The following is a 106253-nucleotide window of genomic DNA, read 5'->3' as shown; positions in this document are numbered from 1 at the left end:
TATTGTTTAGAAACAAGCCACAGATCTTGCCCAGGCTCGATGGGAAGGGATTATGCAAGAGCAGGAATACCAGGAGGTGGAAGGTCATGGGGGCCACCTGACAGTCTGGCCAGCATTGGATGTCATTTCATATTTGATTTCCCCTGTTTTTAAAAACCATTTTATTACATAATAAGACAGAAAACTCTATACAACATATTGGAATATAATGAATTATTACAGAGTAAACACCCTTAGTAACTACCCTTCCAGTCAAGAAAGAGAAGTTTCCTAACTGCCCCCCCCACCCCCACCCCCTGCCAGAAACTCCTTCATGTGCCTTATCTCAATCACAGGACCCTGCTTCTACCTGAAAGGAATCTGACTTTTACAGTAATCATTTCGTTGAATCTCTTTAGAGTTTTAGCACCAAATATGCACACCTAGTCACAAGAGGCTTACCCATGTAAAAAAAAAAAAAAGGATATGTCTTTTTCTTAACTGCTTTGTTGAGATATAATTACATTTTATAAAATTCACCTATTTAAAGTATACAGATGGCGGGGTAGGGGGGCAGGGAGTGGGGTGCCTGGGTTGTTTAGTCATATGAGGGACTGACTCTTGGTTTTGGCACCAGGGTCCTGAGAGCCAGCCCCACATGGGGCTCCTTGCTCTGCAGAGAGTCTGCTTAAAGACCCTCTCTCCGAGAGGCACCTGGGTGGCTCAGTGGTTGAATGTCTGCCTTTGGTTCAGGTTGTGATCCCGGGGTCCTGGGATCGAGTGTTACATTGCGCTCCCGGAGTGAGCCTGCTTCTCCCTCTGCCTATGTCTCTGCCTCTCTCTGTGTCTCTCATGAATAAATAAATAAATAATCTTACAAAAAAAAAAAAAAAAAAAGGGAAGCTTGGGTGGCCCAGCGGTTGAGCATCTGCCTTCGGCTCAGGGCATAATCCCAGAGTTCCAGGATCGAGTCCCAGGACCAAGTCCCAGATTGGGCTCCTTGTGTGGAGCCTGCTTCTCTCTCCGCCTGTGTCTCTGCCTCTCTGTGTCTGCCATGAATAAATATATCTTTTTAAAAAATAAAATAAAGTATACAGATTGGGCACCTGGCTGTCTCAATCTGTAGAACATGCAACTCGATCTTGGGGGGTCGTGGTTTGAGCTCCACAGTGGGTATAGAGATTACTTAAATAAATAAATTTTTAAAAAGATTTTATTTATTTATTCATGAGAGACACACACAGAGAGAGGCAGAGACACAGGCAGAGGGAGAAGCAGGCTCCCCTCAGGGAGCCCGATGTGGGACTCAATCCCTGAACTCCAGGATCACGCCCTGAGCGGAAAGCAGAGAGCAAACGCTGAGCCATCCAGGTGTCCCAATGAATAAATCTTTAAAAACATAAAAACTAAAGTATACAAATCAATGTTTAGTATGGAGTTATGAAACCGTCACAGTATTCTAATTTTAGAATATTTTCATCACCCCAGAAAGACCCTTCATACCTATTAGCTCCCAATGTGTCTTGTAGGTCACCCAGTCTACACATCTTCTTCTCCCTCTCCTTTCCTTGCAATTCAACTGTAGGACCCCAGGCTGTAGCACCCAGTTTGAAGATGTGGAAATTCACATTTGGGCTGTTGCATTGGTTTGAGCAGAAAGCCTTGCAACACAACCCAGCCAGGCAACCCTTGGCAGCACATTTCACCTCTTTGCCCTGTAAGATGGAAATAATTATTATTTGCCCTTCCTTACCTTCCTCAAGGGGTTGCTGAAAGAATTAAAGTAATAGGTCAGGAAACTGGGAAAATGCCATGGTGATTATAACCACAGCAACAATAACAGAGTTATGTCGGCCTCCAATGCACCTTGGCCTCTAACATCTTGAGATCCTGGATCTTGAGATCTTGAGATCCTTGAGATCTTGAGACTTGTGTCTCATTTACATATATATCCTTGAAAACAGGGCCAAGCCAATTCTTCCACATGTTCTACTAACTTGCTTTCTGGCCTCACAACCACTATATATGATGTTAACACACCAGAAAGTGGAGGCCCAGACAGCGTTGGTGGTTTGTCTGAGACTGGTTAGCTGATAGAGCAGTGACCAGGCCCAGTTCCTCTCTCTCAAGTCTCTAACTTTAATACCCTCTGTTAAGGTCCTGTGCTGAACCAGGACCTGGCCTTCCACTCTGATGGGACACAACTAGCCCTAGAGCCACAAGGTACTCTTTTTTTCTGGTTATTGTTGGTGGTGGTGCTCAGTTAGTATAGTGGCCTTGGTTGAGCAAGGGCAGGCCCTCTCTTTGTGCTGGTTGACCGCTAAAGGGCTCTCTGTTTTCACTTCCTGCATTATGGAGCTTTTATCTTCTCACCCAGAGTCACCTTGATATTTGCCCTTTAAAAGTACCAAGATGGAGAATTCAGAGGCCAGGGTTTTTAGCATCTTGAGGTCCTTTGGTTAAATACCATCCTGCCTGGTGGTTTGGATAATGGGGCCTCTGTGAGCATGGATATTTTATTGCCTGGCCACATGATTTCCCCAAACTGAAGCTGAAGCATAAGAACCAAAAAGGTAGAGAATGGGGCACCTGGGTGGCTCAGTCAGTTAAGCGTCTACCTTCAGCTCAGGTCATGATCTCAGGGCCCAGGGGATCAAATCATTCATCAGGTTCCCTGCTACGTGGGGAGCCTGCTCTTCTCTCTCCCTTTGCCTGCTGCTCCCCCTGCTTGTGCTCTCTTTCTCCTTCTCTGTCAAATAAATAAAGAAAATCTTAAAAACAAAAACAAAAACAAAAACCTGAGACAATGAAGTTTAGCACTCTGCTTCTTTGCTTTTGTCTCAAGTTTTCTGTCAGCATCTGCTTTCCAGGACACTGTGAAAAGTGGTACCCTTTTCTGAAAACAAAACAAAACAAAACAAAACAAAAATCCTCCAGAACAGAAATAATGAAGCTGAAATGCCAGTGGCTGAAGGGCCTCTCACTGGGATCTACAGTGTGGGGGAAGGAATCATCCACCCACGCATCAAGCTGGAAAGACATCTCATGGGGGTGCAAAGGCTCATGGGGAGAGTGCCAGGGACTCCTGGGCTGCTTCTCACCCCCCACCCCCCGCAGATGTTTCTCTCAAAAATTTATATTTTCTTGTAGGCTTGTCTCTGTGAAATGCTTTTTTTCTAGGGGTCAGGAAAAAGGGAGTAATGTCAGTGACAATGGCCACTCCTCTCTCTCCCTCTCTCTTCCCCTCCGCCTCAGACACACTCTTCACCCGATGGGGAGGGTGCTCCCACTGGAAGGCATGGTTGTGCCATTATTGGGGCCCAGGGCTTTGTGTTCCTGGAAGAACCCTCTACCAAGCAGGAAGCCACCATCTTCTTAGGCTCACGACAGTTATATCTGATACAATTTTATCTGTCCTCCCTCAAATACATTTTTTTTTCTGGAAAAGTTAATTTGAAGACTTTATTTCCCAGCTGATTGCAGAAACAAGCCACAAAATGCAACAATGCTGCTCTTTGGAGATACCTCAGGCCCCTGTGCTGTGGTTGAAGGAAAAATCCCTTCCCTAGCAGCATTTGGGGCTTTTGACAGGAAGGGAGAATTTTCTTTGGTATATGCTCTGTTCCATCATCCCCCATTCCTGCCTGAGCCCTCAGCCCCAAACCCAAATTCATCCTCATTGTAATTGTTGAGAACCCTAATCACTGCAAGGGGCACCTGGCTGGCTCAGTCAGTGGAGCATGTGACTCGATCTCGGGTTTGTGGGTTCGAGCCCCACGTGGGGTGTAGACATTGCTTAAAAATAAAATATTAAAAAAAAAAAACAACCCCAAACCCTAGTCCCTGCATGACTTTTTGTCCTTCCAGAGGAGTGCAGTCTTCTTTTTTAATTACAGTTAGGCTTATGTCAAAGATTTGTTTTGATTTGGGGTTTACCTTCCTAACTAGCCACAGGCTTTCTCAGGACATGGTTTCCCAAGCTTCAACCCTTTGTGTGCCACGATTCTTGTCACATTTGCACCATTTTTTACTTACCTAATATTTTTCCCTAAAAAAATAAAAAGTTTTTTCCTAAACCAACTCAATAACTCCCCGCAGGTATATTCATTTCAAAAGGAAACTTAGGGGACTTAAGGGAAACTTAAGGGTGGCTCAGTCAGTTGAGCATCTGCCTTGGCTAAGGTTGTGGTCCCAGGGTCCTGGGATTGAGCCCCACATCAGGCTTCCTGCTCAGTGGGGAGTCTGCTTTTCCTTCTCCCTTTACCCCTCCCCCTGCTCATACTCTCTGTCAAATAAATAGATAAAGTCCTTAAAAACTAATTTAGGGACGCCTGAGTGGCTCAGTGGTTGAACGCCTCCCTTCGGCCCAGGGTGTGATCCTGGAGTCCCCAGATAGACTCCCACATCGGGCTCCCTGCATGGAGCCTGCTTCTCCCTCTGCCTGTGTCTCTGCTTCTCTTTGTGTCTCTCATGAATAATAAATAAAATCTTAAAAAAATAACACTTAAAAAAGTAAAACTATGTAAATGGAAATCAGAATCATGTGTCTTAAATAACGAGGAAAACCCTAAATATGTTTCACGGAAAACACAATGTGACTAGCTTGGCTCTATCCTATAAGGCTCTGAACCCAAGGCTTGCTCTGGAGCTCGCTTGCTTGAGTTTTCTCTCTCTCAAAAGGAGATTATCAGGTGTTATAGATTTACTGAGGCTTTCACCTTGACTTAATTAGGATGGAAACATAATAGAAAAGGAAAGAACCTTCTGGCCACAGGGGTCACTATGTCCAATGTCCCCACACCATCTACAATTATCTTGTTCCATCACTTCCACTTAGGATAATTTGGCCTAAGATTTGGCCAAGATATAATTTGGCCAAGAGATTGGCCTGCTGCAGTATGGAAGACTGTGTCTTCCTTCTTGGCTCAGTGAAGTCTTTTCACCTTTATTTTTCAAAATTAATATGCCCTGGGAAGAAAGCCTTACACCTTTGCTCAGGACACAGTGTCTTGGAGTCACAGACAATCTTTTCTTCACCACTTTCTGCACAATTAGTTACCAAGTTGTGACACTGGATTTCTGCCTTCTCAAATCATCCCAACTACGGCTTCCCTCTGCACCTGTTCTGGTTTAGACTCTAATCACTTCTCTACTGGATTATTTTGACTTAAGCCCCTCTGTCTCTAGTCAGAACCCCCTTCCATCTGTTCCCAATTGCTCCTAGTATTAGTACGTCTTCTATTTTTTTTTTTGGATTAAAAAAATGTTATTTATTTGAGAGAGAGAGAGAAAGAGTGACTGAGTGTGAGACAGAGCACACGAGCAGAGGGGAGGGGTCATAAAGGGAGGGGTCAAGGGAGAAGCAGACTCCCCACTGGGCAGGGAGCTGGATGGGAGACTCCATTCCAGGGCCCCAGGATCATGACCTGAGTGGAAGGCAGATTCTTAACCGACTGAGCCATTCAGTTTTCCCCCTTCCCATCTGTTCTCATTCTGTTAATGTGAGCTTCCCTGAACACAAATCAGGTATCACTCTTCCACTTAGAACTCCTCAATGTTCCTCAGTGCCTCCAGCAGAAGGTTCCACTTGCTACCTCTATCTTCCCTATCTCTAGCCCCATTTCCTGTCATCCTCCCACACATAGGTTCCACCCCAGCCACCTTGCTTTGTGTCACGTCATGTACTTTTGTGTATCCAGTCTACTTTGCCTGTAATATCCTCCCCCTTGTCTAGAGGGAAATCTCCGTTGAAAATGGTGCACAATGTGTTTAAATGGGATCAAAGCAGATGTACTAATACTAGGAACATTCAGGAAGGCCACTCAGGCTAAAACCATGGCATTTTTCCTAAGAGTTCTCTGGAGATATTGGCATTTTTGCTGGGTTAAGGCATGGCGTTGCCTGGGGGTCATCTGTTAACACAGCCCAGTAGGAAGAGGGGACTACCAGAGGAATGGGACACAGCCACATAGGTCTTGCTGGTTTGGGCTAGGGAAGGTAAAGATTTAGATTATGAGGTGCCACTTTTTATGGAAGGTTTTTGAAAGGTTTGGGTACATGGAGAATGATTGGGAGGATTCTGGTGAGAAGAAAGATGAATTGTTTTGTCCACAGCTTGCTTCCCATAACAAATCTGTGTTGTTCATTTCTGTGTCCCTAGCACCTAGCACAGAGCCTCACACATGGTGGAGACAATAAATACTTGTTAAATGACTTAATAAACATGATATTCTACATTAGTATCTCAAAGCATTGAGATACTATTCTTCTAAATATATTTTTTTAAAGATTTTATTTATTTGAGAGAGCAAGAGAGTGAACAAGCATATGCAGGGGGAGGGGCAGAGGGAGAAACAAACTCCCTGCTGAGCAGGGAACCTGATGCGGGGGGGGGGGGGGGGGGGGGGGGGGGGGGGGGGCTTGATCCCAAGACCTTGAGATCACGACCTGAGCTGAAGGCAGACAGACGCTTAACCAAATGAGCCACCCAGGCACCCCTCTTCTAAATAGTTCTATTAATTTTATTTAAAAAATTAAATTAACTTGACATGTTACAAAAGACAGTTGTACTAAAAATTCACAATCTTTAATACATTTTTCCTTTCTTTATACTCTCATCTAATATTTATGTACATCCGTTAGTTTTTAATTACCCGATGAACACATGCGCATACTTGTAAAGCTTCAAAGCTACAAAAGTATAGAGGGTAAATGTTGCATAAATGTATATCATACTTGATTTTTATATAACTGTAATTATGTGGTTTTATATTTCTATTTTTTCACTTATTTTGTAAATACTTTTCCATATCTATTAAGATTTTATTTATTTGAGAGAGAGAGAGAGAGAGTGGTGGGAAGGGCTGAGGGAGAGGGACAAACAGACTCTCCACTGAGCTGAGCCCCACACATGGGGCTCTATCATTGGATCCTGAGATCATGCTCCAAGTTGAAGGCAGATGCTTAACTGACTAAGCCACCCAGGTGCCCCCTCCATATCTTTAATAGTCGTTAGTTTTAATGACTGCAAAGATTCTCCAATTTATTTATTTATTTTTAAAGTAATCTCTGCACCCAATGTGGGGCTTGAACTCATGACCCTGAGATCAAGAGTCATGTGTTCTACTGACTGAGCCTGTCAGGTGCCCCATAATGACTGCAAAAGTTGGCAGAGGCGGCCTTGGTGCTGGGTGAGCGGCCCGGACTATACAGCTGCCGCCGAAGGGCCATGGGCCCGCTGGGCCCGGGGCGCCCGCCTAGAGCCAGAACTGAAGCTGCAAGATGCCTGACCAGGACCCTGGGGCTATTAGCCCCCTCCAACAAACGGTGGCCTCAGGAACTGGGGCTGTGGTCACCTCCCTCTTCATGACACCCCTGGACGTGGTGAAAGTACGCCTGCAGTCTCAGCGCCCCTTGACGGCCAGTGAGCCGATGCCTCCCTCCAGACTCTGGAGCCTCCCCTACGCCAAATCGCCCTCCTCTCCGATCCACAGGGAAGTACCTCCTATACTGCAGTGGTGTTCTGGAACCCCTGTACTTGTGTCCAAATGGTGCCCGCTGTGCCACCTGGTTTCAGGACCCTACCCGCTTCACGGGCACCATGGACGCTTTTGTGAAGATCGTGAGGCACGAGGGACCAGGACCCTGTGGAGTGGCCTCCCAGCCACCTTGGTGATGACTGTGCCGGCCACTGATGACCAACCCAGGACCTTCCTTTGTGGTCGAGCCCTGACTTCTGACCTCTACGCACCCATGGTGGCTGCTGCCCTAGCCCGCTTGGGCACCGTGACTGTGATCGGCCCCTCGGAGCTGGTGCGGACAAAGCTGCAGGCCCAGCATGTGTCCTACCGGGAGCTGGGCTGCGCGCCTGTGTCCGAGCAGCGGTGGCTCAGGGTGGCCGGCGCTCGCTATGGCTGGGCTGGGGCCCCACTGCCCTTCGGGGTGTGCCCTTTTCAGCCCTGTACTGGTTCAACTATGAGCTGGTGAAGAGCTGGTTGAGTGGGCTCAGGCCAAAAGGCAAAAGACCAGACATCCGTGGGCATGAGCTTTGTGGCTGGCGGCATCTCAGGGACGGTGGCGACCATCCTGACTCTACCCTTCGGCGTGGTGAAGACTCAATGCCAGGTCGCGCTGGGGGCGGTGGAGGCTGTGAGAGGGACGCCCCCACGAGCCGAGTCCACCTGGCTGCTGCTGCGGAGGATCAGGGCTGAGTCAGGCACCAGGGGCTCCTTGCAGGCTTTCTCCCAAGGATCATCAAGGCCGCCCCTTCCTGTGCCATCATGATCAGCACGTATGAGTTCCGCAAAAGCTTCTTCCAGCGGCTCAACAGAGAACAGCCTCTGGGCCCTTAGAAGGAGATGGGACAAGGACTCCATCTTTTCCATGGAATGGGACGGGTGGTGGGCGGAAGGAGACTGAGCCAAGTGCCTTGTCTTCAGCACTGAGGAAATGGGCCTCATTTCCCTTCCCCCTCAACTCTGAGCCCCAGGGGTAGGGGGCTCCCCCTCTAGGCCTGCTCAGGCCCCCCCAAAACAGCTTTCTTCCTGCCATTTTTCATTCCCAAGCCCCAAGGATAATCACTATTCCACCACCTCCCCCACCCCAAGTTGAAGACCAAATCTAACTGACCCCTCCCTTCCCACTGTTTTCCTGTGTGTTTGCTGTAGCTGGGTCTGCTCCCAGGAGCCACAAAGCCCTGGGCCTGGTGTAGTCTGCACCGATCCCAGTTAATTCCTGGAATCTAAATATGATGAACTTCTTTCCAGTAAAAAAAAAAAAAAAAGACTGCAAAAGTTCTAATAATTTTATGTCATACTAATTTATTCCCTTATAATTGTATGCTTTTCCATTTTTAACTGTTGTGTGATGTTCCTCTAAATAGAATATGTATATGTATATATATTTTTCTTCTTTGAATTATTTTCTTGGACTATATTTAATTGTAATGACCTCTTTGCAGAAATAAACAGAAATTCTAAATTTACTGTTCTATGGAATTTTTTGTTTTGCAGAAATAGCCTGTGGCCTAAAAATTTCTGAGAATAAGTGGTTGATATCTATAATAAGTCAGCAAAAGTTTAATGTCTTTACAGTGATTAAAAGTTATATTAAATGCATTTTTGCCTTTCAGAGTTTACAATTTGAGTGGGGAGGCTAATCAATTTGCCCTTGGAAAGATAATGTATGTCAGCAAAAGAATTCCAAATAAAAAAAATGCAGCAAATGGTGATAAAATGTATACTGATTATACATTAAGCAATGTGATAAATGTTTTATCTTGATTTTATTTAATTTTCAAAAGGGTCCTATGAGAGCTCCATTTTGCAGATGAGGTTTATGTTTTCAGAGAGGTTCTGTAACTTGCCCAATGTTGTACAGGTAGCAGAGTGTTGGAGATAAACTGTAGGCTCCAGCGCCCATGGTCTTACCCATTCCCTACGGGAATTCAGACCACTTGTGGGGAGGATGGATCTGAGAGGCTTCTCAATGTCAAGCATCTCTTAATTGAGGGTTCTTGTTTTACAACCTATATTTGAAAGGAGCTTAAGAAAATTAAAAAGAAAACTGGATGCAACCTCATCAATGTGAGGGTTTTTCTTTTTTGTTTTTTTTGTGGGTTTTTTTTTTTGTTGTTTTGTTTTTTTCTTTTTTGGACAAAAATCATCCTTTACTGTCGTGTTGAGTGTTATGAAAAGTATCTAGTACTTCAAGACCTAAAATGCCCATGCTTTTTTCAAAAACTAAAGAGAATTCATAAAATAAAGCATTTGTACCCTGCTGAGTGCATTTTCTTTCTTTCTTTCTTCCTTCCTTCCTTCCTTCCTTCCTTCCTTCCTTCCTTCCTTCCTTCCTTCCTTCCTTTCTTTCTTTCTCTCTCTCTCTTTCTTTCCTTCTTTCTTTCTTTCTTTCTTTCTTTCTTTCTTTCTTTCTTTCTTTCTTTCTTTCTTTCTTTCTTTCTTTCTTTCTTTCTTTCTTTTTTGAGTATAGTTGAGACACAATGTTACAAAAGTTTCAGGAATAGTGATTCCACAACTCTGTAAATTATGCTGTGTTAACAGATGAGGATCCGATGTGGAAAAATTTCCTTTCAACATGGTTAGTTATCAAATGCCTTTTAATAAGTAGTGCTGAGTAACATACCTTCCAGCCTAATCACGCAAACAGAATCCGTGTCCTCTAGGGACCCATCCATGTGACTATGTAGAAGACATGGATATTTGAACAGTAAACCAAGAATAAGTGCATTAAAAGGCAAGATAAAATATTCACTCTGTATCAAAGCATTGGACTTTTCTGCTCCACCAGAGCAGGCTTGACAGGAAAAGGAAGACGTCTTCCAGGAAGGAATGGGAGACAAAAGTGAAGAATGAGTGGATGATGAATGATACTTCGGGTTTAACTTGAAGACCAAAGATGAGGGCGCCTGGGTGGCTCAGTGGTTGAGTGTCTGCCTTCTGCTCCAGTAATGATCCCGGGGTCCAGTCCCCGCATCAGGCTCCCCATGGGGAGCCTGCTTCTCCCTCTGCCGGTGTCTCTGCCTCTCTCTCTCTCTGTGTGTGTGTGTCTCTCATGAATAAATAAATACAATCTTACAAAAGAAAGAAAGAAAGAAAAAGAAAGAAGAAAGAAAGAAAGAAGGAAAGAAAGAAAGAAAGAAGGAAGGAAAGAAAGAAAGAAAGAAAGAAAGAAAGAAAGAAAGAAAGAAAGAAAGAAAGAAAGAAAGACCAAAGATAGAAGGATCTGAGGAGCAGGACCAATGCCAGCCCAAGTCTTACTTGGCCTCTTGCCCAGGACTGTGTCTAACTCACCAATCAGAGGCCAACCTCTTGTTCCATTCAATGTCAGTCATCTTCTACCCACTGGCCCTGGGTGTTCCACTATCCTGGGATGCAAAGAGAGGCTGTGTGGCAAGCTCCTCCTTTGACAGACATAAAAGATGGATCCTGTTATCTCCTGGCAGAAGTACTTTGTTTAGACCTCCCCATGTCTCCTGCAGAGTTGAAGAGGGAAGAAGTTTGTCTTGTGATAGTAGAGCTTCTTCTTAGCAATATTTTGGAGGAATATTCCATCAGTGCCTTCTAGATTCCAATCTGTCCTCTTGGCTTTATCCAATATACTTAATATACAGTAATCAATCTGTAATACCTCAATAGTAAACTCTACTGCCAACAACTCCATTCCCTGGCTTATTTTTGCTGCAGTGTGTCATCATGTGGCTCTATGCTTAGGCACAGAGAGGTGTACAGAAGTCACTTTCTTCACAATTTATTTAACATTAGTAATCACTGACCACGTACCATGCACTTATTCTGTTTTCCTGGTCTATCAACTCACTTAATCTTCATTACAATTCCATGAGGTGTACTTACCATTTAGCAGAAGGGACACAGAGAAGTTAAACAATTTCCTTGATGGTGCACAGCTAGTAACTGGCAAAGCTGAGGTTCAGACCTAGGTAGGCAGACTCCAGAGTCCCTGCTCTTAACCCCTGAACTCTGCTGTCTCTAGAACTTCAGAGTGACCCTTGATGGGTGCCTGTTAAGATCATGAGAAGGGCATATCATGGGAGTGCGGGGGTCCGAAGCTCTAAAAGTATAGCTGACCAGGAGATGGAGAGGGGCTGTAAGAAGAAACTTACATTGTCCAGGAGGCCCAGACACTCTCTCCCACACTTTAACAACTGCTGGTCTCCATTAGTTGTTGCCTGTCGAAAGTGGTTGCTGGCTGTCCCTTTACTGCAGCCTTGAGTTTGGATTTTTAAGTAGGTTTTATTTACAAAGGAGTTCCCAGTATTAACTCTGTGATATTCCCCTACCAAATAAACTCTTCTGAGTCCCCTGCCTTCCAGATGTTTAAATTAATAGAAATGCCAAAGCTGTTGCCGAGCACACATGTACAACACTATGAAGATCTTATCTCTTCTCATGCTCCTGGAGAAGTCCCTCAGAATTAACACTGTCATCGGCTGACAGTGCTGTTGCAGGGCTCCTGGAGTCAAGATTCTTCACAAAGGGTTGCTTAGAACAGGCAGTGCCCTAAAGAATTTGCCCCCTCCCTCATAAAGGGCATTTGTTCTTTGTTTAATATTTGTGTAATTTATGTTTCTTTTTAAGAAAAGAGTTTTTTCACATATATTATTTCATGGGATCCTCCAAACAATTCCATGAGGTAGAGGAGTGGGAAGAGATGATAGTCTTCATCTGGTAGAGAGGAAACCGAGGCAACAGGTGATGTGACTTGTCCAGAGTCACATACTAAGGATGGCAGAGCCAGGCTCGGTCTCAGCTATATTGCCTTCGGCAAGTCATGGTACCTCTCTGGGTCTTGCTTTTTTTTACCTATAGAGTAATGAGATTGAAATAGGTGCTCTGTAGGGTCTTTTCAACTCAACCATTGTGTAATCCTAAAATTCAGAAGAATTCTTTTCCCTGAAAGATCTGGCTAGCAAGACTCCTGAATTTCACATTTCCATCCATCTTATTTGCATCCATCCTGGAATATGACTTCATTACGTTTCAGCAAGCAGGGAGTGTCTCTCACCTCTCTCCCTGCTTATATAATAGTGTTTTTTGGAAGCGCTTCCTCTCCTATGCTCTTTAGGGACATCTTTATTTTATTTTTTTATTTTTAAAAAATATTTTATTTTTTTATTCATGAGAGACACAGAGAGAGAGAGAGAGGAGACAGACAGAGACAGACAAACAGGCAGAGGAAGAAGCAGGCTCCATGCCGGGAGCCCGATGTGGGACTCGATTCCAGGTCTCCAGGATCAGGCCCTGGGCTGAAGGCGGCGCTAAACCAGAGCCACTCGGGCTGCTCCTAGGGACATCTTTATACTAAGAGGCAAAGATGATAGCTGAAATCAATAGAGTGGGATCCCTGGGTGGCGCAGTGGTTTAGCGCCTGCCTTTGGCCCAGGGCGCGATCCTGGAGACCTGGGATTGAATCCCACGTCGGGCTCCCAGTGCATGGAGCCTGCTTCTCTCTCGGCCTCCTCTCTCTCTCTCTCTCTGTGACTATCATAAATTAAAAAAAAAAAAAATGAAATCAATAGAGCAAGTACCACGAGTCTGGCACTATACCAAATGTTTAACCTGTATTATCTTACTTATTCTTCAAAACTACCTGAAGAGGTAAGTGTTATTATCACTATCGCTCTGTTACTGAATGGACAGGTTGGAGACGTAAAAGAACTTACTTGGGACACCTGGGTGGCTCAGTGGCCGAGGGCCTGCCTTTTTGCTCAGGGGGTGATCCTTGGATCCTGGAATCAAATCTTGCATCAGGCTCCCAACAGGGAGCCTGCTTCTCCCTCTGCCTGTGTCTCTGCCTCTCTCTCTGTATCCCTCATGAATAAATAAATAAAATCTTAAAAAAATATATAAAATAACTTACTCAGGGTTACATACTTAATTAGGTAATGGACTCTAGATTCAATCCCATGCAATTTGTCAGCAGCTCTTAACTAGTACACCAACACCCAGGGCTTCTCCTAGGAAAAAGGAGGGTTGTATTATGCCCACTTCATTTCTCTAAAAATGTATTATGTAATTTTTAAAAAAGATTTTATTTATTTATTCATGAGAGACACAGAGACAGGCAGAGACATAGGCAGAGGGAGAAACAGGCTCCCTGCGGGCAGCATGATGCGGGACTAGAGTCCAGGATCATGCCCTGAGGCTAAGGCAGACGCTCAACCACTCTGCCACCCAGGTGCCCTCTATTAAGTAATATTTAAGATGAAAAAAACCGCACATTATGTAGATTGTATTTCCTCATTAATTCTTTTTTTTTTTTTTTTTTTTCTCATTAATTCTAAATATCCGTCTATTTACCTACTCTCTCTCCCACTGTGTGCCAAGCACTGTTCTAGCATTCGGGATGTAGCAACAAATTCCTCCAGATAGAGAGAGCCAGGAGGAAATAAGGCAATATTAGGAAAATCACTAATAGTTCACTATCGAGTGTCACCCATGTGTCCAGCGCTAGGCTCGGCAAGCTTAACTAAAGATAAGTATCAGAAGACCTAGCTCAAAGAAAACCGCAGAAAGTGACTTAATTTGGCTTAGAAACTAAGTTTGGCTTAGAGCAAAGTCATTTCGTTGGCTACAAAGAAATGAATCTGTTTACAAGGACAATGTTAAAAAGAATGTCATTATTATTATTTTTTTGAATGTCATTATTTTGATTTTTTTGTTGTTTTTGTTTTTGAATGTCATTATTTTGAACTGCTTTTTGTAAGCCTCACCGGCCAAAAGCAGCTGATGGTGGCTCTGGGTAGTGGAAAAGGCTGTATCCTGGCAGCCAGGGACCCTTTCAACAATCAAGCATTTTCCGAGGGCTATGTCCAGTAAGGTATGGATGCTACTGAAAACCAGGTAGACTGGCTCCTGGAAACTACAGTCCGCTACGAATATTCCCGTCCTGAGTCACCGCCAACCTCTAGCTCTGTGACCTTGGATAAGTACCCTCGCCTGCCCCAATTCTGCAAAATGAACGGGGTCAGACTAGCGGATCTGCCCCTCCAAGTCGCAGGCGCATCCCGCCCGGAGAAGGGCATCCCGGAGAAGGGCGGGCGAGGCGTCCAGGCCCTGCGCTGCGGCTAGCCAGACGCGGGGGGCGCCGCTCGAGCCCGGGCAGCGTTCGCGTTCCGAACGCGCTTGTCCCTCGCGGCGCCCCGTCGGCCCCGCCGCCGCCGCCGCCGCCGCCGCCGCCGCCGCCGCCGCGCCCGCGGAGCCGGAGGAGGCGGAGCTGGAGCTGTCCCGGCTCCCGAGCGGGGAAGCAGCCGAAGGGGCGGCGCGGCGGCGGGGGAGGCTAGCAGGCGGTGCCTGCAGCGCCGGGAGAGCGGCGCCGTGGGGTGGGCGCTCCCGGCGAGAGGTGTCCGCTCCATGCGTGCTGGCCCAGCCCGGCCCCTGCGAGCCGCAGACATGAAGAAAGACGTGCGGATCCTGCTGGTGGGAGAACGTGAGTCCGCGCGCCGCGGCCGCCGCAGCCCGTGCTTCCCGGGCCTGCACGCGCCTCTCCGCCCCCGCCAGCCGCAGGCGGGCCTCGGCCTCTCTCACCTGGGCCCCCCGCCCCTCCCGGCCCTGCCCCGGGCGTCCCCGTGAGCCTCTGGCCGCCGGCCTCAGCCCTCCCAAGGTCCTCTCTTCCTTTTCCGCCCGGAATCCTTCCTTTCTGGGCCTCAAAGCGTTTCCGAGGCCGCTTCCTTTTCAGACCCTCTTGTCTTGCGTGGAGATTCCCTTGTCACCGCCTGGCAGGTGCTTGGAACAGGCCGATTGACCAATTGGGATGGCGTGGACCGGCTCCTGGGGAAGCTAGGGGGAGGGGTGCAGAATTGTTCGACTTGCGGCAAGGTCAGGGTTCTGCTGCCTTTTTTTTTTTTTTTTTTTTTTTTTTCCCCTTTGGTGCTCGCAGTGCTCTCTAGACACTGATTTCAAGGTATGGAGCGTTTTTTGGCGATACTTCGCTTTGCATTGGAATAACTGCTGGTAGACTCGGTATTTCCTCAAAAATTCATTTTCCACTTCACGTTAGACAAGTTAATACAGGTGCTCGATGAATGAATAACCATCTGGGGAGGGTCCTTTAGTTGAAAGAATTATTGTCAACCAAAAGGCCTAACCCCCCCCCACCCCCCCCCCACATTATGTATTCCATAGCTACTTGGTAATTAATTTATAAATAACGGGCACACAGGAGATCCAAACAGACACATGCACCTAAGACCCCCTAGAAATTCTTAGATTTCACCCTTTGAAGATATAATGAAGGAGAAATGCCTTCTGATCACCGACTTGTTATCACAGGGACTTCTTGATATCATTTGACTAGTTACATGACTCATTTGGTAGGACTAAAATAAGAAAGTGGGCTGGGAGGACTGAATTGTTTGTTTGTACATTAGTTAATGCTCTGCCATTGATGTTTCGAAGCATTCTGTTTCAAACTCCATTTCATCCTACTAGAGTAGCCCCTTCAGGTCACTGTGATGCACTCTCAACGAGGAAAGCTAACACATTTTTACCCTCTTCTGTAGTGTTCTTTGATATTCATTGAAATCTCTGTTCATCTGCTCTTTGGAGAAGTCTTTAGCATCAGAATTTGGAAGTAAGCCTGCCCTGACACAGTTTACCTTTTGTTTGCAGTTGTGAATTTTAGGCTTTATTTACAACAATATCTTAATCTGTATTTTGCGTGGATTCCCTTGACAAAATTCAAGAAGGTGTTATTTAACATATATTTCATAGCTTATGCATCTGGAATCATGTAGAGAAAGTGAGTAGATAGCCATTTAAAAAGCTGATCCTGGGGCAGCCCGGGTGGTGGCTCAGCGGTTTAGTGCCGCCTTCAGCCCAGGGCATGATCCTGGGGTCTTGGGATGGAGTCCCATGTCAGGCTCCCTGCATGGAGCCTGCTTCTCCCTCCTGCCTGTGTCTCTGCCTCTCTGTGTCTCTCATAAATAAATAAATAAAGTCTTTAAAAAAAAATAAAAAAATAAAAAGCTGATCCTTAACTGTCATAAAATAGTTTTATAGTACAGTAATTGTAATACTAATTTTCTAGAAGCAAAATTCCTATGTTTTGGTTTTGAATATAGGAAGCAATTACATATAATTAGTCTGTAAAACATCTAAATAGAAATGCTATACATATGTAAGATACGTTGTCAGCCTTAGGGCATTTAAATTAAAATGTTAACAGTGTTACTTAGAAGTACATAAAAGAACCCAAAATTTGTTAGAAAAATTGAAAGTCATTTTCTGCAGATACGAAAACAAATAGAGATGAGAAAAGTGTGCACGTATGAGTTTTTTGATCACAGGGAGAACCTGACATAAAAAAAGCCTTAATTTTTAAGGAAAACAGTTTTCTTGAAAAGGTTTGTACCAAAAGTTTTAGGCCAGTTACCATATATATCATTTTTTTTCACATTTAGAAATATTAGAATTATACTTAATGTGAAATATGTAATTTTATTTTATTATTTTTTAAAGATTTTTTTTTATTTATGAGAGACAGAAGGAGAGAGGCAGTGACACAGGCAGAAGGAGAAGCAGGCTTCCTATGGGTAGCCGGATGTGGTACTGGATCCTAGGACCCTGGGATCATGCCCTGAGCTGAAGGCAGGTGCTCAACCACTGAGCCACCCAGGCGTCCCAAAATATGTAATTTTAATTTGTTAAATTAAAAGCAGGTATTTTGGAGGGGAAATGTTTGAAGCATTATCTTTTGAGATTTAGTGTAAATATTTGACAGCTGTTAACCTAAGTGTACCATTTTACTTTTTTTTTTTTAAGATTTTATTTATTTATTTGACAGAGGGAGTGCGTACAAGTAGGGGGAACAGCAGGCAGAGGAAGAAGAGAAGCAGGCTCCCTGCTGAGCAGAGAGCCTTGTGGGTCTTGGTCCCAGGACTCTGGGATCACGACCTAAATGGAAGGCAGAAGCTTAATCCACTGACCCACCCAGGCATCCCTAGCTTTACCGCTTTAAATGCTGGGTAAACATAAATGTGACCAAACCTATTTTAATAAATAAAAAAATAAAAAACTGGCCTAACACATGGATTTATTAGGTAAACCACTTTTTTAGGTAAAAGTGGTGGTAATTTAGTTGTCATTTTAAGACAGTTAAGAGGAATGGGAAAAAAAAAAGCATCATCTTTGGTATTTTTTAAAAATATTTTAATTTATTCATGAGACTTCATTTAGCCTATATTTAGTATACTATATTTTATAAAAGATTTTATTTATTTATTCATGAGATACACAGAAAGAGAGAGAGAGAGAGGGGCAGAGACACAGGCAGAGGGAGAAGCAGGCCCCATGCAGGGAGCCCGATGTGGGACTCGATCCCAGGTCTCCAGGATCAGGCCCTGGGCTGAAGGCGGTGCTAAACCGCTAAGCCACCCAGGCTGCACTCATCTCTGGTATTGTTGTAAAGTCTGTTCCTTCTCTATCACTTCAGTACAGTTTACTGCTGTTAGTGTCTGGCCCTGAACCACAGAGCAGCAGCTTCATTCACTGAAGCTCCCAAATAGTTGTGAATGGTTTCAACATTCTGTTGGCTAAACCTATGCTGTACTCTGGAGGTGGAATGGATCTTTTCTTGGCCCATCCAGAATCTGGATTCTGATCCATCCAGGCTTAAATGCTAACCAGTTGCTTATTGTCTATTAACTTCTGAGATCGAAGAAGTTAGATTGTCTATAAATTTTAAAATATTTATTTGCAGAGAAAGCCAAAGTGTTTTAAGTATCATCTGCTCCTTAATAATATTGAACATAATGAGGACCATTCAGACCACGGTAAAAGTCAGTTGCCATTCTTTAAACGGAACATATTTTTTTAGATTATTAAGAATGCAGCCACATAAAACTTAGTTCTTCAGGTTATTGTTTTTCATGGTCAGATTCTTTGGCCAGAATTTATATTTAAGTAGATTTGCATTACTATGCTTAACAAATGTCCTTGTTGCAATAAAATTAGCATGAACCTTACTGGCCTTTTATCTAAATCATGTAGCCATCGTTAATAGTACACAAGATTTAGTGAAGTCTTGTTTTTAAGTTGAGATATGTTTGTCCTTACTGGTCAAAATCATTAAGAAAGTGGAACTGCTAACCTCTTTTTATTTTTATTTTTTTAAGATTTTATTTATTTATTCATGAGAGACAGAGAGAGAAAGGCACAGGCACAGGCAGAGGGAGAAGCAGGCTCCATGCAGGGAGCCTGGTCTCCAGGATCACACCCTGGGCTGAAGGCAGTGCTAAACCGCTGAGCCACCCCGGCCACCCAGCTTCTTTTTAAATGAATCTGGTCGTTCTTACTCAATATGTCTGATTAGTTTTTCATTAAAAAAAAATATTTTATTTATTTATTCATGAGAGACACAGAAAGAGAGAGGCAGAGACACAGGCAGAGGGAGAAGCAGGCTCCATGCTGGGAGCCCAATGCAGGACTCCATCCCGGGACCCCAGGATCACGCCCTGAGCCAAAGGCAGACACCCAACCGCCCAGCCACCCAGGCGTCCCTGATTAGTTTATCACTGAAACTCATTCAAGCCAAACTAGTTCAGGCTTCGATTGGCTCTGGCCTAGGCTTTTGTAATATCTCTCCTTAACTGGTCTTCCGGCTTCTAATTTTGTCTATTCTCTACGTAGCAGGTAGAGTCATCTTTAAAAAATATCTCAGATCCTGTTACCCATTTTTGAAATTCTTTCATGATTTCTCTTTTCATTTAGGATAAAGTCCAAACTTTTTAATGCAGACGTGTGAAGTCTATTAGAAGACTGGTCCCTGCTTCGCTCTTATCCTGTTCTCTACTGCTTTCTCAACAAGAGGGCCCTGACTCAGGCAATTCTTCCATGTGTATTTGTTCACTTGTTTTTTGGGCTAGAAAGTAAGCTTCATGAGGGCAGAGGATTTATCTTGTTCATTGTTATATCCCCAGTGCCTGGAGTAGGCCTGGCACAAAGTAGGTGCTCAAATACAGTTGAGCTTTGAGCAACATGGGTCTGAACTATGTGGGTCCATTTATATGGGGATATTTTACAGTACAGTACTGTAAATGTATTTTCCTTATGATTTTTCTTAATATTGTCTTTTCTTTAGCTTACTTTATTGTAGAATATATATATAACATACAAAAATATGTGTTAATAGACTGCTTATGTTATTAGTAAGGCTTCCGGTCAACAATAATTATTAGCAGTAATGTTTTTGGGGAGTCAGAAGTTACCAGGGGATTTTGGACTGCTGGGGGTATGGGGAGTAGGTTGATGCCTCTATCCTCTGCATTGTTCAAAGATCATCTGTAGTTTTTGGTTTTTTTAGAGAGTATGCAAGCTAGCTGGGGGGAGGGGTGCAGAGGGAGAAGGAGAGAGAGAATCACAAGCAGTCTCCATGCTCAGCACAGAGCTGGACTTGGGGCTTGATCTCAAAACCCTGAGATCTTGACCTGAGACGAAATCCAGAGTGAGATGCTTAACCCACTGAGCCACTGGGGGTGGAGGGGGCAGGTCATCCGTAGTTTTTGAAAGAATGAATGAGTTCAAGTTCCATTTATTTAGCCTTTCTTTGTTTTCCAAACTAAACATAAACATTTATGTCTTAGTCATAAACATTTGACCATTGTCCTTTCTTAAATCCAGTCTGCTGTGTGGTTATTAGCATTTGAAGGCAACATTCCTCCAGTCTCCTGCTCCAGGTCCTTAGCTTTATTTTGCCTTGGAGATTCCTGTGTTCTGACAGTAAAACAGACCAGTGACTTTTAATGACAGTGTCATGTCTTGGCTGCCAACAGTTACTACATTCCTTGCCAAAAGAGGTCAGCTTCTCCTTGAAACACCAGAGGTCATTTTAGTAGGATTGGGGAAAAGACTCTTCAGGCATAAGATAGTTATAAGAATCAAAGAAACTTTAGTAATAAGCTAGCATTTATGTTAAGAAAAAAGCTTTCTACAATCCCTTTAAGCCATATTGCTTTCCATTCTGGTCTTTGTTAAATGATATTTGAAGATTAAACTGCTCCAGTTTCAATTATACTGTGTTTAGTACTTTGGGTGATAGGCTGTAGTCAGGTGTGATAGTCTGTGTTCAAGCATAGTCTAGTCTCTTCTGTTCATATAAGGTCTTTTCTCTGTCATTCTCATGTATATATTAAGATCTGTCTTTTTGTTCCTCTGGCACCAGTTGGGCACTACTGTTGATCTAGTTCAAAGGAGAGGGATAGACCATAACATTTGTTCTTCTGCAGTCCAAATAGTCTGCATATGGTCACTGAAATTTCCCTTTAGAACAGTACTCAGCTGTTGCCCCAGGTGCTAAAGCTTCCCAGTTAAAAATGAACACAGTCATCCTCCTCATCCCTGTATAATTACATAATTTAGTAAGAGCCAACAAGTCTTCGTAAGAAGAAGCAGATAAAAATGAGTAGATCCCTTTACTACTTGAAGCACAGGGTGTTTGTTGTCAAGAAAAATAGCCAATATGGCTGGTAGGATGGTAATTGGAACCAGAAAATGTTATTGCCACTTCATGAATATTAGGAATTTGCTGTCATTTAGAACTAGATGTTCAAAAGATGTGATGAAAAGACAAAGAAATTTTTAGCCTGGATAAATCTAGATAATTTGTTCTATAGTGATGAATTATGTTTCCCATGAATGACCTACTTAGAAGCATGGAGTCTCAGACAGCATTGTGGCATGTTGTGTTGAACTGATCAGAAAGCTTTCTGTCTTTGGGAATAATTGTGACCGTGCCTTTTGTTTTTATACATCACTTCAGGGTTTCTCAGGCAAAATAGAGGAAGCAGAGACCATTAGATGACTGTCTAACAATAATGTTTTGTCCTCCATATTAATATTTTAAGTATTTTTTATGTATTTTATTTTTAAGTACTTAATTGTATTTTTACATATTCTATTTTATTAAATTCATTTATACTTATTTGTTATAGAATTATGTAATATTATATATTGTATTTTGTATTAAATATAAAATTTAATTGGTACAATAATTAGAGAAGTTTGTTCCTTTATGGAAATTATTTTTTGGAGCAGTTAAAAATATATTCCTGCCTGCCATTGTCGAGGGGCCTTTTGGATTGTAGGCTTATTTAAATAGTTTTTAAATTTAATATTTTAAAATGTTTTGTTTTTAAGATACTCATTTCTCAATTAAAAGGCTAAAATTAGTGACCTATTGTAATTTTAAACCTGCTGCTTCCCTATTTTGATAGTCTCACTCAGGGTTAGGTGAGTAGGCCTTAAGGGAAGCAAAAGCTCTAGTTTAGATTCACTGAAGCATTTCTTAACTAAATCCCCTTTGTCTAATCTTTTATTAAAGTAACTATCATCTTACTATTCTTCCAAAAGGAAACCCAAAATGATACCAATGAAAATGTACTCATTCTTTCCCAATAATAATCTGTATAATCTGTCTCTCTTGGTCTGATTTTGAACCTTTTTTTTTAAGACTTTATCCACTTATTTGAGAGAGAGCACCAGTAGACTGGGTAGGGGGAGGAACAGAAGGAGAGGCAGAAGCAGACTCCCCATCGAGTGGGAGCTTTTCTTGGGGTGATGTGGGGCTCTCCCCGGATCATGACCTGAGCCAAAGGCAAATGCTTAACTGACTGAGCCACCAAGGCACCCTGAACTTTTTAAAAGACAAAATCAGGAACGCCTGGGTGGCTCAGCGGTTAAGTGTCCGCCTTCAGCCTAGGGTGTGATCCTGGAGTCCCGGGATCGAGTCCCACGTGGGGCTCCCTGCATGGAGCCTGCTTCTCTCTCTCTCTCATGAGTAAATAAATAAAATCTTTAAAAAAAAAAAGACAAAATCACTCTTGAAATTTTGCACGGAAGAGGTTCATTTTCTTTGATTTTTAAAAAGCCTACTATACTGATTACTTCAAAAACTAGATGGAATTGTTTTTATTGCAGTGAGTACTAAGCCACCTCAGCTTCTATAACAGCTGAGGCAGAATATGAGTGAATAAATAAATAGAAGTGCCACACTGTAAGTGATAGTATCCATATATATATAATTTAAATTGAATGCTTCCCACTTTTTGGTATCACTGTCTTTCTGTCTTGTATGATCAAGCATAAGTAAAACTCTTAAATTGTTGTGGTGCTTTCAGTGCCCTTTCTCCTGCTAAGGAGTTTCCTTCTGGGTCACCGAGGCCTGCCCTGTTGGAATAGACTTGGTGGCAAGTTTGTGCTTTGACAGGAGCCTGCTGCTGCAGCGGTGGCCAGAACTGCCATGTTGAGCTGAGTTGTGAAGAAATCTGGATTTCCTCAGAATGTTGGTCTTTCCCTTCGGAAAATATCACTGGGAACGTAGTAGAGGGTCCATGGGTCCATGGAAAAAGCAGAAAGGGACAATGGCCAGTAAAGGGGTGTTCTCATGAGGTTTTTTTTTTTTTTTCCCCATGAGTTTTAAGCAGAGAGATAAGGAAGAATGGATGACGTTTAAGGGTTATGGTGAGGGAGGGGACTTTAGTGGTAACATGGAACACCTACCTGTTGAAGGCCTGAGTGGTTGTGATTAAGGAGCAGTAAGTCTTAACTAACTTACTTTCTTTCTTTCTTTCTTTCTTTCTTTTTTTCTTCTTTCTTTCTCTCTTTTCTTTTCTTTTCTTTTCTTCTTTTCTTTTCTTTCAAGATTTTATTTATTTATTCATGAGAGACACAGGCAGAGGGAGAAGCAGGCTCCATGCAGGGAGCCCAATGCGGGACTCAATCCCAGGTCTCCAGGATCATGCCCTGGGCTGAAGGCGGCGCTAACCTGCTGAGCCACCCAGGCTGCTCGAAACTAATAAGTCTTTTAATGTTGGTGTTTGACTTAATTTTGATCATTTTTGTATGTTTCAAGGTGTGAACTAAAAGGTAGGTTTCTTCTGAAACTGGTGAGGGCTTTGGAGTGGTGGGATTCAAGAAAAATTTTAAAAAGGTAATCCTAAAAAGGGGTTATGAGAGAAATCAAGGTCTTAAGGGTATTAAGGCAGGCAAATTTCTCCAGGACCAAGCAAGAGTGAGACTTGTTTTCCTTTTGGGTACCAGGAGCATTTGAGTTATTGAACATCTGATTCATTTTTCCCATTCTTAACATAGTTGGTCAAGGATAAGAATGTAGAGATGTGTAAGACATCCAGGAGAATTCTGCAGAAGTGAAACAGTTTCTGGGAACATATCTGCTGGTGGTAGTTGTGGAATTTTGGAGACACTAGGGGAAAAAAGACATGTCTAGTTGGGTGAGAAAGACCCAGAAGTTCAAAGGTCACAGGACTTGTACAAGCTTTGGATCTTCTCAAAGGTTTGTTGTTTTAAGCACCTGGGAGTCTTATTTAATTTTTTTTTTTTTTAGAGTTGACTTTTGTACTTCTTTTTTTTTTTAAAAAGATTTTATTTATTTATTCATGAGAGACGCAGAGAGAGAGAGAGAGAGAGAGGCAGAGACACAGGAAGAGGGAGAAGCAGGCTCCATGCAGGGAGCCCAGTGTGGGACACTATCCCAGGATTTCAGGATTCCAGAATCACACCCTGAGCTGAAGGCAAACGCTTAACCACTGAGCCACCCAAGCACCTGGGGGTTTTACTGCTTACTAAAATAATGTATAGGGCAGCCCAGATGGCTCAGCGGTTTAGTGCCTGCCTTTGGCCCAGGGTGTGATCCTGGAGACCCGGGATCGAGTCCCATGTCAGGCTCCCTGCATGGAGCCTGCTTCTCCTTCTGCCTGTGTCTCTGCCTCTCTGTGTGTGTGTGTCTCTCATGAACAAATAAATAATAAAAATCTTAAAATACAATAATGTGTAGGAAAAGCCTATACAAGTCCTAGTGGACTTGGTTGGACTTCACAGCAGAGGCATCCTCCTGTCAGGTGACCCACAGGTAGCTCTGCTTTGTGTTGTCTTTAATCAGATACCACTCTTTGCAAGGAACTTTATTTGGGCTCTTTCCCAAATGCATTTTTCTTGATCTGCTGCAGCCTCAGTTGCCAAGAGTAAAAAATGGGCAGGAGGTCCAAGTTCTAGGTTTTCTGATGCTGAACTAAGAGAGCAGTGGCTTAATTTATTTTAAAATAACTATTTTGCCTCCATTTTGCGTAATCAGGTGGAATTAGAGTGGACTGCTGTGAATTTCGATATGAATACTACCTTGAGCTAGCTACCTTTGGGATTTCTGGGACCTTAAATAAGGCCATGATGGAAGGAATTATTTAAGGAAAAAAGTTATGAAATGCTCACTATAAGCCCACAAGTTCTAGAAATTTCTGGACCCCATATTGCCATGGTGAGACCCATTTTGTTCTTATAGATAGATGAATGTTCCTGACAAGTCACTTTCCCATACACATTTTAACATGTGTTAAAATAGTTAACACATCCAGTTTGGGGATCTGTCTACCATTGCTAGGGTGCTGTAAGGGACGTTACTGTACATTACATGTAATATGCACCTTTTCATCTGTTACAGGCCAATCTTTTAGGTGTACTACATGATAGTGTGCTTTAATCAGAGAGTATAAGCATTGATAACATCTAGCCCTTTTTTTTTTTTTTTTTTTAACTGATGAGAAAATTGAGGCCCAGGGAGTCAGTGACAACTCAAGATTATACTGCTAATTAGAAAGCTGATTCCCAAATCCAAATTTTCTGGCCCATTTTAGTGCTCAATCAACTCCTTTATTTTTTTTTTAAGATTTTATTTATTTATTCATAGACACACACACACAGAGAGGCAGAGAGAGAAGCAGGCTCCACGCAGAGAGTCTGATGTGGGACTCCATCCAGGGTCTCCGTGGGCTGCAGGCAGCGCTAAACCGCTGTGCCATCAGGGCTGCCCTCAATCAACTCCTTTATTTTTTAAATTTTTATTTATTTATGATAGTCACACACAGAAAAAGAGAGAGAGAGAGGCAGAGACACAGGTGGAGGGAGAAGCAGGCTCCATGCACCGGGAGCCCGACGTGGGATTCGATCCCAGGTCTCCAGGATCGCGCCCTGGGCCAAAGGCAGGCGCCAAACCGCTGCGCCACCCAGGGATCCCTCAACTCCTTTAATTTAAACTGTGAGCATCATCATTACGACAACTACCATACGTGTACTTATTGTTTGCCAGGTATTGTGCTAGGCATTATGTATCTGCCATCTTAATTAATCCTCTTACTGATTTAATTTAGCTGCAGCTGTTCAGCATTCTGTAGATGAATAAACTGAGGCTTCATGACTTGCCTGAGGAAACACAGCTAGTAAGCACTGGGATTAAGATTTCAGTTCAGGGATCCCTGGGTGGCTCAGTGGTTGAGTGTCTGCCTTCAGCCCAGGGCATGATCCTGGAGCCCTGGGATGGAGTCCCACATCGGGCTCCCTGCATGGAGCCTGCTTCTCCCTCTGCCTATGTCTCTGCTTCTCTCTCTTTCTTTCTCTGTCTCTCATGAATAAACAAATAAAATCTAAAAAAAAATAAAATAAAAAAAAAAAGATTTCAGTCCAATCTTAGTCTTGGCTTATTCCAAAGCCTGTATTATGCCCCTCGCTTTTTGGGAAATATTTATATCAAAGCTATAAAGAATAATATAACAAATACCCATCACCTAGGTTAATAAAACATTACTATCAGTTGAATGGTAATCACTTCCTTTTTTTTCCCTCAAAAGTAACCAACCACTTTCCTAAATTTCAAATGTATACTCTTAACCACTAAACCATAAGCTGCATTTACCAAGAGTATTTGCTAGGAACTCAATATTTCTAAAACTAGTATTTGCTAGGAATTCAATAGTGAGCAAGAAAGACACATTCTCTGCCCTTATGGAATTTCCTGTGGGTGATAATGAAATTCTTATTCCTTAGTGTTTCCAGAGACAATCAGTAGCTGGCAGGAAAAGTAAAGTTTTCATCGAGGAGGGGTAGGAAGTCCTTTAGGAGACCATTGGTAGTATGCTACATGTTTCCCTAGGTGTTACATATGCACAGTACTCTTTTTTTTTTTAATTTATTTATGATAGTCACAGAGAGAGAGAGAGAGAGAGGCAGAGACATAGGCAGAGGGAGAAGCAGGCTCCATGCACCAGGAGCCCGACATGGGATTCGATCAGGGGTCTCCAGGATCGCGCCCTCGGCCAAAGGCAGGTGCTACACCACTGCGCCACCCAGGGATCCCTGCACAGTACTCTTAAGAGTTTTCTTGTCTTAACTGATTATTCAGTTTTTCTTCCTTGAAACCAAACTATAAGCTGCTTTTATGAACTTTTCAATTTTCTGCTATGTTTAGAGACTTCTGGGAAAAGTAAATGTCCCCTTCTTTTCCCATCCTTCCTTGCCCCCTTTCCCTTTTTTGCAAGAGTGATTGAGCATAGCACTTAAGCCATACTTCTTTTGTAGCAATTTTATCTATTTTGTTTAATACATTTTCCATAGTATCCCCACAGAGTATGTAAGATAAAACTTTGTGCTTGGAAGACAATCAGGTAAATACTTAGCAAATGAATTAATAGTAGGAGTCTACACAAGAAAGATGAGTCATGTAAAAGCATACGTTAATACTCTCTGTGTGCTCTTCTAGTGTTTTCTCTATGTTGGTCTAGGCATGGGCAAATATGCCACAATGGAACTTATACTCTTGGATAGAAGGTCAGTTACAATGTTTCTCAGTTTTTTGAGCCATCATTACTTTTTTTTTTTTTTTAAGATTTTGTTTATTTATTTGAGAGAGAGATAGTGAGAGAGAGCACAAGCTGTGGAGAGGGAAAAGCAGGCTCCCTGCTGAGCAGGGAGCCCAACGCAGGGCTCCATTCCAGATGACCTGAGCCATAGACAGACACCTTAACCGACCAAGCCACCCAGGCACCCCATCACTACTTTTTATAAATACAAAACTGTTGTGCCCTCTTCATTCTGACAGTTTTCTGACACTGGGTGTTCTACAGTTCAGTTCAGTTTTGACACTAACAACCCTGAGTTAGCATCAGATCCTTCAAGTTAAAGTGCAAGGTCCCCAACAAGATTGCCCTTACTTTACACACCAACTGCAAATGGGGTCCCAGACTATCCATACTTCCTCCTGGCTAACTACAAGTTTGGGGCTTCCCACCACCCCCTTAGGTTTGATAATTTGCTAGAACAATTCACAGAACTCAGGAAAATGCTATACTTACGGATACACAAATGAACAACCAGATTAAGAGGTACTTAGGGCAAAGTCTTGAAGGGTCCTGAGCCTTGGAGTCAGGAGTGCCACATTCCTGGTTCATCATTATGTTCATCAGCCAGGAAGCTCCCCTGAGTTTTGATGTCCAGAGTTTTGCTGTGGAGCTTCATTATGTAGGCCCGATTGATTAAATCATTAACCATATGATTGAACTCAATCTGTGTGCTTGCTGTGGCCTTCTGCCTGCCAGCCACTAGGTTTTGAGGTGGGGGCTGAAAATTCCAATCTGCCAATACATGGTTAGTTTTTCTAGCAACCAGTCCCCATCCTGAAGCTATCTAGGCCCTCCCTTCTCCCTAATAGGTCATCTCATTAGGATAAACTCAAGTATGATTGAAAGAGACTATAACAAAAGACACTCCTAATCATACAGAACTTCTGAGGGATTTTTTTTTTTTTTAAAGATTTTATTCATTTGAGAGAGAGTGCTCACAAGCAAAGGCTGAAGGAGAGGGAGAAGCAGGCTCCCTACTGAGCAGGGGGCCTGATGCAGGGCTCCATCCTAGGACATGATCTAAGCTGAAGGCAGAAACTTGCCCAACTGAGCCACTCATGCACTCTAATTCCAAGGGATTTTTAAACTCTGTGCTAGGAACTGGGTGGGGATGAAGACCAGATGGATTCTTTATTATATCACACCCTCCTTTAATATTATTGGAAATTCCAGCATTAATTATTTTCTATTAAAGACAAATTGAACGAGTAATTTTAGGATTTATTTTCCCCCTTAGAAGTTACCTACTGTTCACAGCTTTTCAGATGCCGTTAAGAAAAGCTTTGAATGGGATAGTTCCAGAAACTCTATGAGGTGGAACTTAATTTCCTAAGTGGCAGTGTGTGTGCATGGGAAAGGTGAAAGCAGTTCAGTCTGTCTGATGTACTAGAGGTCTTTTTCCCACTCATAAAATTAGAAGATTCAGTTTATTAAATATTTGATTATTATGTTAATGTAGACGCATACATGTTAAGTATGCACCTTATATTCATAATAGTTTGATGTAAGTTATGTGGCACAGAGTAGTTCAAAGAAGGAAGGGAGGGAGCTGCAGTAGCCCTGGGCTATCTATAGGGATGAGGTAGATTTTGAGCTGTCCTTGAGAGATGGTTAACATTTGAAAAAGCAGAGGAGAGAGAATGAATGATGTTTCAGGTGAAGAAAACTATGTGAGGAGGCAAAATTCATCATAACTTGTTTGTGCTTACACAGAGCAGAACTGCCTTATTTGAGCAAATTGTGTATGTGGGTGTAGTGGGAAATGAGATTAGGTAGATGAGGTGGGGTCAAATTATGCATGGTTTTCAAAGGCCAGCAGAATGTTTCACCTTGATGTGGTAGGTAATTGAGAGTCAAGGCTTTTGATCAGATGAGTTAGAAAATGAAAAGATGTCTTAGAGAGATGGGTTGACATTTGTATTGCTGATGGATTTTAATAAGAGGAGAGATTAGAGGAGGGGGTAGAAAGTTGGGAGTGGGAAGTGTTTCAGTAAAAGTAATTACAGGAGTGCCTGGGTGGCTCAGTCAGTTTAGCGTCTGTCTTTGGCTCAGGTCCTGGGATCCAGCCCTGCATCTGACTCCCTGCTCAGCAGGGAGTCTGCCTCTCTCTCTCTCTCTCTCTCTCTCTTTCTCTCTCTGCTGCTACCCTTGCTTGTACTCTGGGGGAGTCTCTCTCTGTATTTCAAATCAATAAATAAAATCTTTTTAAAAAAGTACCATAATTACAGAAAGGTGGGAACATAAAGGAAGGAATGAATATTAAAAATTTCAAAGGAAGGGACACCTGGGTGGCTCGGTGATTGAGTGTCTGCCCCCGGATCAGGACATGATCCCACGGTCTGGGGATCGAATCCCACATTGGGCTCCCTGCATGGGGCCTGCTTCTCCCTCTGACTATGTCTCTGCCTCTCTCTCTTTTTGTGTCTCTCATGAATAAGTAAATAAAATCTTTAAAAAAATTTTTTTCAAAGGAAAATTTGGCAGAGCTTGAATGGTCATTTACAGAGAAAGGGTAAATCAAGGATGGCCAGTTTTTGAATTTTTCCTTTTTGTCCTGATGTGTAGAGTGTTCTTTATTGGTGAAAACCTCATAAATCTGTTGGAATATAATCTCTCTGAATGTAAAAATAGGGAAGACCAAGTGCCTTGATCAGCACATGGAATAGTGCCTGGTATATAGAAGTGCTCAAGAAATATTTGTTGAAAGGATGAAAGAATGCATTTAACATGTCAACCTTTAGGTAAATTTTAGTTGTCACCTGTAAAAAAATTTTTTTTTTTAAGTAAGCTCCATGCCCATTGTGGAACCCAGTGTGGGCCTTGAACTTACCACTGTGAAATTAAGACCTGAACTGAGATCAAGAGTTGGACACTTATCCAGCTGAGCTACCCAGATACCCTTGCCATCTGTAAATTTAGAATATACCAATTTTTACTACCAAAACGTGACTTTTAAAATAATACTTGTTGGGATCCCTGGGTGGCTCAGCAGTTTAGCACCTGCCTTTGGCCCAGGGCACAATCCTGGAGACCCAGGATCGAGTGCCACGTTGGGCTCCCAGCATGGAGCCTGCTTCTCCCTCTGCCTGTGTCTCTGCCTCTCTCTCTCTCTAGGTCTATGATGAATAAATAAAATCTTTAAAAAAATGCTTGTTAACATTTTCCAGTAGCAAAAATTGTATATATTTGTTGTAGAAAATTGGGGAAATGTGCAAAAGTACAAAAGCATAAATAAAGTTACAGTTACATTTGCTTCAGAGATGACTGCTGTTGGTGTATAGATCCTTCTGGGGTTTTTTTTTTCGCAGTTGAATACATATGTATTTATAAAATGGGATCATATAAGTAATGCTGATTTTTACCTACATAAATGTCATTTTTCAAGTAAAATGGAACAATTTGAGCTTCCAAGTAATGATAATAATGGGTTTAACATGTAGAATAATGTAGGAATCCGTGAGATCATGTTGATATGAATCAGAAATGAGTTTTTCCTTAAAGTAGAATGCAAAGTAATGTAGAAGGAGTGATAGAAATAGAAATATCATCATCACCATCTAGCAGCCAACTATAGCAACACAAGACAAATCATGAATGACTGCGAAAACCGGGAGGCAAAGGTTTGGTGAGAAACAGAGTGTTTGCATGGTCTGAACTTACTTTCTCACAAGATACTTACCAATTACAAAGGGAAAGAGAATAACTTGCAGATACCACCTTCCAGCTGATGATAGTTAACTTCACCAATAATGGGACAAATTGACATCATCTCCCTTCAGTTGTGATACACTGAGGGATACAGTATCATTTCTGGGGCATTCCTCTCAGAGTGCAAAACCTGAAATTAATCATGAGGTGATATCATACAAACCCAATTGAGAGAGAGTCTACAAATTAAATGACTTGTATTTTTTTTCAAAAATGTTGAAGCTATGAAAGATAAAAACCACTAAGGAATTCTTCCAGACTAGAGACTAAAGAGATGTGATGACCAAATGCAATATTTGATCCTGGCGAGAAAGATTTTTCTTTTCTATGAAAGATGGTAATGGGACAAATGATGAGATGTGAAGTCAGGTCAACAGTAGATAATAGCATTGTGTTAATTTCCTGATCTTGACACTACACCATGGTTATAGAAGAGAATGATCTTGTTTTTAGGAAATACATACAAGGCGCTTAAGGGTAAAGGGGCATCAGGTCTATAAGTTACTCTTAAGTGGTTTAAAAATACATGGAGTCGGGGGAGGGAGAGGAAAGGAATGATAATGCAAATATGGTATAATGTTAACATTTGAGGATTTTGGTTAAAGAATAGACATGACTCCTTTGTACTAGTTTTGCAATTTTTCTGTAAGTCTGATACTTTCTCACAGTGAGTTAAAAAACAAAAACAAAAAACTGGACCCAGAGCTCCTGGATTAGTCACTAGTGAATCATTGAATATTTCAATTAATTTATATAGAATTTGTGTATGTAGTGTTTGCTGACCATAGGGGCCATCATTCCCTCTCTGTATTATTGTTTTAACAATATTTTCTTAAAGTGTGTCATAAGAAAGAGAACACTGGCTTAGAAGATGGGTTTTCATCTTAAATCTGCAGCTAATCTTTAGTGAGATCTTGAGAAAATCACTGTTTCTGGATCCCAGGTTCTCCATCTGAAAATTTTTGCTGGATAAGCTGACATTGATAACCAGAGTCCAGCAGTTCTGTGATGATGGGCTCTGATTCACTGACATGGTCAGAATTCAGGGAAATGTTATCTTATAGTCAGCTACTTGAAAAGTAAGCTGAAAAGATCCCCAGAAACTGGAGCCAGAATCAGGTCATGATCTCAGGGTCCCAAGATCGAGTCCTGCAGGAAGCCTGCTTCTCCCTCAGTCTATGTCTCTGCCTCTGTGTCTTTCATGAATAATTAAATAAAATCTTTAAAAAAAACTGGAACCAGGAGATACCTGTCAAACCATCCACTCTGTCCTTTTACTAGTGGCATTCTACTTGTTTGCAGCATACCCTCTAAGTTGTTTTGACCAGTACTCTTTTTTCCAGCCATTTGTTGTTTTTCCAGAGACTGACTTGTGTTTTTAGTCACTGCTTTCTTTCAGTCATTTAAAAAAGAAATGGATTTCTCTTTGCTATTTTTTAAATTGTGATAAAATATATAAGACATACGATTTGACATTTTAATCATTTTTAAGAGTATGTATGGTTAAGGGACATTAAATACATTCACAGTGTTGTGTAATCAACAGCACTTTTTCTATCTAAAACTCTTTCATCATCCCCAATAAAAGGTTTGTGTCCATTACATAATAACTGTCCCTTTACCCTTCCCAGGAGATTTTTACATACAGACATGGAATACTGCCCAAGGACATAATTAAATGATAATGGAAGATTGTAAAGTAATATGAATACCAGGATTCTATTATTGAACTATGTGGTGAATTATTATAATATGTTAATATAAGTAAAAAAAATCTGGGTGACTACATGTATTAAACTGGTAAAGAGGAATTTGGGGGAAGATTTTTACTTTTATTTATTTTGGTAATTTTTTTTTGTTTTCAACAAGGAGCTTTAAGCAGAAAAGGATATACTTTAAGCATTGTGCTAAAACTTGGTGATTTGGATGCCTCTGATTGTGGCTAATGGGTGACAGACTCTGCTGTGTTGTTGCTGAATTTGAGCTTATGTAGTACCCAAACATTTTATTATTAAAATAATGATGTTTGTTTTCACAGCTAGAGTTGGGAAGACATCACTGATTATGTCTCTGGTCAGTGAAGAATTCCCAGAAGAGGTAAATATTTTTATTTCTTTTCTGTATCTAAAGTCTTTTAAATTTATCAAAAATGAGCCTAAAGTGAAATAAATTCTGCTTTTTTTTTTTTTTTTTAATTGGCATGTGTTTCCTTTCTGACAGTTGTGACTTTAAAAGGGCTCATACTAGTTTATACAAAACATCCCTGCAATGTACTGCAGGAGCTAGAATCAAACTAGATCTGAGTTTACCTAATTGTTTGCTCTTCCTCCTTTTGATCTTAGCTAGGACATTTGTCATCTCTGTGCCTTAGTTATCTCATTTGTAAAATGGGAGCTGGAAGGGATATTAGAGATCATGTAAGCTATTAATCCTTTCTTAAAAATAATATGTTATTCATAAGCCCAAAATATAAAACAGGTGAATATTCCTTTAGTTGAAATAAAGATGAAATATTTGGCTGGCTGCCCACCTGCCTTCCATCTGACACTCCCCAGTCTTTGAGACATCAGAACCTCTAGGATTTTAACTCACATATTTGAGAACCTTTAATTTTTGCATCATTTTACAGTCATTTTACATTTTATAAATGAAGAAACTAATTCACCCCACCTCTGTCTACCTCAAATGATTATAATGTGTCTCAAATGAGATAAGCTTCATAATAGTAGAGTAACACCAAAAGCAAGGTGGTTTTATGATTACTGGCAATCTATTTGTGTTCAAAATGAGGGAGCATTGGCTAAGGCCCTATGTAAAGTTAGAATTTTGTTTGGGGAATAGGATGGGTGCAAATGGGATGAACGTTGTTTCTCTTTATCCTATTCATAAAACTGGTATTATAGCCTCACAGTTTGCATTTCCCCTGTCTTTACTCTTGTTTAGTTAGAGTATCTGTATAATTTCATTGTGCAGACAGGAATTTGATATATTATATGGTAGTGTTTTCAACAATTACAAGTGCCACATGAACCATTCATTGTTTCTTTTGCTTTTTTTTTCCTCTTAAATAAGTAATTACTTAATTTGGGAAATGAAGTGTATCATCATGTGATCACTTGGAGTATAATACTTAAAAGTTTTCTGTGATAGTTTGAGTTTAGATTTGTCATTTTAGCATAGACTTCTTGGGTGTGGATAAGAGGTTTTTAATTGGTTAAAAAAAATCATATAGTCTTTCTAGAAAATGCAGTCATTAAGCAAGGCTTATGTAGCCAATCAGTTATCTTCTAGAAGATAATAATTTTGATAATTTATTGTTTTATTTGAAGATTGCTTTGGATTAACTTCATTTGTCATTTGTAGAATATCTTTAGCATTCAACAAAATAGAATGAAAACAGCAGTTCAAAAATCAAATATTTGAAATACCAATTAATTTAAATATTATGGTAGGCTGTGTTAGATCTGAAGTATTCTTAATATATCCTATGCCCACGCAGGTAGAAATATGCATGCTTTTTAATTTTTTAATTTTTTTTATTTTTTATTTTTTATTTTATTTATTTATTTTTTTGTGCATGCTTTTTTAAAAGAAGTGTTTATTGGGACACCTGCGTGGTTCAGTCGGTTGAGCTTTCAACTCTTGAGCTCAGCTCAGGTCTTGATCTCAGGCTCATGGGTTCAAGCACAAAAATAAGCATTGGCAAAAGTGTAATAAATCTTGTAAGGACAGGTATGGGTGGAAGGGGCTAATATATAGACAAATTTACATGATCTGTTAACAAGTTTGATTCATAATATCCAAAGGTTTTTTTTTTTTTTTTTTTCTATATTTGTTTGCAAATGAAGGTTCCTCCCCGGGCAGAAGAAATTACCATTCCAGCTGATGTCACCCCTGAGAGAGTTCCAACACACATCGTAGATTACTCAGGTAATGAATATTCTCTTGTGGGTGAAGCTGTAGGATTAATTTAATAGTCCTCAAGAAAGGTATATATACTGAGCTTTAAAAAATATTCTAGGATAGGTGTTTTTTTCTTTGGCAGTAAATAATCATTTACTATTCTTGTTTCATTTATATCTCCCTGCCAACCCCTACCCGATACCCCCTATAAAGCCTCCATCTTGCAGTTCTCAGTCCCATATTTGCTAAGTTGGGTTCCATAATACTGAAAAGGAAAGAGAGATGATAAAAAACTAGTAGGGCAGCCCTGGTGGCATAGCGGTTTAGTGCTGCCTGCAGCCCAGGGTGTGATCCTGGAGTCCCGGGATTGAGTCCCACGTCAGGCTCCCTGCATGGAGCCTGCTTCTCCCTCTGCCTGTGTCTCTGCCTCTCTCTCTCTCTCTCTCTCTCTCTGTATGTCTCTCATGAATAAATAAATAAAATCTTAAAAAAAAAAAAAAAGACAAGTAGTAGATAAATCATTACCCTCCTTGACTTGGCATATTTGCAGAGATAAGTTTTGGATTAATTTTGTTACCAGGCATTCAGGAATGCTCTGATGATGCAGAAAGAGTTCTGAATTTCAGAATTTGTTGAGTTCTAAATTTGTTTTTTAATTTATCAGCCTTTGTCTCCTACCCAAATAATAGTTAAAACAGTTGTAAGCTTGCTTACATTATATGGTAACAGAAGCACATTTGTATTGCTTTTAATAATTTAAAATTTTTCTACCCACTAGTACTGACTTTTTAATCATTAAAGTATTTTGCTTTGTTCTGGGACTTCTTTTTTTTTTTTTTTTTTTAAAGGAATGTCTGGCTGGATCATGCAACTCTTGATCTTGGGGTTGTGAGTTCGAGCCTCATGTTGGGAGTCAGTTGTAACAGATATTCCACTCTGATGAGGGATGTTCATAATGCAGGAGGCTATGTGGGGCAGGAATTATATGGGAAATCTCTGTACTTTCTACTCAGTTTTGCTGTGCATTTACAACTGCTTTAGAAAATAAAATCTGTAAGAAAGGTATAACTATATTGGTAATACTTTGTTTTCCTAAGTTGGTATTCCACATGTTCTAAAAGTGAAATTCCTACCTAGGACTGTAGGACTGCCCAGTCCAATACATTATGACTATTGAATGCTTAAAATGCTTAAAACTAGGCTAAATTGAAATGTGCTAGTCTAAATTGAAATGTGCTGTAAGTATAAAATGCAGGTGGAATTAGAAGACTTGGTATGAGAAAAAGAATGTAAATCTCAATAATTCTTTCATTGAGTATATGTTGAAATTTTAATATTTTTGATATCTTAGGTAAAATAAAAATGTACTTTTACCTGTTCCTTTTTAATTTTTTAAAGGAGGAGGGGCAGAGGGAGAGGTGGAGAGATGGTCTTAAGCAGGCTCTATGCCCAGGTGGAACCCAACATGGGGCTCAGTCTCACAACCCTGAGATCATGACCTGAGCCGAAATCAAGAGTCAGATGCTTGAGCCACCCAGGCACCCCATCCTGTTAGTTTTTTTTTTTTAATGTGACTAATAGAACATTAAAAATGACATACGTGGCTTGCATGTCTGGCTACTAGATTGCACTATACCCAAAGCTGAGGGGGTTGGATGCTCTCTGCTGCAGTTAGCCTTATAACCTGCTTCATTTACAGAATTATTCTTTTTCAGCATTGGAATTGGAGCCATAACCCATTGATTACTCAACATATGAAAAGATATTTAAGATATGGCCAGTTATTTAGCATAAATTAAAATTCTGTTGCATTCATTTATGGTATTAGTTTGTATGTCAGAAATAACAGGCATTTTTTGGGGAAAATATTTAACATAAGGTAATCCAAATTAATGTCAGTTATTGCTTTCCTCTTCATTTGTATGCTTTTTTCTTTTTTTTAAAGATTGATTGATTGATTGATTAGAGAGAGTGCAAGCACAAGCTGGAGAGGCAGAGGGAAAGGGAGAGAATCTCAAGCAGACTCTCCACTGAGTGCAGAGCCCGATGCAGGGCTTGATCTCCTGACCCTGAGATCATGACCTGAGCCAAAATCAAGACTATTCATTTGTATGCTTTTTCATCATAGCTGTGATCATGCATATCTCCTGCACTGTAGGGTTATATGCACATCTACCATTTGAGACCCATTCCAGCCAGAGATAAGCGCTAGCAAGGGAATTCTTGACTCTTCACTATCATGCTTTGGTTTTGCTTCTGGGGCTTGCTCTCTCAAGATACAAGCTCTTAGCTTGTATTGTCCAGATTCTCACCTGGCCTTCTGACCCTGTGTGTATGGACTCTTTGTCTGGGCTTCTGACTGCAGCACCTAGTCCTCTAGCTTGGGTTTCTGATCCCTTTGGCCTGACCCTTCTCAATTTTGGATCAGATGCTGGCCTAGATTTATCACACAATGCCTTCTGCTCTTCTGTGCCTGAGTTATCCTTGTCTTCCAGGGCCAGTCAGCTTCCTTATCATAGTCCAGCTCTTTCTTTTTGCTGGCTTGCCCTTGTCTTTGCCACCTCATCTGGCACTACACTATATAAATGACATAAGAGATGAGGGATGTTGGATGTATGCCATGTAGAAGTTAGCTTGGCCATTAGTTTTTATGAAAATTTTTAAAATAATGGACTTTTTTTGACTTTGTCATTTGTAGAAGCAGAACAGAGTGATGAACAGCTTCATCAAGAGATATCACAGGTGAGTTAAAGAAAATAGCTGTTGGGTTTTTTTTGTGGGAAAATTGTGATGATTTTGTGAGACTACCTTTTTCATTCTCTGACTTAGGTCTTTTCAATTCTTTGTTGTTACTGCTGACTTTGAGTATGTATTTCTGCAATAAGTCCTTAGGAACTTTTTCCTCTTTGAGGCATGCAAAGTTTGGGGGTTTTTTTAGGTTTCAAATTTTATTCTTTCTTTGGCCCAAATATATTAACTAGTTGGCAATTAAATGCTAATGTTTACATTTATTTTGTTTAAAAATACCATTAGGGCAGCCCGGGTGGCTCAGCGGTTTAGCGCCATCTTCAACCCAGGGCATGATCCTGGAGACCCGGGATCGAGTCCCATGTTGGGCTTCCTGCATGGAGCTTGGTTCTCCCTCTGTCTGTGTCTCTACCTCATTGTCTCTGTTTCTCATGAGTAAAAAAATAAAATCTTAAAAAAAAACCCAAAAACATTAATTTCTTATTTTTTTCTTGTAGGCTAATGTCATCTGCATAGTTTATGCAGTTAACAACAAACATTCTATTGATAAGGTATGGACGTGTGACTTTTTTTTACTATATTTAGTTAAATTTCAATGGGGGCACTTTTAAAATTGATCCTCAGTTTAGAATTTTAGCGGTCCCAGGGCAGAGTATTTTTCAGAGAAGATCCTCATTGTGGCTTAGCTCTTACTAATTTTCTTTTTAGGTAACAAGTCGATGGATTCCTCTCATAAATGAAAGAACGGACAAAGACAGCAGGTATTTTTTTTTTCCTTCTGAACTTTGTATAATGAAAAATTTCAAACTTAGAGAAAAGTTGCAAGAAATAGTACAATGAATACCTGTAAACCCTTCACTTAAATACACTAGTTAACATTTTACCACATTTACTTTACCTATAGATCTTTATTTATACACACACACTGATTTCAGGAGGAATTATTTGAGGCAGCACATATATTTGGAAGCAAAGCATAAAATAGAGTTCTGGTACTATAATGATTTACAACTTCAGACATTAACTATTCTGGTAATTATATTATTTCTCTTTCTCAAACCCACTGCTTAAGAAGTTTCCACTTTAGAATTCCTCTTCACTTGTATAGGTTGTACCTTCTCTGTGGAAATGCCACTTGGGTGAGGAATGGCTTCACCTTGTCACTGATTGCTCACAAGGTGGTGTGTATGATGTCATGGGACTGGGAGGAAAACAAGTGCTCTTTGAGATCTGACATATCCATTTGACTTGACTGAGCCTTACTTCCTCGTCTGTAGTGGAGAAGACACTAATGCCTGTCTTGGCTGCATGTGGTAAATTTGAGAAGGCAGTGAAATAACACACGTGTACGTGCTTTATAAGTTCTCTAGAGATCACTAGAGATCTTTAGGAATGCAGAGAGGGAAATTTCTTTGAAATTCTTTGGAAGGTATATATGTGATGGGAAGAAGTAAGAGAACACATCTTCTATGTTTTTCTGAGCAGGGTGATAGTTCTGGATATAAACGTTTCAAGTTTTAAGTCAAAATGTAAACTAAAAATTTTTCTTGCAATATTATTTAATGGAACGTGTTATTAGGCATTTTTAAACATTAGGGAAGTCAGATTAATAACTGTGTATTGTACACATTTGGTCCTTTATTTAATTTTTTAGATTTCTCTCTCTCTCTTTTTTTTTTTTTAAAGATTTTATTTATTTATTCATGAGACACACACACACACACACAGAGGCAGAGACACAGGCAGAGGGAGAAGCAGACTCCATGCAGGGAGCCTGATGGCAGCACTCGATCTGGGACTCCAGGATCACACCCTGGGCTGAAGGTGGCGCTAAACTGCTGAACCACCCAGGCTGCCCTAGATTTCTCTTTTGATTGGACATTTTTGTGCCTTGAAACTGTAAAGATCTGGTGCTTAACAGTTGAACATGGTCATTGGCCCTGCCTCATGTATTTATGGAGGGAGACTTTGTGACTGAGATGGCATTTTATATGCTATGTCTCAAGCTCTTAAGGCTCTTCTTTGTCATAGTTTTAAACTTTGATGTGACTTCCTGACAAGGTAAAAAGGAGACAGTGACCTGAGAAGTTGTGCTGTCCACTGTAGTAGACTCTAATTAGTTGTGGCGATTTAACTTCAAATTAAGTAAAATTAAATCCAACTAAAATTTCAATTCCTAGGAATAGCCACGTTTCAGGCGCTCACTAGCTACTTGTGGCTAATGGTTACAGTCATGGGCAGTACAGATAGAGATCATTTCCATCACACAGAAGGGAGTATCAGATAGGCTGCCTTGGAGGAGTTCACAGCTATATGCTCCTGACACTTGCTCTTCTTGCTGAACACTGGAGCTGTTTTCAGAAGGGACTTTTCAGAGAAGGCAGTTTTTCTGGGATCTATCAAGCATCAGATTGGACTCCTGAATTAAATAAGTTTCACTATGATAGCTTCCTAAAATTCTGTGGTGAATTCTGTGGCCCTTTTGGTATCATCTGAAGGTAGCTTTTGACATTCAAAGATCAAGTTGAGCTTTCTTAGGTGTAGCTGTTTTTTTTCCCTCTTTGAATCATATAAACATAATTATTTTTCTTGTGGGTTGACTTGTCCCAAGAGGGGCTGTTTCTTTCTTTTTTTTTAATCTTTTTTTAAGGATTTGAATTTATTTGAGAGAGAGTGAGTGAGAGAGAGAGAGCACGAGTGGGAGGAGGGAGAAGCATACTTAACTGCTGAGCAGGGAGCCTGATGTGGGGCTTGGTCCCAGGACCCTGGGATCATGACCTGAGCTGAAGGCAGATGCTTAACTGACTGAGCCACCCAGGCACCCTGTTTCTTTACTATATGGACCTTACACTTTCCCAATAACTTCTTTCCTGAGCCTCATAAGTTTATATTTGTTGCACAAATATTTTTCCTTAGGACTTCCTTGGACTGGTAGCATAGTGGTTCTTATTCAGGTGTGCCCATTAGTGTCACCTCAGGTATTTTCAAAGAATGTAGATGCCTTTGCCCCACCCCACCCCTGGAGTTTTAGAATCTGTACGTTTGGAGTAGGGCTTGGACATGTGTATTTTTTTAAGCTCTGTTAATTATTTTGTGCACACCTTTAGTTGCAAACCACTACATTTTTGGAGAGACCCTCCTGGCTTTTTTAGGAATCTATATTTGGGTTATATAGATGTGGATTATATAGATACAGACTATATATATAGTCCCTTTATGCATAATCATTGTAAGGGGTAAATAAATGCTTGCAAGAATTTCTTTTGCTATCTGGAGTTTCAGCAAGATGATTTGCTTTCTCTCCAAGCTCTCTGTAGGTCATACAAATAACAGTTCCCTACTAGACTAGCTCTCTTTGATAATCCCCATTTAGATTTCTCATAGGACTGTCAGATTTAATCTGTTTAAAACAAAATCTTTAATTCGCTGCCTGCTCCCCACTACTCCTCCCCCCCCCAATGAATCTTTTCTATCTCAGGAGGCCTACTCATTTTGTCCAGCCAGAAACCTATGTGTTTTTCTTGATTTCTGCCTTGCCCTCAACCTCCATATGTAATCTACCAGTTGTTCCTATTAGTTCTACTTCTTTTTTTTTTTTTTAAGATTTTATTTATTTATTCATAGAGACACACAGAGAGAGAGAGGCAGAGACACAAGCAGAGGGAGAAACAGGCTCCACGCAGGGAGCCCGACGTGGGACTCGATTCTGGGTCTCGAGGATCATGCCCTGGATTGAAGGCGGCGCTAAACTGTTGAGCCACCCAGGCTGCCCTATTAGTTCTACTTCTAAAATATATCTCAAATTTGAATACTTTCTCTCCATCTTTACTGCTATAATCCAGGCCAGCACATTTTTTTTTAAGATTTTGTTTATTCATGAGAGAGAGAGAGAAAGGCAGAGACCCAGGCAGAGGGAGAAGCAGGCTCCATGCAGGGAGCCCAATGTGGGACTCGATCCCAGGTCTCCAGGATCACGCCTTGGGCCAAAGGCAGGCACTAAACCGCTGAGCCACCCAGGGATCCCCCAGGCCAGCACATTTTAAAAAGCTTTTTATTATTGAAAAAAAATCAGACACATTCAGAAGTAAAGAGGATCATCTTTCTCTATCATCTGTATATCTTTCACCAGCCTCAATTCATGGCCAGTATTTGTTTTGTTTTGTTTTGTTTTGAGTATGTGTTAAAATATTTCTTGATCATTGCCCATTTTTCTACTTGATAATTTTACTTTTATTACTTGTATTTTTTTCTTTTTAGTATCTATTTAGTATGTTTTATACATTTTTAATACAAGAATTGAGAAAATGGGAAATAATATACTGAAACACAAATTTAGAGATATTTCTCTAGGTGGATATCCACACGTTAATCAAAAATGTCTGTCACTATCATGGCCAGTCTTATTTCATTTATTACCCCTCCCATTGGATCATTCTGAACAAATCATACTGTAAATATTTCAATATGTATCTCTGAAAGACACCATATGACTCATTTTAAAATGTTGATCCTAGCTCAGTGGTTGAGTGTCTGCCTTTGGCTCAGGGCATGATCCTGGGGTCCTGAGATTGAGTCCCACATCCGGCTCCCTGCATGGAGCCTGCTTCTCCCTCTGCCTATGCCTCTGCCTTTCTCTCTTTGTGTGTCTCTCATGAGTAAATAAATAAAATCTTAAAAAATATTGACCCAGTCATGTTGTACCCCTCTCTTAATTCTTCAGTGGCTTCCTGTTTTATACTTATAATAAAATGCATACTCCTTACCACAGCTTATGTGTCTGACCTTTGCTCCTCCTTCCAACCCCTTTACACACCTCTTCCCCTTTATTTAGTACTCCAGCCACTCTGACATTTTTCTGTTCTTTGGACTCACCAGAATGTTTTTTCAGTTTGAGCCCTTTGTACACACTGTCCCTTCTTCCTCCACAGCTCTTTTCTGGCTCTTCACAGTGCATATTCCGTTTCAGCCTTCACTCTTTGACCCAAATGCCACCTTGTCAGGGAGATTTCCCTCTGATTCCTGTATAATTAGCCCTCCCATTACTCTGCTGCATATCCCCTTATTTACTTTCTTTATTGCACTTACAGAATTGGAAAGTGTATTGTTTATTTACTTTTGTTCATTTTCTGATTTTCAGTTTAGCATGAGTAGGGACCTTGTCTGTCTTGTATCCTTAATGCTTAGAACAGTACCTGGCTTATAAGAAGTAGTAGTAGGGATGTCTGACTGGCTCAATCAGAAGAGCATGCAACTCTTAACCTCAGGATCTTGAGTTCAAGTCCCATGTTGGGCATAGAGATTACTGAAGAACATAAATTAACTTTAAAAAAATTTTTAAGGGACACCTGGGTGGCTCAGTGGTTGAGCGTCTGCCTTCACTCACAACGTGATCCTGGGGTCTGGGATTGAGTCCTGCATTGGGCTTCTTGCATGAAGCCTGTTTCTCCTCCCTCTGCCTATGTCTCTGCCTCATTCTCTGTCTCTGTCTCTCATGAATAAATAATAAAATCTTTCAAAAATAAAAAATAATTTAAAAAAATTTAAAAATTTAAGAAGTACTCAGTAAATATTTGTTGAATATGAACATACCATCTAGGAGACTAGAACTGACTACAGTAGAGGGTTCATGTTGGGGGGATTAAGTAAAGCTAATTAGAATGGGTTATTGTGTACTTTAAAATATTTAAGATCTTCTGCAAACTTCCTTATTATTGCAATGTATCCTTTTTATTTCAGGTTGCCTTTGATACTGGTTGGGAACAAATCTGATCTAGTGGAATATAGTAGTATGGAGACCATCCTTCCCATTATGAACCAGTACACAGAAATAGAAACCTGTGTGGAGGTATGACCATGTGATTGCTGCTGGTGAATTCTCACTAAACCAAGGTTTGAAATAGGATGTGGGAAGGAGTGGGATGGAGTAAATTTCCTGCTGTTTGTGAAGTCATGTAAACCAAATACAGCAAAGGACTTGGAATTGCCTCTGAGTTCTTTGTAGACATTGTGATAGCAACAAAGAAAAATGTATTTTTCAGTTTCTTTAAGCAACCTTATTACCTTATATTGATAGTTTAAAATTTGTTTTTAGTGCCCATAATTGCTTTCAGAATATAAAATTTTGAACTTTTTTTTTCCAGTGTTCAGCAAAAAACCTGAAGAACATATCAGAGCTCTTTTATTATGCACAGAAAGCTGTTCTTCATCCTACTGGGCCCCTGTACTGCCCAGAGGAGAAGGAGGTAATCCCTGGCCCCCCAGGGTGTGTTAGTAGGGGCTGGAATATGTAGGGAGTAACCTTAGTATTGATTTTTAGTAACTCTTGAGTACTCTTCTAAACTGCTGAAATTTAAATTTATTGTTTATTAAATAATTACATTTTCTAGGCACTTCAAAGACATTCATGTTAATACTATGAATAGTATTCCAGATCAAATAATTTTTCAGGAAATGTCATTAAACAAACAGAAGAATTGGCAAAAATAAGTTTGAAGACTTACCTAGTGGTCTACTTACTCTCTTAGTATAGAGTTCACAAACTTAAAAACACATTACAAATGAAAACCTTGTGTAATGATTGGACACAGGAACAACATGTAACACAATTCGAATACTCTTTTTTGTTTCATAGTTAAACACAATAATATCTAAATTTAACAATATTTGCCATAGACTTTTTTCTTTTTTTAAAAAAGAATATGTATTTGTTTTTTAATTCCAGTATAATTAACATACAGTGATGTGTTAATTTCAGATATACAATATAGTGATTCAGCAGTTCTCTATATTACTCAGTGCTCATTGTGATAAATGTACCCTTAATCCCCTTCACCTGTTTGCCATAGACCTTTTTTTAAGATTTATTATTTTATTTGAGAAGGAAGGAGAGAGAGGGAGAGACTGAAAGAGCGAGTGATTGAGAGAGAGAGAGAGACAGTGTGCATGCACTGGAGAAGGGGCAGAGGGAGAGAGAAGGAGAATCCTCAACCAGACTCCATGCTGAGCTCAGAGCCTGATGCAGGACTCGATTCCAGAACCCTGAGATCATGACCTGAGCTGAAACCAAGAGTCGGCCGCTCAACTGACTGGGCCACCCAGGCTCCCCTACCATAGAGTTTAAAAGTTAACTTTTACTGAGATATAACACATATCGCAAAATTCATCCTTTTAAAGTATACAGTTTAGTGATTGCTAGCTAGTATATTCACAAACTTACACATCTGCCACCACCCCAAATGTCTAATTGCAGGACATTTTACCACCCCAGGAAAGAAACCTTGAACCCATTAGCAGTCACTTCATTCTCCTTTCCCCAGCCCTTGGCAACCACTAATCTACTTTCTGTCTATGAATTTGCCAATTCTGAACATTTCATATAAATGCAATCATTCAATAGGCAGTCTTTTCTTTTTCTGTCTGGCTTCTTTCACTGCACATAATGTTTTCATCATACATCTGTGTTGTAGCATGGATCAGCATTTCATGTCTTTTTATGGATAAATAATACTTCCTTGTATGGATATACCACATGTCATATTTTTATTCATTCATCTGTTGATTGACATGTGGATTGTTTCCATTTTTTTAATTGTGAATAGAGCTGCTTTTAACATTCATATGAAAGTTTGAATACCTGTTTTCATTTCTTTTGAGTGTATATTGAGGAGTGGAATTGCTAAGTCACATGATAGTTCTGTTTAATTTATTGAGGAACCACCAAACTAAACGGCAGGTTCTGATTTCTGCATATATTTGCTGTGCCAATACTTGTTATTTTCCTGTATGTGTGTGTGTGTGTGGTTTATTATAGCCATCCTGGTGGTGACAGTGGTTTTGATTTGGATTTCCCTGATGCCTAATGATGTTGAACATCTTTTTCACGTGCTTATTGGCTATTTGTATATAGAGAAATGTTTATTTAAGTCATTGTTCACGTCTTAATTGAGTTACCTTTTTATTGTTGAGTTTTTTTTAAATGGAATTTTTTTAACTTTATTTTTTTTAATTTTTATTTATTTATGATAGTCACACAGAGAGAGAGAGAGAGGCAGAGACACAGGCAGAGGGAGAAGCAGGCTCCATGCACCGGGAGCCCGATGTGGGATTTGATCCCGGGTCTCCAAGATCACGCCCTGGGCCAAAGGCAGGCGCTAAACCGCTGCGCCACCCAGGGATCCCATATTGTTGAGTTTTTAAGAAATAAAAAGTTGCAGATTTTTCCAGGAAAAGTTTATAGTATCAGTGGTTGGCAGACTTTGACCTGTGGGCCAAATTGGCCTGTCACCTGTTCTTGTATAGCCTGTGAGCTAAGAATTAATATATTATACATTTTTCAATGATTGAAAAAAAATCCAAAGAAATAACATTTTGTTATACAGGAAAATTATATGACTTTCAAATATCATCATTTATAAATAAAATTTTATTGCAACACAGCCACACTTGTTCATTTATTTTTATCTGTGACTGCTTTCATGCTGCAAAGGCAGAGTTGAGTAGCTGCAATAGCCTGTGTGTGCTGCTCTCACTTCTCACTGCTGCTCGAGGCACTGCTGATTGCACTGACACAGTTATAACTTAATAGTGTGAGTACTGGTGCCACAGCGCCATAGAATTTTATCATTTTATTATCATGCTATTACATAGCATGTCAAAACAAGAAAAGAAATCTGTGACAAAGCAGATATATCTTCTGAGCTCAAACTCCAGTTCCAGCATTGTTTTTGGGAGGACTTTGGTGCAAATGCAAAGTAAATTTCCATATTTCATAATCCACTTAACTGTGCACTTGAGGAGCTTCCACCTAACCTTCAATTGGGAGTTGATCAATCTGTAGTATAATGACATGCTAATGGGAAAATATCAAGAATCTGATTTTATAAATGTCTTCCAAGCAGTTAATATGCTCAATTAAAATTACATATTTATGGATATGTGTCGGTATTGGCCATATGTATCTACAGAATGATTTTCAGAAATGAAATATGTAACATCTCATTGCAGACCAGCATTAACAGGTGAACATTTTCAGTCTTCATGATAGAGAACACTAATGTTGAACCCTAACTAAACCAAATGGTATTCCTCCCAAAAGAATCCCATTTTTCTTATTAGTAAACCTGTATAGCAAATTTATATTATTACTATAATAATATCACATTTTGAATTCTGTCAATAAAAACTTTATGGAATTTTGACTCTCTCTTGCTATATAAGTACCTTCATAATACTCTTGATTTTGCTTGTTGGCCCCCAAAGTCTAAAATATTTGCTGGGTGGCTCTTCACAGAAAAAGTGCTGACCACTGGTATATGTAATTAATCTAAATTATCCCTTAATCTGACCCTGATATACTCTTCCTTAATCTTGGTTTACTGTTCCATAATTGGAACAGCTTCTTTTTAATTTATTCTTAGTCCACTATTTCCCTAATTTGCCTCATAATAGTTACTAGGCACACTTATTAAAAACACCAGTTCCATTCTGATTCACTCAGGTACCATATTTTATGATCAAGGAAATTTGGGAAAGTTGTACTGTAGAGATTTACCTGAGGCCTTGGCCTAGTGGTGCATTAAATCCCCTCTATTATAATAGACTATGCAGTGCTTTAATTGCTACTTTTTTCCTAGGCTTATTATTAGTCCTAATCTGCTTATCACCTCTGCCCCTCCCCCAGTCCCAGAGAGTAAAACATCTACCACCATCTGTTACTTATTTCTTAGGGGGACTTGTCTGAGATAAAGTGTGTAACTTTTTAAAGATTAAACCTTGCTTTAGACAAGTATAAGCTTTGAGTCTAAGCTTATACCAGAACCGTTTATTTAGACAATAATAAACTTTTTTTCTAAGTAAGCTCTACACCCAGCATGGGGCTGGAAATCAGGACCCCGAGATCAAGAACTGTACCCTCTACCAACTGAGCCAGCCAGGTGCCCCAACAATAATGAACTTTTAACAGAGAGGGGGTGCCTGGGTGACTCAGTATATTGAACTCTTGATTTCAGATCAGGTCATGATCTCAGGGTTGTGAGATCCAGCCCTGGTCCGGCTCCAGGCTCAGTGCAGAGCCTTAAGATTCTCTCCTTCTGCCCCTCCACCCCAGGTAATGGGCACATGCACGCACGCGCTCTACGCGCTCTCTCTCTCTCTCTCTTCCCTCCCTCAAAAATAAATAAGCTTACAAAAAATAAACTTTTACCATAGATTTGAGGTGTAATCATAAAAAAAAGTAATATTTGAGATTGAAGGCTGATGACTAATTCAAAATTAATTTGTGATGATGGACTCTGTATGGCCCATGGAGTCCTCTGCTTACCCAATAATGAAAAAGATGTGACTTGTATAATGTTTATTCTGTGAGGATTTCAATTACTCATATGCAAAATGAATTTTTTATTACTGTAAAAATTTTTTACAGCTTTATTGAAATATATTTTTAATACCTTTTAAACATAGTCATATTTTGGTGTTATATTTTAAGGTAGTTACTATTTAGATACTGTATTGAGGCAGTACCTTAGACCACTTTAGCTTCTGATGCATTTCAAGCTTTAATGAAAAATGCATCATTTTATTTTTCTCCAAATTACCTGTTGTTTAATGTAGCTTTTTATGATATGAGGAAAACCACTTGTACAAAATAAAGTTATTTTTAGATTCTGTTTTTTACATCATTCAGCTCTTGCTACTTTTTGAAACATTTAGGTTATATAACAGGTTTTTAAAAGGAGAATCAAAACAATCTCATCTTTATTAATTTTGAATATCTAATGTTAGGATCACATTTATAGAAGTTATATCTTACCATTCTTTAAGAAATCACCCATGATTGTAGACTTTCTAGCTTCTAACCTATTTAATAACTCTTTTTACAGAGAAAGCCATATCAAATGGTTTCTTTTTTACTTAACTTTTTTCAATTCTTTACAATCTCTTTATATCATAGGTTTTATCTTTGTCTCATTAGATCAAATTGCTCTCCTAGAGACCTTATTTAAAACAAAATAAGAGATTGTGTGTATGTGTTTGAGAAGATAAGTGTTCCCAATTTTTAGGGAATTTCTGGGTGGCTCAGTCAGTTAGATGTCTGCCTTCGGCTCAGGTCATAATCCCAGGGTCCTGGGTTCGGGCCCTGCCTTGGGTTCCCTGCTCAGTGGAGAGTTTGCTTCTCCCTCTCCTCTTCCCCTCTCCACCTCCTACTTGTGCTCTCTCTAGCTTGCTCTTTCTCAAGTAAATAAATAAAATCTAAAAAAAAAAAGAATTTCTGAATTTAGTTTGATAGCATGATAAAAACTCATCATTGCTATTTACTCTAGATAGTGGTACAGTTCACAGGTACACATTTCCTTACTTTGCCATCTTTATTTCTCTGATTCAGAATGTCCATAAGAGATCTCCTCCTAGATTTATACTGTTTAGAGACCTTCCTGAAAGTTTTATTTTCTCAAAATAGTTGACAGTGGTTATCCTATAGTAATTATATAAATCAGAAGCATGTAGGCCTTATTTTTAAATAGTAAAATATGCATTCTGTTACATATCCTAAGACAAAATTAAGGAAGTTGACAAAATATATTTCCAGCAGCATTACTTAGAAAAGTTTTAGAGTCACAAAAAAGCAAGATTCTTTTTTAAATGCAAGTAATTCTTAAAGTAAGTTAATAAAAGGCTTTTTTATACTTTTGCCACATGTTTGTGAATAAACACATTTAATTCCTGACTTTGACACACACACACACAAGACCAAAACATTTAGTCTCATTCTTCTACCAGAAGGTTGGTCAAAAATCAGAAGTTGGTTATACATCAGTAAAGTTGGGGGCAGGGGGGTTCAGAAATTGGGAAGGAAAAAGCCCTTAGTAGTTTTATAGACAGTTCAAATTCTTTATAGGATGAAGGAGAACATAAATACTTTCTGGAATGCCTGGGTGGCTCAGCGGTTGGGCATCTGCCTTTGGTTAAGGGTGTGATCCCAGAATCCCTGGATTGAATCCCGCATCAGGCTCCCTACATGGAGCCTGCTTTTCCCTCCTGCCTGTGTCTCTGCCTCTTTCTCTCTGTGTCTCTCATGAATAAATAAAATCTTTAAAAAAATACTTATTTTCTATATGACTGGAAGAACAGATCTTCTCTCTAATGATGAACTTCTTTTTTGCTTGTTCTCAGGGAATTTATGATCACCAGGGGCAGAATTTGACCGTTTTATATATTGGTCCAAGTAAATAGTACCTCTTTACTTAAAAAGACTTTGAGTATAAAAGTAAATGGCTTTACTTTAGTTCATTTTTCATGCTGTATTTGATGTTATGTACTTAATAGTGGAAAACAATCAGCATTCTTCTTTTTAAGATTTTGAGAGTGAGAGAAAGTATAAGCTCTGGGGGGAGGGGCAGAGGGAGGGGGAGAAGCAGGGTCTCAGGAAGCCTGACTTGGGGCTCCATTTTAGGACCCGAGGACCATGACCTGCGCCGAAGGCAGGTTCATGACCAATTGAGACACGCAGACACCCCTGATCAGAATTATTCTTAACATTACTTATGAAAGGGACCCCTGGGTGGCGCAGCAGTTTAGCGCCTGCCTTTGGCCCAGGGCGCGATCCTGGAGACCTGGGATCGAATCCCACGTCGGGCTCCCGGTGCATGGAGCCTGCTTCTCCATCTGCCTATGTCTCTGCCTCTCTCTCTCTCTCTTTCTCTGTGACTATCATAAATAAATAAAAATTTTAAAAAATTACTTATGAAAGTCACATTTTGGGGCACCTGGGTGGCTCAAGCAGTTGAGCGTCTGCCTTTGGCTCAGGTCGTGATCCTGGGGTCTGCATCAGGCTCCCTAAAGTGAGCTTGCTTCTTTCTCCCTCTGCCTATATCTTTGCCTCTCTCTCTGTCTCTCATGAATAAATAAATAAAATCATAAAAAGTTATATTTTGAAATTCCAATTGTCTTAATTAACATAATTGTTTCTTTTCTTGATGATGTATAGATGAAACCAGCCTGTATAAAAGCCCTCACTCGTATATTTAAAATATCTGATCAAGATAATGATGGCACTCTCAATGATGCTGAACTCAACTTCTTTCAGGTAGCCCTCTTCTTTAGGCATTTCTGTGTCTTGGGGAGTTTCTTGCCGAGAAAAGCTATAAAAATATTATTAGCTTAAACAGTGTTATGTTGATAAGCATGTCTCTTTCATAGAAAAATGTTTCCCATCTAGCTATTTAAGTCTTCACCTGGGGTATAAAAAACTCTCCTATGGATAGGAATTGAGGAGACGGTGTCATTTCATGGTAAACAATGTGTGTATTAAATATGACTTGAAGGTGAATTCTGAATTATTTTTTTTCTTGGTTTTGTATAACATGGGTACACAAAGAGAGCTATGGTTTTACAAATGCAATGGAGAGAGTAGAGAAAGATTCTTTCTTTTGACCTATGACGTGTTTTAAATAAATAATGCAAAGCAGAAATTATCCTAATTTAAAATTTGGGTTTTTTTTTTAGTTACAACTGATTTAATGTTGTTTTATAGATTAATGTTTTATATTATTTGTGGTTTTAATGCTATTTTGTTTTTAAATTTATTTTTATGTTTTTGCTAGAGAATTTGTTTCAATACTCCATTAGCTCCCCAAGCTCTGGAAGATGTCAAGAATGTAGTCCGGAAACATATAAGTGATGGTGTGGCTGACAGTGGATTGACATTGAAAGGTGAGTGAATGGTGTCTTACCCCGTTTTAAACTTCATATTTTCAAACATTGGCAGAAGGTGAAGGTCTTTATAGCATTATGTATACTTTAAGGAAATGTTAATATTTACTGATAGGCCTAAGATCTAACTTCGTTATTAAGAGACAGGCCATTGATGGAGATAATTTACCTTACTGTCAGCATAAATTAGAGGTGGGGAAATTGCTCAGATGTTAGGAATGCAGAGGTCCATCTGAGGGGCAGAGATTTCTGGGACAAATTTATCTTAAAATTCTTACTACTTAAAAGCATCCTTTAAAGAGAAATTATTTTTAGGACAGACATTTTGCCTACCAGTCACATTTACCAAGTACAAAATGTTTCTTGTAGAATATATTATTGAGCCACAGTGAAATGAGAAATGAAATTGAAAACCACAGTTTTCCATTATAGAAATAAGTTCAAAGATCTATAAAATGATTTCATTTATTTTTATCATATAACTTTGTGAATGTTGGTGTTTTCCTTGGGATGCATTTTTGGCCCTTTTATCCATTGCCATCTCTCCTGACCTGGGTGTATATGTGAAATGATTCTGAAGTCAGCTCTTTTTCATTGAGAAACTTGTGAACCTTGTTTTGATTTGACCTTGGACATGCGAAATCATATGCACATGTTCATGATTCTAGCTCTTACCATTACATGTTATGTTTTTCTCCCTTGTTACGTAGTACCCTACTCACATCAACTGTACTTACTGATTTATTTTATTTCAGGTTTTCTATTTTTACACACACTTTTTATCCAGAGAGGGAGACACGAAACTACTTGGACTGTGCTTCGACGATTTGGTTATGATGATGATCTGGATTTGACACCCGAGTATTTATTCCCTTTGTATGTACCTTTGGCTTTCTAATTGATTTTGCTTGCCAAGTATTTTAAAGTGTTCTTTAAATGCATAGTTTAGGTAGGCTTTGAGCTATTCAGAACTAATTTAGATTTCTAGAGAAGTTTATAGCAGAGTTTATCAACCCTGGCACCATTGACATTTTAGACCAGACAATTCTTTGTTGTAGAGTCTGACCTATGTATTATAGGATGTTTAGCACTTCCTTAGTTGCCAGTAATACCTCCTCCCCCCAGCTGTGACAACTGAAAATGTCCAATGTCTCTAGAAAGTGTCAAATATTCCTTCAGGAGTGAAATCATCCCCATTTGAGAGCCCCTGATTTATACATGGCATAAATTTTTCCTCCTCATGGAGAGTAAGAGTATCTTTTTTTATTCATCTTACTGAGGAAGGAGATCTAGATGCTGGACAAACTTGCATTTGGAACCAAGAAGTCAGAGTATATTGGTTCACTTCTTTTCATTAGTTTTTCTCTGTAAGTTTTATGGCCTTTTCTTAGCTCAGGATAAAATAAGTATTTTTCCTAAAAAGCCAGTCTGTTTGTAGTTATTTTCCTCTGATACTACTATATGTAAGTTGTGTTTGTTTAAAACGGACCCAATGTCACCTGAAACAGGAGACTGCCTTGCTATGTGTTGCCCCTCCTGTAACCCAGGGAGGTAGGATTTTCAGGCAAGTGACATCCCAAGATCTGGCCTTTTGGGTCTTCAGCCTTTCTTCTTTACTTTTTCCTTGGTGCATTGTCTTCATATTGTCCCTTTTTATTTTAGCATAGCACCCCTGGCTATCTGTGTAGGGGTTCAGAAAGACTCCTGGTTTTTTCATTTATCATCATCAAGAAAGCAGTTTTTTCAGGCTGGATTCCTGGCCTATTAATCAGGTCTAAGTTGGAATTGTTCTTGTCAAAGTTACTAAGTCTTGGCTCAAGTAATTTCCCAGATTTTTCAGTAAAACTATAGTGGATGAATGAATTTGTCCCAAGACCTTTGTCAAGTTTTCTTTTCTGTGCCATTAACATGGGTAGGTAAATTCTACAGGAAATGGCTTATTACTTTCTTAAGCAGGACAGTAAGAAAACTCCGTTGCTTGTGGATTTGTGGGTCACACTGATATCTCTCAATATCCTTATGCTGTCTACCTTTCGTTTTCTATAGAATAGCTTCATAGAGCTACCATTTGAATCTTGCTAGCCTTCTTATTAACTGTCTCCTTCTGTCCTTCATACTACTACTAGATTAGTAGATGTATAAATATAGATTTGCCCATGTCACTTCCCTTCGAGCCAGGATAAAGCTCAGGCTTCTTAACATGTTATACAAGGTCGTTCATGATCTGCTCTGCTCATGCTTCACTCCCTGCCTTCATTCTAGAAGTAAGTACTAACACTAAACTATTTATAGTCTACCAGTCATCTGTTGTTTTGCGCTCCAGGCTTTTGCGTAGGGATTCTCACTTTCTCCCTCTCTCTCCCCCACCCTAATTACTGCCTCTTATCCTTCAAGTCTCCAAGTCAGTGTTAGTGTCTCTTAACAGGGCTAATGCCTTCCCACTCTCAGGCCAGAGATGTCCCCTTTTGCGTGGGCTCCCGTGGCATCATTGGTTCACTCATATCCACCATTCACCTCATTCTGCTGCAATAATGAGATTGTTTGTAGTCTGTCTCCCATTTGAATAGCACATTCCCTAGAGGTAGGGAGCCTGTCTTGGGTTTGTGTGCCTAGTACCTAGCTCGGTGCCTTTGATTGAACTGAGCTTAGGGTGCATCAAAAAGTCAAATCAGGGGCAGCTCGGGTGGCTCAGCGGTTTAGCGCCACCTTCAGCCCAGGGCTTGAGCCTGGAGACCCAGGATCGAGTCCCACGTCGGGCTCCCTGCATGGAGCCTGCTTCTCCCTCTGCCTGTGTTTCTGCCTTTCTCTCTCTCTCTCTCTTTCTCTCTCTCTCTCTTCTCTGTGTCTCTCATTAATAAATAAAATCTTTTTTTAAAAAAAAGGTCAAATCAGGCAGAAATAACCTCTTCACATCATTTTCAACTCATTATAATGTTGACATAAGCAATAATTGCAACTTATAATTTGTTTAGAAGAATAACAAACCCATTACAGTATAATTGGTGTTACTTGTAAAATTTTTATTTCAACCTGCCCTTCAGAAATTTAAGAAAACTTCATATGTCAGCTCACAATGAATGTTAGCTATAGCTCTTCTGAGGATTGCCATTCCACTCTATTGACTTTCCCTGGGAAAGTCTAAATGGCTTCAAAGATACTTTATAAATGGCATCATCCCCAAAAAAAGACTTGTTGCGGTTTTATATTCGTTCTTAAATTTTAATATTTGGTTAATGATTTATTTTACTCTTAAATTTTTTTTGTCAATAGGTTAAAAATACCTCCTGATTGCACTACTGAATTAAATCATCATGCGTATTTGTTTCTCCAGAGCACCTTTGACAAACATGATTTGGTAAGCTTCTAGCTGCACTTTTTGGTGATATGTAATAAAATATTTTTCTGTAAATGATTCAACCTTGCTTCCTTACCTATGGGAGGTTCATGTCACATAGCCAAAAATTGCTTAAACTTAAGTTACACTAGCAAAAATACTTTCTTTAATTTATTTACTTCTATTATTTTCTCAAGTTGAAAAAGTCTACTTTCTGATAGATTCTTACATAGGTTTTCTTATATACATGAGAGAATTTTCTTGATAAAATGTAAAACTTTATTTATTTATTTATTTATTTATTTATTTTAAACTTTGTTTTTAGAAGCATAGCTTTACTAGACTGGGGGCTCTTATGTTTGGGAATTATTATCTTAGATATCTAAACATTTTGTATACTTTGTGTGTCCTCAGGATAGAGACTGTGCTTTGTCACCTGATGAGCTTAAAGATTTGTTTAAAGTTTTTCCTTACATACCTTGGGGACCAGATGTGAATAACACAGTTTGTACAAATGAAAGAGGCTGGATAACTTACCAGGGATTTCTTTCCCAGTGGACGTGAGTACAGAGCTCACCTGTTTCCTTTAGAGTCACAGCTAGTTTAAAATTATGATACATCACATTCATCATTTTATAAGTTTGTCAGGTCTTATAAAAATACTTAAATCATAACTGCCTATGAGCAGGATTTATAGTGCTGCTGCTATATCTAAGATGAACTTTAGATATTCTATTAATTTATCAGGAAGGTTGTGTTTGCTTTTGGATGATGTATAAAGTAACAGTGATAAGTCTTACATCAAAACTGAACTAGATTTTAGTACTTTTTTTATTATGGGAATTGAAAACCTCATTGCTGTTACAGTTCTTATACTTCCAGAATATGGGGAGAGTGTGTTTTACTTGACACTGAAGACTTATTTTGGTTTTTTGTTGTTGTTTGTTTTTAGTGCAGGTTTTAGTGATGGTTTTACTACAGTCTACTTGCAGTGCAGTTGACATTGTATCTAGGGCGCTTAGGACATCCTGTGGTCTACACATGATGACATTATTACTTTAGCCTTGGTGAGACTAACTTTCTCAACACCAAGACCTGTTCTGTTTTTAGACAAGAAGGGCTAATTCCAAGTACTTTTCAGTTATTTTTGCACCTCTTGGAAACCTTTTCAAATTTAATTATCAAGTCCTCAACCAGCCGATATATGCAGTCAACTGTGTGTAACTTGGGAAGCAGATACTGTAAGATATCCTTACCCTGGATTTTATCAGCATCTCGCTGCTCATCTGCGTGTAGGTTTAGGAATCCTACTCTACCCCTGCCAGTCTTGCATCCCCTCCCTGTCTTCTCTTCCTTAAGAATGGCGATGTAGGGAAACCTCTGGTTGGGCACATGGGAACTTAAAGCAGTCTGACAGAAATTATCTGGGTCTGGTGGTAAGGTTATTTGAGCTGTTGGGATTTTTTTTCTATAAATGTTCATTTAGGGACTTTTCCACCTCTTCTCCTAGGCTCACGACCTACTTAGACGTCCAGCGATGCCTAGAGTATTTGGGCTATCTAGGCTATTCTATATTGACTGAGCAAGAGTCTCAAGCTTCAGCCATTACAGGTGAGTATCTAAATAGTACTCAGTTCATGCTCAGAAACATTTTTATTTTTTCAAAAACATTTTTTAATATTCCAGTTTCAGGTGTAAAAAGAGCGAAAATAAATTCCTCTTCATTAGTCTTCCACATCTACACTCTATTTCTTCTCCTGGCCACTTGGTAATTTCTTTTGAGTATCAGAGGCTTGATTTTATTGTTTATCAAAAAATAAAGAGTAGTAGAAGTTTTACTTCTAGCCTACCCCTGTGGACGCTCCACTGATGAAATCAGGGAGAGCTGTGGGCATTAAATGTATTGTAATGTGCCAGATTATCTTCTTTTCATTTTCTTTAGACATTGGAAACAATACCTATCAGCATATGATGTCAATACTGAACTAATTGTGTATCTCTTGGTTTTGTTACCATTTTCTACATTAGAAAATCTTTCCCAGACTTTGTAATTCTTACTAAGCAGTGTGCTCCATTTAAAGAATACCATAGGTAAAGGCATGCCTCAGTGGGTCAGTGGATTAAGCATCCAACTTCGGCTCAGGTCATGATCTCAGGGCGCTAGGATCGAGCCGCACGTTGGGCTCCCAGCTGAGCCGAGATTGTTCCTCTGCCCCTTCCTCTGCTTGTATTCTTTCTTTCTCTCCCTCTCTCTGTCCCTCCACTAAATAAAATAAAGTCTTTAAAAAAAAAATACCATAGGTATGGAAATAACAAATTAGGGAACTGATTGTTTCAAGATTTTCTTATATCCTCATCAGTAGAGGGTAATGCCGTATCTTACAGGACGTCCTGACACAAGAAGACAACCAATCTTAAATTGACAGGGCAAGTACCCTTTAAAGTAGTTAACCAAGTAGACAGTATTGAATTCAGCACCAAAGAGCAAGGAATGAATTGTTAGCTAACATGAGGTTCTTTCACTCAGCAAAATACTGTGGACGTCTTGCTATATCAATAAGTTAGTGTGTCGGGCAGCCTGGGTGGCTCAGCAGTTTAGCGCTGCCTTCAGCCCAGGGTGTGATCCTTGAGACCCGGAGTCTAGTCCCACGTCGGGCTCCCTGCATGGAGCCTGCTTCTCCCTCTGCCTGTGTTTGTGTCTCTGCCCCCTCCCCCTCCGTATCTCTCATGAATATATAAATAAAATCTTAAAAACAAAATAAAGTTAGTGTGTCATCATATAGATGTTGTATAACTTATTTAACTATCCTATGATTGCTGTGTGTGTGTGTGTGTGTGTGTGTGTGTGTGTGTTTTATCATTTTCAGCTTTTGGCTACTATAAATAGTGCCTCTGGTGAACTTTTTGTAGTTGAATTTGGGGATTACAGCTTAAAGAGTTCTCTTTACCTCTGGGAGAGATGTACCATTGCTCTGCTTTTCTGGCCTGCTTCTTTTTTTTTTTTTTTTCTGGCCTGCTTCTTTTACAGATTTACATTTGAAAGCCAGTTAACCCCAGCTTGCATATCCCTTTCCCATTTATAAATTCAAGAGTGTGCAGATTGGAGATAGCATCCTTTAATTTGTAATTTGTTATGGCAATTATTTAATACAGAAGAAAATAGATGGGATATAATGGTGGCTATATTCATTATAATTGTCATTTTTAGGATGTAATTTTCCTTATGAAAATGTGCTACTTATTTTTTTGATGAAATAAATGTCATTTGGTTACCAGAAGTTAACTTACAGCCAGCTTTCAGAAATGTGACTTTTCCGGGGCACCTGGGTGACTCAGTCAGTTAAGCGTCTTCTTCGGCTCAGGTCATGATCCCCAGGTCCTGGGACTGAGCCCTGCATTGGGCTCCCTGCTCGATGGGGAGCCTGCTTCTCCCTCTCCCTCTGCTGCTCCTATTGCTTGTGCTCACTCTCTTTTTCTGTCAAAAAAAAAACTTAAAAAAAAAAGAAAGAAAGAAAACAAATGCATCTTTTTCCACTAATGAAGCCCTGTGGTATATTTAGTGCTTGGTTATACATACAGCTTGGCTGTATTACAGTATGTCTGTTTATTAATCACATACTTCATAAAAATGAAAAATCACGATACCCTGTTTTGCAGAAGATGAAATGGAGGCTCAATGAGTCTAAATGGTACATTTTTTTTTCTTTTTAGTAACAAGAGATAAAAAGATAGACCTTCAGAAAAAACAGACTCAAAGAAATGTATTCAGATGTAATGTGATTGGAATGAAAAACTCTGGGAAAAGTGGAGTCCTTCAGGCTCTTCTTGGAAGAAACTTAATGGTGAGAGTTCTCAAATAATAGAGTTTTATCTAACAAATTTTTGTAGTTATGAGTTTATATGATTTTTTCACAGCCATTAACTTTTTTAGGTGATAACTAGAGCTCAGTGGCCTGTGTATATTAGTAAAGGACAATCTAAGAGTAACAACAATCCTGTTGAACTGTCTTTATCTTTGTTTCATTGGTGTTAGCTATCATTTGTCTTCTTTTTCCTCAATAGTATTTAGGTCGGAATTAAATGAATACATATGTGAAAGCACCTGACATAGGTGCTTGGCATGAAATAAATGTATAGTGGGGATCCCTGGGTGGCTCAGCGGTTCGGCGCCTGCCTTTGGCCCAGGGCACGATCCTGGAGTCCCAAAATTGAGTCCCGCATCGGGCTCCCAGCATGGAGCCTGCTTCTCCCTCTGCCTGTGTCTCTGCCTCTCTCTCTCTATCTGTGTCTATCATAAATAAATAAATCTTAAAAAAAAAAGAAAGAAAGAAAGAAATGTATAGTAAATATTTAAAATTGAATACTTTATCTAATTCTGGCTACAGCCTTGTGAAAGGAGATGGATGTGTTTCCAGATGAGTCTCGTGTCAGACCAAATTATAATACAAGGAAAATTGCTGGCAAGTAGCTCTGCAGTACTTTCAGTAATTAGTTTATTTACTTTTCAGCTGCTGCTTTTCTTTATGCAGAACACATGCATCTTTTGTCTTAGACCTTAACTTGAGAACAAAGAAACATAAAATCAATGTCCCCTTTGTACTGATAAATAACACATAGTGAAGGGAAGAATGCCCTTTTATTTATGACGTACCCATACATACATGCAGAGTGTGTGTTGATGAAAACTAGGTACTGTAATTTCTTAACTGTAAATATTGAGACTTTTGGTTGTTTTCAGAGACAGAAGAAAATTCGTGATGATCATAAATCCTACTATGCGATTAACACTGTTTATGTATATGGACAAGAGAAATACTTGTTGGTAAGAAATTCTCTGGCATATAAAGATTACTGATTATTGGGCATATTTTTATATGATTCTTTGAAAACATAATCGGATTTAATTTAATGGCTATGTGTAGAACTTTTGTAATTTTTTTTTCCTTTCACCTGGTTTAGTCATTGGAATTAATTTTAATTCCCTTGATGTATGTGGTGATTACATGAGTGTAGATATAAGTGAAAATTAATCTATTCATGTGCTTAATTGTATGTTATACACAATAGAAAGTAAAAACAACAATAAAAAATAACTTCTCTTTCTTCTTTCTCCCACTTTTCTTTAAAAAATTTTGTTTTCCCCTTCTGTTGACCAGAAATTAATAGGAAAACCTTAACGCAGGTGATTGGTAGTTTGTCTATACTCTGCATCGAGTTTTATCTATTTAGCAGAGAGGTGTATGGTTACCAAATGTGTTAGTCTAAAAGAATGAATTAAAGAATTGTATGGCTGGGATCCCTGGGTGGCGCAGCGGTTTGGCGCCTGCCTTTGGCCCAGGGCACGATCCTGGAGACCCGGGATCGAATCCCACGTCGGGCTCCTGGTACATGGAGCCTGCTTCTCCCTCTGCCTATGTCTCTGCCTCTCTCTCTGTGTGACTATCATAAATAAAAAATAAAAATAAAAAAAAATAAAAAGAATTGTATGGCTAAAAAGATAATATGAAGTCCAGTAGAAAGAGATTATTACATGTTCTTCTTGGATCCATTCACAGTTTGGTTTGAACCCTGATCCCCCATTGATTAACTGTGTGACCTCAGGCAAGTGTCTTATTCCCTCTAAGCCTGACTTCCTTAAATTAGCTAACATGAGGAGCTCCTAACAAATAATAGGTACCAGAAATGCTCATTTCCTTTCCTTTTCTTTTTGGGAATAGTTTATTCTGCTACACAGATGATCACATTGAATTTTATACAGTTTTTCCTCCTTGTGATAAAAGTTTTTTTGTCAACTTCTTATTAAACCTTGTTTAACTCCCAATCTTCTCTTGTAAGTATAGTTCTATTTACTGGGTACTCAGTAAATATAGCTGACTGTTAATTTTCCTGTTTTTATTTTTATACTATTCTTTGCAAATTGATGTCTTTCATGTCTCCAAATATCCATGCTGGAATAGTGTTTTATTTGGAATATACTGAATCACTTCTGACTCTGTACTTCCCCTTTCTTCTCAGCATAGGTACACTATCTTACATAACTTTGTAGTACTGAGTTTTACTGTTGTTGGGTCATTGTTATATTATAGGTGGGCTATTTCTTTGGAGGTCTTATAGTCAACATTGGAAAAAAGTAGGCAGTGAAGCAGAACAAAATGACCTTAGTGTAAATAGTCTTTTTCTCTGTTTTGTTTTTTTAATTGATGAGAAGACAAGGTGGTCTGATAGAAAGAAAACAGACTTGAAATCATATTTGAGTTCAAATTTTGGTCTGTTGACTTGCTAGATATGTGTTATCTTAGGCAGTTGACTTAATCTCTTTAGCCTGTCATCTTATCTATGTAGAGAATGCATGTAGAGGGCCTGCCCGGGCACACGTTAGTCACTGACTAAATGTTTGCTCCTGTAAAACCTTAATTACCAAATTTTCAGTCCACAGAATCAGAAGCTACTGGTTTAGCTACACTTCCCACCTCTAAAAATAGCCTGAAAAGTTATGCTTAACTAGTACTTTATTTGGAAGTCAAGCAGTAATAACACATCATGACTTTAATTAAACATCAATATTATGATATTAATGTTTCTTATTATCTTTTTCTTTTTACAAGTTGCATGATATCTCAGAGTCGGAATTTCTAACTGAGGCTGAGATCATTTGTGATGTTGTGTGCCTGGTATATGACGTCAGTAATTCCAAATCCTTTGAATACTGTGCTAGGATTTTTAAGGTTTGTTGTTCTTTTGGTCTGTAACTTTATATGGAATTAAATGGAATTGTATAATGTGATGTTTTCTAACCAAAGGGATTCAAGAAAATCACTTGCAAAAAAAAAAAAAAAAAAAGAAAGAAAATCACTTGCAGAGCTTTTAAAAAATACATATGTTTGTTCCCATCCCTAAAGGTTACAGTTTCATTCTGAGGTGGTAAAGTCCAATTAAAATTAAAGTGAAGTTCGATTTAAACATTTTAAAAACACTTTTTCCAAAAATAAATAAATACATACATACATACAAAAAAAACCCACATTTTTTTTACACATGTGACTCTGATGTATGCATTTAGAGATAAGAACCTCTACATTAATGGAAGGTCTTCTTGGCCATTAGTAATGTTTGTGGAGAGGTGCCTGATGGGCTCAGTTAGTGGAGCGCACGACTCTTAATCTTGGAGTTGTGAATTCAGGCCCCACATTGGGTGAGAAATTACTTAAAATCTTAAAAAAAAAAAAAAAAGAAAGAAAGATGTGCACATGGATTATATATTGCCATTTACACAAATAATAATAATAATAATAGAGCAAGGGGAAAAACCAGAGGCTTGAAAAGCCCTCATTTGCTTTGAGATTATCACCAAGACCCAATAGGAGTAAAAAACTTTACAAAAACTTTACAAAACTTTACAAAATTTGTTGCAAAGGAATTTATTCTAGCATTATTTTTAATTAAAGAACTAGAAATAAAAAAAAAAAAAAATAAAGAACTAGAAATAATTTGGATATCTAACAATAGGAAGATGATTTACTAAATTAAGTTAAAAACAATAACAGTGGAATATTAAGCAGCCATTAAAAGTAATGATTTTGGGGGCACCTGGATGGCTCAGTTGGTTAAGCATCTGCCTTCGGCTCAGGTCTTGATCCCTGAATCCTCAGATCCTGAGATCGAGCCCTTGATCGAACCCTCGAGAGGGAGTCTGCTTCTCCCTCTCCCACTGCCCTCACCCTGCTCTTGCTCTCTATCAAATGAATTTAAAAATCTTTTTAAAAATAATGATTTTAGGGCAGTCCCGGTGGTGCAGCGGTTTAGCACTGCCTGCAGCCCAAGGTGTGATCCTGGAGACCTGGGATCGAGTCCCACATCAGGCTCCCTGCATGGGGACTGCTTCTCCCTCTGCCTGTGTCTCTACATCTGTGTGTGTGTGTGTGTGTGTCTCTCATGAATTTAAAAAAAAAAGTTAAAAAGTAAAAATAATGATTTTAAATTCTGAAAACATGGTAAATTGAGTACTCTATTTTTGAATGGCTATGTCCAGGGATCCCTGGGTGGCGCAGCGGTTTAGCGCCTGCCTTTGGCCCAGGGCACGATCCTGGAGACCCGGGATCGAATCCCACGTCGGGCTCCCGGTGCATGGAGCCTGCTTCTCCCTCTGCCTGTGTCTCTGCCTCTCTCTCTCTCTCACTGTGTGCCTATCATAAAATAAATAAATAAATAAATTAATTAATTAATTAATAAAATAATAAAATAATAAAATAAATGGCTATGTCCAGCATGACTGCAACTATAGAAATATATATAATTGCATATATATATGATTTTTATATATACATATATATACATAAATATATAATGATTTTTATCATTATATAAAGACTAACGATAAGAAAAATGAAAATAGTGAAAAAATAATATAATTGTGAAACAGGTTTTAAAAATAAAAATAATGTGCTTTAGGATAGAGGAATTTAGATGGATTTCTTTTTACTACAAAATATGGTATTTTTTTAATAAAAAAAGATGTATTTTTTTCAAATTGTAGTGAATCTGAAGAGTTGTAGGTTTGTATGGTTGAGAGCGTTAGAAAATTGGCCCCGGTCTTATGAGACTTCCCTGGTCCACTGTCAATCATTGTTTCTTAGTTTACTTTTGCCTTGAAGCTATGTTTTGCCCTGCAAGAGATAATTTTTAGTACACATGTAATTAAATTTAATAATTTTTTTAACTTGTCTTCAGATTTTGATTTTAGTTTTTATTCCATAGCAACACTTCATGGACAGCAGAATACCTTGCTTAATCATAGCTGCAAAATCAGACCTACATGAAGTTAAACAAGACTATAGTATTTCACCTGCTGATTTCTGCAGGAAACACAAAATGCCTCCACCACAAGCCTTCACTTGCAATACTGCTGATGCACCCAGTAAAGATATCTTTGTTAAATTGACAACAATGGCCATGTACCCGTAAGTACTTGCTCTGCCATCATTTTCATGTTGCATGGTTCATAATATCGTTGCATGCCATCAGTCACAAGGGTGGAACCTTTGTCACGTAGAAGTTGTTCAGCAACAGAAAGAGACTTTGTAACGAGAAGGAACAAATTTGACTAAATGCGAGTTTGGTTTGGGTGCCATAATAAAATTACATAAACAGTGCTTCTGACAGTATTTGTATATTTGTAAGCAGGCTGTAACTATCTTCATAGGATAGTACAATAAAACTCAACCCCCGACACAGCATTTAAAAAAAATTGTCTTATTTCAATAAAACGGGGTTGGCATCATGTTACTCTATACTTTTAAGACATTTCCATATGAACAAAAAATTCATCTTAGTATTTTTCTGTTTATTGACCTTGAGTATGTGGAAGATTCTAAAATACTTTATGAATTTATGTTTAAATTATAGGTATGTTTGAGTTGAGAATATAATGTCTTTTTTAAGTGCTGTAAACAGTAGTTGTAATTGGAATTCCTACTATATAAATGTTTTACATTAAGTGTTGTGAGCCATGAATTTTATGTACATTTATTGTATATCTATACATGCATATACATAAGCACATAACTGTGGACATTTTCATAGCTTACTAACTGCTTTAGAATTGCATGGTTCTTAATGGCATTCTCCTCAAGTACTGTGTGTATATAACTCTGTTTTGTAACAAGATAGTTTTTCAGGCAGTGCGTTTCTCAGGACTTTAGCTTAATCTCTTTATTATTAATTAAGTCTCTAAATTATTTTTCTTCTTATGAAAACTGGTATAAAATAGAGTAATAACCAAACATGGCTACAAACTGAAGTCTTTCAGAAAGGTGTTAATTTGCGCAGATTCTTTAAATCAGAGTTAACTTTACTGCTATTCTGTTAACTAATACTTTTTTTAAAAAGGCAGCAAACCCTTGAAATTCTATTTGTATTGGAAGACAAGTCATTCCTATTACTATAAGATAAACAAAACCTTATTTGTGTTTTACCTTTGCTTTAAAAGTCTCATGTATGTTATCTACAGAGAGGATCATTACAGAGACAGACTCTCCCGAGACATGGGCAACACTGATAGAATAGAGAATTTGAGAAAAATCTGGGTCTTTCTAAAAACTGCTTTGTAAGTTACTTTTTCTTTATGGCTTCTGTGGGATTTTGTTGGCATTTTCTTATAGATGACCAGATCTCCTTTCTTGCCATAATTAACATTTAGTAATTATCCAGAAACGCACTGCTTGGTCAGGCTTACTGCCTAACTGTATATTACAGTGGTTTTTTGTTTTTGTGTTTTTAGGTTTTTTTATTTTTTATTTTTTACTGTGTAAATGCACTATTTTAATCTTATAGATAATCGTAACTGTGTTTTCAGATCTGCATCTTTAAGACATTTTACTGCAATTTGTGTGTGTATGTGTGTGTATATGATAAATGTACATACAGGGACCCTTGCTTATATGGTTAATCCCAAACTACTTCTCATGAAGCATCTCCCTGTTGCTAAGCATACTTTGCATCTCTCCTTTTTGGTGGGTGGAGCCTGTGTATGTTGAAGAGTCAGGTTGAATTGATAAAATAACAGATGGATTCCAGTATGACAGCTGGCAGCAACTTAGTAGCATTGGTATGTTCATCATCACAAATCAAGTTTTAAAAAGGAATGTCTTGAGTCTATGAGAGTTTAAAAAATTAATTCTCATTTTTCTTCATGTTGAGAATTAGGCATTATTGGGATGCTGCTAATCTCCACAACCATGCCACCGTGTGATGTGGTCTCATCAGATCTCACAAGCTAAGCTAAGTCAGATTGGGCCAGTCCTTTGACTGAGAAGCCTTTAAAAAATGTTCAGGTGTTACAAGAAGTGATGGCATTGATTCATCAGGTGGCGCTCTTCTGAATGGGTTCTGCGCCAGTACTTCTTCAGGGTGGTGTGATGGCTTTGTATGTCTGAGTGGCTCTGACCACTGACCAGTCACTGGAGACCTCCCTATTTTGGTTGTTAGGATGGAGGTGAAATAGATTGCCCCATGTGCCTGTACCAACTAGTACAACTCCACTCAACCAGAAAGGAGTCAGAAAGCCTCCTAAATTTCATATCTAATATTAATTGGACCCATTGTTGATTTTTATATCCTTACCCAGAGTTTCATACTGTCGTACTTAGCTGCTGTGTTTTAGTAGCAGATGAAATCAACCCTATATTTCGTTCAAGTGGAAATTTATGAAGCACTTTGATTTCCTTTGGGAGCCTGGGTGCTTGATGAATTAAAGACGATGTTGTTCATATCTCCTCAGGGTTGAATATACTCGTCTTTTGGCTCTTTTGTGTATTTGTCACTCTTCTCCTTCCTGGTTTTCAGGCATGTGTGTATGCTGAGGGAGGAGGGAATGGTTATTTAAATGCTAGCAAACTTTGTCCTTTGGTGGGTGCTCTGGCTTACTCAGTTTTTCTTTTTATTAATTTACATGAGGGTGCCATCTATTGCTGTGCATACTTATTCCACTAAAGCTCTTGTAATAATAATTCCATCCCCCCTCCAAAAAAAGCAAGAGTATTAGTTAATTTTCCTTAGGTTTTCTATAGGGAGGGAGGAGGGAGCTATTACTGTTTATTATATTTTTGGTAAATGTGGAATTCTGCACAACTTTAGCATGCCCCACACTGTCCTTTTTTCCTTAGTGTTGCTTATGCCTAAATCTTTTTTTTTAAGTTGGCACACCCTAACTTGTGCCATATTTGCAAGTAAGAACTCAACTCCTGTCCTTCTGTGTGTTTTCGCAGCCATGCCCGGTTACGCTGTATGTGCACCTGCAACAGGTGTACATTTTGCATCTGTCAGAACTTCCTCAACTCAGACTTGCTGCAATCTGTAAAGAACAAAATCTTCACTGCAGTTCTTAACAGGTTCTTAACTTTATTTACTGGGTACCAGGCATTCTGTTAAAATACCAAAGAAAAAAGTGGATAACTATTTATTATACAGATACTACAAAGACCACAAACCAACTGATGCCCAACTAACTTCTACTAAAATTCTCACCATGGTGACGATGTTTTTAGGGGACTATAAAATAAGATTTTGGATTTCTTTTTCATGAAGGAAGCTAAAGTATTGTTCATATTACAGGATAGTTTGTGTAGGGAGATTAACATCTTTTGGTTGAGAGTTATAGAAATAGACTAGGACTTTTGTAGTAAGGAAAAGGCACATTGATCCCAAATGTTAAACTGTACTCAGCTTACATTCAACTAATATACTTAACTAAAACCATACTAATGCCAGCAGTATCTTAGGTTTGAAAAATTTCTGTATTGTCAGTACAGAAATTTGAAGAGCATGACTTCTGGAAATGAGAATCACAGCCAACTTTGAGGATTCAAAGGAATGTGGGAAAGAAAAGATCTGTAGTACTAATTTTTGAGGTCTTTATAATCAAGCCCAAAACATGAAATATGCTTAGAAAGTAATACGGTTTTTAGAAAGGGAAGAAAAATAAACAAAAAGTAGGATATTTACATTCCCTCAAAGCAAAGAACTTGGAAGGTTATATTCTTATTCTGGTCATGCTTACATTATTCAGATTTACATTTTGTGAGCATTTAAGAGCCTATGTACTATTAATTTGTATCTACTGTAAATTGTGTCTAAAGATGAATGAGTGTTTTGAAATTAACATTCAGATGTCATTGGGAGCTGGGCTTGATTAAGACAGATCTTCAAGCTTAATCAATTTTGGTTAGAAATGGGTCCATTTTTGCTTACCATTGGACTCTCACTGAAGGCAAGGCTCCAACGGTACCAAATAAAAGGATAGTTTGTGTCCACCAGGAAGAGTAGTAGTTGTGGCTATGAAACAGTGAGACTTTATTTAATGTGGGTCAAAAACTGATTTTGAAGGCATTCTAAAAAGAGATTTGATGACGTTTTGAGCACTAGCAGCTCTGGAATAAGAATGCAGCCATCTCAGGTGACTGCTTTGAAGGGACTGCCACACTAATTTGGTGGTAAAGTTCTGCCTCTGTCCTTTGAACGGCACCTTACAAGGTAGTAACACAGATTTGCTCATGATGACTATCTGGGAAAATGCAAGGCTAGTTCAAACCAAACAACATTCAAGAGCTCCAGTGTTAGAAATGGTAGAGTTGGAAGAGATTCCAGAATGCATCTGGCCTAACCTCCCATTAGAATGCCTTCCTAAAAGCCTTCCTGTGGAGAGTACTGTTTACCTGCTGATGGCTTTCCTCATTGGAGAGGGTTTTTGCTTTTACCTTTGCTCTTTATTTTTATTTTTTAACTAAAATGATTTCCCTATAACTTTCTCTCCTTTAGTTTTAGTTCTGCCCTTTAGAACAACATACGACTATTCTACTCCCTCTTCAACATAGCAATCCATCAGACATTTGAAGACGGCCATCATGTCTCCCCTAATTTTCTCTTCTCCAGGTAGAACATCCCCATTTCTTTCAGCCTTTTCTTAAATTAGATGGTTTAGTGACCTCACCAGTCCTGATTGTCCGCACCTGTGAAAGCCCTTTTGGTTTTCAGAGTTCCTCTTAAAAGAGGTGCCACTGAGAATGGAGAGCAGTGCTCTAGGTGTGATGGGGCTAGTCCAGAACAGTGGGTAGTCATGTTCCACAGTTAGGACAGCACCTGTCTGCTGCATGAATTAACTTTTTTAGCAGCCCATCCCACTGTTGATGCATATGAATCTTGGGGCTCATTGAAATCAGATCTTTTTTCATATGAAGTACTATTAAGGCAGTGTCCCCTCCTCTCTAATTGTGTACTTGACATTTTTAGTTGACTCTTTGAATATAAACACAGATACATATGTATCTCTATTAAATGTCATATTCTTCTTTTTGATCCATTTGTTCTAGCTCAGTCATTTCAAACATTATTTCTGTCATTTGTCCCATTATATATCTCTCTTGGCATTGTGTTACTTGCAAACTTGGTAGATATGTCTTCTTTATCTTTCAAGATATTGATAAAAAATAATGTTGAATACCCAAAGATTGGAGAGAGAGGGGGAGCCAAAGCCAGCAAGCCCTAAAGTATTCCATTGGAGAACTCTTTTCCCAATGACACTGTTTAAAATTCTTGGGGAAAGATTATTCTGTAAATTAAGAATATTATTATCCAGTCCATATTTTATATCTTATTATCTTACAAGATATTTCATAGAGGGCTTTTTTGAAATCAATATGTATTTTCTAACACAGTCCTCTGATCTACCAATGCAGTAATTTTATCTAAATAGGAAGTGACATCTATTTGGTGTCTTATTCTTGGTGAACCCACCTTGGTTCCTAATAATTGCTAATCAAAAAACATCTATTTTATTTGTTCTCGAAGATCTTCAGTGTCCGTAATTGCAGACTGAATTCATTGTCTGGATCTTAGTGACAATTTTATTCTTAGGTTGATTTAATCTGCTTCCAAATGAAAAAGGTTGGGTGTGTATTAATGGATGAGCTTGCTCATAATAAAGTACTCTACAATGATCTTTGAAGGGAAATCAGTATATTTTGTCATATCTATTTATAAACTAGAACTAATTTGATGGTAATGTTAGCATACATCCCTGACATCTAGTAATCAAGAATGGGATGAATAAAAAAGAGAAGGAGGGAAACCAACATACCTTTCAAAGAATTCCTTCTTGATTTCTTGTAGTGTTTCAAAATTTTATAGAAGCACAGTGGAAATTTAGGAGTTCTGTATTGAAGTTTCTCCTTGTTTATAAAAGGTTGTTGGTAAGGTAGGTGGGGGTAGAGCCCCAAATCTTAAGTACCTAAGGGTCCGAGTAGTTAATGTAAATGAAGAAGGTGGCCCAAGTATGAGAAGTAAGAGACTGTCGGGACTATGATAGGCCATATCCAAAAGATGCAGCCACAACTCAGCCCTGGCCTTTTGTTGTTGTCCAGGCTGAGTGTTGCCAGGTCTTCTGATTCTATGAGGCACTAGAAATCAAGATTTTTTTTTTTTTTAAATCTGGATTTTTATGTGAAATTTCCTGCTATTCAAATAATGGCAAGTAAATTTAAATCTTTAAAAGTACTCTTCAGAACAAAACATGTTTACAGACCACCAGGTTGCAACCTCAGTCTTAAGATATGGCCTAGAGTTGTGAAATTGCAGGCAAAAAAAAGAAAAACATACACCTAAGGAATGAAAATGTCTTTTTTCCCCCTCCTACCAACCAAATTCTACTCCCTTTTTCATGAAGAATCTGAAAAGGTTGTGGGGTGATGGGGTCACCTCCTTTCTCTACTATCTCTCAGGTTGTGGCAGCCTTTGGTGGTGGGTCACTCTTGGTTCGCCACGCCAGAGATATCTTAATGTTATAAAGCAGAAAAAGGACTGATTAATTGGGTAAAAGTCATTTAGGAATTTTTCACTGTAATTCACTAGGGAGGAGTCTCCCACTCAACAGTAAGCCTTAAGTCTTTGGTTTTAGAAGCTTGCCACGTCTCGTGTTTGACTTAGAACTGTAAAAGAGTAGTTTTAAAATTTTTATTTAAGCAAAATGTTCATTAAACACCTGCAAAGAAATTAATAGGCAGATATTGGTGCATACATCTTGGTCTCAAATTTAGTGCCTTCTTTAGTGTGCTTGTAATAAACATGTTGGTTGTTGAAGCAAATCACTTCCAGAGATAGTACATGTTTGAGACAATGGTCTCCCTATACCTCCCCCTGCCCCTGTGATTTATTCATTTGAATCCTTAAGTTCCTGCTTTAGATAGGATCTTCTGTGACCTGGGGCAGAATCTGAAGATGAAGAAGATTTGAACCTGCCTTTAAATACTATGTTTTCAGTAACCTTAGTCCCTCAGGCTACAAAAGGAAGTGTAATAACCTGATCATGAGAGGATTTAAGCCTAATTATATTTAGGCAGTTCCCACAGATTCATTTCTGAAATTAACCGTTTTTTCCCTAGCTGTCTGTCTTTGACCAGTAAACATTGCCCCCCCCTTTTTGAGCTTATTTACTGACACTACATATTTTAAGTAGAGAGTAGTAATAAAGTTTTTTCTTTTTAATGTAATTGAATATATATTTCAAGATGTGAAATCAGTGTTAAATTATGTATCTGATATGGAACTTTAGTAATTATGATCTCACCCTTGTGATCTGGACAGATTTATGTTTTTCTTTAGAATAATTTATGAATAACGAATTATTGGAATTTAAATACATTTGGAAGATGATTAATGTGGTCAGAATGATTTTAATCTGTGGCAATGCTTTCATTTCAAATAGTGTAAATTATGGTACTGGGAAAATATGCCTTCTGATTTTATTTTAATTTTAATTACCTTTTGAATCTGAAAGTTAAAATGATTATGTAAGAGTGAGCTGGATTGTTGGTTTGAACTACCCAGGATTTTAGTTATCAAGTATTTATTATTCCAACTTCAGAAGACTCCTACTTTGCATGAGGATGTTACTGTACTGCAATGTGCTGTGGACTTTAATTTGTCCTTTCCTTTAGGTGTTCATTTTAATTTGTATGTCTGTGTCACTTAGTCATTATTTTTTAACTTCTCTCAGTCCCTATCCCAGCTAATTTCTGTGTGTAATCCTCCCACTTTTCCTAACCTATAATTTAATCAGAATTACTTTATAATTTCTTATTTTGGTGTGATTTTCTTTGGTACGTATTTTGGTTTTAGGATTTCTCTCATCCCATTTTATTATTTGTATCGGCCATATAAATTATTTGTTCTTAAGTTTAGTAGCAGCATTTTACTTTAGCGACCAACTGCATAGTTCACAGTGAGTATTTACAGTGACCCAGAGGTATGATGGACAGTCATTATTCTCAGTGAATTCTTTAATTTTTTAATGCATTTTTTAAATTGCATGTATGTAGCATTTATTTTAAGCCATTTATTAGTGACATTTGCCCATATTGCTTTAATAATTACCTAAGTTGCTCCTTCATGGACTTTAAAACTGTGTTACTTAATAAGAACCCGTTTTTTGAAGAAAGATTTTATTGTCACTCTGAAATGAACTGCCTTTTCATAGGTTTGCCTTAAGAAGAGGATAAGTACCTAGAAATCTTAATGTAACACAGTCTTCTGGCAATGTTAAGAGTTCTTAGAATATTATGGTAAACTGTTGTATCCAAAAAAGTCTGTCCTGTGTTTTAGTTTCATATGAAACTTCTCTGTTCCCTTGTATCAAAGTCCTTACAAGGTTTTTCTTTTAATTAGGATACATAGTCTTATGTTTAAAATTATACAAGAGTTTATATTATAGATTCTCCTTAAGTAAGCTGCTGCTTGCTTATACATTTTAAATTTTTGCCATTTGTTAGAGTATTAAAGGTTGCCACAAGGTGGAGTTTACCTGCTCTGATCTTTAAGTATCAGTAGGTTACATATAAATATTATGTGTTTCCCATATATCTAGGATCATTTATAATTTTGGTTCTTCTAATGCTTGGTGAAACATTTCTTGACATTGATGTACACTTACACCCTTTTCCAAAGTATGTTACTATTTAGGCATGCTCAGTTAACATGATTTCATATGATTTGTGTTGTAATTTATCTTTGTTGAATACTATATTTTGACTTCTTAATCTATTTTGAGAACTATCTTATTAAGAGATTTCATGCCTGCTAGTTCAATTAGAACTGTCATTATTAAAATTATTATTAAGAATAGTGGCATCATTATTAGAAATGAATGTATAAGATACTTCACCAGGCAAAAACAAACCACCAAGAAAACATTGAGAGGAATAACAGCAGGGAGGCCCAGAAGACTTTTAAAAAGCAAGTGAAATACTTAAAAACAGAACACTTAACTATAGTTTTGGTGACCTCGGTATAATTTTCCACTTGAGCTATGAAATTTCAACGAGGAAAAAGCTGTGTGTGCTATCTATGAGCCCTAGTAAGTAGGTTACACGCATTATAGTTACATAGGCAGTTGCAAAGTATTAACTTAAAAATTCATACTTGAAATACATATGTGGATAGAAAGAACATTCATGTTCCTACTTTTGTGTACCTCTGATTTGGGTTTGGTAAGATGAGAAGAATGCAATCTAAGAAATTCACATTTATTTCTGAAAAGTTGTACAGGACGGCTGGTAAAAGTGCCTGGGTGGAACTGCTCTTTCTGCTCTTGAGTCTGCTCCACTGAACTTTTCTTTCTTCCTCATCATAGTCTGCAACTGATATCTGGACCTTTCTGAATGTTCCCCCCTCCTTAAATTGTAATTTTTGCAGATATTTAGGTCTCTGCAATATAGTTTTTATACCCCAGACCTAAAGTCCTGGGACACGTTATAAAAAACAATATTAAAAATGCTCTATTTGGGAATAGCTTAATTCCACTGAGCCCTTTAGAATTTGATTATTTTGTTTCTAAATATTGCAACTGATACCATTCCTCCTATTATTGCTCAAATACATTGAACCAACAAAAATTTTAACTCCTATTTTTATATATATCATAAATAACAGAGTGAATCAAAAGTATCTTGTATGCCTTCTTTAAGGCATTCTGTGTAAAGGTACATAGGAATTATGGTCACTCTGTTATATGCCTTGTGTGATTGTTTACACAAACACTTCTTAATTTAGGTCTTTATTGCCTGAAGTTTGAAACCTTTCCTTCCCTCTGCCGTATTAAGTAGCAGCATAGCAGCCGACTGGCTGGCTGAATTGGTAGAGCATGTGCCTGTTGATCTCCAGGTTGTGAGTTCAAGCCCCACATTGGGCATGGAGCCTACTTTAAAAAAAAAAAAAAAAAAAAGGTGCTTGTTATCTGATAGATGTATGGGTCCTTAGCACTTCTAAGCAGAAAACCAGCATCCGATATGGAAGAATTTTCCACCTAAGAGCTCAGAAGCTCTGCAAAGCTTTACATGATTAATTAAGGAATATATTCCAGTATGTAGGCATTATTTCTTATGTTCTAAAAAGAGATACTGCTGAACTAAATTATTGTACATAGAGAAGGAAAATGTGATTCTGGTATATCAATAGATTTTTTTTAAAAGAATTTCTATACACACATGCACACACATTTTTGACCTTTAATACTCAGTTTTCGGAAGTCTTTTAAGGAAACTATACTAAATACAGAGAGAAATCTTCTGTAGAAGGATATTCACCACTTATAGTCACCAGTAAATGGAGACAGTCACCTACAGAGGAATGAGATATAATAAAGCTGTTTAAAATGATGTTTCTGGGGGTGCCTGGGTGGCTCAGCCACTTAAGCATCTGCCTTTGGTCCAGGTCATAATCCAGGGTCCTGAGATCAAGCCCCACATTGGGCTCCCTGCTCAGTGGGGAGTCTGCTTCTCCCACTGCCCCTCTACCTGCTCGTGCTTGCTCTCTCTCTCAAATAAATCTTTTAATAAAATAAAATGATGTTTCTGTAATTTATGAAAAAATCCTTACATAATAGTAAATTTTTTAAAGGATATAAAATTATATAAATTATACATATTGTGTTTGCAGCTATGTAAGAAACACATAGAAAAAGTCTAAAAAGAAATACCCAAAGTTTTAATTAGTTGCCTTAGGTGATAGGACTCTAGGTGATTTTTCTTCTTCCCACTTTTATTTTCCTTGTATCTTATAATGAGCCTATATTACCTTTCTGACAGTAAAAAATAATAATAATAATAAACTAAAAAAATATGCCATAAGATAATTTATTCTAAGAAGATATGTTAGTCATTTTTAAAGAATTATACTTTTGAATTGCAGAATTTCTTTTTGCTTGAGTTTAGAAATGAACTAGAAAGCAGCTTTATGAAAAGCTCTGTTTGAGCTTGAGACTTGAAATGACAAACATGACTCAGTTCTTATAGTTATGGAATACAATTAAGATCATCACGTTGTTCTCTATTCAGGTGTTGTCAGTCAGCTAAGCAGTGACAAATGTGCCATCCATTTGCTTTCTCATATAGAGAGAGCCTGATTAGTGCAGCTTGTAAATGCACGCGCTAACGGTATGAAATAGGTCTCTAAGTCGCTTTCCGTGTCTACCAGTGTCTTAAATAACCATTATATCATTGATGGAGTCATTGAAGTATATCTTAGGAGTTAAAGTTGCCTTAAGATTTAAACTAGCTGTATCTTGACTATGTATCTATATTGTTTCTCATATATGAATATGAACTGCTGTTCTGCCTATTGAAGGCTGTACTGTAGCTTGGGGAAAACCGTAATCACTATCTTGAAATGTAAAGGTAAACTAAGCAATAAAGTCAGAATATATTCATGAATGGTAATACTTTCTTAAAATACAACAAAGGGAGCTGTGTGAAACTGATTCCCATACTTGAAAAATATTTATGAGAAATCATTTTGACTGATTTTAATGTGATGACAGCTAGTTTTAATCATAACCCCTTCCCTAAATTAAAGCATAAATGTAAAAAAATCTTTTAAAAGTCCTTCACCAGTAAAGATGCATAAAAATCAGAGAGACCAAAGCTGAAGCAAAAGCTCTAATGCCCTTTTAGCCTATGTTCTCACTTTAAATTCTATGCATCTTTATTGATGTGGAGTTATAAACTTTGAAACTCTCATCATAGATCTATGATAGTCCCTGAGTTTGGGGCATTGGGCTCAATTTTTTTATAGATATATGTTTGCAGTTATTGGTAGTCTGCAATTAGAAGCATCAATAAATGTCATAACTAATAGTTGTTAGCTTCATTTTTAATGAATATTTGTGGTCACCACATACTGTGAGGTACTGCTTAGGTACTGGTTTCAAGGGCTTCATTTAGTGTTTCAGATCCACCAGGACTAGCCTCTAAGGGATATATAGAGAATGTATATAACAGCCGTAGGTTTTCTTGTCTGGTATGGGAGTGTTTTTAAAAAGTACACATAGATTTTTTTTTTTTTTTGAAGTTTGGCAGTTTGTTACAGAATACATTTATTTTAAATATAGAAAGCATGAGATGCATCATATTAGGGTGGCAACTCAATTTATGTGTGGGATGTTTAATTGAGAGATGTTATTTTCAGTCCCCTTCTTTTGTGAGCTCTGCTGTGAACTGCAAACTGTGTGCATGTGTATAAAAGGTTAAGAGCCCGGGTAGCTGAGTGGGGTGCCATGCTGTTAGCAGACGACGAAAGCAGTATTACCCACCAGGTGCACGCCGTCAGCTGTGTAGAAGATTCCATCTTCATGGAGTCATCTCACGGTCCACTTTTTCTTGAAGCCAGGTAACATTTCCCACAACCAGTGGGTTGGCCTTTGAGTTTTTCCAGCTGGAAAAACCGAAACCTAAGAATTTTCTTCCCTAACTTTAAATAAATAAATAAATAAAACATTGCCTGTTGGAGGAACTAACTCACAAGGTGGAATGGACCTGTGTTTTTATCACTTCGCTTTATAAAATAATACTTACGTCAGGAGTGATTTTTTTATTTTTTATTTTTTTTAGGAACTGGGGAGAATAAGATATTGGAGCGCTGTGTGTTGTTTTGCCATGGTGATAAGCATGGAGCACTCTGGCTTGTATTATAGACTTGTTTCTAGGATGTGCAGATTGCATTTTGTGATAACTAATCTGATCATCACTCTTAGACTATTACTGAGGCAAAGTCATTGCTTACAATTGATGTTCTTGGCTCTTAACTCTTGCATATGTCAGCATCTTGGTCTTTTAATGATGTCTGACTTTTGCTTCAGATCTGTGTGTTTTTTAGCTGCAAAATAACCTGAACTAGAAAGTCTCCTTAAGCTCTTAATTCTATAAGTTTTCTACATTTCCTCAATTATGTTCCTTTAACTAAAACTTCAGGGACACTTGAATAAAATATTCCAACTTTTGCTTTAAAGTGTTATCCTCTCTATGGTAAGCTGTCATACTTGAGACTCTTGAGGGTGCTTAGCAGTGTCATTAACTGAGCATGCTCACAAACTCAGTTTGTGGTACAGGCTGTCCCTGTTCTTGTCATACATTGTATGGCTTCTTTTCTGTCATTTACCTTTCGGTCCATCATGTTACATTATGTCCTTTAGTTGGTACCATTGTCACTGCCTGTCTGACTAATACCAGGGTTGGTTTTTGTTTTGTTTGTTTTTAATATTATTTCTTTAATCATCAGTAACCCAATTAATGCAAACTGGTAAATTTTCCCCATCCTCTTTGGGATTTAAAAAAATATTTTTGGTAAATTTTTAAGGGGGTCAGTGTTTCCAAAGTTGACTTTAAGCATTGCTCTTAGAAAAGTATGGTCACTTGTCACTTAACTGCTTACAAGATAGCTTTCAATCCCTGGGGACAAGAAATTGCATATTAAGTTCCATGAAATTAACTCTCAGAATTGTGAGATCTCAGTTTCACCTCTCATGTTGAAGACTGTGGTGGGATTAAAAAGTAGTAGGTTGATTTGTCTACATTCTCTACATTCCATGTGAAGAAAATGTCTAAAATTTTAGAGCTGTTATCTCCCAAGTAGTAGCTAATTGTAAAGACATTCATCTTTATTAATGCCTACATTATGTCTTAAGATAATGATTATCTAAGCAATGTACATGTGGCTATATTGATAAATGTTTTTGGTAAGCGTTATTGTATGCAATTAGCTTGACAAGTGTGCTAATACTTCCCTAAAAGTAGACTATTAATGTAATTGGCATTTTTCATACTAATCATGTTTCAAACATTAATTATATTTTCTGACTACAGGCACGTGACACAAGCTGACCTCAAGAGCTCCACGTTTTGGCTTCGAGCAAGTTTTGGTGCTACTGTTTTTGCAGTTTTGGGTTTTGCTATGTACAAAGCATTGTTGAAACAGCGATGATTAAAAAAAAAAAATACTGGCCCTACCAAAAACAAATACTTTTATGTATTTATGTATGCTTTAAATTCTGCTAGAAATATTGAGATATTTATACATGCAGAGTTACTTTATTAATATTTGTAATTCATGCATAAGAGTATTTTAATGATAGTTATAACTGCAGTATTGGCTAGCATATGGAAAGAAAGAGCTTATCAGCCAAACTAAAATGGCTAAATCTCAGAGGCCAAAAGGGAATATTTTGTAAATAATGTACATATTCAGGCAAGATATGGTCTCCCAAACTGAATTCTAGAAATGATGTTTCTAGATGTTTCTACATGGTATTGTTAGTGTTCGGTTGGCTCACTCTCCTGGGTCTAAGTCAGCTCAGAGATTGTATTTACTCATGAATCAGTTATTTATTTCACATTTTACTCAGAATGATCCTTTGGGTTCTTTAAAGAACATGAGACCCAATTTGCCATTTTCTCTCCGTTTTTTAGAAACCGATGAGTCATGGTCAGCTCACACCTCTCTTTCAGTCACTCGTGGTAGGCCAGCCTTGAAGCTGTTGTGCAATCTAGGAAGTTGCATAGCTGAGTGAAGTGCTTCTTTAAGGAAGGAGTGAGTTAAAGGCAGGTAGCTGGGGCGTTACCTAAATGATTATGTTGCTTCCTTTGTCTGTATGTGGATTTTATAGCCCTTTCAATCAAATGAGAAAAAAGATTTGTATATTATCAATGTTTTTAGTTTAAATAAACAGTCACCATTACTACTATTGAATTTCCTCCCCCAGTGTACATCATTCTATAACGGCCGTGTCTATTATAGTGTGTTACCGTAGCTGCATGTGTCATAAAGTGTTCTATATCTGGCTAGGATAACCCGGAGGCAGCACTTTTTTAAATAGTAAAATAAATCAAATGACTATAAACTCTCATGATAAACCTATTTTTTTCCATCATCAACCTTTTCGAGTATTTAAATAAATAACTGCTGTGTACCGTGATCTTGAGTTTTTTGTCTTACGAAGTAAATATTTCTGTACGAATGTGAATGAAATCCTCTGGTTTCTATCTTTCTTACCTCAAAAATTATTTTTTGTTCAAGATAATACTCATTAGGAAAGAAGATAGTATGATTTGTATATATAAGAGGGAAGTCTTTTTTTTTGTTTTTTGTTTTTTAAAGATTTTATTTATTTATTCATGAGAGGTAGAGAGAGAGGCAGAGACACGGGCAGAGGAAGAAGTAGGCTCCATGCAGAGAGCCCGATATGGTACTCGATCCCAGGACTTCAGGATCACGCCCTGAGCTGAAGGCAGGCACTAAACTGCTGAGCCACCCAGGGATCCCTGGAAGTCTGTTTTTTAAAGTTGTGGGCAAACCTGTTCTTCAAGAAGGCCAGTTGTTTTCTCCTGCATGTACCTAACACGTGTGGTTTCTGCTGGGACTTACATGCTTATCTGCTCCTCTAACATGGATTTTTTTTTCCTTTTCACTGTTCTGATGGATGTCTAAAGATCACAGTCCCTGAGCAGCTGGTAACAGCATAATTTACAAGCTATACACTTGTGAAATAATCTATGCCGTATTTAACTGCATACTTCCTTGTCCCCCCACCCCATTTCCATTCTAAATTTGAGGAAAGGGAAAACTAAGCAAAAATCTCATGACTCCTTATTTTCATTTTCTTCGAGTCTCCTGTTTACCAAATATATTTGTCAGTTACACAGCTTCAAAGGACAATTACTTCTTTCTTTCCAGGTTCTTCCCTGTTCAGACTCAAATATTATTTTTTTTAAGATTTTATTTATTCACGAGAGACACAGAGAGAGGCAGAGACACACAGGCAGAAGGAGAGGCAGGCTGCTCACTGGGAGCCCAATATGGGACTTGATCCCAGGACTCTGGGATCATGCCCTGAGCTGAAGGCAGATGCTCAACTGCTGAGCCATCCAGGCGTCCCTCAAATATTATTTTAAATGGGTACGCCTCATAGATTGATATGTCTATGAGAAACAGAGGAAAGAAAGTAGTTTGCTAAGATGTGAAAAGTGACATTTGTATATTTATTAGACTTTTCTCTCTTAATCTTTTCATTTGAAGCATGTGTGATTGACAAGAAAGCCGGCAGTCGCCCCTTCTCACCTGTTCTTGACCTGCATCCCCTGCTACGCTTAGCAGCCTTCCTGTACTGGCAGCAAGTGCAGGTGGGGTAGGTTTGCGGAGGGAATACTCCTCCCTGCTTTCTCCTCTGTAACCTACAGGTTTACACATATATTTTCTTCATTTCACATTCACTTTAGGGATCAGTTAATGTGGGGAAATATGTGAATAAATATAATTTTCTGCTGGCTTTTACAGTTTACTCTCAGAAGATACAAGCAGTGAGCACTAAGAAAAATGAGGGAAGTAGGAACTTGAAGATTAAAAGACAATCTTTGACTTTGCGTCAATTGCATTATCTCTTAGAAATTGAGAGGTTGCACTCTCTTAGTTATTATAGCTGCTTGCTATAATATGTTTTTTGAAGATTTATTTACTTATTTACTGGGAGGGAGAGGCAGAGAGAGAGAAGGAGAGAGAATCTCAAGCAGACTCCCCTCTGAGCATGAGCCCAACAGCACAGGGCTCAAACTCATGACCTGAGCTGAAATCAAAAGCTGGACGCTTAACCAACTGAGCCACCCGGGTGCCCCTGCTTGCTACAGTATTTTAATGAATAGTGAGGCAGTCATGTGCAGGAACATCACTTGGAAGGTTTGTAGTCCTATGGCATAATGTAGTAATTTAGCTTTATCTAGCACATTAAGGATCTGTTGCATCTTGCCATTCATATGTCTTTCTCTTTCACATTTGACTAAAAAATGAGTAATGTCTCACACTTGCTAGAACTTATAAATGCTATAGTAGGAGTGGGCTCTGGTGGGAGGCACATAACCATTCTGAAAGGACCTGTGAAAGAAGCAGTGGGAGGGCTGTGGGTATCTATGTATATCTGTACATCACCCATCAGGGGAAAGCACCAAAGAGGAGACACTGATGAGCCAGTCCTGGATGAAATGAGAGTTTTTCTGACCTGAGGGAAGGCAACTGAATAATGAATAGGAAAGGGAAAAACGGGATCCCTGGGTGGCGCAGCGGTTTGGCGCCTGCCTTTGGCCCAGGGCGCGATCCTGGAGACCCAGGATCGAGTCCCACGTCGGGCTCCCGGTGCATGGGGCCTGCTTCTCCCTCTGCCTGTGTCTCTGCCTCTCTCTCTCTCTCTCTCTCTCTCTCTCTCTGTGTGACTATCATAAATAAATAAAAAAAATTAAAAAAAAAAAGATATAAAAGATATCTATCTTTAAAAAAAAAAAAAAAAAGGAAAGGGAAAAACAGAGGTAAGTGCTCAAACTCTGTGGAGAGTATAAATCTTCCCTGGGGGATCCCTGGGTGGCTCACCGGTTTGGCACCTGCCTTCGGCCCAGGACATGACCCTGGAGTCCCAGGATCAAGTCCCACATCGGGCTCCCTGCATGGAGCCTGCTTCTCCCTCAGCCTGTGTCTCTGCCTCTCTATCTGTGTCTCTCATGAATAAATAAATAAAATCTTAAAAAAAAAAAAATCTTTCCTAAAGGCCCTGAGAATTCAACTGGTATTAGCCTTGGTGCCCCTTTTGTCTGAGTTGTACTAGTAAAAGTTAACATGAAAGTATCTTTAAAGTACATGTACAAGGGGCACCTGGGCTCAGTGGTTGAGCATCTGCCTTCGGCTCAGGGCGTGATCCCGGGGTCCTGGAATAGAGTCCTGCATCGGGCTCCCTGCAGTGAGCCTGCTTCTCCCTCAGCCTATGTCTCTGCCTCTCTGTCTCTCATGAATAAATAAATAAAATCTTTAATATATATACATCTATCTTAAAAATGAGTATGTGACCAAGTTGTCATTTTTATTTGGCATCATCCTTTAAATTTTAATAGTCCATGTGCTTTTCGGAAGCTGACTTGGGACTAGGTACTTTTTGGAAAATAGGACGTCAAGATGCTAAATTTATTTAATGTTTATGGCATGAGACTGCTCCACACAGATAGCCTGACTGTTCTAAAAACCCTGATCTCCAGATTTCACAGCCCCAGTAACCCACTTGTTAAAAACTCTAAGCTTGCAAGAGATTCTTGTCTTTTTAAACTCTGTTTATCAAAAGTCCATCTGTGAGAATGAATGTGTGTTAACTTGTTTGAATCTCAGCTGTGTGGAAGTCTCTGACCTGTGAGGATCACAGTTACAATTCTGACATCCCTTTAGTGAATCCCAAATTCAAAAACTCCTGTGGCATACTCAAACGATTCAGAACACTTTTCCTAGTTATTTTTGGTTCAGAAGTTATGGACACCTTTACCAGAAAGCAAGATTTTGACATCATTAGGAAACACTTACTAACTCCATTACGCCTTTCCAGTTCCTGGATGTATTTTCCAGTGATAGTGTTTTTGCTCTGTAGATTTTATCTTTTCCTTTAGCACAGACAGTTGGAAAAGTCAGTGAAATTGAGAGGTTGCCATTTGTTCTAGGACTGAAAGCTGAATGTCAGATGTATACTCATAAGGAGGCATTGCCAGTATTACCTTTGTACATATGCATGGTAAAAATCCAGATTCCATAAGATCACTTTTTCCTCTTTCAGGATTTTCCTATTCATGGTTTATATTTAAGTCTTTTATAATCAGGTACTCCTTGGAAGTTTTTATTTTTATTTTTTTATTTTATTTTATTTTATTTTATTTTTTTTATTTTATTTTTTTTTTGGAAGTTTTTATTTTTAATTAATTAAAAGATTTAATTTATTTAGGGAGGCCTGGGTGGCTCGGCAGTTGAGCGTCTGCCTTTGGCTCTGGCTGTGATCCTGCCTATGTCTCTGCCTCTCTCCCTCTGTCTCTCAAGAATAAATAAATAAAATCTTAAAAAAAAAAAAAAAAAAAGGCAAAGGCAGACGCTTAACCACTGAGCCACCCAGGTGCCCCTGGAAGTTTTTATTAGAATGATGTGGGTATATATGGGGTAGAGTAACATGGGTCACAAACTTTTTCTGTAAAGTGGCAGATAGTAAACGTTTGAGATTTTGCTGCTCCTCTATCATAACAGGAAAGCAGCCACAGAAAACAAATGGGCATGACTGCATCTTTTTCTTTAAAAATTTTATTTTAGAGAGTATATGCATGTGAGCAGGGGGCGGGGAAGAGGAAGAGGAGAAGAGAATCTCAAGTAGACTGTGCCAAGCAAGGAGCCAGATATGGGGCTTGATCTCACAACCCTGAGATCATGACCTGAGCTGAGAGTCAGGCACCCCACCATGACTGCATTCTAATGAAACTTTATAGGTACTGAAATTTGAATTTCATATCATTTTCATTTGTCACAAAATAATTTTTGTTCTTAACTTTTAACCACTTAAAAATGTAGAACCTATCTTAGTTCAAGGGCTGTACAAAAACAGACCTTGGGCCAGATTTGAACAACACTTTGTGTAACTGATGAAAGTATAGAAATAGTGCATAGCAGCTTTTACTGGTAGTTAAAAAAATTTACCTGATTGTTTTGAAATTTGAAAAGATAGACTAGGAAGAACTTGAAAGTATTGTAGTCATGTTTTATTTGTAGGGAAACTGAGATTGGATCTGTAGGAGGTGTTTGATTTGTTTCACTTTCGCCGATGGTATTGTATTGTTCATCAGAACATAGTGCTCCAGCTGGGCAGGGGCTTACCTTCAAGGCAGTGTGGCCTAAGCATGTAAAGAGGACATCTGTTTCCCTTCCTCTGAGCACTCACCTGGAGCTATTTTTTTGGTACGTTATCCATGTTTGTTTTCCACTTGTGCAATTGTATAATTGCACACCTGAAAGGTAAAAGAATCCCACAAGAGAGGGGTGCCTGGGTAGCTCAGTCACTTAAGCATCTGCCTTCAGTTCAGGTCATGATCTCAGGGTCCTGAGATCACCTGTGCCAGGCCCCCTGCTCAGCAGGCAGTCTGCTTCTCCCACTCCCTCTGTCCACCACTCCCTCCCTCACTTGTGCACCCATTCTCTCAATAAATAAAATCTTTAGGAGAAAAAAAAATCCCACAAGAGTGTTTACTTTGACCTCTAGTTTCCTGGGTGATCGATCCCCTTGTGTGCATGACAGTGTGATAATACTTCTCATTTCTTTAGATGTTAGAGGCAAAATTTCAGAGCTAAAATAGACCAAGATATCATCCGTCCAACACTATACTTTTATAGAATCAACTGAGCACAAAGAGTAGGAGCAACTTATTCAGAGCCCCTCTATTAGTCTATGCCTGAGCTAGGTCTGGAACCCAGGTCCTGACTGACTCCCAGTCAGCTCTCCTTCCACGGTAAGAGCCAGCCCTTGACAACTCGACTTGATTTTGTACTGTTAGTAAATTTGCAGTATGTTCAGTTTTAAAAGTCAGGCCTAAGAAGAAAGAAAAAACCAATAGCGTTTTGACATTTCTGTTAGTAAGAAGGGTTAAAGTTGGCAAAGCAAATTTTCTGGAAGACTTTCAGTTCCTCAGGCATATTGCCTTCGCTTCTGGTAGCTGTCAGTAGGTAATTGATGGTGTCTATTTAGAGGAGTGCCGGTTTGGCGGTTAGGTTTATTTCAGGGATAGATTACTGAGGGAAGTAGGGCTGTAACCACTCTTTTAAAATAACTGTGTATGATTTTTGTTTAATTGTTCTTGTTGATTTTGAAAAAAAAATGCTTTCTCTTTTTATTTATAAGTAGAGAAGTACCTTGGAACAGAGGCTTTACTAGGATAACATTTTGTCACTCACTTAACTCTTTTGGCCTCTACTACTCTGATCTGCCTCTGGGACCTCTGTGATTCCAGCCTCCTGCATCCCAGCCACTTTTGAGTACCATCTAGACCCGAAGTGGCCGAGTACACACATCCAGTTACTCTTTTTTTTTTTTTTTTTTTAAGATTTTATTTATTTATTCATGAGAGACATAGAAAGAGAGACAGAGACACAGGCAGAGGGAGAAGCAGGCTCCATGCAGGGAGCCTGACATGGGACTTGATCCCAGGTCTCCAGGATCAGGCCCTGGGCTGAAGGCGGCACTAAACCACTGAGCCACCTCAGTGGGCACTGGGCTGCCCTCCAGTTACTCTTTTTACCGCTTCCCTCTCTGATCTCTTACTTTCCCTCCCAGATTCTTGAAGTGTGGTCACAGGGCTTGGGAACTTGTAAGGAATAATTTTCAGGCCCCATCCCAGACCTACTGACTCAGAAACTTGGAAGGTGGGGTCCAGCAAAATGAGTGCTCACAAACACGCCCCCACATACACACCCTGCCCAGATTCTGATGCATGCTGAAGTCTGAGAACTGCTCACTGGGTCTGGAGGCAGTCCAGGTAGTTCAGCACACAGTCTTTCCCTTCACAGAGGTTACAGCACACTTGGATAACTAAGTTAATGGTGGTTAAAATTATTTTCCAGTAAAATCGTTAAAAGTGGGGGACACCTGGGTGTCTCAGTCAGTTGAGCACCTGCCTTCAGCTCAGGTCATGATCCCAGGGTCCTGACATCAAGCCCTGCATTGGGCTAACTGCTCAGTGGGGAACCTGCTTCTCCTTCTCCCCGTGCTCATACTCTCTTTCTCTCTCTCAAATAAATAACATCTTAAAAAAATAATTATTTTCCAACAGAGTAATTAAATCATGTGTACATTAAAAAGGTTAGCAAACCTATGCCATTCTTTCCCATTCATGATAACATTCAAATCTGAAAGTGGTTGACAAGGCCCTACAGACCTGACCCAAGGCCCTACAGGGCAAATTTGCACTCTCACATCTGACTACACTCCAGAGATTCCTCTGTTCTACCAATGCACCTCACTCACTCTCCATTGGACACTCTGCAGATGCTCCCTCTAAAACCCTGTCTTCCAGCTCTTGTCCTGCAGGTCTCAGGAGGATCAAGGCCAGGCTGCCAATGTCCCGGATCTGTTCACTCCATCCCCCTGCTCGCAGTATGGCTTCCCAGCCCTCACCTATGTTTTTTCCAGAGACTGTCTCTTTACCCTCTCTAGAGGCTCCATTAAAGGGTGTAAGCAGGGAAGGGAAGTATTTGGCAGGTGTCTGCAAATTGCGCTTTCCTCGACCGCCAAGGAACTGAACCTGGAACAGCTGACCCGTGTCCTTCCTGCCTGGCTCTGCCCTGCTGACCGTGCACCAAGCTCAGATCTTTGCCCCACGTGCCTCACACCTGCCTACTTTTAACTTAGATTACCCAGGAGGATATGTGTCCATTTCCTGTGCTTTTTTTTTTTTTTAAGATTTTATTTATATATTCATGAGAGACACAGAGAAGCAGAGACATAGGCAGAGGGAGAAGCAGGCTCCCTGAGGGGGATTTGGGACTTGATCCCAGGACCCTGGGATCACCACCTGAGCCAAAGGCAGATGCTCAACCACTGAGCCACCCACCTCACCCCATCTCTTGTGTCTCACTGAATTTTCTTGAATTACACAATCCTTTCTGGAGAAGCAGCTGTATTCAGTCACCACTGCCCTTGTGGAGGTACTGACTAGCAGCTCTAGAATCTAAACAGTCTCTTTGTGGTATTGGGCATTCACTAGGTTGCAAGTGCAAGAGTAAAAAGCATGGACTTAAGAGGTAGGGCCTGAGTTTGAACCTCAACTTTGCCATGTTCATTGTGCAAATTGCTTGACTTTTCTGGTTCTGTCCCCCTTCCTATTGGGATTATTGTGCACATTCACTGAGATCCGTCCCTGATTTTTTCTTTTTTAAAGATTTTATTTATTTATTTATTTATTTATTTATTTATTTATTTATTTATTTGAGAGAGAACAGAGGAAGTGGGGGAGGGAGAAACAGACTCTTCACTGAGCAGGGAGCTTGATGCAGGGCTCCATCTCAGGACTCCAGGATCATGACCTGAGCCAAAGGCAGATGCCTAACTGACTGAGCCACCCAGGCACCCTGTCCCTGTTTTTTTTCCACCTTCCTCCTTCCCCAAGAGAATAGGAGCTCTGTGTCCCCCACAGCAAGCACCACTGAGTGGCAAGGCTCTGCTCCTCCTACATGTGAGCAGAGCTCAACTATTGCATCTGGGAGAGCTGGAGAGGCCTGGGTGACAGCCACATTTTTTTCCTGTGTATATATGAGAAATATTTTGACTAAGTTGTCTTGAGTATAAAATGTCCCTTAGCCCCCTATTGCCTTGGCAAGTGGCACAAATAGCTGAATTTCCTATCTTGCTGGCTATTTCCGCTTTTTTCTGTCTCTTGCTGGCTGTTGGACCTCTGCTGAACCTCTAACGTATTAGTATAACCCAACGTTCCATCCTGAGTTTTCTTTTTTAAATTTACTTACTTACTTGTTTGTTTGTTTGTTTATTTATTTATTTATTTATTTATTTATTTATTTATTTATTTGAAATAGCACAAACAGGGCAGAGAGGCAGAGGGAGAGGGAGAAGCAGCAGGGAGCCTGACACATTGCTCCATCCAAGGACCCCAAGATTACCACCCAAGCCAAAGGCAGATGCTTAACCCACTGAGCCACCCAGGTGCCCCTGTCCTGAGTTTTCTTATCCTATATATACTCTGTCTCTAGGTGATCTCCTTGAGCTCTTTGACTATATTTTTTTAACTTTTTATTTCAAAATAATGTGAAACATTTTATAAGTTACAAAAATAATAATAGAGTTTGTTCTGGGCATTTCAAATAAGTGCAGTCATATAATACGTGGTCTTTTGTGACTGTCTCTTTCATATAGCCTGATGTTTTGAAGATCCATCTACACTGTGACACATATCAGTACTTCATTCCCTTTTGTGGCTGAATAATATTTCATTTCATAGATATACCACATTTTGTTTATGTTATCAGTTGAAATACTTAGATTATTTTTACTTTTTTTTTAAAAGCAATTGGTATTATTATTTTTTAAGTAGACTCTATATCCAGCATGGAGCTTGAACTCATGATTCCCAAATCAACAATTGCATGTTCTGACTGAGCCAGCCAGGTTCCCCTTTACTTTTTGACTAGTATGAGTAATGCTCCTATGAACATTTGTGTACAGTTTTTGTGAGCAGATATGTTTTCACATTCCCTTGGGTATATACCTGGGAGTGGAATTGCTGGGCCATCTGTAACTCTGTGTTAATATTTGACAAATGGTCTTCCAAAGTGGCTGCACCATTTTACATCCTCAATAGCAATATAGGAGTGTTCTAGTTTCAGCACAGCCTTGCCAACACTTGTTATCTGTTTTTTTATTGTAAACATTCTAGTGAGTGTGAAGTGGTATCTCACTATGATAGTGACTGATACTGGTCCACTGGTATTACTGTGATACTTGCCACATTTTCTACTTCTTTCATTTCTTCTATGTTTATTAATTAGAATTATACTGTAATAATTATTTTTATTTTTATTTATTTATTTTTAAGTAGAGGCTAGAACTCACACCCCTGAGGTCACAACCTGAGCTGAGATCAAGAGTTAGATGTTTAACCAACTAGCCACCCAGGTGCTCCCAGTTTCATTATTTTTTTTTTATGGCTGAATAGTATTGTGTGTGTGTGTGTGTGTGTGTGTGTGTGTGTGTGTACATCTTCTTTATCAGTTCATCCTTTTGACACCTAGGTTGTTTCCTTATCTTGGCTATTGCAAATAATGCTGCAATGAACATGAGGGAGAGTGTATCTTTTTAACTTAGTGTTTTAATTTTTCTTCAGATAAATATGCAGAAGGAGAATTGCTGGATCATATAGTAGTTCCATTTTAAATTTTCTGAGGAAACTCTGTACTGTTTTCCATAGTGGCTGCACCAAAATTTTTAATGGGCACCTGGGTGGCTCAGTCAGTTGAGTGCCTTCAGCCCAGGTCATGATCCCACGTGGGGCTCCCTGCTCAATGGGGAGTCTGCTTCTCCCTCTCTCTCTCTCTGCCCTTTCCCCCTGCTCATGTTCTTTCTCTCTCTCTCAAATAAAAAACAAATATATTTTTAAACATTTTATTTTTCAGTAATCTCTACACCCAGTGTGGGGCTTGAACTCACAACCCTTAGTTCACACACTCTATTGACTGAGCCAGCCAGGCACCCCTGTTGCTGTACCAACTTAAATTCCTACCAACAATGCATAAGGATTCTCATTTTTCCTCATCCTCACCAATGCTTGTTATTTCTTGTCTTGTTGATAATAGCGCCTCTAACAGGTATGAAGTGATACCTCATTTTGGTTTTGACTTACATTTCCCTGATGATGAGGGATGTTGAGCATCTTTTCATGTGCCTGCTGGCCAACTGAATTTTTGTCTTTGCTGGAAAAATGTCTATTCAGATCTTCTGCCCATTTTTTAACTGGATGGTTTGTGGGTTTTTTTGCCATTGAGTTATATGAGCTCTTTATATATTTTGGAAATGAACCCGTAATCAGATACATAACTTGCAAATATTTTCTCCCATTCTGTAGGTTGCCTTTTCATTTCATTGATGGTTGCTTTTGCAAATCCAGAAGCTTTTTAGTTTGATGTAGTCCCGTTGTTCATTTTTGCTTTTGCTGCCATTACTTTTGGAGTCAGATTCTAAAAATCATTGCCAAGACCAATGTCAGGGTGTCTTAAATCATCACTGTGTTATTCAGGGACTAGAACAATAGTTGGCACATAATCAGTGCTCAATAAATACGGTTCGAATGTACAAGTGAACAGGCAAATAAACAAACTAGGCTATTTCCCTTAAAACTGTGGAAGTCAGTGCAACATATTGGCTGGGTGAGGAAATAAAAACTAAAGGGAAACCTAAATACTTCCTGCTGAAATGGGCTCTGACAACTGAGTTGTGGGGAGGGGCCCCAGCAAAATCAACTACAGAATGACAGGGACTCATATACTTTGGATCCAGTAGGCCATGGGCCTCAGAATTGGTGTTTGGGCTTTTCTTCAAGTCATCTGATCAACGAGGCTCCTTAGCCTGAGCTCAGGCATCTCTCTCCTACTGCTACACTTAGTGTTATCAGGAGGGATTTCATCCTGTTTGGTCATTCATTCATTCACTCAGAAACGTATTTGGAAGCTCCTGTGTATAAAGTGCTGGGCCGGCATTTAAGACATGGGCAAAAGACATGAATAGACATTTCTCCAAAGAAGACATCCAGATGGCCAACAGACATATGAAAAGATGCTCATCATCAGGAAATACGAATCAAAACCACAATGAGATACCACCTCATTCTAGTCAGAATGGCCAAAATCAATGACACAGGAAACAACAGATGTTGGTGAAGATGCAGAGGAAAGGGGAACCCTCTTACACTGCTGGTGGGATTCCAAACTGGTGCAGCCACTGTGGAAAACAGTATGGTTTCCTCAAGAAGTTAAAAATAGAACTACCCTACGACCCAGCAATTGTACCACTAGGTTCTTACCCAAAGGATACAAAAATAGTGATTCGAAGGGGAACATGCACTTAGATGTTTATAGCAGCATTATCAACAATAGCCAAATTATGGAAAGAACTCAAATGTCCATCTACTGAGGAATGGAAAAAGATGTGGGAGTACCTGATTGGGTCAGTTGGTAAAGCAAACGACTCTTGATCTCAGGGTTCTAAGTTTGAGCCCCATGTTGATGTAGAGATTACTTAAAAATAAAATCTTTAAACAAAGTGCAGCCCAAGTGGTTTAGCGCCACCTACAGCCCAGAGCCTGATCCTGGAGACCCAGAATCGAGTCCCACTTTGGGCTCCCTGCATGGAGCTTGTGTCTCCCTCTGCCTGTGTCTCTCATGAATAAATAAAAAATAAAAATAAAAAAAAAAAATCTTTAAACAAAAAAAAAGAAGACGTGATACACACACACACACACACACACACACACACACACACATACAGGGGGTGAAAAAGAGGGAGGCAAACCATAAGAGATTTTTTTTTTTAAGATTTTATTTAAGAGAGAGGATCCCTGGGTGGCGCAGCGGTTTAGCGCCTGCCTTTGGCCCAGGGCGCGATCCTGGAGACCTGGGATCGAATCCCACGTCGGGCTCCTGGTGCATGGAGCCTGCTTCTCCCTCTGCCTAATGTCTCTGCCTCTCTCTCTCTCTCTGTGTGTGACTATCATAAATAAAAAAATTTTAAAAAAAAGAAAAGATTTTATTTAAGAGAGAGAGCAAGCATGAGCAGTAGGGAGAGGCAGAAGCAGGCTCCCTACTGAGCAGGGAGCCCATGTGGGGCTCGATCCCAGGACCCCCTAAGATCGTGACCCAAGCCAAAGGCAGACACTCAACTGACTGAGCCACTCAGGCGTTCCCTATAAGAGACTCTTAACTGTAAAGAACAAACTAAGCGGTGATGATGAAGGGATGTGTGAGTGGGGAATGGGCTAAATGGGGGCTGGGGATTAAGGAGGGCACTTGTGGTGATGAGCACCGGGTGTTATCTGTAAGTGACATTAAATTCCACTCCTGAAACCTCCGTTTCACTATATGTTAACTAACTATAATTTAAATAAAAGCTTGAAACAAAAACAAATAAATACAAATAAAGTGCGGGGGGCGAGTGTGTGAGAGATAAAGATGAAAGAGTTACAGTGGGGGGAGGTGCTCTATTGGAAGATTTTTATCTTTAAAGAGGTCATGTGTAAATAAGCGTCTCCTGTAGGTAGAAGAGTAGTAACTATAGGAAGTAAAATCCAGTGCAATGGGAATTCAAACAGCAGGGGGATTTTCTCAAGTTGAGGATCTTCCCAAAAAGTTTTATGAAGGAAATCACATTCAACTTGACCTTGAACAATGTATACATAAAAAGTATGTATTTATTTATTTATTTATTTATTTATTTATTTATTTATTTATTTATAAAAAAACTTTTCATTTAAAGTACTTAATTTCACTTGGGCTGAAAGAATTCCAGTGCCTGTGTGCCTCATACTTCCGGGGCTGGAGATCAGCCATCATCTCTTCAAACGGATTTTCTCTAGCATGGTATATAAAAACGTAGACACACACTTCTATTAAAAATGTCAAGGGACCAACTGAAATTGAAAAATATGCACTTTAATAGCGCACTTGCCACGGAATAGGTGTTTATCTAAGCAGCATGAAAGCTGTGTTAATTTGTTAGGAGTAAGTGGCAGCTGAAAGTTGTACCAGATTATAATCCAGTGCATCTCACATTGCAGTCAGGATTCTGCCACAAACCTAGGTCTGGGAGAATTGACAGACAAGGATTTAGGTGAATAGGCAGTCCATTATCATCCTGCTTCACTTTAGGTCAGCTCACCCGTGCAGGAGTGCTTGTCACGGTGGAATCCACTTATTTCCCCTTCGTGTGATATTTTAAGAGGCGCTTACATTAAGAGAGTACCCAATCTGCATATCTTTACCCACTAATCAAAATGAGTTAAGTTCCCAGCCAGCAGCTTGGATTCCCATTTACTCTGAAGGCAGGATAGCTCTATTGAGGGGTGCCCCTTCTCAAAAAGTGAAACAAAAAAGGTAAAAAATGTGTGGGATTATAGCAGACCAGGGTAAAATGCCTACCACAAAAGATAACCTATTTTGCTCATCAATGAGCCATCTGTCCTTTGACTTCTCTGGTCCTGGAGAAACAGGAGTCCAGCTGGCAGTAAACTGGGGCAGAGTAGAGGGACCCTTAGTGCTTTAAGCAGTAGGTAGTTTAGGGTGAGCGACAAGGTAGCACACTGTCCCCTCTTGCTTAGGATATGGATTTCTGAGCCCTTGTAGGAGGCAGTACAGCATAGGAAATTCTGGGCTGCAAGATAGAACATGCCTATGCCAGCGTGCGTCTGCCCTCGGGCTAGTCTGGGGTCCTGAGGATGGAGGGATTCCCCAAGCACTTTGACCTCCAGCCAGGAGAGAAATGGGGAAGTGTTTAGAAGCATCAGAGTTTTTCAATCCCACCTCCCTGCCCCACAGACAGATGGAAAGAGCAACTTAGCTCCCTTACCAGCAATACTCAGAATTGTCCCCACACCTCATCACAGATCACCCACCTCCAGCCCATAGGGGAACTCTGGTCTTTGGAGAAGAACTCCTGACCTGTGAAATCACCCCACCTGACCGTGCCCCATTCTCCTAGAATGCATCCAGGGCAGAGTTTTGACTGAACTAATGGATCTTTTCTCTGGGACGTGTTCTTCCAGCTTCATTTTCCTTCCCCTGTTGCCTTTATTTCTAGAATTCTGGGAGCTATACTGATCATTGTTTCTACCCATCATTATTAAGAGAGAGATAGGGAAACATTCCCATGGTAACAGTTTCATCTCAAAATATCTGAATGCTATTAGCTGCTTTCCCCTCCAGGGAAAAGACTAGATTCTTTTTTTTTTTTTTTTCTTTTTTCATCTTCATCCTCAGAGTACAGATGACAAGTCCTGTCTACACTGCTGGGAGGCCTGCCCAGGTCAGGAGCAGAGAGAAGAAAGTCCAGAGAACCAGATTTGTTTCTTAGCTGACTTCACTTTCTGAACAAAGTAAAAACATTAAAAAAAAAAACAAACTAAACAAAACTTAAAATTTATATGGCTTTCACATTGATCCAGAGAATTGCTGGTGGAAACACAGATGAAAATGTCAACTTCTCCTGGGGAAATCATCCCCTGAGAACACACGAGATAGGCCAGCACAAACATGGTTCAAAGCCCCACATGCCACACTTACTGCAGAGCAACGTGGTTTGAGCGAATTCAGATGTATGTGCTGATGAACATTGGAGAGGCATAGGACAAGAAAGCACTGTACTTTATATTCGTGACATACTTTATGGCTGGCAAGGGACTTTTCATATATATTTCTTTTCTTTTCTTTTCTTTTGAGAGAGAGAATGCTAGCAGGAAGTGGAGCCCGGCAGAGGGAGAGGGAGAGAGATTCCAAGCAGGCTCCACACCCAGTGCAGCACCCCATGTGGGGCCCTGGGACTTTTCACATTCAAATGGGATGATAAAGGAGATAGAACACATTTGTTTTAAACATGTATAATGGTGGGGCGCCTGGGTGACTCAGTTTGTCAAACATCCAACTCTTGATTTTGGCTCAGGTCATGATCTGACCTGATCACGGGTTGTGGAATCAGGCTCCGTGCTCAGCGAAGAGTCTCCTTGAGATTCCCTCCCCCTCTGCCTCTTGCCCTCCCTTACTCTCTCTTTCTCAAATAAATAAATAAATAAATAAAATCTTTTTAAAAAAAAAAAAAACATGTATAATTGTTATCTCACAGTTTTGGTGGGTCAGACATTTGGGAGCAGGTTAGTTCGGTGGTTCTAGTTCAGGGTCTCTGCCAGCTAGGGCTGCAATCATCTGAGGGCTTGGGTAAGACCTCAGGATCCCTTTCTAAAGTGGCTCACTCATGTGGCTGTGGGCAGGAAGCCTTAGTTCCTCACAGCATCGTGCCATCGCTCCATGTGGCTGCTTGAGTGTCATGGCAGCTCCCTTTATCCCAGGGCAAGTGATCCAAGAGGTGGAGACCCAGGAGGAAGCTGCATTGTCTTTTATGACCTAGTCTCAGAGGACACACATTGGTTCTGCCATATTTAGTTCATTAGAAGTGAGTCACAAAGTCCAGCCCACACTTAGGAATCAAGTTCCACCTCTTGAAGGAAGGAATATCAAAGACTTTGTGAACATATTTTAAAATTGTCATATCATAGTAGTTATGAAAAAGAATGAGTCAGTGCTATATGTACTGATATGAAACAAACCTCAAGATACATATTCAGTGAAAACAGCAAGATGCAGAACAGTAAGTTTGGATACCATTTGCCGTTTTTAAAAGCGATGAGGGAAATATATGCAAATATACATGCATTTGCTTTCATATACATAGATTATCTCTTGGAGGGTATACAGTAAACTGGCCTTAAGGAGGAGGACTGGGGACAGAGGTAGGAGAGTGATTTGCTTTCTGTACCTTTTGAATTTTATATGTGCAAGAATTACTCTTTAATAATAAAATAAAATTTAATTTTAAACATTTATTAAAGGGGCACCTGGGTGGCTCAGTGGGTTAAGTGTCTGCCTTTAGCTCAGGTTATGATCCCAGGGTTCTGGGATTAAGTCCCACATCAGGCTCCTTGCTCAGCAGGGAGAGTCTGCTACTCCCTCCTCTTCTGCCCCTCCCCCTGCTCATGCTTGCTCTCTCTCAAATAAATAAAATCGTTTTAAAAAATAAAATAAAAATTGATTAAAATAAATAAATAACATTGTTGAAAGAACTCAGAGCAAAAGAATGATCAGCTTGGGGTAGAACTAGTTTCTAGAAGTTACTAGGTGGGGGGGGCGGTTAGTAATGTGCTTGCTTGATTGTTTATTTTCTTTGAAGACAGTTTGCTTTCTTTGAAGGTATGTGTTGAAACAGGAGGCTATAAGCAAGAAATTCAAGGAAAATAGACTGAGCTTTCTGAAGGAGGGCACTTGTAAGAGAACTTCCTGGAGCTCCCACACCATCTATATCCACCTACCTGCATTTGTATGTATCTGTGGTCCTCTTTCCCCGTGACTACAGATAAACTGTCCACAAGGCAGTCGGTTACTTCAGCGCTGGATTCCAGCCCCTCCCTCTTATCTGCTCCAACAATTATCTCCTCTCACCTCTCTCCCCTCTCACCTCCTCCCTCCTTCATTATCAACTTTTTTTCCTCCTGGATCTTTCTATACAATCATATTGTTTTTCTGTGACCTGAAAACATTGTCTTCTTGTCCCTATTCTTCTGTTCCTCTTTATTGCTTGAAAGTTTCTCCCATGTCTCCTCCATTCTCTTTTTAGAACTTGAGACCAGCGCTTGGGTGGCTCAGTGGGTTGAGCATCTGACTCTTTTTTTTTTTTTTTTCAATATTTTATTTATTTACTCATGAGAGACAGAGAGAGAGGCAGAGACACAGGTAGAGGGAGAAGCAGGCTCCATGCAGGGAGCCTGATGTGGGACTCGATCCAGGGTCTCCAGGATCATACCCTGGGCCGAAGGCGGCGCTAAACCGCTGAGCCCCCCGGGCTGCCCGCATCTGTCTCTTGATTTCAGCTCAGATCATGGTCTCAGGGTTGGGGGATCGAGCCCCATGTCGGGCTCCGTGCTCAATGCGGAGCACTGCTTGCCTGCTTGTCCCTCTTACTTGCTCCTACCCTGCTCATGCACTCTCTCCCTCTCTCTCAAATAAACAAATACAATCTTAAAAAAAACCTTGAGATATAATTCACACACTGTAAAATTCACCTGCTTATTTTTTTTAGATTTTATTTATTCATGAGAGACACACAGAGAGAGGCGAGACACAGGCAGAGAGAGAAGCAGGCTCCATGCAGGGAGCCCAATGTGGGACTCCATCCCTAAACCCCGGATCATGCCCTGGGCCAAAGGCAGACACTCAACCACTGAGCCACCCAGGCATCCCAAATTCACCTGTTTAAAGTATACAATCCTAATATATATCAGTAGTGTCTATTATAGTGACAAAATTGTAAAACTATCATTGTGATCTAATATGAGAGCATTTCATCACCCCAAAAAGAATTCCCATATGCATTAGCAGTCACTGCCCCCCAGCCCCTGATAAATGCTACCTACTTTCTGTTTCCATGAATTTGCCTATTCTGGATCTTTCATATAGATGGAATCATACAATATGTGACCTTCTATATCTAGCTTCTTTCACTTAGAGTGTTTTCAAGATATATCCACATTACAGTATGTATCAGTATTTCATTCCTTTTTATGGCCAAATAATATTCCATTGCATGGTTATACCACATTTTGTCCATTCATCAATTGATGGATTTGGGTTTTTTCCCCACCTTTTGGTTATTACGAATAATGCTACTATAAACATTTGTATACAAGTTTTTGGGGAGACATATGTTTTCAATGTTCTTGAGTATAAATCTAAGATTGGAATCGCTGGGTCATGCTTTAACTCGTTTAATATTCCGAGTAACTGCCAGACTGTTTTCCAAAGTGGCTGCAACATTTTACATTCCCACCATTCTTTCCCACTGTTAATACTTGTGATTGTCCATCTTTTTTATCATAGCCATCCCTGTAAAGTATAAAGTGGAAAAAAAAAAAGTATAAAGTGGTATGTCATTGTGGTTTTTATTTTCATTTCCCTAGTGACTAGTGATGTTAAGTTTCTTTTCAGGTGCTTATTGGTCTTTTGTATGTCCTCATTAGAGACTTGTCCATTTGAATCCTTTGTCTATTTAAAAATTATCTTTTTATTAAGTTGTGTTTGTTACATATTCTGAACACTAGTCCTTTATCACATATATGATTTTCAAGTATTCTCTCCCATTCTGTGAATTGTCTTTTCATTTTCTTGATAGTAACCTTTGAAGCATATAAGTTTCTTTTTTAAGTAATCTCTATGTCTGGGGCACCTGGGTGGCTCAGTTGGTTAAGCCTCTGGCTTCTGCTTAGGTCATGATCTCAGAGTCCCGAGATGGAGCCCCATATCAGGCTCTCTGCTCAGCAGGAGTCTGTTTGTTCCTCTCCCTCTGCCCATCCCTACTCATTGTCTCTCTCTCAAATAAATAAAATATTTTTAAAACAAGTAATCTCTACGTTCAATGTGGGGCTCAAACTCAAGACCTTGAGACCAAGAGTCACATGCTCTACTGACTGAGCCACCCAGGTGCCCCAGCATATAAGTTTTTTATCAATGTTTTTCTGTTGTTGCTTGTGCTTTCGGTATCATTGAAGTAACTATTGCATAACTCAAAGTCACCGAGATTTACACCTGAGTTTCTTTTTCTATGAGTTTTAGCTCTTTCATTTAGTCTTTGGTCCATTTTGAGTTAATTTTATTAGTTATATGAGCCAAGGGGCCAACTATATTCTTTTGCATGTAGATATTCAGTTGTCCCAGCACCATTTGTTGAAAAGACTATTCTCCTACTGAATAGTTTTGGTACCCTTGTCAAAAATCAGTTGGCCATAAATCTAAGAGTTTATTTCTCAATTATATTTAATTAATCTATATGTTTTCCTTATGCTAGTACTACACAGTCTTTATTACTGTAGCATTACAGTATGTTTTGAAATCTGGAAGTTGTGAGTCCTTCAACTGTTCTTTTTTTTTTTTTCTCAAGATTGTTTTGGCTATCCTGGGTCATGTGCATTTCCATATGAATTTGCGTTTTCTCTATGATCAGCTTGTCAGTTTCTTTTTTTTTTTAATTTTTTATTTATTTATGATAGTCACACACACAGAGAGAGAGAGAGAGGCAAAGACACAGGCAGAGGGAGAAGCAGGCTCCATGCACCGGGAGCCCGACGTGGGATTCAATCCTGGGTCTCCAGGATCGTGCCCTGGGCCAAAGGCAGGCGCTAAACCGCTGCGCCACCCAGGGATCCCAGCTTGTCAGTTTCTGGGGGGAAACGCCAGCTGAGATTTTGTGGAGGTTGCATTGAATATGTTTATCAACTCGGGAGTATTGCCATCTCAATAATACCAAGTCTTGTAATCAGTGAATATGGAATGTCTTTCCATTTATTTAGGTCTTTAGTTTCTTTAACAATGTTTTGTAGTTTTTAGTGTATAAGTCTTTTACCTCCTTGGTTAAATGTATTCTTAAGTATTTTATTCTTTTTGATGCTATTGTAAATGGAATTATTTTCTTATTTTATTTTAAGTAAATTCTACACTCAACGTGGGGCTTGAACTCATAACCTGAGATCAAGAGTTGCAGCCAGGTACCCTTGGAATTGTTTTCTTAATTTCATTTTTTTTAAGATTTTATTTATTTATTCATGAGAGACACAGAGAGGGAGAGAGAGAGAGAGAGGGGGGCAGAGACATAGGCAGAGGGAGAAGCAGGCTCCATGCAGGGAGCCCGATGTGGGACTCGATCCCGGGTCTCCAGGATCACGCCCTGGGCTAAAGGCGGCACTAAACCACTGAGCCACCTGGGCTGCCCTTTAATTTCATTTCTGACCATTCACTGCTAGTTTATAGACATGAAATTGATTTTTGTATATTAATCTTATATCCTCCAACTATTAGCTCTAATAGTTTGTGTGTGTGCATATTCCTTAAGATCCTCTACATATAAGATCATGTCATCTGTTTATAGAGTTTTACTTCTTCCTTCTCAACCTAGATTCCTTCCATTTATTTTTCTTTCTTAATTGCCCTGGCTAGACCCCAGTACAATATTAAATAAAAGTGATGAGAGTGGACATCTCTGTCTTATTCCTGGTCTTGGGAAAATATTCCATCCTTTCATCATTAAGTAAGTTGTTAGCTGTGGCTTCTTTATAGATGTACTTTATCAAAATAAGTGAATTCCCTTCTAAGTTTGTTGAGTGTTTTCATTATGAAAGGGTGTTGAGTTTTGTCAAGTGCTTCTTCTTATCTGTTAAATGATCTTTTGGGGTTTTATCTTTTATTCTATTAATATGATGTATCACATTGCTTTTGTAGGTAGAACAAGTCTTGCAATTCTGGGATAAATCCCACTTCTGGTGGGATTTGTATATAAAAAGAGCTTTAGGATGGATTTAGCTTGCTAGTATTTTCTTGAGGGTGTTTGTATCTATAGCATAAAGCATATTGATCAGTAGTTTTCTTGTGATATCTTTGTCTGGTTTTAGTATCAGAGTAATTCTGATGTCATATAATAATTTGAGAAGTGTTCCCTCCTCTATTGTTTTTTGGAACAGTTTGTGAAGGATTGGTTTCCTATTTTGTCTTGAACCCACTCTCATCAGGCTTTTTGCCTGCGCTATTGTGCTGAAACTGCTCTTGTCAAGACTTCCAATGACCTCCATGCTGCAATTCAGTGGTCCATTCTCAGCCATCATCTTACACTCATCAGCAGCGTTTGATACATTTTCTTCCTTCTTGAAATACTCACTTTTCTTGGCTTCCACACTTCCCTGGTTTTCTTTCGCTTCAATGAACACTCTTTGTGAATCTCCTCTGCTGGATTCTCTCCCTTTATCATATATTTTCATAAAAGGACCACAGGCCTTGACAATTTTTTCTATATTTTCTCAGACTTTTGGTGATTTCATCTGCTCTTCTGAATTTAAACACCAATTACATGCTGAAGACTCCCAAATTTAGAGCCCATATGTGATATCTCTCTGTCTCTGGATTTATATGTCTACTGCCTAGTCGACATCTTAATGTGGATTTTGAAGGTACATCTCAAACTTACCACGTCCAAAATAAAACTTTTGATTTGTGCCATCAAATCCACCAGGTCCCACCATCTTCTCCATCACTATTAACTGCAACTTCATCCTCCCAAATGCTCAGACCAAAAATCTCAGAGTCATCCTTCTTGGCTCCTTTCTTTCTCTCACTCCCTACCCATTGCATTAGTAAATCCTGTTTGGACTACCTTCATATTAACCAGAGTGACCATCTTTGTGATTAGATTATCACCCTGGTATTTCTCCAGTTGGGATTGTTGTAATACCCTTCTAAATGGTCTCCCTGTTTCTTCCTTTGCTCACCTTCAGTCTGTTCTCAACATAGACACCACATAAGAGTTTTTATCATGAATAGATGTTGAATTCAGATGTCAGATGATTTTCTGCATCTATTGAAATTATCATGTTATGGTTATTTGGGTTTTTTGTTTTGTTTTGTTTTGGGGTTTTTGTTTTGTTTTTGTATTGTTTGGGGGTCTGTTACGTGATAAATTACATTGATTTTCAAATGTTAAATCAACTCTGCATTCCTAGAATTAATCCCATTTAGTCATGGCCTATATTTTTTTTAAGATTTATTTATTTATTCATGAGAGACATGGGGAGAAAGAGGCAGAGACACAGGCAGAGGGAGAAGCAGGTTCCATGTAGGGAGCCTGATGTGAGACTTGATCCCAGGATTCCAGCACCACACCCTGGACTGAAGGCAGGCACTAAACCGCTGAGCCACCTAGGGATCCCCAACCTATTTTTTATTTAAAATAAGTTCCTTTATAGATATTATATAGTTAGATTGTGATTTTTTTAAATCCAATTTAGCAATTACTCTTTATTTTAGTGCTTGCTTTAGGATTTATAATATATATCTTTAGCTTATATCCATCTACCTTCAAGTGATACTATACCACTTTACATACTACATTAAAATCTTGTGGATGAGGGCAACCCCCATGGCCCAGCGGTTTGGCTCCGCCTATATGGAGCCTGCTTCTCCTCCTCTCCCTCTGCCTATGTCTCTGCTTCTCTCTCTCTCTCTCTGTCATGAATAAATAAATAAAATCTTTTAAAAAATCTTGTGGATGAAATAGATAAAGGATATTAGGAGGTACAAACTTCCAGGTATAAAGTAAAGGAGTCATGGTGAGGACAAATACAGCATAGGGAATATAGTCAAAAAGATCATAAAAACGGGGTAGCCCCGGTGGCGCAGCGGTTTAGTGCCGCCTGCAGCCCAGGGCGTGATCCTGGAGACCCTGGATCAAGTCCCACGTAGGGCTCTCTGCATGGAGCCTGCTTCTCCCTCTGCCTGTATCTCTGCCTCTCTCTCTCTCTGTGTCTCTATGAATAATAATAAAAAAAAAGATCATAAAAACGTTGTATGGCGACAGATGATGATTGCACTTACCATGGCGAGCACTGAGTAATGCATAGAACTGTTTTTTTTTTAATTTTTATTTATTTATGATAGTCACACAGAGAGAGAGAGGCAGAGACACAGGCAGAGGGAGAAGCGGGCTCCATGCACCGGGAGCCCGACGTGGGATTCGATCCCGGGTCTCCAGGATCGTTCCCTGGGCCAAAGGCAGGCGCTAAACCGCTGCGCCACCCAGGGATCCCTGCATAGAACTGTTGAATTGTTATGTTGTACACTGGAGACTAATAGAACATTTTATGTTAATTATACTTCAATACTAAAACAACAACAACAACAATTAAAACCTTGTAAGTGTATACTTTCATTTCCCATCCTGGCCTTAGAGCTATATATTGTTGTCATATATTTTATTTTCACGTATGTTAGAAGCCCCATGATTCAGTACGATATTTTTGCTTTAAGAAATTGATTACCGGGGCACCTGAATGGCTCAGTCAGTTAAATGGCTGCCTTTGGCTCAGGTCATGATCCTGAGGTCCTGGGATCAAGCCCCATCTTGGGCTCCCCACTCAATGGCAAGTCTTCTCCCTCTCCCTTTGCCCCTCTCCCTGCTCATGCTCTCATGTTCTCTCTCCCTCCCTCAAGTAAATAAATAAAATATTTTTAAAAAAGAGGAAGTTGATTATCTCTGGGGCACCTGGGTGGTGCAGTTGATTGGGCTTTGGACTCTTGGTTTTGGCTCAGGTTGTGATCCGGGTTCGTGAGATGGAGCCCCATGTTGGGCTCCACGTTCAACATGGAGTCTCCTGAGGCTTCTCTCTCACCCTCCCCCACCCCTCCCCACTTCTCTCTCTTTCAAATCAATGAATAAATCTTTTTTTTTTAAAGAAATGGGTTATCTCTTAAAGACACTTATTTTTAATATTTTATTTAAAAAAATATTTTATTTAAATTCCATGTGCCAACAAATTTATTTTTAATTTTTTTATTGTAAAATAAGCTCTACACCCAATGTGAAGCCTGAACTCACAACCCAGAGACCAAGAGTCACATGCTCCACCAACTGAGCCAACCAAGTGCCCCTCTTAAAGACATTTAAATAAAAAAAAAAAGACGCATACTTAAGTACCCATCTATTTTTTCTGGTGTTCTTTGTTCCTCTGTATAGAGCCAGATTTCTATTTGATATCTTTTCCTTCTGCCTGAAGGTCTTCTTTTAACATATCCTATAGTGCAAGTCTGCTGGTGGTGAATTCTTTCAGCTTTTATATGTCTGAAAAGTCTTTATTTCACTTTCATTTTTAAAAGACATTTTCCCCAGATAAAGAATTCCAGGGTCACAGTATTTTTCTTTCAGCATTTTAAAGATCTCACTCTACTTGTGTTATGGGTGGCGATAAATATGCTGTCATCTTATCTTTGTTTCCATATGTATTATGTATCTTTCCCCTCAGGCTGCTTTTATGATTTTTCGCTTTATCACTGGCTTTAATCAATTAGATTAGGAAGTGCTTTTGCATATTTTTCTTCATATTTCTTGTACTTGGGGTTCATGGAGTTTCTTGTTATCTGTGCATTTATAGATTTCACCAAATCTAGAAAGTTTTTGACCATGATTCCTTCAAATATATATATTATATATATATATAATATATATATATATTATATATATATATATTTTGCTCCTTACTTTTTCTGGGACTTCAAACATACATAAATATATTAGGCTGGTTGATGTTGTCCCATGGCTCACTGATACTCCATTAATTTTTTACTCTTTTTCTCTCTCTTTATTTCATTTTAGTAGCTCCTGTTACTGTGTCTTCAAGTTCACTAATCTTTTCTTTTCCTTCTGTTAATCTTTCTAGGGTATTGCTCATCAAGACATGCATGGGATTTTTTTTTTTTAATCTCTACACATTTGATTTTGGTCTTTTTTGTATTTTCTTTTTTTTTTTTTCTTTTTTGTATTTTCACAGCTTCCCAGCTTCTTCCTTTGCCTATCTTCAGGCTTTTGTCAGCATGTTAAAATGTAACATGCTACACCTTGGCTCAGAACTTTCCAGTGCCTTCTCGTCTTATTCAGATAAAAAGTCATAGTTTTAAAAATGATCAACAAGACTCTATTACCTTGACTTCATCCATTACCTCTCTGACTTTAAGTCCTTCTCCTACTCCTCTCCATCTACTCTGACATCATTCTATTCCTGGAATATATGGGCCATACTTCTATCCCAGGGGTTTTGCACTTGCTTCTAACTCTGCCAGAAATGCTTATGTCCCATCCGTCCACATGCTTTATCCCTCACCTCTTTCAGGGTCTTATTAAAATGTCACCTCAGTAAGATCTTCCCTTCCACCCCATTTTTAAAACTTCAGTGTCTACTTGTATAGGCATTTCCCGAATCCTTGCTTTATTCTTCTCTATAGCTCTTATCATCATCTTATATCCTGTACCCTTTTATATAATTAATTTTGCTGGTTGTTAGTCTGCCCAACACTGTTAGCTCTGAGAGGGCAGAATTTTCCTCTATTTTGTTCACTGCTTTGCTCTCAGCTCCTAGCACAGTAGTACCAGGCACATAGCAAACACTCAAATATTTGTTAAGTGAATGAGATGGATGAGATTTTTTAAGTGAATAAATGAGAGCCTGTTGGCACATGGGGTAGAGGGAGAGTTTAATAAAAAAAGGGGGGGGGATTAGCACATATTATGGAGCTGTTTCCAAAATAATTTTTCTTTTTTTATCAAAATATTTTTCCAGGGCAGCCCCGGTGGCACAGCGGTTTAGCGCCGCCTGCAGCCCAGGGCATGATCCTGGAGACCCGGGATCGAGTCCCACGTCAGACTCTCTGTATGGTGCCTGTTTCTCCCTCTGCCTGTGTCTCTGCCTCTCTCTTTCTCTCTCTGTCTCTATGAATAAATAAAATAAAATCTTAAAATATATATATATTTTTTTCCATATGACTTAATTCTCATCACCAAGAGACTTAGTCTCCATTATAAATATAACAAAACTCCACTAAAGGAGTTTTTTTTTTTCTTTTTAAGATTTTATTCATTTAATCATGAGAGACACACAGAGAAAGGCAGAGACACAGGCAGAGGGAGAAGCCGGCTCCCTGCAGGGAGCCTGATGTGGGACTCGATTCCAGGACCCCAGGATCATGACCTGAGCAGAAGGCAGACCCTGAACCACTGAGCCACCCAGGTGTCCCACCACTAAAGGAATTTGAAGCACCAGTCTTGGACCAGCTAAGTAGCAGCACTGGGACTTGGACTAGCACCCTCTGTCAGATGCCATGATTGCGGTTAATATCCAGTTAGCAACAGCCTTAAGGGACAGGTCTTAGGCTCCTTTCAACTTTGATAGTGTTTGTGACCATTTCCCCAAAGAAGAAGCAGAACTTCTACCACAGACTTGATATAAGCAATTCCCTGTTTCTGAGTTACAGCAACCTAGGAAAACTCCAGCATGGCAGAGTGAGCACACCACCTGCGGATACCCTTGAGAGCCTGGGACTTATTTTTAGCCTGAATAGGAAAAGTGCCGAAAATCTTCTAGGAGAGTTGGCAGCTGGCGGGCTGCTGATACAGCTGTGTTTATGTAAGCTGATGGCAGAGGAGAGTATGAGGATTAGCAAGGAGGCAGGAGGTGCTGGGTCCACCTGTACCCTTTCTGATGCTCTGACAGCCAATGCCTTTTGTTGGAAAGTTATGGATAAAAAGCTATTGTTAAGGAGAGAGGGACATGCGGATCATTTGGAGCTTGCAGAGAGTATGGGAGCACCTGGCTGCCCCGAGTCAGAGAACTGGTTGAAGTGGTCCCTTGGATCTGTCCGCTGGTTCATGGCCTCTTCCTACTTTTATTCAGGAGTAAATAAAAGAACAGAGATGCATTCACATGATGCATCTAGAAAGTTTACCAGTACATTGGATTTGGAACATATTTCTCAGACATGCCAGGTGAAAGCAATCTCTAAAACCTCATTATATAGAAAGTTGTCAAATAATGGGCTCCTGTTCTCTCATAGAGGCAGCAGAATAAAAAAGTCATCTGTGGACTCTCCTGAAGAAAATCAAGGCTGAAACTTTTTCTAGTAGAGATTTTTTTTTTTTACATTTAGTTATAAAATTTTTCAAATATAAGCAAAAGTAAAGCAAATAGTAATACTGAACCCTTAGGTATCCTTCACTCAGCTTTAACAGGTAGCATAGCAGCCTTGTTTCATCTGTTCCCCCACCCACCCTGAAATTATTTTCAACAAATCCCAGACAGCACATCATTTTATCTGAGAATATTTCAGTATGTACCTCTAAAATATAGAGAATTGGGATCCCTGGGTGGCTCAGTGGTTTGGCACCTGCCTTTGGCCCAGGGCGTGATCCTGGAGTCCCCGGATCGAGTCCCACATGGGGCTCCCTGTGTGGAGCCTGCTTCTCCCTCTGCCTGTGTCTCTGCCTCTCTCTCTCTCTCTCTGTCTCTCATAAATAAATGAATAGAATCTTTGAAAAATAAAATAAAATATAGAGAATCTATAAAAAATAAACAACCATGATACTATCTTCACATTTTAAAAACAATGAACAATTTTGTTTTTTTTTAAAGATTTTATTTATTTATTCATGAGAGACACACACACAGAGAGAGAGGCAGAGACACAGGCAGAGAGAGAAGCAGGCTCCATGCAGGGAGCCCGATGTGGGACTCAATCCCGGGTCTCCAGGATCACACCCTGGGCCAAAGGCAGGCACTAAACTGCTGAGCCACCCGGGGATCCCTACAGCGAACATTTTCTTAAGATCAACTATACAGTGTTCAGATATCCCGGTTTGTCTAAACAAGCTTTTTTTTTTTTTTTTTAACCTTCACTGTGTTTATTTTTTTAATTTATTTTTATTTATTTATGATAGACATAGAGAGAGAGAGAGAGAGGCAGAGACACAGGCAGAGGAGAGGGAGAAGCAGGCTCCATGCTGGGAGCCCGACGCCGTACTCGATCCCGGGTCTCCAGGATCGGGCCCGGGGCCAAAGGCAGGCGCGAAACCGCTGAGCCATCCAGGGATCCCCCCTTCACTGTGTTTAAATCAAGATCTCAAAAAAGATTCACCTCTTTTCCTCTTTGCAATTTATTGCTGAAGAAAGCAGGTCATTTTTCCTGTAGAGTTTTCCACAGTCTGGATTTTTCCAATCACATTCCCCATGGTGCTGTTCAACATATTCCTCTGTAAATGTATTAATTTGTTAGCTGCCAATTTGTTTCCTATAAATTGGAGGTTAGATCTAGATATTTGATCAGGCTGAGGTTCAATTATTTTTT

At 39.4% G+C, this 106253-nt stretch overlaps 1 protein-coding gene and 1 pseudogene across 12 annotated transcripts; both read left to right on the top strand.

The window, feature by feature from the left end:
• Nucleotides 1–6404: 6404 nt before the first annotated feature.
• LOC102156257 lies at nt 6405–8958 on the top strand (annotated as a pseudogene).
• A 5758-nt stretch (nt 8959–14716) lies between these two features.
• RHOT1 (ras homolog family member T1) lies at nt 14717–78381 on the top strand. 12 transcript variants are annotated; one of them, XM_038548155.1, is made up of 22 exons: nt 14717–14943; nt 32940–32998; nt 34750–34831; nt 37503–37546; nt 38050–38103; nt 38261–38313; nt 43289–43397; nt 43693–43794; nt 50535–50633; nt 51151–51259; nt 52015–52135; nt 54530–54614; nt 55008–55153; nt 56104–56204; nt 58305–58435; nt 59332–59415; nt 61199–61318; nt 63348–63550; nt 64600–64695; nt 66356–66478; nt 75657–75800; nt 77273–78381. In XM_038548155.1, the coding sequence occupies exons 1-22, from the start codon at nt 14868–14870 to the stop codon at nt 77388–77390; spliced, it is 2259 nt and encodes a 752-aa protein (XP_038404083.1). In that variant the 5' UTR covers nt 14717–14867; the 3' UTR covers nt 77391–78381. The 12 variants fall into 12 exon arrangements, 9 of the variants coding, with proteins under 9 accessions (XP_038404083.1, XP_038404084.1, XP_038404086.1 ...); XR_005364686.1 differs by having other exon boundaries at nt 14718–14943; nt 75727–75800; XR_005364687.1 differs by lacking the exon at nt 75657–75800 and adding an exon at nt 67905–68018 and having other exon boundaries at nt 14718–14943.
• Nucleotides 78382–106253: the final 27872 nt, after the last annotated feature.

This window comes from Canis lupus, chromosome 9, assembly GCF_011100685.1.
Source record: "Canis lupus familiaris isolate Mischka breed German Shepherd chromosome 9, alternate assembly UU_Cfam_GSD_1.0, whole genome shotgun sequence".
Taxonomy (NCBI): Eukaryota; Metazoa; Chordata; class Mammalia; order Carnivora; family Canidae; genus Canis; species Canis lupus.
Note: the sequence above shows the minus strand (reverse complement) of the source record. Positions and strands in the feature narration are given on the sequence as shown.

Coding starts and splice junctions, on each gene's coding strand:
- RHOT1 (XM_038548155.1), top strand. CDS start 14,868: ATGCGTGCTGGCCCAGCCCGGCCCCTGCGAGCCGCAGACATGAAGAAA. Junction 38,104..38,260: donor ACAAACATTCTATTGATAAG/GTATGGACGTGT, acceptor TTTTCTTTTTAG/GTAACAAGTCGATGGATTCC. Junction 51,260..52,014: donor CAGTGGATTGACATTGAAAG/GTGAGTGAATGG, acceptor ATTTTATTTCAG/GTTTTCTATTTTTACACACA.